This window comes from Microchirus variegatus (assembly GCF_963457635.1).
Source record: "Microchirus variegatus genome assembly, chromosome: 3".
Lineage (NCBI taxonomy): Eukaryota > Metazoa > Chordata > Actinopteri > Pleuronectiformes > Soleidae > Microchirus > Microchirus variegatus.
In genome coordinates, this window is record NC_139804.1 from 18,300,748 (window position 1) to 18,431,675 (window position 130,928).

The 130,928-nt window shown below is 40.1% G+C and overlaps 1 protein-coding gene across 1 annotated transcript; it reads right to left on the reverse strand.

Moving 5' to 3' along the window:
• Positions 1 to 2,033: 2,033 nt before the first annotated feature.
• phldb1b (pleckstrin homology-like domain, family B, member 1b) lies at positions 2,034 to 95,252 on the reverse strand (the record flags this gene model as incomplete). The annotated part of the gene is given in 26 exon segments (XM_083886212.1): positions 2,034 to 3,137; positions 4,707 to 4,792; positions 7,350 to 7,569; positions 7,695 to 7,841; positions 8,262 to 8,352; positions 10,546 to 10,888; positions 11,847 to 11,891; positions 13,204 to 13,306; positions 13,444 to 13,560; positions 14,966 to 15,118; positions 18,733 to 18,894; positions 20,074 to 20,181; positions 21,327 to 21,461; positions 22,393 to 22,482; positions 22,592 to 22,702; positions 22,903 to 23,058; positions 25,079 to 25,207; positions 26,988 to 27,125; positions 27,565 to 27,708; positions 28,758 to 29,075; positions 47,388 to 48,884; positions 58,225 to 58,355; positions 86,071 to 86,241; positions 88,393 to 88,516; positions 92,851 to 92,952; positions 95,217 to 95,252. Coding segments are annotated over 26 exon segments (4,998 nt in total). The 3' UTR covers positions 2,034 to 2,996.
• Between the last annotated feature and the right edge of the window lie 35,676 nt (positions 95,253 to 130,928).

The window sequence follows — 130,928 nt, forward strand, 5'->3', positions numbered from 1 at the left end:
GGTCGTCTGTTTCTACAAAGCAGAGAACAGTGTCCAGGATCTGTCCACTACAAACCAACTCGACTATAGATTCACAACGTGACGACGGTCACTTTACACAGTCTGGTAAAGCTAAAGATGCAATTGTATCCTTCCTCGAAACATGCAGACCTCTGCTCACAATGGGGATTCAGAGCTCGATCACCGGTGATGGACTTTAAGGACATGGCAGAGGAATAAAAATAGATTATTTCTGATCATTTTATAACAAAAAAATACTCTTAAATACACTCGATCAGCACACTCCGGTCTGAATTAACATAAATGACACAAACTACGTTTCAGTTGACCTGAAACTGCTGAATAATTCAAAACATTACTGAACACTTTTCTGAATTTAAGCTACTTGTACCCAATTTATACTTCAGCTAAAAACACATGATGCATCATAGTCTTTGGTATGGATTTAGAACACTAAAAACTACATGTCCCATTGTGTAACTCAGTAATGTCTTTCATGTGATCTTTAAGTGACTATGATAAAAGCAGGTAAAGTTATCATTTATTTTAATTTTAATTTTAATGATTTGACCTATTTGAAACATTTGTATGGCAAATTAAAAATAGCCAAATGAATCCCCAGTGTGATCAGGGCCTCTGGTGTCTCCGTCTGCAGCGATGCCACAGACAGAAGTCCTGATAATAACGTCGTAAACCTCATGCAAACGTATCCACAAACTGCACCACAGCTCAGAAATGCATCGTCGTGATTGTAGCCTTCCATCGAGGCTGAGCTGGACTCACAGACGCGGCACCAGTAACAACACATTGTCAAGGCACACTTCTGAATTGCATTAGTCTGCATTGATCCTGTGTTAGCGTAGTCGCTGTAGCGCCCTCTAGTTGTTGCTTTAGGCTGGCAGTGATGATGGCAGCTCATCATCGGGTTTAGCGAAAGGCTACTTGGCGAACAGTCAGAATTTCTGTTTGTTTGTGAGACGAGCACGACTGAGGTGGCAACACGATGACATCATCAAGATGTGCGTATTCACAAGTACACTGAAGCTATGGTTACACGATATGTTGTGATCAACTATATCTTAAGAGTGATATCTACGTCCGCCATTTGGTGATTCCTACAACTGACACATGGATTGACCACTTTTTTCTTTATTTTTTTTACCTTAGCACATACACTGGAAAACCCAGAGACTATTCAGCCCCAAATTAATCTTTTTGTTTCATTTTAAAATTAAGATAGAGCTAGCAAAGAACTAGCTTTGCGAGTATAGAACTGAAAACAGTATTCTTATTCTGGCTCTATGGTGCGTAACATCATTTTTGAATTTTAGAACAGAGCCACGCTATTTTCCCCTGCTTCCAGAATGTGTGCTAAGCTAAGCTAACAGACTTCTGGCTGTAACTTCAATTTAGCAAAAGCAGCTAGAGCTTGCAGATTTAAACTAGAGAAAGGGAGCTCTTAGCTTAGCTTAGGTTAGCCTAAGAACCAGAAGGAGGAGGATGTCAGTGGTCATGCAAAAAATTGTAACTTCTCTGAAGAAACCACATTATTTTGAAGTCTTATGCCAAGTTCACACTTCACCACTGTCAAAGACAGAGGGACACTTTTTCATGGGCCTTCTATTTAATATTTAACACTTATTAACCCAAAAGATGGAGATTAGCTTTGACCTCCAAATCAGGGTTAAAAAAAATTTGTGAAGTGTGAACTAGTTAAAACAGATTAGCCATTTTAGTTTGCTTTAGGGTTACCAACTGTTCTGTAAGGATTTGCTCTGTATTTGAAAGATAAAAGATGTGCTCTGTACTGAAAAGTTAAGTAACGCACTTTGTTGCCTATTTTTGATCAAGTCAGTGCAAAACCATGACTGAAAAATTACAGATTAGTCCACTAATGAAGATTGTGCGATTTGTGTGAGTGAAAATCAAATCCTCCTGCTGTCAGACCGTCTCCATCTATCTGTCATTCATTACTATCCAACAGAAAATGTGCACTTTTAAATGGGTCCTCTGATTCACTGAGTCCTGTGTATCGTAGCAATGGAGACGTAAAGGTAAAATGGTGACACGTGCGTAGCGCAAGAGGACACCGCTGCTTTCTTTATGATTCCTACTTTGCACTGTTTAATGTGACGTAAGCACAGAGAATATTATTTGCATTAAAATGCAATGCAGATTAAGTAACAGTAGCCAGTTGGCAACTCTAATGTGTTGTGATAGTAGCATGTAAGCTGTTGAACCATTACTGTGCTGTATTTGCTGCACAGGTTGAGTCTATATAAGAGCAGGGTTGAAGGGAAGTGACTGCTGTGAACATGGAGGATGCAGTGTTTGCTGTGTCACTGACACAGATCAAATGTGCTGGACTCTTCAATCGTCTCCACATCATACACTGACTGAGATTGAGATTTGAGATTTCTGTCATTTAAAGATTCGTACAATATTTTGAAATATATTTATATAAAAAATGATTACACACTTTAAAGTCTTTTTGTTTTGTCTAAACTCAGCATAGTCATGATGGAACACTCAAAAAACCAAAACATTGGCATGATGTCATTTGGCATTATCTCTACAAGTAAAAAAAGAGAAGAAAAAGAAACAAATAATACAAAAGGTTTGACAAACAGTAACTATAAGATCTCCATTTGGCAATATAGAAAGGCTTTGAAACATCTCTGACAGGTATACATTTTGGTTTATATACAATAGGGTGTGTAAGTGTGTGTGTGTGTGTGTGTGTGTGTGTGTGTGTGTGTGTGTGTGTGTGTGTGTGTGTGTGTGTGTGTGTGTGTGTGTGTGTGTGTGTGTGTCCTTCAAAGTCTCCCTTTTTAAATCCTAAATAATGATGTAGAAAAAGTGGAGGTGAACTTCTACTGAGTAAAAATCAAAGTGTGAGATTAAAAAAATGAGTAACAAACAAGGCGCTGTGTCTGCTGTGGACTGGAAACAGTCTGTCCCTGCCGAAACCTGCTCTCTGGATAACACACACTCCTTCAGTTCATGAACTGTGTGTATCCCTCTGCTCCTGTGACGATCACATCCATCCAGATCCTCATGGCCTCGGCCGAGGGAGCCACCATGTAGTAGAGCCGGTCGTGAGTCTTCACACAGAAGGTCAGTGAGGGGTTGGGGCTCTGGAGGAAGGAAAGAGAAAGAAAAAAACAAAGGGAAAACTAAGATGAAACTTTCATCACAATCTCTCAGTCCCTCTGCTGTGCTCACAGAAGCCACTGTTCCATCAGTGTTACTGACTGAATATTAACAGCTGACCTTAACTCACAGGTCACAGATCAATCCATGTGTGTTAAAATGCATCAAAATTAAATTTCACCGATCAGTCTCCATTCAATAAATTAAAGTGTTACTAAACAAAGGAGTATTTTGTACAACATACTAACCTATGACTTTTTTGTCAAATTTTGGACAAAATATTTAAGTATGACTTTTGTCAAATTTTGGACAAAATATTTAAGTATGACTTTTGTCAAATTTTGGACAAAATATCAAAGTCTGACTTTTTTGTCAAATTTTGGACAAAATATCAAAGTATGACTTTTTTGTCAAATTTTGGACATCATACTTTAGTCTGACTTTTGTAAAAATTTTGGACAAAATACTAAAGTCTGACTTTTTTGTCACATTTTGGACAAAATATCAAAGTATGACTTTTTTGTCAAATTTTGGACGACATACTAGTTTGACTATTTTGTCAAATTTTGGACAAAATATCAAAGTATGACTTTTTTGTCAAATTTTGTACAACATACTAAAGTCTGAATTTTTTGTCACATTTTGTACGACATACTAAAATATGACTTTTTTATCTATTTTTAGACGACATACTAACCTCTGACTTTTTTGTCAAATTTTGGACAAAATATTAGAGGATGACTTTTTTGTCACATTTTGGACAAAATATCAAAGTCTGACCTTTGTCAAATTTTGGACGACATACTAAAGTATGACTATTTTGTCAAATTTTGGACGTCATACTAAAGTATGACTATTTTTGTAATAGTAGCAGTAAGAGTGGTAATTATAGTAGTAGTAATAGTAGGAGGAGTAAAAAGTAATATTAGTAGTAGTGTTATTACTACTACTATCAAAGTAAATCAATTATATAATATAATTATTATTTAGAGGAATGTAAATTAATTAAGAAATTGTTAATGTAACAAATGTAAATGATCTGAACTAGCATCATCCTTCTACTTCCATATGTTTCATATGAAATTGTGTTCCTTCAACTTCTGCTGTTTTTCTCTGTGTCTGTTTTGAAGCCACAGGTTCACAGTGGGATCACTGACACAGACGGAGGATCAGACAGGAAGAGGAAATTCAAGACACAAACAAACTAACAGGGATCCACCCACAGTGTGTTTTCTGCACATTTCAGGTTTCACCACACGTCATCAGCCTTTGACCTCATAGTCTCTCATGACCACACCACAGTCTGGACACACAGGGTTCAGTGGACTGACAGACACCATGGATACATACATACACTGGTTATACTCAAGCTGAAAAATCCTCTCTGTGACGACGGACGGCCAAAAACAAAAGCACGGACAAGAAAAGAAGCAAACCATAGGATGGACACAAACATTTTAGTTTGAACTCAAAAGAAAATGTCATATTAAAAAATATAAACTGTGTGATATCCTAGAAATACTGATGATTTTCAGACTTCATTCAAATCCTACCTTTGTGGCACTACGGAGGTGATCATAGTAGACTTCTTCTATCGCCTGGAAGTAGATCACACCCTTCAGTTTGGTCTCATGTTTATCTGCAGATAAACAAGAGATGAAAATTAAAAATGACAAAACAGACTTTGTATTGGGGTGAAACATCAAAACGAATCACTTCAACAGTGAGAGAACAGCGACAAGGAGAGGACACAATACGGTGATTTAAGGAGAGAAAAAAAAAAACGGTTATCAAACTTTGATCATGACCAATTTATGTTTTTGAGATGATGGATGGAAAAAGACAAGCACAGCACTTTTCCCTCTGTTTTTTGAAACCAGTGGTGCTCTCATTGTATTTTCAGACTTGACTGCATTCTTACGCTACTCTGGTACATCATTGCAGTTTGTTTCATCAGCCACTGCAGAACTGCAGTCAGGAACCGGTGGGGAACTCGACACCCTTCTCCACCTTCAGGCGCAAACACTCCACAAGCCAACTTAAGAGCAGTAGGTAGCAAACGCATCGCTTCATTTCGAGGAACAACGCTTTCCTCTAAGCGCGCAGCTATTATCTGCTAATGACCTCTTTAGCATTCAAATAACCTCTGCATTTGCATCTCATTTGACTGCATCTAAATTACCCCCCCCCCCTCTAAAAAAAAAAATGTCTACTGGGTGCAGCTGATTAGCGTGAATTGGCGCGGCGCTCATGGCGTATGCACGTCACTCCTGTGGCAGCTCACTGTTCCAAGGTCAAGAGTAAAGGGTAAGCGATGCAACTTAATTAGCGTCCTCAGAGAGCGCAGCACTCTGCGCATAACAACTAGTGCTAAAGTAATCTCAGTGCACCTCCGCACTCTGGCTCACTTTCAACAAGGTACACGCTTTAAGTAGCTTTAAGCGGAACCTTCTGAGGACTTCAAAGGCCTCGGCAGAAAACAAGCGTCCCAGAGCTCACAGAGCCGAGATCAGTGACTGCTCCTGCTCAAGGTGTCGAGGACGAATGTTCCCACTGACACCCACAAGAGTGGCAATAACGTTTCTGTCACTTCACATGTGGAAATGCTCGGCTCAAAGTGAATAGTTTTCCATCTGTGACTTTGGACATTTGCATGTAGTTGCTATATGATTTTAAGCCTGAGTCTGCAGCTGCTGTGATAAATTTTTTTTTAAAAACTGGACATTTACACATGAGTAACCATGGTTCTCTGAGTGAACATGTAGATATGTACCAGGTGTTTGTTTATGAACACAGAGTGAACAAATATAATTAGTAATGAACTGAACATATGACATTCCTCATTGTACTTAAATATGTCCATTCTGTGCTATTTTAAACTTCAGCTCACAAACAAATATCATATGTTTAATGGAAATAGGTGATTTGGACAAAAAGGCTATCATTACAATTATTGTGATCAATATTAGATATTAGATATTAGATATATAGATAGATATAGATAATAGATTTTTAAAGAAAGTTAACTGAATAGTGGGTTAAGGACATAAAAACTCTTAGAGGTAAAAAAAAAATAGAAGAAGAAGAATTAACATTTTAATGATTTACTGATCATTGAAATTCTACTTAATTGCTATTTATTATTGTTTTATTCGACATTTCTCTCAAATCCCGGTCTGATTGATCATTACAGAGCGACATTAGATTGTTCTGATTAGAGAAGGGCAAATGTTTGCACAAATGTGTCATATGCATTTATGTCATTTTGACTTGCTAATGAAGTGATTCACATGCATTTGGAGACCGGGGTCTGATTCTACCGATTTAGAGGTTTAAAACAAGCTGTAAATCACCCTAATTGACCAAGGTAAGCCAGAGCTATGGCGCTGCGTAACTGAAGACGCTGCAGAGCCACAATGTTGTTATTACGCACCGCACAGGGAGCATCCATTTACAGCGAGTTTTCGAACTTTTTTTTTTTCTTTCTTTTTAAACCAATAGTCACATGTAAATAAAATTAAATGGGTTTTAATAATTTGGTACCTAAGAAATCTCAAATGGCACAGATGGTGCCAAACTGTGCCAAAGAGAGAACACCTAGACATCTCTTTACTAAAACCTCTGTAATTTCACTCTGCTTAACTCCAGCAGCATCAGACTTTGCACAGCTCATGTCCACATGTTGTTACATGACCCCCATGTTTTTTTGAGCTCATACTGCATATTTTAAATGTGATATTTACTTTAAAATGCAATATTTTTTTAGGCGAGAGAAAAAAATCCTTAATTTCTGCTGTGTTCCATGTACATTTACTCTGACACAGTGGCATCTACAGTGAAACTTACCTCTAGTGGAATCTCACAAGTGTTATCTTTATTTTGATACCCAGATAATTCACATAGAGCTTGTAACTGCAAAGATTTACTCTATTAAGTTTGGGCATGTCATATTCGAGCAGGGACTCCAAAAAGAGGGTCAGGGAAGAAGTGGTTGATATTGGCAAGTGGGTTGCTTCATATCTTTTTTTTTTGCATTAATCTGCTCAAAACAAACATCCAGTCTGACCAGTTAAAGACTTTTTCGCTGGTTCTGGAAGTGGACTTTTCCAACACGAACTCACTCTGTCAAACCGTCCTGACAAGGATCTCAAAGATTCTCAAATGACACACACCCAAACAACAATCCCTCTTCTCACCAACATAGTAGGACAGCGTCCTTTTAAGGCGGTCGAAGACGAACCAGCGTTTCTTCCACGACTTGATTTTGCCTCCCATCTTGACCAGGTAGCCCTTGCACATCTTCTCGGTGAGGATGACGTGGTAGCAGGTGTCCACGCTGTGGCCCGACGACTCGATGTGAGTGCGCAGGTCAAACTCCTCCTTCCTGATGGGCAGGTAGCGAGTCATGGGACGAGCCTGATATTAACCCCAACAACAAAGAACAGCATAAACAACACTTATAGTGACAATGTTGGAAGGAAGTTGGATTCATCTCACACAATTTCTACCATGCAGACTCACTTCTATCTGACACAACTGACCTGAGAGAAGTTTTTGGATCTCATCTTGACCTCTTTCTCCACTAACTGCTGCCGGTGGAAGGTTTCATCCTGCAGCCTTTTCTCAGCCTCCTCCCGTCTCCTCCTCTCCTCCTCCAGCATCTGACGGCGAGCCAGACTCTCTCTTTCCTGAAGGAGAGTGCTTTGGTTAAACTTTTCTTTTGATGTGTAAAGGGTGTCATTTTTTATGTACATTATGTACAAGTGTCACACTTGCATATGCTCAGACCAGGCCACTCTGATCCAGAGCAGTGTTGTTGTAGTTAAAATGTTAATAAATACAGAATAACTTAAGTGATAAACAATTAACGGATACTTGGAAACGTGAAATATGGGAGAAAAAGTTTGAGACTAGAAAACTGATCGGATCATCTCATCATATTGGCCTTTTTATGTTTGAATCAAGGAGGCCAATACAAATGAATAAAAAGGATGGAGCTGCTGTCGTGAGCCTTTATTTAAACACAACAGGAACACGGCAGGAGCCGTCATCAGTCACTGTGTATGGATTCAGAACGATCCAGGTCTGATGGTGGAGTCGTGTCTCACCCGCGATTCGATAAGTCTGGCTTTCTCCAGCTGCGCCTCCCTCAGCATTTTCTCCATCTCCTCGATCTTCAGCGAGTCGGCTCCTCCAACACTGGAGTCAAACACAAAATCGACACACGGCGTGTTCACCTGCATGCAGGCTGACTCACAAACGATCCACAAATACATTTCACATTTCACATTAACCCAAAGACTACAGTGAAGATCCAACTCTCTCAAGAGAAAACGTCTATATTTGTGGGAAACTTTAGCGGAAGATGTTTGTCTCAAAGTTTCATTTCATCCAAATTCCAGCTCATCAACTGTGTTTTATTCACAATGGCATGGCATCTGTGATTTATGAAGCTCACTGTTACCATGGAAACTACAGACGGATTGTTTTGTGTTTACATTTACCCCTCCCTTTCTAACATTCTGTAAACAAAATAAACTAAAATATGCTGCAACACTATTGAAAACAAGGTCAAATTCAAAAAAAGGTGGTGGAAGTTTCTGGATTTGAAAGGATTTATGGGAGTTAGGAGTTAGGAGTTCACTCTTAGAACTCAAAGTGGCTTTTTTCTGTTTTCTTTTGTTTCTTTCTGATCTGAAACTAATGTTAAATGGTCACGATTTGTGCAAATTCTAGTTGTGAAACAAAAAAAAATACTTTATTGAAGGATATCTACCCAAAGAGATGCACTAAATCTTTACAATTGAAGCTTCCCATCAACAACCACTTCAAACTGTCCAATTATAAAATATGGCTCCAAATTCAGCAGTGGCTGACACTGATTGGATCAAATCATGTGGTGGTTCGTTTGCCGTCAGTGTCGGTGCAGCTGCCGTGAATAAGTGCTTCAAGCAGGTAAATGTTTTTTTTTTAAAAATGAATGTTTTTGTGTGGAAATCTGATGAAATATAGACATATGCTGTCAGTCTCAGTTTACCAACACAACAAATGTCTCATGTATTTACTCGAGTCCATAATTTCTCACTATAATGTAGTAGATTTTTTTAATGATGGATCCTGTAGGTCTGAAGCTCTAAATATGTCTGCACTCTGTGATGCAACTTTGTAAACCACTGAGTAAACAGTGGCTTTGAACATACAAAAAAAAAAATCAATCAGGGTTCAGTGAAGGAGAGGGAATATTTATCCATATTGTTGAGAGGAATTACTGCTTTGTGGAAAACTGATCGAGTCAAATATCTCAGTCAAAACTTGGCTCATAAACTTTCTTCCCTCGCTCTTGTCTCCACTGTGCAACACTTCATTACAGAACAAAACCCATTAACATCATCTCCAAATAAAAAGAAAAAGGTTTTGGGAATGTGACTCCTGAGAGCTATAAATGAGTTATGAAGTGTGAGTGCAGCTGAGACCCTGCTGTGACGGCTCAGTCTCACAGTCGCAGACAGATGGTCATAAATGAGTCGACCTGTGGCTAAAACTGGGAGTGTGAAACTCACTGTGTCGCTGTGTTTGTGTGAACGCTTGTAAACGGTTCAGTTTGAGGGCTTCATTAATTCACTGGTGATCTGTTTAGTTTTGAAAGTGCAATCGTGTTCCGATTATTTTTGACTTTTTGAACGTGACGGTGGCAGTTTTGGATCTCACTTTCCCTCAGTGTACGCAAATACACATGGACTTCATATCTTTCTTTTTTGTTTTAAATGAGTCTGACTGTACAGATGTGTCTGTTGTGTGAGCTCCTGTGTCTGTTTATCAGTGCAAGAGCCTGGTAGAGAGAGAGAAACCAGTCAAGAGGAGCTGAGACAATTAAAGCCTTACTCACCCTGGAGAAACATGAAATTTAATTTTAACCATTAGACAAAATAAATCATTTGTTGATGTTAATATTGTGGCATGGGACTACAAATAAATCAACGTGTGTATTTCTGAGAAGTGTTAATATACTGTATACTAAAAAAAAATTAAAAAAAATCTGTCCTGATCACACAGTGGTAGAGAGTCGTCTTTCAACTGGAAGGTTGTGGGTTTAATTCCCTGCTCCGCTAATCTACATGACAATGTGTCCTCGGGCAAGACACTCAATGCCACGCTGCCCCTGACGACTGCGCCGGCAGCGTGTGAATGGGTATGAAAGATACACTGCACATGAATGTATCGTTATGGCAAATGAAAAATTGGTTTCAAACCATCCCCAAATTCAACCGAGACAAATGAGTGTAGTACTATATTCCTCTCTATGTATACAGCCTTTATCTCTAACTCTAACCAGTTGTCAGTATAAGACTACCATCCGTTAACTATGTCCATGAAGGTGTGGCTGTGTTATACCTGGACATGTTATCTGGTGAGCACGCCGAGTTGTTCCCAGTGGACACGCTGGTGTCCATGCTGTCTGAACTCTCCAGGCTCAGTGTGTCGTAGGGCTGCTCTCCGGCCGACAGGGGCTGGTGGTGCAGGATAGAGTGGTGAACCAGGGGTGGGGGCCCTGCAGAGCTGTGGCTCAGAGTGGGACTGTAGGCCTTGATGGGAGAATAGGAAGGTGATGAGGAGGACAGGGTCATGAGTTGGGGCTGAGAGCTGTGGAGCGCCTCCCACTGGCACTGAGCCTCCACGGCCGCTCGCTGCTTGAGCTCGGCCAGGCGACGGCGCTGCTCTTCGATCACCTGCTGACCTGGAGGGAGGAATTAAGGGGAAGCTGATGAGCAGATTCTGATCTGGTTTCAATTACCGACACCTAGCGAGCATCATCATCAACAGATTTGCAAAGGCCCACGTGTTTCCGACAGAAATCAACAAACCAGCTGGAGATTAGGTTGCCTCAAGCCTCTATAACTCAATACCCACTAAATACACAACCACCACCAGCACCAGCACCAGCACCAGCCCACAGACTCCATGCACCGCACATACTAGTATGTGCTCTCTCACAATCACAAGCTCCGAGTTGATTTATGATGAAAACTGAAGAGGAAAAAAAACACACCAAAAAGTTGAAGCTTGAGTTAAAACGCAGGTATTTATCTCACGATTCACATCCATGCTGCTGTTTGAACCTGATACAGGGCAGAGAGTGGTGCCAAGGTCAGTTCACACCAAACACTGAGCATGCAAGATTTATTCTCTACGAGCAGCAACGTTCATAGAAGATTGATGGGACGAGAAAGAGCGTTCAATACTGCAGATAAAAGAAAAGATGAAAAGAAATATTTTGGGGGAGAAGAGTTAATGACACACCAGAGATGGTGGAGGAGGAAGGAGGGTGAGGTGAAGACAGGGTCTGAAATGAACAGTCACCAAGTATCGAGTGCTGGTAAACAGTCAGACAAAGGCAGCTGATTGGCTGAATGTGCTCTGCTTCTCTGCTGTTTGAATGCTAAATGCGATGTAAAAGCTAATTTATCTCAGTGATGACCAGTTTTTCAGGGATTTAACAGACAATATGGTTTTATGCTTAACAGTTTCTATTTGTTGACACAGGCAGCAGTGAAAAACAGTTCATTTCAGACTCTGCGTGTGATGTATGAGGAAACAGTAGGTGGAAAAAAAACACAAAGACAGGATGAGTCCCACTGAACAAAATTAGGAAGAAATGACAAATGATCCACTCCTGAATGCTGCAATCCAGCTACCTGCTGAGCTTCCATTTCTGGTGTTCTGTCTGGAGGTCTGGGACTCTGTGGTGCAACAGCACAGGAAGAGTATTCACAAAGACACACAGACAGAAACACAGACAGACAGATGTGAGGAAGAGAGAATGAACCGCAGACGCCGACAAGTGTGACCAGCTCTCATTTCCAAACCCAGCAGCCGTGGGTGGCAGCGAGCGGAGCTAAAGCAGCAGACGGCTTTGCTCTGATCCATTTATTCAAACAGCTGTGACGCTTACTAATGTCGCGCACATACACACAAACAGCTCGGTGAAGGAGAACAGGGCGAACACTTAACCATAAGCAACACTAACAAGTTAATGAGAATATGGTTGTGCACTGCTGAAGGCACTAACCTCTCCTGAATATCTCACTCATGTTTGTTTCACGTCGCACATGATGTAAGAGCAACGCCGATGTGCGCTCCTCATTCTCATAAACACCTGCTGTTGCTGCTTTCATTTGTTTTCTATCTTGTTTTATGGAAAGCACTTAAAGCTTCACAGAAAAAAAAAGATGAATCAAAGATGAATCAACCTGGGACATGGACACTCACTCTCACTGAAAACATGACTGCCAGACAGAAGACAGCGATAAAGTGATTTTAGCCACTTAAAAGGTCTGTAACATTCTTCAAATAGGTTTGCTGCTTTATCTCACTGTAAGACATCCAGTGTTCAAAATCCTTCATTCCCATTTATTTGGTATCAAGGACCCATTCATTCATTCCGGCTCAAAGAGGCAGCAGTAGATCAGCAGCTACTTTGTCACCATGAGCTAAAAACAATGATTTTCTCTAGAGACTTTGGTGCGGGGGAGTGAGCAGTTCAAAAACTACAGCTTGCTGACAAAAAAAGGCTGCCAAACACCAAGATAAAGAAGCAAACCTATGCTTAATATATTGTAGACAAAATTGTACACAATTTTGTACACAAAATTAAGAAATGTCTGTCCCATTGTCAAAAATGACACATGGATTTCCAGGCTTGAAGATTTATAATTAACTAGAATAAACACACATTTTAAAGCTTAAAGAATTATGCTGTAGGCACAATGAAGTAATAGATAAATAACTGTGCTTTCCTTCACTCTACAATCCTGTTGTCCTATGACACCCCATATTTATGTTTTTGCACTCATGTAAACATGAGTGATTCATCATCTTTTGATCAAATTAATGCTTAATAAACAATGTAAGACATCTGTGTTGTGTCCAAGTCATTGCTGCTGAATTATTACGCTACAACGCAGCTTCATGGATGTTTGGGGCCTACGTCGTGATGGTAGTTGTGCAGAGGAGCTCAGGAGCAGACAAGGTCACTCAGACCAGGTCACTCACCTTTCTGCTGCAGAGCCAGCTGTCTCTTGATCTCGATGTCCTGCAGAGTTGCAGCCAGGTTCCTTGGCAGACTGCCTGTGCTATTGGCCACCAGCAGGGGGCTCTGCTGGGTCACGAGGAGCAGACAAGAGGAGATGAGAAGAATTTAATGTTGAACACAGGGGAATATATTTTGGTTTTAAATGATTATTTGGACTGGAAAACTGATCAGATTCAAATCTTTGAAACAATCGGCCTTACCTTGGAGCTTGAGTTGCGTCCCAGCGTTGCTGCTCCGTGCTGCAGAGGGGATGATGAGCCGGACCTGGGCTGATGAAGAGAAAGTCCTGGATCACTGTCCAGCTTGGAGCGGAACACCTGAGGAAGGACACACACAGTATGATCAAATTATGAATAACATGGGAAAAAAAGGTCTTGAAACCATCTGCTGTGATGGAATAGAGGCCAAGAACCTGATGGTTAAATTCAAATCTTCATGATCACTGAGGTGAAGCCAACGAAAGAGAAGTTTATTTTTGAATTATAGCCTTCATAAAAATTATCAGTGTTGGCATACATGGCACACATTTAAATGGGTGTTGACACACACACACACACACACACACACACACACACACACGCGCACACACACACACACACACACACACACACACACGCACACACAAAGCACGGACACCTGATGGAGCAACGCTGTCCTCTCTCATTGCACAGCTCTTTGATCAGGCAAAAACACAGAAGCTCAGTGAGACAATAGCTCTTTATAGCCTTTACAACGTGTCAAATTTGACCGTTTCTTTTCCGTTTTCTAGTGCGTTCAAAGGTTAGACTGCACTCACTGCAACTGATTTTCCTTTTCTTTTTATTTATTTATTTTTTTACCAAAGTTTGCTGTTTTTTTCATTTAATTCTTCCATAGTTAAGATTATGACTTCATGTTCTGCATTGTTAGCTATGAGACTTGAATGAATTGAATTCATAGGGTTTTTTTTCTCAGGCCTTTATGGAGATCTGTGCTCAACTGAGTGCTATTCTAGTGCCATCTGTTAGTCTGACTGCTTGTTAGTAGGATTACACACAAATTACTGGGGCAATTCTTCTGGCACTTGGTAAAACGATGGGAGTATGGCCCAAGAACAACCCGTATAATGGTGGAGCCGAATTATTTACTATTATAATTATTTTAACATTGTAATTTTCAACATTCCCATGCAGTTTTCTTACAATAAGTGAAGGTATTTGCTCTTGGAGCACTTGATGTGACTGCGGCACAGCTACATATGGTGCCGCTTCTACCACAGTATTTGAAAAATTATTGTTTGCTGCTTGAGCGGCATTAACAACTTGAAAAAACACATTCATAAATCCACTGGTTCTTTCAGTTCTTTCAAATAAACAATAGATGCATATTTGTCATTTGCAGTCGAATAACTTTTCTGTTTCCTCTATCTATCAGGTGACCTCAACTCAACCTACCTTACTGTCAGGGGTTGGGTCATTTTCACAAGTAAACAAGTAAAAAACAAAATCATATACAAATCTAATGAAATTAGACACAATTAATAATTTAACTATAAATACATTGATGTTAACCCCTTGACACAACACAGACACACACACACACACACACACACACACACACATGAAACCAGTGAGTTCACAGCAGCTAAGGTAAAGTTGACAACACAAACACACACAGACAGCAGCAAAAGGATGAGTGAGGAGGGAAACAAATAAGGGAGAAAGAAGAAACGAGGCCCTCTACCTGCAGCACAGCCCTGCGGCCTGAGAGCGACTTGGTTGGCAGAGGAGGAGGAGGAGAAGAAGAACAGAGCTGACTGGACTCAGCCATCAGCTCCTGGTACCACTGCTCTAAATCTAGCTTTGGCAGCTGAGGCCTACCGCTGTCAGACAGGTACTGCAGAGCAACACAGAGGAGCGCCACGACAGGAGAGGGAGGAGAAAAGATTAGAAAGCATTCAAAGACAGTTGGAAGCAAAAGAGGGGAGAAACATTTGCTTTATACACTCTGGAAAACTGTAATTAAAGAGACTTTCATTCTTTGGTAATGAAATATCTGCAACATATTATTGTTGTCAGCTGCTTTATGTTTCAGAGCCTGCAGCTGCTCAATTGCTACTTTACACTTGTTATAGTTCTGCTGCAATGACCCAGTTTCACACACTTAAATTATAGTTTGCCTCTAATTTCTGGTTTTCTGGTTAATTTCACTTGAGCTTTCTCGCATTATTTCTAGAGCTTAATGTCGACAACATCTTAAATGATTGTTTTGTTTTCTTGTTGTTTTTGATTGACTGTTTGATTAGTATCATTATTCTTCTGATTATTGTGTAGTGCAAAGAAAATATGCTGCGCCCAAAAACATGTCTCCGCAAACAACAACATTAGAGACCAGCAAGTAAGAACCGAACATAAGTGATTATGTATAATACAAAACAAATAAACCTGCCTGATGTTTTGTCCAGGCGCATAAACATTAAACACTGTTAAAGCATTTCTGGATTATAAAAATACATTTCATTGGTATAGCTGTTCTTAATTCATCATCACAAGGATAATACAGAGCTAAGTGCGACTCATTCTCTTACCTGAGCAACTAAAGAACAACACTGACTTCTTGAGTTAACCTGAACATGAGACTCTGCACAGAAATGACGATCGACTTATAATATATTGTTTGCAATTCGTGTTTTAACCAGTAACCTATTTCTGCGTGTGTCTGTGCTGCAAAGAAATCTTATTTACCAGATACTTTGACATTAATAAGCAAGTTGCACAGTTATATTATTTTACATTTAGGTATTATTAACCTATATCACCATTTAACAGCAAATTTGACCAATATCGTTTTTTTCAGGGTCAATATCAATACCAATTATTACTAATCAATGAAGCTAATATTTAGAGCCGAAATGCATTTGGAGTAAAAAAATTGAAATCTATGTAAAAATGTGGAATTTTACAACTTCCAACACAGCCTATATTCCTTTAATGATTATCAATACTTACTTACATATTAATTACAATTAAACAATTAATAGTTAACAGTTTTAATTCTATTAATTGCCCTCTTAGAGCTTAAGTGATTGTTGTTAAGTGAAGTTAAGTGAACAACTCAAGTCAAGAAATAACGCCATAGCCTTTTATTTATTTTTTTTGTCTCGTCTGATTCTATCCAGCAGTAAGAGACTTAGATTTAGCAGTAGGCTTGAGACCTAACTGTCCAGAGGAAGAGGAAGCCGTGCCACAGTAGCGCACTTTGTAATAACTTAATAATACTGGTGATGGTTAAAATAACGTTGCACATAATCAACCAGCTTTACCCCTACAAAAACACCTGAAAATGTAACTGCAGTAGCTGATGTTTTACTCAACACTAACAGTTCTGAAAGAAAGATATGTTTAAAACAGCTGCCTGTGACGTCCTATAATAATGCAGATAACACATAATAAGACAATCATAAGAAGGTTATAACCAAGCACAACTGTGCCCATTTTTCCTCCATTTTACATTTCATTTCTTTTCTTCTGAAAATGACATGATCCAATTCAAATTCAGTCTGAGCACAACGATCAGATTTGAAGCTACGCAGCCGGTGACTGGGAGACATAACGGAGCACAAGTGGTTATCAAACATGATGGATTACATAAGTGAAGTTGTCAGACTGACTGTGAGCTGCTTTTAGCAGAGCTTTGAAAACAATGAGTGTCTGTAACTCGAGGCGAAGCCGCGCTACAACAGACAGACACCGGCTCCCGACTCTGACAAACCCAGAAACGACGTCTTCATGAGCTTAAGTGGTGAACAGGAAAAGTCTCAGTATTATCCTGTAGTGCTTAAAGCAATACACACAAGATGAATACATCTGTTCAAATAGAATGTTTTTTCTGGGGGCAGAGATAAGATGGAGGTAAAGTGAAGACAAAGAGTGGGGGAAGGGTTGTCTAACTTAAGAGAAAAAAATTATTATTCTGTATTTAAACCAGACATTATGGCACACTCAGTGCAGTCAGTGTTTGTTGTACACTGCACTCCCACAATGCATTGCACAAACAAAGTGAAGGAACTGCTCACAGCTGCAGAAGTTCTCAATAAATTGCTGGCAGAGGTGAAATGACTCCAGCAGTTTGACTGACATCTCATGTTGCATCTGTCATGTCATTTCCTCCTGTCACATTTATTATGACACATTCAACACACCAGTTATAATTAGGGCACTGCCACGGCCCACTGGTGGTCATTGGCAGTATTGCAGTTAAAATGTATTATATTTTATACTATATTAACAGGATATTAAAATAGGTCTAGTAAATATAATGGCTCTATTGACATTTAAACAATATATACTTATTTGTGAACACATAAATATTATGCTTATTTATGAGGATTACCTATTGGTAATAATAGGGACAAGATATTTTAATTTCGACATGTATTGACCTGAATGATCTGGATGTGGGCCTCAGGTTTTTCTGTGAATTTTAGGGGACCATAAATTCTAAAGTCTGGAAAGCTTCTGGACTCATATTTTATTTATTGATTTTTATTTTATTTTTTTTACAGCAGACATGCTGTCACACCAAAGCAGGAAAAGGAGAAAGTGAAATAAATAACTGAAGCGAAGGTCACACCCCATTATGTGAGCCAGATCCATTGGTCATGACCAACAGTTTCATATTCAAAATAAGGTTTAAATGACTGAGAATAGTTGTTTTTGTAACATTTAAATAGTATTTACATTAAACTGTCTGTTCCAGATGTGCCATACAGTGGATGTCATGAGTGTGTTTGTCAGAGTCTGTATGTTCACGAGTTAATCATCAGTCAAAACAACGAAACAAAAAAATGTGCCAAATTTTATCCTCACTTCTGACGCTGTGAACAGCCAACAACTTTTCTATAGCAAGATAGAGAGAGAGGGAGGTATAACAGCTCAAGGCCTGGATCAACAGGAGGAGTGTTGAGGTGGGTCAGATAAGCACTTGTTGCCTACAGCTCCAGGGAAAGGGAAATTAAAGCATTTGTATAAAACAAAGTAGTAGTCTGGTGAGTAATGAACAAAAAACCGAGTATAAAAGGCATACAAACAATGTTCAATGTTGATTGTTATTGTTTTACTCAATATTCTATTTTATTTCTGTCTATTTTTGATATGAAAAGATTTATTTTGCATCATAATGCTTTTATTGTGAAGTATACATCATTCCATATCCAAACAAACGCTTTTACTCTGGGATAAAAAGTCTGTGAAATATCATCAGGAATATCTTTGCTGCGATATCATGATGAAATTCTGTGTTATAATTTTGAGCTCATATTGCCCACCCCCCTACAGAACAGTTGTTTTTCTCCCCAACTTCTTTTCTCTAGACTGACCTCATCTTGACCAGACTAGATGCTCAGTGGGTCCCAGGTCATTTGAGTTAGAGAAACGCAGACATAGAGCATGTAAGCAAGGCATCATACAGATATTTAGCAGGAGGAGAAGAGGGAAGGAAAGCACACACACCTCCACAGATAGAGACAGGGAGGAGCCGTGAGGAGAGGGGAGGCAGGAGAAGGCGGGGTCTACTGCTCCAGACTGCAGGGGCTGGCGAAGTGGGGAGGTAGGGGACGACTCCACCTTTGGCATCCCATACATCTGATTCAACTGGCCCACTGTCACATACTCCTTCCAACACACACACAAACACACACACACACAGGTGGAGAAGGGAGAGAAGCAGGGGGAAGAGAGAGAGAGAGAAGACACACAGGTCAGAGCGGCAGGAAACATATTGAGGAGAGTTGAGCTGCATTATAAAGGTGAGAGCTTCAATTGAAACTGGGTTAGAAAACACACATCACGTGGCGACACAACAAAACACATTCAGCGCTGTGGTCAGACAGTATATGCAGACCTCTGGTCAAAAACATTCACCATTAACATGCTGTGATTTGTGACACTTTACACTATATTCAACAGAAAGGCTGTGGACACCAATACAACACTGCTCGTTAGTCGTGACATTCTGAGGCAAGACATACAGTTATATCATATATATTTATTGTTGTCCTGGGTTTTTTTTGTCTCATGATGTAAAAATAATGATGCACTGATGAGATTCTGGACCAATGCTGATACCAGCGTTTTGTTTGTTTTATTTTGTTGCTTTTTTTATTATTATAAAAACTAGTCTTTTTTTTTTTTAATATACTATGTTGTATGACAAAAATAAAAATTTTAAAGCCTCATATTCAAAAACTTAGTCATCTAGAGTGTTTGTGTCTTTATCTGTAAATGTATGGCTGATTTTGGTATATAGTATATCAATCTTAACTCGAGCTAGAAAAACTAGGTCAAATTACTCATTTAGATCATACATTTACTCATTTGAGGCTGTACTGTACTGTATGTTCTGAGTTTTGAAAATTATGAAAAAATATATATATTTTTTGCTAATTTTACTGAGTAGGAAAATGTCTGGATGCAGGTGTGTTGATGTGATGCCTGAAGGCTGAGGAGTTTTACTGAGCATCTCGCTCTGGTGTCATTTCCTGTCACCTCACAATTTCATTTTCAGCTTCATTTATTTCCTTTGTATTTCAGTGAGAACAGGTCATTATTACTGGCAGCTATAAATATGAAAAAACCTTTGCATTACAAGGCTTAATAATGACAACACAGGCTCACAGCTACAGAGAGGGTGAGAGCAAACAAGGCAGAACAACAGCACAGTCAGTGTGACTCACTGCAAACCAGCAGAGGGAGCAGCATTACATGAAAAGAAAAAAAGATGAGAAGACAGAGAGAGGAGGGAGGCAAAAGAACAATTTGGGGAGACAGGGAAAAGACAGGAAGTGATGGTACCTCGGAGGTGCCAGCTAAGGCAGCATCTATGGCAAACGAGTGGCTGTGTGAGGCGGACTTGCTGCCGCCGCCGTACATCTTATACACGTCCGACAGCTTCATATAGTCCTGAGGCTAGCAGCCAGTAACGGTCAGACAAGATGAGAAGCCGTGAGGACAACACACTTCTCTACTTTTAACACCACAACACACACATATAGAAGCACAGAACCCTCTCACAATCACAAACTGGCATCTATTGAATATATTGACAGTGTGTGAATGTGTCTTTTCATTTTGAAAGACAACAATTGATGTGAACACATTTTGTACAGAACATTTTGGTTGGTAAAGAGTTAAGACTTCATGTAAGGGTTAGTTTAGGGTTAGGATAAGGGTTGCGGTTAGGCGTATAGTTGAGTTAGGTTAGGCTAAGACTATGGAATGACTTGTGTGCGTGTTTGTTTTAGGGAAACGCATCAGTAGCAGCTCAGTAATGTTTAAAACCAATGTCGATTTAAAAACAAAACAGCCGAGTGTAATTTTGTCTGCTGAAAAAAAAAGTAACAGTAACTGCTTAATCGAGTCTTGTTGTGGGATATTTATTTCATAATACTATTACAGCATTATGGTTCTCAAATGACTGGTTATGGCTCGTTGGTAAATGCAATAAATGCATTATTAATAGCTTAATTGTACAAAAGTGGTCAAAGATGTACTGATTATTGGCATCAACAAGCCGTCCCTTGAGTGTGTGTGTGTGTGTACTTGTATTAGCTATCTTTGAGGACTCTTTCTGGCATACACACTGTCCTTCTTAGGACCAGTAGAGGCAGAACTTCATTGCTGATGAACTGGTTGCATTTAGGCGACAATTTGGTTGTGGTAAGGTTTAGGTAAGGGTGGTGAGGCATTAGGGGTTATAAAAGCTGCACAAACTTCTGCGTGTGTGTGGAACAGAAACATAGAGGGCAACAAATGGAGCATCACACTTGGATGAACCACTACCAGCTCACAGACGGGCATTTTATTGTTGGTTTCCATATCAACCAGTGATGTAGTGGTCAATAAGAAAACCTTCAAAGTATGAAGTCTGGTTGGTCCAAAATAGCAGAGTAGTTCCAGTTAACCTTGGATGAATCCACTAGATTGCAGAGACAACAAGAGCCACAGAGCGAGCACAACACTGACAGTGCAATGAGTGACCTTTGGAGTGAGTTGCATAACAAAGCAGGAGGTAGTGGGCTTCATGCAGGGATTATTAGTCTGATTACCTCTGTAGGGCTGCTGGGATACAACTGACAGGGAGGGGAGGGATGTAAGTAAGGAGAAGAGGCTTGACAGAGGGAATGCTGGGAGGAGTGGACATCCTCCGACAACAGGGCAGCCTCGCTGATGTGGAACATTTCCTGTTTCAACATCAGGGATAAGTTTGTTCAAAGCTTGCAGAAAACACTAGTGGGACACTAGATACAATATCATGTGTGACTTTTTGTGAGGTTTTCTTTTAGTAGATTCCCTCTGTGGCAGCTTCAGTCCAGATACATATCTAAACACTGAGGGGCAGATTATTCTAACACGTTGGCATCCATTTTAGGCATCACACATGCCCCTGCAAACATGGCATGGCAAGGACAACACACAAATTTGTTGTTGCTTTGTAAACCGCACATCGCTCCACATCAGCAATCTCTTCACACAGGAGTTGTTGATCCACTGCTGCCTCCATCAGAAAGTTTATATGTTATTTTTCAGTGTTTGAAATCGTTAGTTTGGATTTACCCCAGAATTATTAAAAAAAAAAAATAATAATAATAATAATAATAACCAAATGAGGCAGCAGTACATCAGAAGCTCTGATGTACTGAAACACTGTTTCTTTTTTTCCTATGGAAATTGGTGCAGGAGAGTAAATGGTATAAAAAGTTTTTTCACAGGTAAATTCTTACCTTTCTTAGACAGTATAGCATGAAAGTGGGTAAGCCCTACCAGCAGAGCGATACAGTGCTCCCAGGTACTTATGTACATCTGCCCATAAGTGTGTGGAAATTTGGTCAATAAAAGATTAGTTCACTCTACATTAAAATCATTAAGAAATCATCACACCATTGTTAGATGTGCAATCATCAATCTTATGTATGAGTATTATTCCACCCTGTGTGTGATCCAGATGATTACCAGCAAGTCAGCACTCCAAAAAAAATGCTGCGAGGTCAACGTGGTAAATCATCAGCTGTGAGTCATCAAAGCGCCATTTTGTTTTCAGGGCAGAAGCAGCGAGTGTGAATGAGTGCTTGTTCTCAGTTGATACACATCAAGTTGCAGTGGTTCTTCTCTCACCTCTCTCATTGCGGTGGGCGTCTTGGGGAAGCTCTTCCCTCCAGTCAATGTCTGGTATCTCTTCTCCAGGGCCAACAGTCTCTCCTTCTCCTGCAAGGAGTAAGAATATCAGTATTGTTTTGGAGAAATGCACAGTACTTTTCAAAATGATGCTTTGACTTTAATTTAATTTCACACAGACTGACAGGTAAATGTGTACCTTTTGGAGCATTTGTATTGTGAGGGTTCTGTCTTTAGCCAATCGCTCACACTCCTGAGATGCCTGTAGGCTGAGCTGTGTGGCCTGGTTCTCCAGGGCAGACATTTTATCCTGTAGAAGAAAACACAGACGCACTTAAATCTTTATTGTAGCAGCAGCACAGCTAAGTTCCATAACCTTTTAAAACAAGGTCAGACAAAAGAGACAGTGAGGAGCTGAGCATATTTTTGTTGTCGTTCTTGCACAAAAACCCACATTGTTCCTGAATACAGTATTCTTGTTACTTTGCAGTGACTTTGCCGTTTCCTCACCTTCCTCTTGGCCACACTGCCATGGTACTCTGCTCGCTCCTGGAGCAGCTGCTGGCTCATGGTTTCTCTTTCCTCCTCCAGGCTACTCTCTCTCTCCAGTTGCTGAAACTCTAGGTCCTCAAACTTTTTGGTTCCTGCTTCTAGCACTTCGCCGTCCTGATGGAGGACCATGTACATTATCAGCAGTTGCATAATATACACAAAAAGTAGTATTAACATTGCTCATTTAAAAGCTAAATCGCAATTACTCAACCAATATATCTGCTAACAGCAAAGCAAAAGACAATTTCTGACTCATCTTAATATATTTTGCCAGCATGGCTGAAGCAGCTCATGCTCAGTCAAGCAGACAGCCATGAACCACATGCTCTTACTGCAGCATAGCTACTGCGCTGTGGTCATTAGATACACAGTGAATGGAGGAGGGAGGTCACTTACAAGGAAAAATACATTTCACACTTCACAGATTTATGACTGAAATCTAATTGGATTCTTCCCTAAATCACTTTGAGTTTCTGTTATTCTCTTGTGACCGTCTTGCCTTGTCTTGTGACTTCACCTCCGTGCAGCTGCACACACATGTTTTACAGAGAGTTTTTGAGTTTTACAGCACGTCATTCAGCAGCATTGAAACAAGTGTTTGAGTCTGTGTAGCTTCTGTGGCCCAAACCCAGGAACAGAGAAGTCAAACTGTCAAAAATAAGAAGTGAAAAACAGCTTGTTTTCTTCATTTACTGTGTTGCACCACAAATGAAATGAATTTCTAATCCCCTCATTGTTCACCGTCTTCACATTTCTGACGAGTAATAAGACAAAATGCACATTCTGAGAGTGAGTAAAGAGAGAGTATGGATGTCGTCAGGCCCTATGTTAATTGATTAGTGAGGAGTTATACAAATTATGTGAGCCATGACAAATCGCAGAGGAGAGAGATGCACATCAGATTCAGGCATGCAGCACAGCGGTGGGAGCAGTGGTAACGTGACATGGTCCACGTTTTATGACAATGCATCAATTGCAGCTATAGTGACCACAGGAGTTATTTGTTTGCTCCTGTGTCGACCTGAAGGCTCCAGTAGCAGACAGGTGGTGGTGCGGAGGAGGGAGAACTCCTGCAGCCCATGGCAGCAGCACGTACATCTGTGTGGGCCACTGAGAGGCTTCAATACATGGTGTACATGTGTTTGTGAGTGTAAACCGTGTGTGGTGGGCCTCTGCTAAAGGGGTTAAATGTTAGTGGCACTATGTGCGTTTGCACCTGTACGTGCTTAGCAGTGGCACATGAACTGCCAAAAAAATAATAAAATATCATTAAAGTAGTTGGGAAATTCAGACAAATTTATTTTCAGATTTTCTTATTTTAAGTAAGTGTTTGTCTTTCTAGTATATTAAAAGCTATTTAATAAAGAAGTTACAATAAGAGTGAAACAATACATTATCATTAAAATCCACTAAAATCAAACTCAGATCTGTAAACACAATTAGCCTTAGCATTGTTATTTTTTGTTGTTGTTTTTATCATTACTTGATTAAGCTGTTGTAAAGTTGGCATCCATTTGCTAGCTGCTTTCTAGCATAAGCTACCTGTTTGGATTTTACTCTGAAAATGTTTAATTTTAGCCGAAATTGTATACAGCAATATATTTTTCTGTAGTAAAACAAAACTTTTTTTTTTTTTTTTTTTACACACAACCAAATTTGGTGTTTATAGTTAATAAGAGTGAGGCCTAACCTATGTGATACAATTATCTACAAACAATATGGTCGAAACTAATTTGAGTCAAATTTGTTTTGACCATACATGACTCTTTACTCTGGTACTCAAAGGAGGAATGAGGGTAATGTAGACAGAAGTTAACCGGCTGTAGAAACATTTGAAAAGCAGTTAACCTTTACAAGAGCCTTTCGTATTCTAAACAGATATTGTTATCAGCGGCCATAATATATAGCATGTGTCATATCATCAACTGCATCGTGAGTCACCCAGTGATTCCCACCCCTAACAGCTAATAGCAGGGTTGTTGGGAGTATCCTGTTTGAGATGGGAAAGGTGTGTGGGGTTACAGATCTGGGTTATCATGTTTTGCATTTTCAAAAAGAGCAGACTAATTCAACGGGAGCCAACAGGTGAGGACGTGGTCAGGTGCTTCTGCTGGACTGACAACTGACAACCCACCCTTTTGAGCTGTTCCTGCAACTGTTCCCGCAGGGACTCAGGACAGTTATGAAGCTGGTTCTTGAGCTCAGCGTAGCCCTCCTGGAGGCTCTGCAGGGCCCGGCGCTCGGCCTCAACATTAGCCCTCTCCTAGAAAGACACAACACACACCCACACATAGGATGGATGGATGTGAGGGGAAAGAGAGAGAGGGAGAGAGAGAGAGAAGCACACTTCTCAAAATACACGCCGTGCAAATTAAACATAAAAAAGCTGCAAAGTGTTAGCAACAGACAGGTTGATTTTTGGGGAGCTTGGCAGAGCACAAAAAGTCAGTATTAAACTGATCATTTTATCATTATCAACAAAGAGCAGCATAGTAATTAAAGTAAAAAAACAAAACATTTCCTAAGCTTTTCATTTGATTATTCAAAGCTGTTTTTCGTTCCATTTTTTGTTCCTAACATATATTCATACTTGAATAGAATAAATAAATAATACTTCTGTATGTCACTGACAGTTATGATCACTATAAATCCTGAGATATTTGTACAGTTGCTCATAATTTCATAATTTCTTTTGACTGCTGAGTCATATCAACTTGACTGTGGAGACGGTTAAAGTACAGAAGCATATTTACTCCTGGGTGCTGCTCTATTTTCGACCTCAGATTTTACCTCATACCCTCTGTGTTTTATATTTTGATATGACAAAAAAACAAAAGTCCTCAAGGACTGACAGCTCTCACACTAGATCATCTTTAAAGAAAGAAAAAAGGTACATCCTCTGCTGTTTCCTTTCAGCCTAACTGCAACAGTCAAAAGAGACAATAACTCCAGCGTTGTACCACAAATGAGCTGAAAAATATTGCTGATCCAGTTTCATAAGAGAGATTTACACAAAATCTGGCTAATGTTCTTACTCTTAATTCGGCATTGACATTCCAACACAAGTTTGTTGTGCAGGAGAGCAGGTACCTGGTTCCCTGACACAATCACTTGTACCCCAGTAAAACAATCATGAACTGACACTTTAACTGGTACTTTTAGAAGTTTTAACTTGAACTTTAATCCAACAAAAAAATGTACTTAACTAGTACATGTGCTTTCTCTGATTCATCCAAAAATGTAGTGGTGTATAATGTGTTGGATGTGAGAAAAAAGGTGAAAAAGAAACAGTCCTATAGCGGACATGCTGGTAAGATACAGCTCACAGCTACTGCACCATAACACCTTAACATAAGTATCTCATGCACTAGAGAACCAAAGACTACAGAGTCCAGAGAGCCACTGGGAGGCAGATATTTCTGACCCATTGGGTCCATCATGCAGACAGTGCTGAAAAATGTGAGCAGTGCAAATAAGAGGTGTTGTGATTTGAGCGCTGACAGGATTAGAGTGTTGTTTTTTCATATATGGGGACCCACTTTTGACGAGAGCAATTTTGTGCATAAGGTAGCAGCTACTTTACAGCCATATCTGTAACACCGGATATATGAAAAAAAATGGAAAATTCTGCAAATGCATTCAGGGACCCAAAACCATTATCCCGCAACTCATCGGTGAGCTCCAACCCAGTCTTTAGGGAACCACTTGATAAGAGGTTAAGGGGTGTCAGTTAGTTAGTGGAGGCAAAGAGAGGAGAAAAAAGTGAACCAGTAACAACAAAGTGCTATGTTGAAAACATGCAAGAGACCGAACCCTTGTCCCTTATGTGTCCCTTAAGTCAATTATCCATGTCCAGGAAACAGACAGAAACGCAGGCCTATATTTGAACTCCCAACACTGACACACAAGTAGGAAATGTGTATGATTTCTCCCGTTATATAACTGCTCTCAACAAATATTTGAATCCCTTTACAGTGGTGATCCACTATAAAATCCACTGGAGGAATTCAAATCATTTCAAAGGTGACACTACTCTCCTCTACCTTGTCTTTTTCCCTCTGGATGGCGCTCTCGAGCTCGTCCAGCTTGCGCTGCAGCTGCGTGATGATGTCCGTCTCAGCATCTATCTGGTCGAGCTCCGCCTGCCTCTCGCCTTGTAGCAGAGCGCGCTCCATCTCAGCCTGGAAGAGGACATTGCACACAGTCACACAGAGTAACATAACAACTCCACATCAGAACATGAATGCTGTGACTGTGATGTGCATTCTTGATACGACTGCTGTATTTCTGCTCCTGGTCTCTCTCTTCTGTCTCTCCCTCACCTCTCCTCTGTCCCCCATTTTTCCTTTCACTCCAACTGGTCGAGGCAGATGCTGCACATTTTTGAGTCTGTTTCTGTCAGAAATTTGTTCGTGTTCAAAGGGAGTTTTTTCTCTCAACTGATGCTTTGTACTACTGGATTTCTCTTCTCTCTGTTATATTGTAAAGGTTTCAGCCTTACTATGCACAGTGCCTTTAGATAATGTATGTTGTGATATGGTGCTATATAAATAAAATTGATTTGAATTGTTGCACTGTTTGAGGCTTAAGTAAGTGTGTCGTCTCGCTGTCTGACGCCACCTCTTGTTTTGACTCCTGGAGTTGTTGTTCCAGCTCTGTCAGTCGGGTCTTGAGCTCATCGACGCGGGCAAGAACGCGAACTCGCTCGTCCACCAGGTAACCCAGCTCCAGACGTCCACCGCTGCTAGAACTGAAGTCCTCATGCTGTGGGAAGAGCGGGCAGAGGTCAGGCTTTACCGAAAATAATTAAAGTTAGGATGAAAGGGAAAGTCAGACGTGTACAATTTTATTGAATGAAAGATAGAAAGTCAGAAGATAGAATAGGATAGGCCTTAAAGCTAGTAATCAGTACTGTCACTGCTGTGCATGCCCCCAAACACCACAAACCAGCTTATAACAGTTTCCCTTTAAATGGGTATGGATGTTATTACTCCGTAAGCTGTAAGCAATGTCAGTACCTCATGCAGCCATTATTCATTATTCAGTTGTGTCATGCATTTACAGTTACATGTGTATTCATGATATGTAAATTACACTTTGTGCTTTTGAATGGGTTATATCAGTCTCTAGGTGTATCTCTACAGTTTGGATGTAATGTAATGGTGCTGACATTAGCAGAGAGATACAAAACTGTGGATAGAGAAGAAAATTTGAAAGGAGGTGATAATAGAGGTTCATGCAGGAGCCACAGTAAAAACAGATGTGTGATGCCCTTAACACCAGCACAAAAAGCCAATACATGGAAATGAAAAGAGAGAGAATGAGGAGGTACATTAAGAAGCTAACTTTGTGTTTTGCTGAATGTTCTTAACAAATATAAGCAATATGCACAGTAAGATTGTTTAGTAAAGCACCTTATTGTTTTGCAGAATGAACAGATTTGCAGATGTATGCTGTTTATATGACATAATTCCATGCTGGAGGACATTCTGTGCATAAACAGCAACAAAAATAGCAGTGATTACAAATGTTGGATTAGCACATGCAGTGTGCAGTGCATCTGTGCGTAAGGAGCTGCTCTATACAAATGTTTTTGCTGGGGTTTTTTCGCCCTCAAAATTTAAAAGAGCAAAATATGGTGGCAGGTTAAACCTGATATGATCTTCTCATGCACTTGTTTTTTTCATAACATTAAAACCTTTCCTTGGGAAAGGAACCAGTGATCTAGAAAGAGCTGATCACATCACTTGAACATGCTGGTTTGTAATTGTGCCGAGAGAGAATCTTTGGTGGAAGACATGCATCCTCCTGACCTGTCTGTCTCCATTGTGCAGTGCTGATGCTGTGCTGGGAACAGGAGACGGCCTCACCTCCTGATGAGTGCTCTCTGTGCTACTACACTCCTCCTTCAGGTTCTCATCATCGCTCTCCCGCGGCCTCTGCGTCAGACGCAGCGTAGCAGATGACGACGTTCCTCCGAAGACATTCTCCATGGATGGTCTTCGTCCTGAGCCATCTGCCAGCCCACCAGGGAAACCCATCCTCGCTGAGCCCAGAGGGTCCACAGGGGTGGTTTCTCCTTTGTTGTATTCAGCACAGAGGTTCAGAATGGTCTCCAGTCGCTGTCTCTCCTGTGAAGACAACCAAAGCAGGACTTAAGATTACAGTTGGACAAGTTATCTGTTTAAACTGAAGCATCAGTGTTCTCTTACACATGGTTTACAAAGTGAGCCTCTGCTGTATAACTGCAGAACACAAATGTTCATAGAACCTAGATTGCCTGTCAAATTTCCGAAAAATGTTGATCCTGTTGTGAACACATTATGACCGAGACAATCTCCTGCTGCCTTCTCAATATGTGAAAGGCAACTCCAAAATATGTTCCAGACCCAAATTTCCAGACATGCTCCAGACTTCATGTCTACTAACTGCATATGTGAGGAAGCGGGAACGCTGTCTGGCTGTTAATGGGGTTTTTAATGGACTAGTATTGCCTTCACGTTTCAGTGTTTCCTCTACATTCAGTTAGCAGTGAGTGCACCATCTCTGGTAAAAGATCATAAATATCAATGTGGCACGAATGATTATCACTTTTAACTTGTGCAAGTGAGCACCAAATGCTACACATTAAAATACAAGAGATTAGTTATATACAGTGATAATTTTTTTTCGCCATTTAATTAAAAACTATTTTGACTTTAACAAATGCAAATATAAATCCTCATGGACACATATTAATATTATATTCCCAGGGAAACACTTAAATTTAATCTGTTAATTTATCCATCACCAAAGATAAATTATATAAAAGCTGTGTCCTGTTCACAGGTGCTATCTAAATACCAACACTACTATCACAAAAAAGATATTTTGATCACTTTACAGGGACTTTAAGGCCCTTTAATCAGGAGGATGTATTAGTTGCCCAGCCACAGTTTCATTAAGAGCAGACATGAAGTCTGTCAAGACTCTTCTCATGCCTGAAACAACACAGAGCTTCACACCCAGCTCTCTCCTGAGTTCTGATTGCCTTCAGCCTTCTTGGAGTCAGACTCTATGACTGGTTGTCCAGCTGTCACTATGGAAGGGTCAGCCCACCTATGGGGGCCCCCCAGCATGACCAGGCCAATGAAGTAACCTCTGAACTCTGAATGTCAGCTGCTGTTGAACTGCTCGGCTATAGATGCATCACGTTCAGAAATAATTAGCTCCTGTGCTTCAAGCTCAGTCGAAACACTGTTTTACACCAAGTCCAAATAATAATATATCTATACATAAAATAAGTAACGTAATCAACTGCTGAACATACATTTAAAAAAAATATAAAATAAAATGCGTATGATTTAAGATTCTTGAATGTAAATCTATTTTTTTTATATTGCTCTTCTATGATACGAAACAAATTATCTTTGGTTTGTGGATAAAACAAGATGTTTAACGATGTCATCATACTGAGGTTTGAGTTTTTCGGCATTTTCTGACATTATATCAGGGCAGTACAATGTTTTCTCAGGAAAATAAAAAACATGTAGTCCAATTAAAGCTGCAGTAGGCAGAATCACTGGAAACATAGCTGACTCTTGAGTTTCATCCACAGGTTGGTGAAATACCAGCTTTTGGGGATTTTAGTTGGGAGGCTATAAGTCCAGGGGAGGAACAGAAGTGATTCTGCCTACTTCAGCTTTAATCCTCTCTCAGATCACCTGATTTACATTATGCTGACAGGTTATTGAGGAATTATTAATCGGTCACACCAAAACAATCCTGTTTACTGTTCCTTTAAGTACGTTATGTTTTGAATTATGGATGATGAAGCTGTAGCCAGAACCATTCACAAACCTCTGACACCCTACAGGCGAGCTTAAAGCGATGGCAACAGAGAAGCGACGTCTAGCAGCTTTTGTATACATCCAACATGGCCGCCACCAAAGACCAGCTGTCTTTCCATTCAGCTGTTGCTTCCAATTTAAGCGACCTGCGCGATGAAGCACCCCCAGGCAATAGACACAATTACTAGATAACCATCACTCCTAAAAAAAATACATACAACAAGCACGTTTGTTTACAGTTGTCATCTGGATGATTGGTCTCATTGGTTTACGCCTATGATTGCGAGTCATCTTCATCATCCGTTGAACGCCTCTTGAAAGTGGGAGGCGACTTCACCCTTTTCAAACTCATACTAAATCTCAAATAAGACGCAGTCTGGCATAAGCCAGGATAATGATAATGTATTTTGATCGTCTAATGCCAATTTGAACCAAAAGTATCAAGAAAAGCCTCAAAACATTCTTTAATATTTTTTAACGTGTTAACAGCAGAAACAGCTTGGGGGACAAAGACACATGTTGTCACTTTATGTGATTGTGATTCAGTTCCTTGTAGTAAAAACACTCGGTGAGCCTTCTCGCTCTCTGGTCGTCTCCGTCAGACAGCAGAAACCATGGCTTTCCCACTGAGTGAACATCTGCATAATTAGGAGTTTGTTTTAACCTGTAATCAGGGCCCAGTCATCAAGTGAGAGGGTGGGAGTTAACGACCCTTTAAAGCTGTCAAACAGTTTGCTGGCTTTTCATTGAAAAACAGACTCAAACTTCAAACATTTGTCTGGCAGGTCGACAACTCCTCCTCCCACTCAACATCTGTCTGAACATACATAGATAAAACTGCTCCGCGTTCTGATATCGGTCTCGTTTTTTTTTGTCGTCATAAATTCTAACTGAGAGCCAGTGTTATCATTGTGAATGCCAGACAGCCTTCAGGCCAGCAAACCTGTGTGGTGGCAGAGAGGCAGGATCACAGACACATTTGGTATCATTCTGTGTTTTGGTCTCGCCATAAATCAAATCCAAGTGGCATCACATGCCTGACATAAATAAACTGGGTTCAAATTATGTATTTAATCAGCTGTGTGTTGACAGTTGTGCACAAAATGTGTGCACAACTGTCAACACGCAGTTTAATGTTATATTGTCTGTGTTTACATGTGTCAAAGATCAACGATTCAGAGGTTTTTGAACTCTTAACACAAAAACACAAGTGAAATATGTCGCCTATGATGTTTAATTATTGGTGGGATTCATATATATCTATTTTGTGGCCTGTAAACAAGTGGAAACAGGGAGTATTGCTGTTTTGCAGTTTATAGCCACCAGTAAATCAGATGTTTAATGTGTGGCTAGTTGGTACCATGTCAAAACGATTCCGTGACTTTCTTGCATTTATTGACTTCAAAATATCAAAATGTTGTAATTCGTCATTTTTTCCCTTCTTCTTCGTCGTACCTGCTTCTTCTATGTGCAAAGTTATACCAGTTTGCATTCAGCTCAACATAATGCAACAGTAATTTACCTTTACACAATCACATAATCTGGGTGTGATTTTTAAAGTCCTGGTTTTATTGAATTAACTCCAGCTTCATCGAAACGGAATATCTAACAAAATAGAGCAGCCGTTTACCTTTTTCATATTATCATAGTAAAATTTGTAATTCAAAAACCTTAAAGATGAAAGACAATCCACCATGGCAGGTGAAGAAAGAAAAGTTTTTTTACTCACTCTCATGATGGACACTGTGAGAAGCAGCAGCTAGAACTTTGAGATGAGGCTCCCATCCAAACCAAGACCAAGCTTGGCCAAAAGACAGATGAACAAATACTGGGCTTTGAAAGCTTAGTACCACCCACAAACCTTAACACCACCATAACAACAAATTCCCATCTCCACCCGTCCCCTGAGAAGATCAGAGGTGACAGTCACAAAAGTCCAGGGCAACACTAAGTCATCTGCTGACCACAGACGCCTCCTAAACATTTGTAATTAAAGGTCATTAAAACTAAACTTAATGACTTTTGTGGACAACAATAGTCAAACATATCAGCTACAATGTTTAATTATTGGTAAAACCCTGTTAATCTGTCTAAAATATTTAATCTGCTGCTTTGTAATGCAGCATGTAAGTTTACATGTTCAATAATGTAGTAAATTGGTGTTATAATTGGTTCTATGCTTAAGGATGGTCATAAAAAAAGTTATTATTGATAAAAGATGAATGAAAATATGTGCAGTAGAAAATTAAGTAAATTAGGGATGATGTTTAGAAAGAACAAACCTTGTTCATTTACTGCACTGGAAAAATACAGCGATAATTGACGGAATGCAGCAACAAAACTTGCTTTGATCTTGTTTGGCGCCCTTAATTTATGTAAATAAAGTTGTAACTTCTCATCCTTCTGTAGTGCACCACCTACTGATTATCTCAGTAAACTAACTAACTAATTATGCAATATTTGCATAATAACACTGGATGGAAACACACATAATTGCACTACAGAGGAGCCACAACAAAAACCTGCACTTTCTTCAGCTGTTTTACTCTTTTACTCAATGTTGACTCCAGATGCATGTCGGTATACACACTGCTGGGAATTATGTAAGCTGCATTTCCATGTGTGTGTGTGTGTGTGTGCGTGCGTGTGGTAAAGCTGCCTCTGTAAGCTCTGCTGTGTCATCGTGGCATACTGCGAAAAAAAAAAGAAGCCAAGTCACGAGTCTGAAAAAGCCAACAATGTGACACACACACACATGCAGCTTCACTCATGTTTGAAATGTTGTGCAGTCAAACACTGTGTTCACAGTCATGTCTATCTATGTACACAGGCGTAAACCTTCAGTGATTCATTCATGTCAGCATTGAAATAGCATCATCAGTGCGTTCCTGGATTTACTGCAGTAGCACAATGAGGAGTTTTAACACAAGGTATGATATAATTAGAGGCTGATGCTTTATCTTCAGTGTTCACATGAAGACACAAATACATCCTGAAAGAAAACACAACACAATTCAGTCTTTTAATAGACTCAATCGGAAGTGTAACATCAGACCGGGGAACAGTGTAAATCCCACACGACCTGAACAACCATGGGGTTGTGAAGGAATGCCTGCTTCACAGAGTTATCCTAGTTCACACATTCCTCAGCCCACCAGGTCTCACCTAGTGGGTGGCTCTCATTACAGCCCAGTGGGGTGAGGACATATTAAGGCTCAAGCTGCTGATGTGATAAATCTTTGAATTGTGGTTTTCAAAGAAACCTTTTAAACTGCTCCTGGGGTGAAAATCTAACCTTCTAACAACAACAACGACGTAGTGTAACGAATGCTAAATGATTTATACATAAGAGACAACTGATCCATTAAAATAATACATGATCAATGAACCAGCAATATACTGTAAGTAAAACAAAAACTAAGTTGCACCTGAAGTGTGGTTATATGAGGCACATAATCAACCCTGTGCTGTGAAAGATTTTAGCTCCTAAATTAACAAAGTTTATGGCTGTAATAGCCTACGAAATCTATTCACCTTCTTTGACTGGAAACTTGTCAGTTTTTTAAAGTGCTCACTCTCCTGCACCAAAGTCCTATGAAAAGAATCCATATTTGTAGCTCACGGGGTCAAGGAGGCTGCTGGTCTACTGCTCCCACCTAAGTCACAGAACAACACACTTGAACTCACCGATCTCACCCTTTTCTTTATAGACTTTGGGACAGAAGAGAAACCAGTTTAAAAAAACTACAAAAAAATGCAGTGTGTAACAGTGACATTGCATGAATTCAAAATGTCATCCTTAGTTCACTGAATCTGAAGTCTAAATTCTTTTGTAAATCATAAACGCACCGAAAAACATGTCAGCACATCTCACTTCATCACTTCAAATAACTTGACCGGTGACTTTTGTGGTACTAAATGTCATGTTATATATGACAGCAATGTGCCTGCTAGAGTCTGCAAATTATCACTTTTCCAAATCCAATTAGCTCCCAGTAGCCTCTGTGGGTGATGTCATTTCCTATCCCTTAAGTTGTGTTTTACTTCTTTTAAGGTGGACCTTTAAGGTGGACCTAAAGAGATACTACTAAACAGAGCATTCTGAACAGGGCTGTTTTTGCAGGGTGATTGAACTGCTGTGGTGCTTCATCCTTATGGTATTTTGACCAAAGCATGTCACAGACATGTTCATTAGGACACCAGGGAACTAGCTTAACTTGGAGAAATAGGGTGTAATGTGACACTAAAGTATGCTAAGTTAATCCCATGATTTCATGATGGAGTAATCGAAGCAACAACACTGTTTGGTTGAACACTATAAATCATGAGTGTAAACAGTGTACAGTAGTTTTCTATGACATCCTGCATCTCTCAGTCAGCTTTCCCTCATTTTATCAGTTTACTCTCTACACTATTTTCTTCCTCCCTGCAGTCAGCAACTCATCCTGGTGTCTCCCTCTCTCCCCTGAGAGCCTTTTAACGCTTCCCCCCTTCTCCTCCTCCTCCTCCTCCTCCTCCTGCTCCTGCTCCTCGAGGACCCAGGTTGCTCCCCTGCTGTGTATCTTTGATCAGAGAAGTTACTTTGTAAAGTGCACAGCTGTAATGTGTCTTTGCTGCCTTCACCTACACATGTCACAGGAGTGCTTCTCATGCAGGTGAATGTGGGAAGATTTCATAAAAATAACCTCACTCACATTGACACTCTGATCCCCACAGAGTTCACTGTGGGTTTTCTTTTTTTCTCCCTCGAGAATAACATGAGCACTGATCTCGAGATGAAATTATGGAGTTGTTACAGCTGGTGGGGATGGCAGCCATTTACACCGCTCTTTAACTGGGGTCTAATCCCTCGAGGCATGTCTCTCAAAGTGAAAACTGGGTTCTAGTCTGTCATCTCAAACACTTTAAGACTCCATACTATCCTTAAAAGGCTAGTATGGATTTTTTTTTATTTTTTTTTACTGGGGATTTTAAACCTGCATATGGCTTTGTTATTGTTATGGGATCGAGGTATCAACTTTGCTTAAGATAAGATCTGGAACTCTAAAAACACACGCAACAGCAGACTACCCTTTGATCAAATGTGTGTTGATTACAGTTTTGCAAGTAGGGCATATGAACATGGGGAAAATATCAAACTGCAACTTTTCTGGCAGAGGATGCTATTGCAATTTGTTTTGCCATAAAACACTTTCAAGTCAAGCTCACCATTCAATATTCACTGTGTAACACATTTAAAACAAGATGGAGCACGAGATCAAAATATCAACTACTATACTCTCATGCAGTGTTTCAAAGTGTGGGGTGATAGTGTATGATGTATCCAGTTTATCATGGATTCAATGACAAACATTCTATGTCCTTTAATGTAATTTAAAGTAATTCAAATATGACTAATGACATTTTGCTTTTTATTTTCATTATGTTTTAATGTTATATGTATGTAATGTTTGAGAAGTTAAAAGTGTGAATGGTTTCAAACAGCAAATACTGCAGAACAGTCAAAAAGAGAACAGTCACACTGCAGCCTTTTTTTTTTTTTTTTAAATTATAAATTCAAAACAATTTATTTGTTCAACCCTAATTGCAGACTAAATTTTAATAAATAAAATAATAAACTACAGAGCCTAGCACTTCAGACTTTGGTGATCTACAGAAGTTGTGAGATTCAATAATATTATTAATATCCTGCCAAAGCTCTAAGTTGACAGCACATTGTTGGCACAATCGTGAAGCTTGTACTGAAGATCCATGTGAGACTGTTTAGCCAGAGGAGATTTACGGTGAACACAGCAGCCAAAGTCAGCAACAGCACTAAGCTAACAGTTACACACACACACACACACACGCACACGCACGCACACCCCCACACACACACACGCACGCACGCACGAGGAGCTCAACAGCCCACTTTATTTAAAACGTTTAGAGAAAATTAGAGCGTAAATCATCTTTATTAGAAGGAAAACACTGCTGGATATTTATGTCATTTATTTTCTACTTAAGTCGATCAAAGATCACCAAAGACAACATTTTGATATATAGCACAATGTCAATTGTTGTTGTCATATTTATGTGATGCAGCTGGTGCATTTTCAGCTTCTATGTCAACATCACTTGAAAGTTTTGGAGGTCTTGGTTAGCCAAAATAAAAAATAAAAATATGTTTTGGAGACTTAAGTCTGCTTGGCCTCTGGCAAAATGAGGTAGGAATGGTTTCTATCGTTTTCCTGAAATTACAGACGAAACAATTGTGCACAATTACACAGTAAATGAATATCACAATGATATGCGAGGTAATAAATGGCTCTGAATGTTGTGCTATATGTTCTGTAAATGTCTGCACGGGTTATTTGAACATTAAGTGCATTACACAGTTCATTACTCTTTGAAAGAGAACACATGTTTTTTGTAATACTAATTTGATAATTAAGCTTTTATTTTGACATCCTAAAGGCTGTGTTCACTTGCTTTAGTTCAGCTTAACGTGGTAGATCAGGTGCTGCGTGTGCCCCCTGCCCATGAGACATGGATGATAGCTCTCACTGAAAATATGAAATAATTTTTTGCCACTTTTAGCCAACAAAAGCTTCAGCGAACAGAATCTACTCCTGCTTAATTCAGCAATATCTACAGTATATATTCTAGAGTATATATTCCCTGCTTTGTATTGGATTTTGACAGTCTCTTTTCAAAGGGAAAACAAAAGATCCATGAAGAAAACCAGGCATTTTACTTCACAGCACACAGAATTGGTTGCTCTCGAACACACTCATTGTTACAAAAGTCCACATCAAATCATAATTTTGTTTCTTTTTGAGCATTGATTTAAATGTGATTGTGTGATATTTGCTTATAATATTTTACATATTAAACAAATCCTTACATCCTCAACATTGTCACTGTCACCGGAAAGACAGATTTATTTCACAGTTTTATAATTTTTCTTGCAGACTCTTGGTTGTGTCACTTTTGGAAAGCACACAGTTCACTGCAAGTTCATACCCACCTCTTAAAACATCTTCAAAAAACATCTTCATCATGTCCTCAGGTGACCCCTGAGTTGAGTATGAGAGCACTCCTACACAGCAAACACTGTGCTTTTTGTCCTCCTTATAAAACAAATGTAAACAATTCCCTACAACCACCTCCAGGTACAGTGGACAAGTCTCTGACACTACAAGTTTAGGGGTCAGGGATGAAAAGTCTGTACTGCAGAATTTAGACTTCCACACTTGTTAATGTCATTTCATTACCCAGTAGATATACAGAGCTGTGCAAAAGTCTCAGGGCACTACCAGCTTTGTTGTTTTTATGTCTGGACGGATGTGACTGAAGTTGATCTTATAAATTATTAAACTGTAGATCACTGAAACAACATGTGTATGTGATGATCACAGTCTTGTATAAAGTACTTTAAAGCAATACTTGAGCTAAAGTACAAGTATCTTACCAAAAAATGACTTTGGTAGAAGTTAAAGTCACCTTTTAGAATATTAAAGGAAAAGTACATGACATTTACTGTACTTAAGTATCAAAAGTAATTTTCTGATATAAAATTTGCTTAAGTATTAGAAGTAAAATATTGTTTGGCCACTCAGCTGACAGCTGAAAGCTGAAAGCTAGCATCTGGATCGTGTACATCAGAAAGCCCGAGACAGAAGACAAGAAATTCGGAGACCAGAGCCTTGGTGTCGGACATGGTAAACAACGAGCCGCTGGTCCACTTGGAGCCAAAATCTGTGGCTAACAGATGAGCGGCTAACAGCTGGTGCCGCTAAAAACAACTAGCAACAACAACAACAACAAAAAAACAGGCATTGCGTCACCAACGCAACTTTTATTTTGTTTAATGTGAAAAGTCACATTTATGTATGAAGTATTTGTACTTTGTTGCATTACAACACTGGATTGGATGATCAAGCATAAACCTGACATAATATACTCTTTTCCTAGCAATATTTGTCAACATTAAATATTAGGACTAGTAGCTGGGGAAGACGGTTGCTCAGTGGTAGAGCGAGTTGTCTTTCAACTCAAAGGCTGTGGGCTTGATTCCCGGCCGATGTGCCCTTGGGCAAGACACTTAACCCCAAGTTGCTCCTGATGGCTGTGCCGGTATGAAAAATGTGTGATAGAAAATGCCCTGCACATAAATCTGCTGTATGAAAGTGTGAGAATAAATGGGTGTGAATGAATGTAAAGCAGCTTTGAGAGGTCATCAAGACTAGAAAAGCACTATATACAGTAAATACAGACCATTTACCATTTAGGATAAACACTGGTTTCAAGTAGCAGGATTAAGAGAGCCAGGGTCATGTTGTTGTTCAAGTGTAAAGGTAGGTCACGCTAAATACTTTACACTTTAACATGTAGAACCAGTTTTTTTTCCCCTCTGAAGAATATTATTTTAAAAATGCATACATGTTTCCCATATTTTTTGGCTTTGTTCCAATAAAGACATTGAGAAATAAATAATTATACCAAATGGTCATCATAGCACTGCTATGACCTATGGTCTTTTGCACGGTTCTGTTTTTCCAAAGTCCAACTCACAAAATCTCACTAAAGCAGCCTGTGGGCCTGAAAGCTGCCTTTCAGCTCAGCACTTAATGACTGAACCAACTGGAGGCATTGAAACCACACAGCATCACATGTATTCACCAGGCCTCTGAACAGTACGCACATTATCCACACCACAGAAATAAAAACCCAAAGTCTATTTAAGATGCAGTCAGAGCTTTGTTAATATTAGCAGCGGCTTCAGTTACCTTCATGAGTTCTGCCATGCTGTTGAGAAAGAGCGGCTTCTCTTGAGCCAGAGCGAGCATATAAACCACGGCCTGCTCCCGGCTCTGACCTCGCTTCACAGGTACAGCCCTGCTGCCAGCCACCAAGTGATACTGGTCCATCACACACACACATATACACAGTGCAGCTCTGAAGCAGGACTAGAAGATGTCCAAGTCTTCAGATGTTTGCTTCCATTCAACTCCTGCTGTTCTTTAAAGTGGCTGCACTGCTTTGGAACGGATGGACTGAGCAGCCAACCCTCCTTCTACCTCAGCTCAAACTCTACCCAAGTCTTGTGAGAGACTGTGAGGAATCTGTGTGAACATGGGCGGAGCCAGAGATCGACATGTGCAAGGACTTCCTCAAGTGGGAGGTGTTTGGCTCGCTGGGTCTAAGAAAAGCAGTGGCTCTCACTTAATACACGACCAATAACTTTATACTGCACCTCCTCTATACTCAGAATAGGCTGATAAATTTAATCCAGACAGACAATGTCAAGACTTTAGGGTCAAATGTTAAACACATTGTTAAACCCCTGTGTTTCTATGAAATGGATAGAATGTGTTTTTAAATGATGACCATTAATTATGCGATAACCTAAAGTGCTTACACGAACCAAAACAGGGACTGAGAATGTGTCACAATAAATCACTTTCGATGATCAAAGAAAATGAAATATAGCAATGTTAATTGTAATAACTGCTTAGTTTATACTATGTATGTTTCACTGAAAATCTGAAATCTGCTAATATGGCATAGTTAGTGCTTCTGCCCCTTTTACCTTCGAAATCCGGCAGTTATTCAACCATTTAAAGGTGAAGTAAGTAGTTTATAGTGCCATCTAGAGGAGAGGCTGACATTTACAACAAAGAACTGCTCCTCTGCTCACCCCCTCCCTTCCCTGAGCGCTACGGTATCCTCAGCCGGTCAAATGTCGTCCTCGTCGTCTTTCTCCGTGTCAGCAGATGAGGTTCGTGAGGTGAGGGAGAGGGCGAGCTACTGCGGCCGTAGCAGACGAAGCGGAGAGAGTGGAGGCGGGACTTCCGCTACAAGTAAAGCGACGCTTGATTTGTTCTCTCGCGTTTGTCCTTACAGGCTCCCGTAGAAACATGGCGTCGTGGCAATGCAGTAGCGGCCCTCGACCATGTTATTTTACATGACTTTTTGAAACACTATGAAAATGAAACAAAGAATATTATACAGCGACTAGACAATGCAGGAGCACATAATATGTATACAAAAGTGGATTTTGGGTCATATAAACCCATAAATACTACACAGTGTCCCTTTAAGAATATGATACTGATAAACTGACGTGACAATCGTGTGGACGCGCTGGTGAATCTTGTCTGTGATTGGACGGTCATTCTGCTAAAGTCCTGAGGGCTACCGTAATGACAAGTATATGGGTGCAAAGCTCTATTTCTTTACTTTCCGGTATCCATGCATCTTCTACCGCTTTATCCTCCACATGCCAATCTCAGCTTATATAGGGCGAAAAGGAACCCAAGACATATCGCCAGTCCATAGTTCTTTGCTTAGGTAATTGTGATTTATTGAAGAAATGATCTTCCTATCGTCAAAAAAACCGATTTAATTAAAGGCCCAGTATGTAAGATTCAATGACATCTAATGATAAGACTCCTCCACTCACCACTCCCTTTACCAAGCATGCAAGTAATACATGGTGACCTTGACTCACCAGAGAGGACGTTTTGCACAGTAAGGTTCTGCTTAAAAACACGGATTCCAAAGATAGCACCCTCCGTGGAGCAAGGTCCTTACCTAAAGTACATATACAGTTTATTCTAAAACTACGGAACCCAAGTAATTTTCATTGTATATATACACTTATACAAACCTATCTATGGGTAATGTTTTCAATTTCTGCCAATAAAATGTTTAATTCGACTATTATTGTGTTTTTAAGTATATTGTGTTCTTTTTCTTTAAGTAAGTGCAGGAATAGAGACAAGATATATGTTTGTTCTTTGTCATTGCTTATGAGGAGCTTAAAAGGAGAGAAAGCTGGTGAGTGAGGAATTCTGTGTGCCACTGTGGTACTGAGCAGTTAACTGACCCCCTCTAGTGGAGAGAACATATAACTGCAGGATGTACCTACCGTAATTCCAACAGGTTGTTTGTAAATTCACAAAATATGACACATAATATCAAAGAGAGCGAGAGCAAGATACTGATGATTAATTAAAAAGTGATGCTGTAGAAACTAGACACTGGATTAGTGCAGATTTGGAGGGGCAGAGAAACAGTCCTACTGAGCTGTCTCTATCTTTCCCTGTTAAGTGTTCAACCAAAAGCACTAAAATCTGCCTCTGGATACTCCGAGAATGATTCAACACAAAGCATGCAGTACGGAGGAGTATTCATTGTTTCTTCTTCTTCCTCCTACTTTGAAATAGAGAAGACAATGCTGAAAAGATTCCTAAATAACATCCTCAGGTCAATGGGTTTGCACGGCAGCATTGTGTGTCTGTGTGTGTGTAGGTACAGGATATATTTGGCCGCCTAGGTGGCCAGGTTCGGTGTCACACAGTAGCCAGATATATTTGGCTGTGTTTCTACAAGATGCTCGTATATACGGACGGTGTTCTGTTTGACAAGTGCCATGGTATATTTGGTCTGCTAATCCTCGTGAACAGCGAAGAAGATGCAGAAGAATTAACTTTCAGTGAGTCAAACACACACTCACTTTCCTAACGTATATGTATACATACATATATATATACATATATATATATATATGTATATGTATACATATATATATACATATATATATATATGTATATATATATATATATATATGCATAATACAGCTTTGTTATAACAGTACAATAACAACATAATATACACATACATAATATACATATATGTATATGTCTATATATACATTTTACATGGACTTAATATGTTCTGGTTTCTCTATTGAATATCTTTAGTTTCTGGACGAAATGAGACACTTGAGAACATCACTTCTTTGAGGTTTAGGGAAACACTGATTGACATTTTCACTGTTTTCTGACACTGAAAATAATTATGAGTAGCACCTCCAGGACCAACACGGCCATAACACATCAAGGGAAGTAAAAGACAATAACTGGGATCAAAAGAGATGTGCTTCTGAGGAAAAGCCGTCAGTAGTTCTTTATTTAAGCAATCTATGACCTTTAGAAAAACAGCTCTCCCTCCCCACAGCGCTCAGACTCAGACAGCCAACTCCCAGGCGTCACACTGATATGTCAAGTTGGAAAATTCAGAGTGGCTTTTTTTTTTGTCATTTGCTGAAAAAGAAATGTCCGACACTGCTGGTTGCACACAACACTCTCATTTTGTGCTCTTTGATAAGAGACAAAGTCACACTGTGTTCCCTTCAAAGTAACAACAGACGCATACAAAAAGTGACCGCCCATTAAAACAATGACGTCATCTTTCCTAACGTCTCAGAAAAGATGAGTTCATCTTTTACAGACGGGTCAAAAGGACACGTGTCTGCCACAGATGAAGCGTGCTGCGACTAGCTTCATATGCCAAGTGTGTTTGGCAGAGACGGAGCGTCTGTCATATGGTCATAAGTGAAGTGAGAGGTGCCAGGTGAAACAGCTTGGATCAGATGCACAGAGGCAAAGGGTCTTCCCTGCAGACAGACCATTATGACCAGACTACAAGCTGAAGGAAATGCTGATTAAAGGGATAGTGCAGTTGTTTTTTTGTTTTTTTTTGAAGTGTGGTTGTATGTGGTATTGACACTGACTTTGCCAAGCATGTCACCATTTCTGTGAACTTGGGGTCCAGAAATCTGTCTGAACCTCCCCGAGTCCAAGAGAAATAACCAGATCCAACCAGACACAGCTTCCAACTGTCACATACGGCTGTTGCGGTAAACAACATTTTGTCATAGTAAATTTCCTTAATACGCCAGTATGGGGCCACATGTTGGTGTAGTGGTTAGCACTCTTGCCTGTGTAGCAAGAACACCCAGGCAGGTTCACGACCCCGTTGGAAGGGCCTTGGATGTTCTCCCTATGACTGTGTGGGTTTTCTCTGGGTTCTCCGTGTTATTCCTACACTCCAAAAACATGCAGATTTGGGGATTAGGCAAATTGCACACTCTAAATTGACTTGTGAGAGTGGATGGTTGTTTGTCTCTATGTGGTACTGTGATGGACCGGTGACCTGTTCAAGGTAGTCAGCTGGGATTGGCACCAGCGCCCTCTGTGATCCTCATATGGAAGATAAAGTGGTATAAGATGAACTCCACAACTCTTGTTAAACTGTAACCACTGATAACTGTTTACATAAGCCAACTGAGAATAACATCTACTGAGGATGACTTCAATAGCCTCTTTGTTGCATTCAATGTCCTGTCATAAATTGTAAATCTCTATTCTAAACAGAGACACGAGGTGAATCACTGATCAGTTTCTACTTATTATCACTTATTTTTACTCATTATACTGTACATCCCTTTATTTAATATTTACACCATTTTCAAAGAGTAGAGCATTTCAATTCAAACAGCAAGTTAACATCTTGCATCTATTACTTAGGTGAATTAACAATAACTGTCCCCGAGTCTGACAGAGGAGTGTAGCAGTGAAGCTGTGGCCTCCTGCTGCCTCTGAGCTGTGCGCTCCTGTTGATTTCACATCAGCCTCTCTTAGAACTCCTAACTTTGTGCTTTTGGTGAAGCAGTTGTGTGAATGAGTAGCAGACTGTGTGTGTGTGTGTGTGAAGTGAAGTGACGCTCTAAGGCAAGAAAAATCTGTGAGTGAGTCAACTGTGACTAATTACAGGCCCTGCAGCTCCACGCCCTGCCTCCTCAAAGAGCTGCAAGTTTCTGCACTCAGAAAAAATACAAGGACATCAGAGGCTGCGGAGGAATCCTGTCTGTGACTGGGTCTCGGGCAGCTCCCGTTTGTCCCCGCTTGTCTGCCACGTCAACTTAATATGAATGTAGTCTATGAAGGGTTTGCACTAATCTAAAGTAAATATGGTCCTTTGTGCGCCTGCTGTTGTTCTAGTCCAAAGGTTGTTGCTGCTGCTGACCTCACAGTAAGGACCTTAGGTTTCACAGACTGGAGTATGTAAAAGAGAAATATGTGCAGAAAGAACTGCTGGACAATCACTAGTGTCACATCCGAAAAGTGCTACATCAGTCTGAGAAACACTGTGTGTACGTACTTGTATTCACAACTTTGGACATAATTGTAACAGCTAGTTCTAACCAATTTAATGCTAACTGCATGAACTCAGACTCTGCTCCAAACTTAGTTTGGAACAAGCAGTTCGTATCACAGAACAATAAAGGATTTTAACATAAAATGTTCTGTACAAATAAATCCTTAATTACCTGACATTCATGATCAGTAGACTGATATGAGTATTTAATCGCATTGATGTTTTTGGCCACATCTCTCAGCCTGAGTACAACAGCTAACCATCTATGGCTGCAGTTTTTTTTGAGATGCTCTGTTAACTCTGCACACTGAAGATACAACACAGCTTCAAGTGTAAATCAGCATATGTTGTGTCTAAGAATTGCATTAAAATGATTTATGGTGCCACTGCCAATAGCAGCTTTTTTGTTACAGGTGTTTACGATAAAAGATTGTGCATGTGCATGATTTAGATTGTGTTTAATAACATCGAATGAAAGAGTGTACAGAGTGTACTACACATCATCTTTCATGTCATTTTTAATGTTTAAGACGGTTAGTGAAATTAACAGAGATGAAGTCATTGTGTGACATTTAGGGTTGAAACATTCATTTTTAATTGATCTATGCCAAATAAAAATGTAATAAGTACAGGTTAGAAACAGAAGTTCCCACCTTCACGTTCTTATCTTTGCATTAGAGAAGAATATAATAGTAGTTGATATTTTGCCAGTGTGATGTTAATTTTGTTTTAAAACAGTTAATATTTATTGACTAAAAATAATTAATGTCACAAATCAATTCATAGTTCAATCACAATTAGATAATTTACTCAAATCATTCATCTCTGGTGAGATTCTGGATTAAGTTTTGAATGACGTTAAACTGTACAGGCTCGCCAGCAATTTGTTGTGTCTCAACAAAATGACTTATCATGTCTGTCACGTTACTTTTTCTTTTTTTAATCAGACAAATTAATTTACTGTCTGGACTATAGCTCTAGGGACTATAACCAGCACTGACCAACATCTGATAATCTGAAGATAGCAGTGACGACTGCTGCTATCGTAACAAAGACAGACACAGACCAGCTATGTTGATAGACCTCAGCAGAAACCTCAGCTCACCTCACTATTAAGGGTTAAACAGTGTCAGTGTTCTGATGCAGCACTGTCAGGTAACTGTAGGAAGAACGAGAACTTGGACTGGTACATAGAGACAGTTCAGTCTGCACAACTCAACTGGCCTCTCTCAGCCGCACACTTTGTAATTACGAGCAGGGCGGACAGACGCCTCCTCACACAAACACAAACGGATATAAAGGCTTTTAAAGGACTTAGTCTCTGGAGTTTCATTTAGGCTGGCAGACGTGTTCAAGATGTCTACCGGCTGCCACTCCCTACCCCCTCTGCTGAGCATAGGAAACAACAAACAATGCGGTTGCTTTGGGCTCATCTTGGCGCCCTGAGACCGCATGTCAGCAGCAGTTCAGACGGCCCGAGTTACAGACAGTTCATGAACAGTATGTTTGGAAAAGGAGGCGCAACCAGGCCCGGACTTTATCTCAGTGGAGATAATGCAAGTGTTACACTCCCTTCCTCCAAGAGGTCACACAGACTAGAGTTGGACCAAGCCTCAAGACTATTAACATTATATCTCAAACAATGGTTTGTGTGATAACCATACTATTGAACTTCATTTATTCATTCTCAGAGTACATGTAGACATAGTTCGTTCTCACCAAGGAGTGTGAATCTCCAGGTACAATAGTATGCGAAATTGTGAAAGCACAATTGTCGGCTAGCAAGAGGCAGCCAGCGATACTGAATATATTTCTACAATGCAGCAGTGGAGCAAAAGGCTGGGTTATGATCTCTTCTGTTATATTATGTAACCTGCATAAATGTTTTGCTCATTATGAAACAGTGACAGTGGCAAATTTTACCGCATCAGTTTACCTCAGTCTGCACAATTAATGGAAAACACTGAGCTAGGTTGTCTGACCCGAGATTCTCCGTAAAATGATCCTGCATCACTTAAGAAAAAGGATGCTTTTGTCAAAATAAAATGAAATATGTCATCAAAAACATGTGCTTACTACGGACATTTACCATAAAATACTGTAATTCAACACACTTTGAGACTCCCAGTACCCCTCACAGCACAAGTATTGTCATCAATACATTATTATGAGAATCAATTATTCAAAGGTGTGGTAATGGTAAACCAAGTAAAACCAATGTGCACAGGGTAAATGAGATGTTGACTTGTGTCTTAAGCCGGTGTGGAAACTGGTCACCAATTAATTTAACTGCAAAATACATGGTTTGCACTCACAGTACATACTCACTGTTGCTGCTGTCAGCACCCATTAACATGTATGGTGAACAGGGTGGGACATTTATTGATCAATAAACAGTTGAACTTCAAAAGTCTAACTAAAAGGTTGTAGGATACTGAATAAGTTTATCCTATATTTTCTGTCCAAGTCTGAGACCTATAAAACTGAGCAAACATAGACCAGTGATAGTTTTAACTCTTTAACAGATATTAACAAAATTACAGTAATAAATTAACCCTGGGAGCAGTTCAATATAAAAGGCATTAGGTGAATTACTGTACATGGTGAAACAAGCTCCTGACTCACCAGCCTCTCCATTTCCTGCTCTCGAAGCCTCTCCTCTCTCTGTCGTCGGTGGTATTCCAGCAGCTCGTCCTCATTGTCACTAATTTCTGTGATGCTGTTCTTCCTCTCCCTCATCCCAGGGTGGGGTCTCCCTGAAGACATCTTCCTCTGTGTCCTGGGGCTGGCTGCAGGGGAAGAGCCGGGCAGGGAGCCTAGACTGTAAGCAGGAGACAGGGAATTCCCAAGGCTTGCCTTCCGTACCCCCGCACCACTACCACTGCCCTCCATCAGCATAGAGGTAGGTGATGGGCTGCGAGCTCTGATCCCCCTTCCACACATCAGCTCCTCAGATGTGGATCCAGTCTTTCGCCTGAGCCGGGGACTTTCTGGGACAAGCTTACCAAGACCTGAGGGACTATCCGGAGTCCTCAAGGTAGGCATTGTCCCAGGTAGAGCCCCTGGAAGTACTGGGACCCCTCTCCGGGCCATGGAGGGGCTAAGAGGGGGCAACTCTCTCATAGTGCTGCTCACGCCACTGCTTCCATTCAGCTCCAGGTTCCTCCTGGCCATGCGTGGGCTTTCAGGGGGCTGCAGTGAGCGTGAATGTTGCTGAAGCGGAGATCCTTGGATGACATGGACAATAGGGTCCAAAGGAGGCTGGAAGGCTCTGGTGGGTTGGGAAAGCTGCCTGGAAGGGCTAGAGGTGAGAGAGCGGTCAGCTAGTGTGGTCTGCTCTCTAAAGGGGCTGGCAGGCCTTTCCTGGAGCACTGTGGTTGTCTTGGTCCTGGGACTGGCAGGTGATGGGGACGAACACGTAGGGAATTTGGGAGTAAGTCTGGGACTACTTGGCACAATGTTTTTACTATTAAGAGATTCACTAGAGGACAGAAGCGAGGTCAGTCGAGGACTATCAAATCCATCTTGACCCATTATTCTGCGACTTGTCTTGGGGCTTGGAGGAGCCTCTGTCAAGACCTTCCTCTGAAGCCTGGGGCTTTCCTGAACCCTCTGGCCTGCTCCACCACCGCTGACATTGGGCAAAATGGTCCGTGGCTGTGGTACAGGTGGAGGGTGGGAGGAGAAATTGTAGCTCGAGGAGCGAACAGGCACTGGTGGCAGAGAAGAACTCTGGTCCTGGGGTCCTCCACTAGGAGAGGGGCTGGTAAAGCTCCCACTACTAGCTGCCGAGGGTGAGGAAAGTGGGGAAAATGGAGGTGAATTATTCTCATAGCTGGACCCCACAGACATGGCCCCAGGGCTGGTGGGAGGGGATAGTAGATACCGACCTCCTCCATTGACCATAGGTGACAGAGGCGAGTGGGGAATCACTTGGCCTCCTGAAGGCCTTTTGGACTCCAAAGAAGAAGGCTGGGGGTCATCCATGATTAGGGAGTCCATGATGTCCTGGAGGTCCTTCTCAATAGAGCTGACGATTGCACTATGCTCAGACTGGATTCGCTCTCCAGGAGCTGAGGACGACTGAGCTGGACTCGTCTGATGATTCCCATTGACCAAGCTCTCTGTTTCAAAAGGGGGAGATGACAGAGAACAAACATTAGGCTTAGTCAAAAAAACAACACCTCCTTCAAGAGAGCAACCCATTGGTGATGGGTGTCCTGAATCTAGGAGTTCTGCCAAAGAAAGTAACAACTAAGTTAAACTTAGCAGTGCAATGTAATGTCATTAAATAGGTGCAAGCCCATATTCCAATTTCTTTGTAACTTGTAACTCTCCCTCACTGTTACAACTCATAGCCAACAAAGCCAATGTCATTCTTTTTTTTCCACCAGAATAAAGAGCTTGTAATGCACAGTTCTCTTAATCTTTACCAAAAGAGTGTAATTCTGCATCATCTGTGGTTTACCCGTCTACCTGCTGGATGACCTACAGTATATGTCCATAAAGGAGATAAACAGAGTATTTTCCGACCTTTTTCAAAATTGACAGCATGTTTTCTCACAGGGTGCCCCTTGTAGACTTTATGACTTTCCATCTACTACAACTATGAGGTAATTTTGTGAACGTAAAACCATTCCATTTTATTTATGTGTGTAAAATATCTTAAGATAATTGCCAAACCGCCTGTGCTGACCTTTCCAGATATATCAAAAAATAATAAAAATGTACATTTCAAAGACTCAGTGTCTTGCCATAACCTTGCACCTACTATATCAGACATGTTCAAAAGTAAGGAAGGACACAGGCGAGGAGATGAACGAAGAGACAGTACCGTGCATTGGATAGGGATCAGGAGAAAATGTGCCTGCGTAACCCAATTACAGCAAAGACCGAAAGCAACATAGGACACAGGCCGGGTAATCTAATCTTAACAGTCTCCTTTAAATGTCAGCGTACTAGATTATTACAACAGAAACATACAGCCATGTGAGAGATTCACCAGCACGTCCTTAAGGCAAGGATCACAGCACAGATCAGGGTTTATTACTGCTAAATGAAATCTGTGTAAAAGGATCCCTTGTCTGTGTCAGTAGAAACATGAGGATAATTGCAGCATTGAGTAATTAGTGTGAACACAGAGCAAACAGAAGAATACAGTAGAGCTGTCAACTGTAGTAACATTAGATATCCTCCATATGTAGGGCTGGACGATTTTGAATACACATCTAATTGTGATTATTTTTGACAGAAATTGCGTGTGATATGATTCGTGATATCAGAGGGAATGGTAATCTTTCAATCATTATTCTCATTTTCATTGGAAACAATGTGTCAAATGATTACTGTGTGACATGTGTGCAGGTCTGTGAGAAACAAAGATCCTCTGTTCAGTCTGTAGAGTGAGATGTGCACAGACCAAGACAATAATTAATTTAAATTCAAATTTTGACACACATTTTGCAGTAGGCCGTATTGTGCTTTTCATAATATTACAATTAATCGTTCAGCCATATACATATGACAGTGGAATGGAGCTGTGCCATATATAGCATATTATACATATATACATATATAAATTTTTACGTGATAAAGAAATTGACTGGTCTGGGTAAGTGAGCAGTTTACAAAGCAACTCAAGCGTTGCACAGAAAAGATGAAGAGACTGACAGATCATATTTGAGAACTCACACATAAAACAATTTTTTTAAGTATCTTGCATCAGACATTCATGTGAACATGACTGTCCTCTGAAACAGCAAACGTGCACTCTCTTCTCCAAAAGCACTGAGCGTATGCATACAGGTAGAAAGCCACATGGATTCTGATATGACCTTTTTCACTCATGTCCCATCACATATCTGATCCAGGACCGTGTACTAAAAAATAATCATTGATGAGATTTCTGTATCCACATGGAAAAAAAAAGTCAGATCTGAATCTCATCAACAGAAAAAAAAAACTAGATGAGTCACTTCAGCCCTGTGGGCCACACAGTGGTGCACACTGTGTGGGACTAGCACGATTGGCTCACAGCAAGAAGGTTGCTGGTATGTGTCTTGGTCCGGACCTTTCTGTGTGCATGTTCCCCCTGTGCGTGGGTTTTCTCCTCTCTCCTCCCTCAAAACATGCAGAGCTTTGTGCGATAGAATGGTGACATGTCCTGGGTGTACCCTGCTATTCGCCCTATGACAGCTGGGATTGGCACCAGCAGCCCTGCGACCCTCAGGTGGAGGATAAAGCAGTAGACAATGGATTGATGGACTTCAGCCCAGTAATGTGAATGCAATCCACCAGCCAAAACCCTGCTGCTGCCAATAGGTGTAATAGATGCACTACTGATTATGTAGTTATGAGCTCAGTGGGAAAGTATGGAAATGAACTTTTCTTTTCTGTCTGCAATGATCAATAAAACACTGATGAATGTTTTATTAGATATCATAATGCACAGTGTGATCATTTATATGATATCACCCATACCATATTAGGAATAGAGCGAATAATGACAAACACAGAACAGAATAGAACTAATAGTCACTTTGTGAAAAAGAGACATCCCTATAGCAACATGGCTCCAAAAGAGAGAAGCGTCACAAATAATGCATTAGCTGTGCTTATTCAGCAGAGATGGGAGCAGCTTCCTGTCTTCTCCTTTATGATGACAGCATGACCACAATCAAACTCAAGACATTTCCATGGGCTTTTATGCAGCACTATCGTCTAAAGGCTGTCACTGTCAGACACGTCATCTGTTGAGCTATGCATTAATGTCGACGTCACTTCGTTTCTCAGTGACAACAACCACAGCAGCTAGACTGTAGTATGCATGCATGAGGGGTCAAAAACGAAGGGGGGTGGTGACAAAAATAAATGCATCCGTTCGCTGAGGGAAAGCCCGTGCAATGATGTCATTGGATACAGACCATCTCGCCGAGTACATCACGCCAAACTTCATTTAAAAAAAATGGCATTTTATTGTCAGCTTGCGTTTACTGGTGGAACTGTGAGTCTGACACGAAGCTACTTTCAGAGATGTCACTACACGCAAGGTTCTCTACAATTCGGCATCAATGTCATCATTAATAAGCGCGTTTAGAGTACACATTCGCGATGGTTTTGGTGCTACGGGCTGTATTTTCCTCTATGATATTGTGACCCCAGTAAACTAAATATATATGTTGTTCCATTGATGGCATGAAACCCTTCACGCGTTGTGGACCTTCCAGGAAAAAAACGAGCGAACATTACGCCACAGAGAGTGGACTGTGATGTGGCAAGTGGCCGGTGCCTCTCACTCCTCTCGCCCAAAGCTCAGACATGAAGCGGTAGGGTTACTCACATGAAGGAATAAAAACTGCGACCCGGTCAGTGTCAGTGCGGTTCACTTGCTGTGTTTGACATACACATTGAGGCCCACATCCTCCGGACACCGGCAGCAGCAGAGCAGCGGTTACGCGCCTGGCTCCGTACACACACACACACACACACCGTGACGCCGAGGGAGACTTGGAGATTCACCGCCGAGGCTGATATTTCAGCCGGGGCTTTGGATGCTAGGTACTGCCGCTGCTTTCAGCAGCTGGTGTCATGTTACACAAAACACAACACCGCTCTTCCGGTCATGTCCTTCAAAATTAAGCGTCAGTGTAGTGAATGGGGATGCTGAAAAATACCTCTGTGAACGTGCCGTCAGTCATTGTCAACGAGCAGACAGGAACATAATACGGTTTATTATAGTGTCCCTCTCAGTATGAATTTCACTGCCAAGTATTATGAAAGCTACCAGAGCAAAATGAGACATGTTAAAACGTGAGACTAGACAGCTCAGAACACATGTTTTATTTAAGTATCAATAGGCCGTTTACGTCAAATGATTTAATGTTTTATTTTGAAATCAAGCTCGCCTTACTTCCGTTGTCCAAGCTATCTTGACGTAGCTCTTTCTCGGGTTGCTGTAACTAATGAGAGTTTTACAGCTTTTTAAAGAGTCAAAGCAGTGGAGTGGTCACTGTTAATGTCTCTCAATAGAAGATTTTTCAGTTTTACGTGAGCCATGAAATAAGGCATTCACGGACCCCACTAAACTGCTAATAATTTCACCATACAGACATTTAAATAGCATTATAAATATGTTTTATGAACAATTAAGGCTGTCATCAGACACCCAGAGTCACTTGCAAGCCTCCAAAACTGAAGCATGTTATATTAGAGTGTGAACGTCTTTCAATGTGTTTGCAAGAATCACATCATAACATAGTATTCAGATCTGTCACTTATATTAGTCATTTTATTTTAATTTAAAATAAAATGAAATTAGTAAAAGTAAAAGGATTCATAAAAATGTAAATGTCCTGTGACTGTTATACTGTATGTCCCATAGCATCTATATCACTATTTTATACATGCTTTATTGCATAATACTCTTCTTTTAACTTTATGGTTGCATTTTTTATTTTTTTTCCAAAGTCGGGCCTTGATTGGACCTGGGAACGTGGCATCAGCGGAGAGGGACATGGAATGGTGAAGGGTGGGGCTGGGAACCGAACATTTTTCCAAAGTTCAAGAGCAACATTTAAACTGTCAATTTCGCATTACATTTTTAATAAATTTTCATTCTTATTTTGGCTTGTTGGGACTCATTATTGATTTAGACTAAACGTGTTGTATGCGTGCCTTTTCCACATGTAAATGCAAATTCTGCTGTTCTTCTGTTGTTTACTATGAGTTTAAATAAACTCAAACTCATAATTCTATTCAAGAATAATAATGAATGATGTTCCAAAAACACTGATAATCAACTGCATCACAAACACTCAGCTCTGTCAGTAGCTCTGCAGACTGTCAAGCAGCCAGTGACAGACCCAGCAGCCAAAGCCCAGAGAGGAGAGAGGAGGAGACCTTTTGTTGAAAAGTCAGCCTACAACACAGAAGGCAGGTGGGTGGCTGCAAGAGGGGACCGAAGGGGAAACCCAGGGGTGGAGGGTGCAGAGCTGGCAGACAGTAGAATGAAACTGGAGGTTTATAAATAGGCTTGGAAAAAGATACTGTAACCTCAAACGTTGGCCACTTTAAGAAAGCAGCTCAGGCCCACAAAGCCGTCTGCTGGCCGGACAGAGAGGCACAGGAAACGTCCAATCAGCGAGGAGGTGGTAGCTGAAAGACAGCTGGCTGGAGACAGCCGGTCAGTGGGACGTCACTGAACAACACACAGGTGAACGTGACTGGTCACACATGTACAGAGGAGTGTTAGACATGATGGAAATCATGAGCACAGGAGGAGAACAGATCCAGAAAGTGAAGAGCACAGTTCACACAAATGTGTTATTATGTACCAGGCACAGGACGCATAAAGACCTATAATATCTATACACCTGATTCAGGTTCACAGTCAATACAAAACATCCCACCAACTTTGACTGGACACACATATCTGTATTGGTCCAGCAGTATTGGTCAGGGCCAAAATCAATACCGATTATTTACTATTATTTAATGTGTCTGATAACCGATATTTAGAATGGATATGCACTTCTGTTTAAATAATCTGTCTAAATTTAGAATTTTACAAACTCCAACACAAAACGTTGATTAAATGTTTGTCCTATTTCATCTGTTCCTCTGTTTTTATTATCTATTATTACCATCCATCCATCCATTATCTACCGATTTATCCTCCACCAGAGGGTCGCGGGGGGTGCTGTGCCTATCTCAGCTGACATTGGGCGATGTATTATTATATTATTACCATTATGAGTTATACCATTATAATTAGTTTTTTTAAGAAGCCCTGGTAGGCTCTAAACAAACATTTAAGCCATTGCTGAGAGCGCTGTGTTTTATTGTAACCTCAGGCTCAGCGAGATCTCTGTAAAAACCCCGGTCCGGTTAAAAGGGACTGCGGCGGGGAGTCGTGAAGAAGCTATTTTTAAACATTGTTAAAACAATGTTTTGATAATGAGGAGCAGTGCATCCACCGTTCCAGAGGGGGGAGCTGTGCTTCTGAGAGCGGGTGTGCTGAATATACTGGCCAATCACAAGGCTCTGTCTTCTGGGTGAGAGAACTGAGTCTACAGTCTCAAGTCTCGCGGCTGGGAAACACCGTCAGAAAAGAGGATTTCTATCGGCTCGTTTACAGCAACAAGGAGGTTTTTGACCATAAAAACAAGTTAATGTATGTAAGTAGACCTCCATAACTAACATATATGTGCAACAGGACCACTCTAGGTCCGCTTTAAAATAAAATGCGGATATTAATAATTGGCAAAATGCAAAAAAAAAACAGCCAGACCTATACCTAGTCTACAGTATGGAGAATAAGTAAAAAGTTCCTGCAAATATTTCACAATAAAAGCCTTGTTTAAATAAAAAAAATAATCAGGGATATAAAAGGTAGAAAATTTACTGTGTCAAACCTAGTGTGACTCGGGTTAACTTGTGTGAGACACACGTGTCACGTGGGCAGTGTGGCCGCTCTTTTTCTGTGCTTGCCAAAATGAAAAACATCACAATGTGGTCCAAGCTGAAGGTAAGTTATTATAAAATGAATCCTGCCGTTTCAATTTAGGCAGAAAATCATGATGTAAAAAAAGACGGTCCGTTGAGTTTAGTTGGGTTTGTCTTATACACAGATAACAAGTGTAATTTCAAAGTCTCAGATATGACAGATATGACCTCTTAATCATGGGAGTGGTATAAGCACGTTTCATGTGAATGCAGCTCAGGAATGCATAATTGAGGAAAATGGTACGTTCCTAAACAACGGAAGGCTTTCATTAGTGCGTCAGGAAGTCCACGGCAGCCAGAACGCCTGTGTGCTAAACTTGTCCCCTGGTGGCAGGCAGCATCAACAGTGTGGGGAGGGAAATGACACGGTGCTCTGGCAAATTCATGGTAGCAGAGTGGGCCAAGTAAAGATAGACTGACAGAGGGGACACACACACACACACACACACATACATAGAGACACACAGACAAGTGCAGCTAAAAACTTTGCCTGGAGACACAGAGGAATGAGATGCTCATAAAACATGCATGGTGTGAACTCCTGCACCAGGTCCCAGCTGAGCACACTTCAGCTTTCAGAGTTCAATAGTTACTGCATTTTAAAGCGAACAGCAACAGGAGCCCTGTAACAGAGCTGTAATAACATTACTACCATAAGTAATGCAAATATGCTCAAAAAAGGCAATTTTTCTGGATTAAAATGATGCTATTGTTTTTTCCTTTGCCACAGTGTTTCTTTCATCAGAGGTGGAGATAGTTATGACACACTGGTGTGGAATTTCTCCCTTTACAAAAACTAATTTATAAAAAAGAAAGAAAAGATTAATCTGGGAGTCATGTACAATGAAGCTTGGTGCAAGAAGCAGCTACTGGAGGTTAGCACCGCAACGTATACGTCATATGTAGAAGAGTCCATTGTGTTCTGCGTAGTGTTCATGCTAAACTCATACTAGCTTTGTTTACATGTGCAAAATGATACACTTTGATTGGAAATTACAATTCCATTGCTTACACGGACGCAAAATGAAATGGATTGTGGTTGGTTTGCATACACATGCATCAAGCGTTCAGTCAGAATGGACTATTCTAAAATGTGCAGTTTTGTCTATTTCTGCAGAAGTAGAAGCTTCACTTCTGCTTCTGTAGTAAACAAACGCTCCGGGTGTCTGCGGGTCTCATTCACCTCCTCTTTTACGTCTGTGTCTTCAGCGTCTGTTCATTATTCTTTTTGGAATGGAAATACAGCAGTAAGTGTTCCAATGGCCTGTATCGGGTCAGAGTTTTGAGATTGGCATGTAAACATGTAAAAACTTTTGGTCCAATCAGACTTTTATTCCAATTACTTGTGTCTAGGGCTGCAACTAACACTTATTTATGTATCTACAATGTAATAATATGTGGAAAAGAAACAAAGCAACAGACCGCACAAAGCAGTTCAGCTATCAAAGTGAATGAGAAGCATTTCAGAAGAAGTAAGTGACTTGGCCGTAAAGGGTCTGTATTTACTACATCCTGCACAGCCGTCAGGAGCAATATTTGTCTTGCCCAAGGAAACATCGGCATGGAGACTAACGGAGCTGGGAATCTATCCCACAATCTTCCAGTTGAAAGGTGACTCACTCTACCACTGTTCCACCGTTGGTGTAAATGAAAGACAAGACACTGTAAATCAGGGGTGTCAAACTCAAATACAGAGTGGGCCAAAATTTAAAACTGAACAAAGCCGCGGGCCAAGGTTGAACAAATTAACCTTTTAATAGGGACCCAAACAAGTTTTGCATTGAATATTGAACAAGCAAGGCTTATATAACTTTATAGTGACATGCAAAATGGAGTTTCAAATAATAATAATAATAATAAAAAAATATCAATGGCATATCAAATAAAATTTAAATAAAAATTGAATGCACCTTAAATACAGGATAAGCGGTAGATAATGGATGGATAAAAATGTAGTGCCTCTTTTCTATTTTCAGCCTTCTGAGGCAAATATCAAAATAAACTTTTTCCACAGGCTAATAATAAATTTGAAAATAAAATAACAATGAATGAATCAAACATTCAAGCCTTGAAGTAGCAAGAGAAAGTGCATGAATAAAACGTTAATTATTGCTCAGTTTGCTACACTGATTTGCTTTAACACTGAATATGGAACAAGCAACGCTTATATAACTTAAAAGTGCAAAATCAACTTTCAAAAAACAAACGAAAAAACATCAATGGCATATTAAATAAAATTTAAATAAAAAATTGAATGCCTCTTTTCTATTTGCAGCCTTCTGCGGTAAATATCAACATTAACTTTTTCCACAAGCTAAAAATTTGAAAATAAAATAACAATGAATACAAAACAACAGCAGAGCATTATGGGATTTGTAGTATTAGCGGTGAATGCGGTGTTACAGCGGCGGTGCCGCTGTATAATACCGGCGGGCCAGCTCTAATGTTAATTTGATATTGCCTCAAGGGCCAAATGAAATTACACGGCGGGCCAAATTTGGCCCGCGGGCCAGAGTTTGACACCCATGCTGTAAATGCACAGCAGGTTAACAGAAGACTATTAAAGCCATATATTGGTCATTCCATAAATCAGCCTATAAAATATACTGGTGTAGCTTTAGTACCTGCTGTTACACTTCCTGAACCTCGGCCCAGCTATAAAAAAAAAAGGAAAAATGTCAAGGGTTTACTGCTGTGCAAACAGCAACCTGTAAAAATGAACAACCCTGTTACTCTGCCTCACCACCAGCAACAGCCTGGTCCTTTCATTCAACATAAAGCTCAGCTTTAACTGGACCTTCACAAGGAGAAACACCTTTTCTAGGCTTTCTCATTCATGTGAATTTTTATTCACACTGGGCTTGTTTAATTTTTTTTTTTTAAAGAGGAATTCCCTGGCCCAGTGTTTCAGGTGCAGCTGTGAAAATACAGTGAAGCAGACAAATGAGAGGGTGTAACATGTACCTGCACAGAGTCTGTAGTCCCCAGTGGAGACACTTCCTCCCTGGGGCATCATGCTCTTCATCCTGAACGCCTCCTCAGGGTGGTTGAAGCGGAAGAAGTTTGACTGGCCAAAACACAGCATGCAGCCTGAAAAACAGCAATAACATCAGTTCTTTTCATCTGTTCCACACATTTAAAAAAAAGCACAGTTTGAAAGACGAGTTACTGAGGCCCACTGACACTCCTCACACATGAATAAATTACTAAATATTTCAACAATTAAAGTCTCAGAGTACTGTGTCCAAGTCATTCATTTTTGTGTGAATGTTCAAATTACTTTAGTTTTTGTGGACAAAACAACACATTTGACAATTAGCTGCAGACATAAATGTGTTCAGTTTAAACCCTTCATCTTTATGTGACAATCTGTGTGCAATATGAGAATGTAAAGTGTCCATATTTCAAATCAAGCTTAACTGTAGGGCAACATTTTATGTGCATACAGTATCAAAAACACATGACCGTCAAAGCTAAGACTGTTCCACTACTCACAGCAGCTTTTTTCTTTCAGCTCTTTGTTGTTGTAATTGTTGCTGCTGCATTATTAAATGCTTAAATGCAACATGAACCAATCCTGGGTCTAACAATAAAGCTACAGCTGACCAGGCCTTCTCTGTTCAGACCATTCATGTGTGTGGTATAACCTGTCTGAGGAGATCAAGGCAGCAAACACATCACATTCTAAATCACTTCTAAACACCCACCATCTTGGGAATTCCTTTTTTATTGATTTTACTGTTTGTTTTTATTGTTTTAATGTTGCTTTTATCTTTTCCGATGCACATCTTTTTTTTATTAATTTCAATGTTAAATGCATGATTATTATTATTCTTCGGGCTGCACCTAACAATTCATTTCACATTCGATTAATCTGTTAAAAATCTCAATTAAATGTGTACTTATCTGGTCTATAAAATGTTGAAACATGTTGATATGATGTTCTCTCAACAAACCAATTTTTTTGCTTTAAATTATTTATTTGTAATACGGAGCAAAGAAACCAGGACATATTCACATTCCAGAAGCTGAAACTCAGAAACCTTATTTAAATCTATGAAGAAAACACTCACACCAATGAATATATCATCAAAAATATTTAAGGATTCATTTAGTCATATTATCAAATAATAATCGATGAATCAAATAATTGCTGCAGCCCTCATTATTGTTTTTATTATTAACATCATTATTTTACTGTATCTCTTACTGTGGTGAGAATTCAGAATCTTCAGTCCACATCGTAACTCTTAACTCATGAAAGGTAATTAAAAACCTGCTCTCTCTATCATTCTCAGATAGGAAGTAAATAAGCTTAACCACAAATACCTAACTACTGTAAATTATTCATGACTTGATGAATGAACCAGTCACATAAAAAGTTATTGGTATTGCAGGTTGTACAGAGACAAGGAGGAAGAAGAGCAAATATAAAGGATCATCTTCAAGTATCAAAACAGTTTGGACTTTCTGTATTTTAAAGCCTCAAGGGGTTTTTTCCCCTTTGTGGAAACAGAGGGAAGTTGCTTTAAGGATGCAAGTCAATCTTTTAATTACTAAAATACCCCAGCACTGAATGAGCCAGTCTTTCTCTCCCTAAATAAAACACATCAGTTTATACAATCAACTGTCTGATGTGCCTTGCCCCAACTTCCTGTTTCTACAGGAAATTCAGCAAATTATGGAGATAAGATGATCTTTGGTAGACTTTGGAGTGAATCTTGATTTACAAAAAACACTCAGTGATACATTTAAGATATCAAGTTTGTCAGATAAAATCCATTCATCCTGTTAGTCAGTTTAGGTGTGTGGATGTTGAGCGTTGTTGTCTGATCCTAGCCCGCAGTTCAGACCAATATTTTTGAATTGTAATAAGGTTCACTCACACTGGCTGGACTAGTCCGAGTACATGTGCATATGGGTTTGTGTCAAGCTTGGCGAGTGCTCTCGATTTGGGTTTGAGCAGAGAAATACAACCCCAGTACAACTACAATTATTTTCAGAATCGATAAATGGGTCAATTATTTTCTCGATTAATCGAGTAATCGCTTGATCCAAAATGTTGATCAATGTTTTTCAAACCTGGAAATGATGATGTTCTTAAACTTCTTATTTTGTTCATGAACCGAAATGATTGTTTTAATGATTTCTTTGTTATAGAGCGAAGAAAACAGAACATTTAAATTATAAGCAATAAAAATTGCGATCTCCTTGAACACTCACACACCAAAGTTGACACTTAAGTCCAAAATGTTATCTTGATCTAGGGATGGCTCGATGCCAGATTTTATGCTCCTCTTAAACACATAAACTGTTAATAACATAGTTGAACTAATGTATTTATCACATACCCATAACCAGCCATTTTGACCTCTTCCATAGGAGGTAGATCATAATTATCTCAGTTGGGATTTTTTTCACAAACTAACTTTCACTTATGCTTTGTTCTGCGAAGTCTACATGTGATATTTAGGGTCTACAGATTGATTCAAAATGTCCTTTTTTTCTTCTTTCAATATCTAATGCAGTGACCAAATTTCACCTGTTCAAAGATATTAACACTCTTGAGAAATTCATTAAAAAAACCTTGCACCTGTTTGACCATCACTCTATCGCACAAAGATAATCCAACCCCTTAATCACATCCTCTACAAAATGTAACAGGTTCTTCCACAGGAATCCCAACATCTTCTCGCCAACTGTCCGTGTGAACCACCACTAACAACAGAACTTCCTTGGTGGAGGTAAATGTGTCAATTTCTGCTAGTGGTTCATGTTGGGCTTGGGAATTCTTAGAACTTTTCAAACTTCAGCAACAATGTTTTTTTACGAGTGCTATAAGTGTTTTATGAGCGTTTTAGTGTCTTCTCGCGCATTGTTTTGGTTTTGCAGCTCCAAAAAACATCCATTGATCATTTGCTGGTTGACTTTGTCAAACCCTGAAGCAGCAGACACAATATTACAGCAGCTATTAGTCATGACTCATGACCTGAGATGGCTGATCCTCATGCTAATCAGGCCTCAGACTAACCGGCCTCGGCACGGTTTAGGGAGTGTTTCCACTAGCGTAGTACCTGGTACCAAGTACTATTTTTAGTACCTGCTCTGGCGAGGTTCCAAGAGAGCTGCATAGGTATGCGCTGATTGGTCAAAACTGCCGGTCACTGATTGGCCAGAAGTGTCTTCACTGGATGCGTCATGAGCGCGACATACGACACAGGATGCAGGAATCAAATCCAGCATTATTTTAAAAATAGCAGTGAGCAAAAATGGCGACATGGCAACTCTGCGTAAGAACATTCCATGGTCCAACAACGAGGTCAAGACTTTCCTGTGTTTAGTTGGAGCCACCCGTCACAAGAAGGTCTACCAGGAGCTTGCGCAGTCGATGTGCGCTCACGCCTTCCACAGCACACACCAACAACTCTGCACACTCCAATGGTACAATGGCACTCACTCACTATGGTCATACTGTGTCAATCCAATCCACTTTCCATACTGATTAGAAATGTCAAAACAATTTATGCACACAACTGGTACAGTCCCTTCATGTGCCCTACATCTGATAAGAGATAAGCAATCACATGATTATTGCTTGCCTAATTTAGCGCCATTGTGCTGTTGAGATTATGGGGAAAGGTTTTCCAGCCTGAGTGGAGAAAAGACCCTCGTCTATTGTCACAGGAAAACATGAAGCCTGAAGGTGGAAACTACGATGTGACATAGAAGGCTGACATGCCAGACGCTCCCTTTATCCTGCGGACATTTGGGAAGAAACTTCCTGATCACACGTGGATTTATTTGCAACTCAAGTGCAGAAGATTAAAAAAGCATGCAACAGTCCAACTGGTTATCCTTTTCTTTTGAAAATACCCTTTCAATTCCTAATACTCTCTATACAAGGGTTTCCCAAAGACTGGGTCGGGTCCCAGGAGAACTGTTTTGGATCCTCAAACAGATTTGCAGGATTTTTCTTCCAAACATCTCTCGGAAAGAATGTGTCAACCAGTTCAAAGTGATATTAATTGTTACAGATATGTCGCTACATTCTTAAGAATTTGAGTCCCCATATAGAAAGTTTGGGAAACCCGGCTCTATAACAACTCAACCTCTCCAGGCATCATGATTCTACAACCGCCCGAAAACAAAAACCAGCCAGAGAGAGTGTGCGTTTTGCATTTACAACATAATTTTTTAGTATGAAAAAGCAATGAATATTTAAAGTAGAATGACCATTACAAAAATAATAATTTAATTGTTAAATACTAACGTTTAAGGATGGAGACTCTGTTGTGACCCTCTCCTCCAAGATGAGCATGGACATATGTCCCATGGGACAGATGAATGTAATTGATCTGAGAAACTCCCGGCTCGGCTTGACTCCTGTACCTGGTGCTTTTTCAAGTGAGCTGAGCCAAAACTAAAATGTGACGACCACTGATTGGTCAGAGAGTGTTGTCACTGGAAGAGTCATGAGCACGACATTCGACACAAGAATCAATAAAACCGAACTGTAGATCAGTTAAAAAGACTGAACAAGTCTGAAAACATGCGTTAATCTCCTAAATTTAGCATGGACATTTCTAAAATCTCAATAATTAACAGTGGAGTCTGTGAACAAATATTTTTAATTAATTCTAATGATTCACTGCACTGAAAACTGCTTTGCTTATCACTAGTTTGTTTTTGTGTCGCGCATAGACATCAGCAGCCATGCTATGAAAACCTTATGTTACTATGAAGTAATGAAAAACATACTTGATACCAAACTAGTAGAATCGAGTCGAGTGAGCTGAATAGTGCTAGAACTGCATCATGGAAAAGCTTCATTTGGCCACGTTGACGCGTCATAAAGCCTTTATTATCCGGACTCTCTTTTACACTCTTCCATTTTTAGGTCGCTTTTGCAACTAGGCAGTTGTTGCCTGTGTAGTGACATTTCCACTGAACTTTCCAAAAACTTTACCGATTGGTCAATTTATGATGGGCCACATTGCCCCAAGGCTCTAACCAGAGTCTAGAGGAGGTGAAAAGGTCTAATTTTCTCTCAGATCAGAGATTTACATTATGCTGAAAGGTTATTATGGAATGTTAATGAACCATTTGATCAGGCAAACATATGCAGTATGACCCAGGTGACTCTCCAAGCTTAATTTAGGACTATTGTTCCTATTGTTGGTGTCAACTCTCAAACAAAGCAAGGGCCTTCATATTCTGAAGATTTCCAAAATGATTTGCTGTGCTGTGCACACAAGCTCATGAGCTTGTAAAGAATTGCTGACAAGTACAATGTTGGTGCTAAATACCACTTATAAAGATACTTAAAATTGGTCAGATGAATGCCAGATGCTGCTTGCGCTTTCCAAACGGAGACATTTGCTTGTTTGCTTTAGTGTTTCTTCAGATAAAGTGGTGCAGAGATCTGTTTTTAAAGTTTCCATGAGCATTTCCTTCAGCGGTTACAACACTGTCCTCAACATAATTTTGGTCGGTATTTTCCGCAGTTAAAAGTGTCTCTCTCAGTAGTTGGAAGTTTCATCAGGAGGAAAATGAGCACACCATCGGTTTGGTCCCGATAGGAAAAACAAAAAAATGCTGATTAAGGCACTGGAAGGCAGTCGTGGGGATGTTAATACTGCGGTCTGCAGAGCCACGTCGGCTCAGCCACGGTGTCTTCATGCTGTCTGCTTCAGCTGTTATCTGACTCCTTCACCTAGCTCCTGTTTCCTCTGGATTCCTCCAGCAGTGCCCCCCTCCCTCCTCCTCCTCCACCCATCACCTCTCTGACTCACTTCTACCTCTGACTCGTTCAAACATGATTCCCCTGGTGAAGATAAATTCAGGCACTGCCAAAGAAAAAAAGTTGGGTAAAAGAACACAGGTTGAAGCAGCATGTATGTAATACAGTTCTGATGGAGCTGCAGGGATTTGGTGATGGATCTATTATTGACACTATGACTAATTTCACTCGGTTCTGTGAAAACAATGGGGAAAAATGAAATAATAACGATGACTAGGTCATAAATGCACATGTAATGCTGCTTTTCTTATGATGCAATGGTATAGTCTTGGTTTGGGAAACTAACCTAAGGCTACACTCAGGCTAACATTGAATGCGTACCACTAAATTTCAAATTTATATTACTACTTTTTCATTAAGTTGATTTCATAGTTGGCAGCAATGAGTGAAGTGACTTAAAAGGTTTTATCACAACCCAAAACAAAAACACTGACGATTAAGAAGTTAATCTGCGATTAATACCAATTCACATGACACTGTTTTGTGTTCGCTGTTGGGTTTTGGAGGCTAATTGTTACTAATCCAGCAGCTCCTGACTGTGTCACAGAACTGATTTCATTTTCAGTATATAATATAATATAATGGCCCGGGTGGAAATATGATCACCCGGCCAAACACAGACAAGGATGAGGCGACAGTGGCCGAGCCCAAACAGAAACACAACAGTAGTTCATCATGGAGAATCATGGTGAAGGAGAGGGGAATAAATAAAAATAGAATCAATAAAAGTGGTAGAGATTAGATTCACTACTGTACAATAAAAGCTAAGTGGTCACGATAGAGACATGAGACTGAGCTAAATTAAGCCTGGTTCCACACGTCACTCTCATTCATGTCACATCACAAGTGTCTTTTTGTGTTTCCCTGACAAGACAGTCAGCAGCTCATGTAAGAGCATCACCATGTCTCAGGCAGACCCTGTCGTGTGAACTCACAGACACTCGAAAGAGTATAGATCACAAGACAGCTCATTATTTAATGAGCGGCATGCAACATTAAACAACATGTACAGCTATCTTCTGACTCTGGAAGTGTAGTAATATCTACATGGCTTTGGCATTTAGCTCAAAGTACAGCAAATTTACACAGAATTCCTACACCACATCCATCTTTAATATCATACCATACCAAAGTAGTTATTTAGGTCATTTCATCAAAATGGCAAAATCCAGTTCACATTTTACAAACATCAGGGTGAAACCAGACACATTTATTTTCTGAATGCGTTGTATTGACTGGTTTTTCCACTGACTGAGATCTTCTTATCGTGTTGATGCTGTGGAAAGTGAATATATAGTATATATATAGTGCTATAGAGACTGGAACTGTATCCAGTGAGTAAATCGCATTAAGCACATGCATGATTTCCCAGTGTGGTGACATTTTGATGTATATATGCAGAGGCTGCTGCTGATGGATGAGAGAGGACATTTCTTCTCCTCTCCACTGTTCTTTCATCACATATATCGCTGCTGGCTGCTGATTCACTCACTCACTCACTCACTCACATGCACACAGACCTTATGGCGTTTTTCCATTACACTTGGCTTGACTCTTCTCTGATTTTTTGCTTTTCCATTAGCTGGGACGTGATGCTTTGTTTTGGTACCTGCTCTGGTGAGGTTGAGCTAAGCCGATACTGAAATGTTACATCAACAGGCTGCCTGTTACTGATTTGTCGTCACTGAGAGAGTCATGAGCGCGATGTCCAACACAAGAATCAAACCGAACAATGCGTAACTGTAGATCAGATAAAAATACTTTAACAAAAACATGCATTAATCTCCATCTTTTAGCAAGAACATTTCTAAAATCTCAACATTTAACAGAGGAGTCTGGTGCATTAAGCGACAACACTGCTGAAAGCAGGAATTCTTCTGATTGTTACTTTACCAGGAAGGACAGTAACAATAAACCTTCAGTCTAACATACAAAAATATTTGTTTTCCTGTAGGGATAGACCTAATATCGGCCGGTCCAATTATCGGCGTCGATATTTGGCATTTTGACACAAATCGGCATCAGCCTTTTTTTAATCCGCCGATAGCCGATGAGAGATTTTATATTATTATATGATATTATTATTATTATATTAAATGTTACTCAACTGTTTAACTTTATAAAACTCCAGGAAGCCATTTAATTAAAATTTCAGTTGACGCTATAAGAGATACTGCTGACCCTGGGAACTCACATTTTTTGTTAGAATTTTAAAACAAAGATGTCTATTGTCTAAGATTAAAAAACTAAAAAAAAAAAAAAAAAAAACTTTACCATGTTTCAAATCTCAAAAGCTGTTTAATAAACATATGCTTAAAGGCGTTTAAACAAAGTTAAGTGTTCGTGTTGTATTATTCAAATTACTGCAAATGAATATTGGCTCCAGATATCAGATATCGGCCTAATAATAATTGGTATCGGCCCTGAAAAAACCACAGCGGTCTATCTCTATTTTCCTGCTACAGTATATACTGTATGGTAAATAAAGAAAAAACACATACAAATGAATGGCCACAGCAATGATTCATTTCATTGCCTCAGTTTAGTTACATTACCTGAGCCAAAATATTTGAACCAATTCATTCTTCAAATAATCATCACAGTTATTGGCAGTCAATTTAAATCATCAACTATCTTTCAAATACATCACCGAAACTAACATGAAATAAATGGTTTAAGCACGTGGCCAATAATTTCCCTGTGGGAATTCACTAATTCAAAACACATTAGTGTTGACTTCACCACCAGAATATTTGTAGACTTTTAATCACTTTTAACATGAGTCTTTTATCACTGTGAGTTAACTGAATGTCCCAGTCCATCTCAAGGCCTTTTCACTTCAGGAGCATGTTGAATAAACTACACAGAAATTAGATGTTCATACTGTGCCTGCAAAAACATCAAAACTATTTATACCAGCAACGATGCAGAAAAAGTGCAGCGACTGTTGCAGCACTTCTTCTACTAAAGAGATAAATAAGATACTGATACACAGCGCTGTGAATGTGTCACTTAGTCCAAATGAAGGATTCCAAACACTGAGGTCATGGAATAACACATTTTGAACTAACTGGTGGAAGCAGTGTAAAAACTTTTATTTTATCTGTGGACTACGTAACAGGAAATGAGCAGTTTACAAATTGTTACAAGTTTCCAGTTGGAGAAGACTGTTCAACAATTAGTTAAGTCTGTAAACATGTTCTTAAATCAAAGGCTTATTTAGGCAAATATTTTTTTTAGTAAGCATTTTTGTTAAACTCTCAAGCTGCTTGTGTTGTCAGCAATGTGTCAGTACCTCACACACAAAAACCCTGCACTATCCCTTTGTTAAAGATTATTAACTCACTTCAAGCTAATCCAGTGATGATAATGTCATCTGTGTCGTTAACTGACAGAAGGGAATTAGCAGTCTGTAGTATGGTAGATACAGTAAATGGTAGACACCATAACTTACTGGAGACATATGATAGGATGTCAGTGGGACAGTTTGACACTTCTATGGCCCTGTTAGGGAAGCTAGCACTACATCTAAACAGGCAGATAGCTCACAACAAGGACTCTATCAGCCCAGAGTGGCTTTGCCTGTGGTTAACTGTCATGCAGCCTGATTTACTATTGTGTTGAGTGCTTGATTGATGTCAAAACATAAGATCTTTACAGTATGTGAAGTGGGAACCAATAAGTCTTCCCCTTGTCCATATGAGGTATGTATGTCTGTCGGTATAACTATACTATTAAAGCGGCCCTAGACCGGAAGTTCCAATTAGCTCTGTTTTTAAGTGTGTATCTGCGTCATTACCTTGTTTACGAAGCCCTGAAGGTTCGAAACAAACAGTTCAGCCACTGCTGGGAACGCTGTGTTTTATTGTAATCTCGGGCTCAGCGAGATCTCTGAAAAAAACCCAGTCCGGTTAAGTAAACAGCATTTGTCCTGAACAGCAGATCCTCCTGCTCTGGGCACTAGTCCAGGTACATCCGGTTGCGTACATTAAACCGCAGAAGAAGAAGAACGTCCGTTGTGGAGGTGTTTCATGAGCTACAGTGTCTTCTGACTCTGGGTCTGACTCAGGGTCAAAGTCATAAAAGGGACTGCGGCGGGGAGTCGTGATGAAGCTATTTTTAAACAGTGTTGAAACAATGTTTTGATAATGAGTAGCAGTGTATCCACCGTTCCAGAGAGGGGAGCTGCGCTTCTAAGAGCGGGTGTGTTGACTATGTCACTTCCGGGTACTGGCCAATCACAAGACAGTTGGAAAGGCTCTACGCTGGCTGGCCAATCACAACACAGTCTGTCTTCTGGGGGTGAGATTTATGTCTGAAATATCGCGACCCAGGAACAGCGTCAGAAAAGACAGATTTCTATCGGCACCTTTACAGCAACTAGGAGGTTTTTGACCATAAAAACAAGTTAATGTATGTAAATAGACCTCCATAACTAACATATATGTGCAACAGGACCACTCTTTGTGAGCTTTAACATTACATTTTAAACATGTCCAATATATTGCTCTTGTTCAACAACAAAAATAAAAACTCTAGACACTAGAAACAAACACTAGCTGGTGAACACCCTTAGAAATTATTATTCTGGACCATAATATTGAATTAGACAGATAATCTAAACACAATACTGACTTCTCATGCAAATTGCAAATAAAAGTGCTGGTACTCATCATAGTAAAATTAAGACCTGCATACCGGACAGTAGCAGTGCACTTTAAGCACTGGATCTTATATCAAAAATTGTCCATACTGTTCTGGTCCATTTGACACTTACAATGACTCGCACCTGCAAAGGGAGTTTGTTCAATAAAAATGAAACCCAAAGCAAAGCCAGTATCAGACTGAACACAGCTTATCTTCCTAATCAATTCATCCACTTGCAGAGAAATGCCGTCTGTGAAGAAGACCATTACTGGCGGTCTCTCGATACCAATTAGCACTCATCAAGTCAACCATTACAATGTCGCACAGCTACTTATCATGATGGATCCTCCAGCAGCGAGGAGGCACACAGCAGGGAGCATCACACAATAGATCTCAACAAAATAACTGTAGATTTATGATCCTGTGAGGCACGGAGTTTTAATCCAGGTCCCTGGGATGGTTAAGGATATGGAGATGCTCCAAACAGGTCATTTATCATACTCCGCGAGGAGGAGGTGGGAATGGTTAGGATCACAAATCATGCAGTGATCCATTACAGCACACCCACTCAGTGTTGACACAGAGAAACTGCATTGCTTCGTTTCGCAATTACGGGAATGAAGGGTAATTAAATGGAAGCACTTGTGTAACGCCAATAAATGGTATAACCAACGTCTGAGGAGAGGTCCACTGGGACATTCTCTGCTTCAACATTTTACGATCACTAAATAAAGGAGGTCATCAATAGCTTATCTCAACTGTCAGATTACGTAACGGCATCTGTTTCTGGTCTTTAGCGCCAGGCTCCACTCAAAAATTGGGGTTTCTCTCACCTTATCTGGAGCAGTGAGCTGATCAGCCGCAGACATGCCATTCTTATATTAAACAGACTGATGGGTGGAGCTGTTAACCATGCATCAACCACACCCCAAACCACTAAGACTTTTATTTAGACTTTTAGGTGAAAGATGTTTGGGATGAGTCTGTTTTTTGGCACCTCGACATGCTGCTCAACATATTTATGACTTTGTTTTTCTCTAACTAACATTCTCCTGGTCGTAGCTTCTCCAGAAAGCACCAAATTAGCAATGTCTAGGTGATCACATTCAAGGCTGTATCACCAAAACACTAAAATACATTCTTTAAAAAAAATGCCTTCAGTTCACTGAAAGGTTGTCAGTATCCTTTCAAAAGTCTTTCTGTCTTTTGTTACCCATGAGGTCTCATCTTCCAAGGTAACATTTCCCTGTGTGATCATAGAGGTTAATCAGCTGCAGTGACAGGAAAGTTGAACCCTGGGGTGATGGAGGTCAAGCTCTCTGGGGATCAACTTTCTCCACAGCAGGGAGGGTGGTCTCTCTGACATTTAGTAATCCTGAAGTTTAAAAACTTCAATCTAATGTAGCAGTAATCTTTCAGCATCATTACATTTTGGGGCAAAACATGGAAATGTGAGCTTTGTGACTGAGTACAACATCACAATATATGTTGTGCTGTGAAGATCATAAGTGTATATGGGTATTGGATTTATAAAACTGTTTTTTGGAAGCTTGAAAAATACAGACCACTTGGTTTCCAAGAGAACAGGTCAAAATCTTGTGGTGAAAAGTGAGTAGTGAATGTGTGAAATTGAGAACACTTGTTGGGGAGCTACAGCTCAAATACATACAAATAACTGTGTGGTATTAAAGTTAAATGGTATCTTAAATTACGTATTACAGCCACAGTTCTACAGGATCTACATCAAAATCTGCAATCACATAATTAAACTAAATACATTTAATGATCATATCACCAGACATGAAAACGTATATCGCACCAACATCCGGGTCACATTAGGCATGTTCTTGCCATTTTAAACAGGGAGCGGATTCTCTCCTCTGAAGTTCCTACTCCTAAAGTCAAACAACAGCAGCTGTAGAGGCTACGCCTATGTTTTAAATTGAGATGACCCAATACAATACAATTTTACAATCAGAAAGAAAAAACATGCAAAAGCCTATACAATTTTAACATCCTACTTATCACATGCCTCACTGTGCACAGACTAAAAAATCATTAACAGCATTTTAGCAGAGTCATTTTGTGGTTTATTTATTTCTTCTCTAGGGCGGCAGAATACGTGCAACACATTTAGGCAACTATGATTTAAAATTGCCTGATATATATGTGATAAATGTGTTGTCAAGAGCTTTATAGTTTGAAAGTTATTAACTGACTGTATCGGACTAGTTTTGGTATCGGGGGATACTTGAGGTTGTGTTATTGGTATCGGACACAAAAAAAGTGATAGTTTTAAGCCACCGAGTTGTCACATCTGAATTATCAAACTGACGTGCGGATAATTCCATCAGATGACTCAAAGTCAAACACCTATATACCTTGTACAGGACTGCTAATTACCAGTGAGACTATAGCATATACAACTATATGAATCATGTTCTGCTCTTACAGAAGTGAAAATTAAGAGCATGGCTTTCTTTAATTACACTAACAATGAGCTGCTAATGAAGGTGTCAAAGGAGTCAGCCAACATTTAATCAGGAGGCCAATGTATTTCCATTTTTCTGCTCGTCCAGACTTCCAAAATGAAGCCTGAACCAGCAACATTCACAAATGTCTTTGTTTTAGGGATTGAAAAGCACTGATGCAGAGTGGACGGCATGCGTATCATGACCAGAATTTATGCATCTCATATATCATCTCACTCCCACTTCCGTGTTTAATGGTTGGCGCTGTAAAGTCTCTGTGGTGGTCCTGGTCAGGTCCACAGAAAACAATCCGATCTGATCCAAACAAATTCATGTTGGTTTCATCTGTGACCAGAGGATGTGCTGCCAGCAGTCATCAGGACCTCTTTCATGTTCTCTGGCAGAGTGTAATCCTGCTGTTTAGCACAGTTATGTGAGGTGGTGGTTTTCATCTTCTCTGCAGTTGACAAGGATGACTTTGTGCAATGTCCTTCACACTGTTGGATCGGTCTCTCAAATGCCTGACTGTCTTTGTACAAAATTAAAAGCTCTTTTCCGTCTGTTTTTCAATACTGACTCAGTAACGACCTGTGTGTGGCTTCTTTTTCCCGTGGTTTGCCACTGTGCCGCAATCTGGTTACTAACTTGTTCAGGCAGTTCCTAACCATATGGAGCCATGTTGACACACAACAACCCAAAGGTATTTTGGAACCTTTTTCCTGCAAGTTGTCCTCATTTGAAAGTCACTGATTTGCGTCGATAGTGCACGTATTTTTTTTTTTGCTATTAATTGTCCATAAAATAAATGGTCAAACAATTTGAATAATTTAACATTTAATGCACCTCCACTCACCCATTCCTTTCCCAAACTGGTCAGGGATCTATGGTGGCCAAGATATGTCATTATTCTCAGTTTGTGCTTAAAGTTTCTACATGAAAACCTACACCCTGGCTGTTTTTCCATTAGGACTTCTGCTGAAACAGTTCAGCACATGATGCCTGCCTCCAGAAAGCAAGACCCTTGCATAAAGTACATAAAAGCCTTATTCTAAGGCTAATGTATTTTGATCAGAAATCCGTTATACACTAATGCATACTTATCAGTAGTATGTTTCATTTCTGTCAATATCCTCCTAAATGTTACTCATTGGACCATTAAATTATTACGACAGGGATTGTTTATAAAAGTACAGAACTAAACTGGGTTATTTTCTCCTTTCATGTACCAGTCACCACCGATATGAAGTATCAGCGCCACATTTTTCCAAACCATATTATAGTCAGTTATTTAAAACACACAAGTATCTCTTCTCCTCCTCCTCCTCCTCCCTTTTCCCCTTCTTCATCAAAACCCACTGACCCTGACCCAGGATAAGCATATCAGGATTCTTCCAAGAACCAGTGGTTCACAAACATCTCAGTATTAATTCTGTTAAAGGCTGACCTCAGCAAAATGAACTGCTGCAGACTCAGAGATCATTTTAATCGACGGCCGTGTTTCCTCCTCTCTTTCCAACAGGAAAATATGACACATTGCCATTTACATAATTGCACCGCATGAAGTCATATGGGAAAGGTCGGGCAAGATTGGTGAGAGGGATTGGAGTCATAGCAAAGACAATGAGTGGAGTGTGTGCGTGTATATGTGATTTGTGAAATCCCCCCAGTTAATCAGTTAGATTGGTATCCCGATCAGTGTGAGAATGATTTCTTCCCTTACACTGTAGTAACTATTCTGCTAATTACAGAGAGTGCATTCTTTTTCAGCCCAGCACTATACTCCACAGTCACTCTGCTTAAAACAACCAAAAAAAACTAACCAGAACAATGTATTCATAGCTATATTAAAATAAATTAGGTTTTTTAATCAATTATATTACCTGTACAACTTTCCTTACATCGTGGGGGAGAAAGGACCAATGTTGTACTGTGAATATATTCATTTCCCTCCGACAAGGACACTATAACCCCATTCACTAAATAACTGCGGATACCTAAGTGGATTAAAGAGCACATTCTGTAAAGCAAACACCTGGACCAGATGAATTCAAGGTGACAATGTATACATAGTTCTTGACGGTCAGGAAAATATAAAGGACACAGGTTGTTTTTTTCCCTTTAAACATAAGATTTCATCATTTAAGGGTGTGCTAATAACAAAAAACTGTTGTAAAATGTTTAAGTACAGTTATTGCACGTAAGATTGTTAATATAGACACTTAAATTAACATTGTCATTGTTTCTTTTGCTTGATGAATTACTCAATTAGTCAATTGATTATCAATGTGTTGGGGTCAAGTACGTGTCAATTGATCTTTCAATGAAGCGACTAATGGTTTCAGCACTTAAGAAGAATTTTAATGAATGCACCATAAGAAAAGGCGAATATGGAACATACGGAGGTAAAGGCTCATGGGTATTATAGTAGATAATATAGTAGAGTATAGTGGTCTTTATTAGGAAAAATAAAAAAATCTTAATAAAGGAACAACTACTAACTTAATACTAGAGCTGTCAAGAATAATCATGTTAAAACCTTGGGCTGAGTATTTATTTGGGACCATTCAGGCCAATCAGCATTAATGCCACATCATGCCTCAAGGGTTCTGCGGCATTTAAACGAGAAATGGTTGGCAGCCCTGGACCCGATCTGAAATGTGCTTGTGGACAAAATATTCCATCATCTGTGGTGCGACCACATTAAATCTTTCCAGTGCGTCGGCCTGGCCTCAAGTACATTTCCCAGAAGATTAGATCAGAGGAATCAGAGGTGGTCAGAGCAAGAACGCTTCACATTCTACCACAGTGAGTTCATATGGAGTCAGCAGAGATTGCTTTAAGTGTTAACTTTTCTCATCATTTGTTGCATATGAAATACCAGAAATGCCCAGATACAATTTTCCACATATTTTCCAGAGGTCAAAACAGCTGATGTGATATCTCCTGAATCAGGTTTGTTGTGAAAGTAGTGCACTGAGGTTTTTTTTGTAATTTCTACCTTTTGATGGAATGGGGGTTAACCTTGTTCTAGACCACATGTGCTTTAATCAGCAATTCAGTTACACTTACTTCTGTGCTGAGTGCTGCTTGGAAAACAACTGAGCAAATTACAAAAAGCATTGGTGGTGGGATTAACAATTGGGACATTTTCACCCACTCTGTAGCCACACAAACAGCTCAAGAAATACTATCATTTCACTAAAGTATGGATGAGACTTTAACAGGTTGTTGAGAGTTGGCTTACAAATCAAATATTTCTTACATCGATTTGGCAGCAATGTTCAGTCAACATGACGTACATGAACTATGAGCTAACAAATACTTCGGACAACCTCAATTCTATTGCTGCTAACACATGCTACTGCTAACAGCCTCGGTGCCCAATGCCATTGCTGCTAACAAATGCTACCACTTACAACCTCTATATCAACTAATTCCAGTGCTGATAACAAATGCTAATGCTAATAGCTTCTTTGCCCACTGACAATGTCATTGCTGCTAACAAATGCTACCACTAATAGCCTCAATATCAACTGACAATTCCATTGCTGCTAAAAAAAAATGCTACTGCTAACAGCCTCTGTGCCCACTGACAATGTCATTGCTGCTAACAAATGCTACCACTAACAGCCTCTATATCAACTGACAATTCCATTGCTGCTAACATATGCTACCGCTAACAGCCTCTGTGTCCACTGACAATGTCGTTACTGCTACTAACATATGCTATTGCTAATGTTGACTGTATCACCTTAAAACTGGCCAGACAAATAATTTGGTCATGAACTAATTAGTCACCATTTCAGCTGCTTTCAGACATAAGCTGAACCCTGAACATTTGCCTGAAATATCCACAAATGTTGCTCCAAACATTTCTGGAACATTTCCAGCACACACAGTCAGAATTTCAGAGTAAGCTAATCTTAGAACATCAGCATCAGAGGAAATCTTGCTTCCTGAGGCCTAATTGAAAGTCACATGTAAACCCTGAGGCATCACTCCACTCCTCTCAGCCGAAATGCATTCTCCTCACCAAGTAGTAACCATTAGCATTTTATCCACTATTAGTTAACTATGACGGAAAATTTGGCAATGTTATGATTTCTGTTGTGGTTCGTGACAAAGTCATTGCAACTAAACCCACGTCAGTTAAGTGGCAGAGGAGGTGCAGACAAAGAGATGCCCACAAACATGGCTGACAGTTGCTATGGAAAGCTGATGGTTTACAGCCTCAGCAAAGGCCAGAGAGTCAAGCCCACCAGTTAATCAATGACTGCCTTTCACTGAGCCAGTGCCCGTCAAACACAGATGCACATACCAGAGGAAGATAGGGGACTGGTTTTAAAAGGAGTGTACAAGGAACAGCAGGAGGAGGAGGAGAAGGAGGAGGCAATGTCTAACCCCGCAATCACGTCATGGAGGATAAAACATCTGAACTAATACAAGGTTGGGAGAAATGGTTTGGAGGAAGTGATCACAGGATAAATCCACTAAAATGCTCCGACTCATCAACAACATTCTTCAATGTGAAAGAACAGGTCAGTGTCTTGAAGCCTTTTTCAGGTGGAACATTGATACAGATGTTTATGGTCGAAATGGAACTTTTTCGAAACACCGACGTCAACAAGATGTCTGCTTTTAGATGGATATAGAGGTTACTTCTCCTCTGTGTGACTTTGTTAATAACTTCCATTAAACACCTATCCTACCTCCTATGTGATAATCTCTCTGGTCTTGTACCAGGCTGGTCTCAACCAGTCCTCCCTTGGATGCAATAACGGCACAAATGACATCATTTCTGGTTCCCTCATGAAAGATGCACTACGGCATACATAATCCGAGCTTTTACCCTAAAGTGTGACCAATGGGAAAGTCTCCCCAACAAATTGCCTTTACGTCAACTATAGTAACACACAAGATTATACTGGTTTGGTTATGTTATGGCATAAAAATGACTTTCTTGTGTTTAGGAAAACACTGCAATTTGGGTAAATAAGTGTTCTACTCTCCAAAGCCAGAGGAGACATGATACAACTGTTTACACAGTGCGAGTCGGCAGTAAACTCAGCTTTACAGTAGGTCTACCATTAGTGGAATGCCCCTTTAAAACATTCCTTCCAGTTCCCATCCCTGCTGCTCCCAGCATCCACCTCCCACAGACAGATGCAGTCTGCAGCAGAGCCATCATCTGCCGTCTCCAGTGGACACTCAACACAGAAACAGTCGGAGGCTGGTTACTGCATGTCCGAACAGATGTTCGCTGCCCACCCACCCCCATCCACTCCACTCCTGCTCCTTTTGTCAGAACTAACGAGAGCCAATCCCCTGCTGTTAAACATGCTTCCACAGGCAGATGGCTGCGGGCCTGGTGCTGTTGAGTCAGTATTGGACCAAACTACGTCAGCTGTTTGGGGTTTTTCTTTCAAACTCAGGTGAAAATTCTTGTTAACAAAGATGCTGCAGGAAACTTAAAGCAAGTCATGTATGGAAACAAATATGAATTGACAAGTGTAACTATAATGTGATGATGTGTATCTATACAGATACCCACAATTATCATGGCTGTCTTGTTTAAATGTACGGAAGGAAGGATTTTTTTTCCAGCATTATTGATCAATTATTCCACAACAATCTTTCAGCATAATGTAAATCAAGTGATATAAAACACAATAACACTTCCGTCATCAGATGACTGATGAGCAGAGTTAAGGAGAGAGAGCTGCGATCCAAAAATGTTAGTATTTTAATCACTAACAGATGAAACTCTGATCCCGCAAAGCTACCTACCGCAGCTTTAATTAAACTTGCGAGGGTGTGAGCTTAATGCGTCCTATCAAAACACTCCTTTCTGATAGTTATAGACACTTTACTCACCATTCATATATTGTTGTTGTTAAAAATTGTACAACTTTTATTAAGACTTATTAAGACATTTACAATGCAAACACATAAGCTGGGTTGAAAAATGCTTCAACTCACTCACCACTCCCAACCAATGATTTACTGATCAGTGAGCAGTAGACACCTCTAAATCCTTGTGTGTGTGTCTATAAATTCTGCAGAGGAATTTGGAATTTTGCAGTGCACTAAATGTCATGCATAACTGCATATTCATACATTTCAAAACAATTACTCACAAATAAAATACCATAGGGTAAATATAGTACATCAAATATAATAGTGGTGACCGGTGGATGAGGTAAACATGTTAAGCAGCTTGAGTGTGCAGTGAGTTAGTAAATTATTGTAGGATGGATGGATCCGATTTGTGGTGCCCAGTTATAGAGGTTTCTAGATCTCATGTCACCTAGTGCTGCACATGGGAAGTGATTTGTTTTATTTCAAGACAGAAAAATTGTGCTCGTAAAGTGAAGACGGCTGCAAATACGTTGGAGTATGACTGAAAACACAAAGAAAAAATCTGAGATTCTCCTGCTTAAAAAACATGCTTCATATGAGAGAGTATACAAGTGATGACTTGATATCAAGTCATTGCTTCTTGATAATAAAGTCAGGGTGAAACTGAGACAACAGGGTCTTTTCCAGAATGGATGAAACCTCTTCCTATGAATACATTTCCATGAACCATTTGGAGGGAAACTTATTGGGAACTGTAAAGATTTCATGACATAGACCTCTGGTGTGGACACAACCCTGGTCTTATCAAAGGCACTGTTGTATTTGTAGTATTTAACCACCCACTGCCTTGACCTTGGTGTATTCAGAGGATGTGCGTTCAAAGACTGTGAAGGAAAAAAAAACATGCAGGAACACACACACACACACACTGACCCAGCGTATGCACACCAGCTGTTGCCAGTGTTGCTTGCTCTCGCTGCACTGTAATGCCCTCATCATCTGTCTTCCTTGCACATGTCTGACCTGCGCTGTGGGCCTGCTGGGAGCCTACATCACATCTGCACAACCTGGTGAGCGTTTCAACATCCTCTCCTGACAATGGGGTCAACACAATGTGTCACAAATGACAGATATTAAGACAGTGCAGCAGCAGAGACAGCAGATTGACCATATTTTAAAGCAGAGAAAGAGAGACTATATGTGTGCATGTGTGTGCGTGTGTGTCGTAAGATCAGCAATAGGTTCCCAGAGGTTTAAACTGGCTAATATGAGCAGAACCCAGTGACCTAGAGGCTTCTGGTGAAGCAGAATGCACAAAAGGAAAGCTCTCTTCTATTCCAGGTACCAGCCCTGATTAGGTCACAGTGGCAACATAGCTATGTAACAGTAGACAGACACATTAGAGTCTGGTTATGCCAGAGTGGAAGGCAGGGGGAGGAGGAGGCTACAGATCTGACAGACTTGTATGTTTGTAATCTATATAGAGATCTCACATGGAGCTGCTAGGAACTGGGTGGTAGGAGACAGCAAAGTTGGAGCAGGTGTACATGGTGCATGTGTGGAATGACAAAAACCAAACTCCATTGTAAAAGACACTCTTAATATTTTCCTTTTCTTGCATGCAGACAAATCCTGTTGATGCAAGTACGGATCAAACATGTGATTCTTGTCAAATCCAAGCTTGGAGGGAACTCGGCATTAAAAAAAACCCGAATCAGAACTTAAACTTAACAGAATCGAAACTTTCGTGATTTGTCAACACAGCTTACCAACACCCAAGTGAGTCAGACGTTGCCGTGACCAAGTGAGTGTTAAATATAGTTAATTATTTATAAGCTGGGCAAGTAATGTTTGTTAGATACATGCCGAACTGGAGATAATGTGGTATTTAATTCCAAAACGTAAATTACGTTCTGGTATATGCGCAGTTTTGCCAAATATGAAATGTAACAATACTTTTTATAAGGATGTTCAAAGCGGGTTTGGTAAAGGCTTGCACAGTGACAGGGACACATTAAAAGTGGGTAAATACAGTATGTATTTACTACACTGACGAGAGAGAAACGTCTGGGAGTCACACGAAGTGACCCACAGGAACCAAGCGCTGGGTCTTGTCCGCAGTTTCGCTTCAGTCAACCACAGGTTTAAAAAAGTACAATCCTCGCATTATTCGCCCAAAGCGAACACACAGTGACAAACAGAAGAGCGAGTAAACACAGAAACGACTTACTTTAACTCCTGTGAATGAAAGTTATCTCCCTTTCCGCTGTTTTCATCGCCTCGACTCCTTTAAATAAACCACGTGTGGTGGGGTTTTTTTCCCCTCGTTTCTGCGTCTTATAATGGAACAGCGGCAGCGTTTATGAGGGTTTTTGTCCCGAGACGCGCTTTTGTTATGATAATCCACAGAAGCGCACACTCACTAATATATTCACAAAGAGAGCTGTCCGCTGGGCCACTTGTTACAACACGACTCCATCCGCGGATGCCTTGGTATATTCCACTTCATTCAAACCAGTGCGGGACTTTACAGTCGGTGTGATCTGTGTCCATTGTCTCGTTGTCCCGCTATTCACACAAAGTGAAGACGCTGCTGTGTCTGTCTGTCTGTCTGTCTGTCTGATTGCCTGCCTCACTGACTGACTCGCTGTCTGACTGATTCCCGGGGCTTCTGTGGAGGAAACAGCTGGCTCACAGTCACCTCTCACTGCTGTCAGAGAGAGAGAGAGAGAGAGAGAGAGAGAGAGAGAGAGAGAGAGAGAGAGAGAGAGAGAGAGAGAGAGAGAGAGAGAGAGAAACCAGAGAGGAGGAGGAGCAGGAGGATGAAAGAAGGTGGAGATCCTGATCTGATCCTGAGTCAGAACTAAGGGGAGGGAGGGAGGGAGAGAGAGTGAGAGAGGTGGAGTGGTTGGGTGGGGGTTTATGAAGAGAGAGCTGCCGCTGAAACACCAGAGGTGGAAAAAGTACGAAAATATTGTACTCAAGAAAAAGTACCAATACTTTGATGAAATATTACTCAAGTAGAAGTAAAAAATAGTTCATTTGAAATGTACTTTAAGTAAAAGTTACTTGGTTACTTTGCGCGGCAATACATACTCAAGTAAAATACAAAATCCTGATTTTAAATTGTACTTAAAAATACAAAATACACTAAAAAAGTATTCAATGCAGTAACTTGAGTAAATGTATTTCGTTACTTTCCACCTCTGTGAAACACACCAACTTCTGTGACAGGATGAACTGACTGAGAGTTGTTTTTTTTCCCATAAAACTAAATAAATGTTTGCCATAGAAAGACTATAACACAACACAACACAACTGCTTTAAAATTAAAGCTGCAGTGTGCAACTTTTATTTTTGATGTCTTTATTCTGCCTCTGTTTGGCCTTAGTGAACAGAAACAGATTTCAAGTAGAAAAGCACTCGGAGAGCACAGACATCTGCCAAGACAGCTCAGTCCCCCACAAAATAGCAATTAAAATAGTGATAGCCTCTATGGATCACACCCAAAATGTAATTATTTGTTCCTGGTCCCATTGCGGACTGAAAATGTCATTCAAATCCGTCCACGACTTCGAGTTATGTTGCTCACAGACAAACGGACAGACAAACTAACTAACTCTAGTGAAAACATATACCTTCTTGGTGGAGGTCAATTATTACAATTCCTCACATAATAACCCACATGCTAATGAAAAAATCAACTCACCTCCTTATTGACTTCACCAAGGGAACTATAGGAATTGAGGACTTATGAATATCAAATAGCCACCAGGGGGCAACTCCACTGTTTGCAAAACAAATGTGCTTCTCAATTGATTTATAACATCAGTAAATATTTTCCTGATGAATTATTGGTCCCGATTGCTAGTTTGAGGTATTCTTTAAGAGAACATCTTGTCTGTTTTGTAAATTCTGTTCCAGTTTAAAACAGTTATGGCTCAACTCCGTTTTCCTTTAGTGATAGTACCTGGCACCTGGTGTTGGAGCTGAGCTAATACTAAAATGTGCATTAACAGACTAATTGGTCAGAGAGTGTTGTCACTGGAAGAGTCATGAGCGTGATAGACATTAGAATCAAAGTGAACAATGCGGAACTGTAGATCGTTTCTAAAATCTCAGTATTTAACAGAGCAGTCTGGTGTATTTAGTGCTGAGAGCCGGCGATCAGGAACCGAATCACAATCCTGTTCAGCCGTATTTCAGTTCAGTGACTGTGTCAGATGGAGTCTGTGCTCCAGTCATGCATGCTAACCTGAAGTAATGAGCGGTTCTGTGAATAAACCTTTTTAATGAACTGATTCTAATGATGTTTTGTGATCAATAAGCTTTTATGGATTTAGTGATCAGTTCAGTCTGTTATGCTTTGGAAACATTCATGGTTATCTGCCATTGTCAATAAAACTGATTTAAATTTGACAGCACAAAAGAGTGAGCGAGCATGCCAAGCTCTCCCTCCCTCCCTCTCTTTCTCATATTTGACTTTATTGCTAAAGAACAAAGGTGAAGCCGTGCGTGCTGCCAGACATTATTTAGCCTGCAGTGAGCCATAAAAACACACATTAAAGGAAACATTTGTGATAAGAGTTCCCTGGAAACACATTAGCATCTGCAGTAAATGTTGTGAGCGGCATCAGATCATTGTCTGAAGTCTCACAGATGATATAATACTACTGTTATATTTTCTTTTTAATCACTCCTACAGAGGCAACACACATCAAAGTGATAGTTTCGTTTTATTATTATTATTAGAAATGTAACTGTGAGACAGCCAGTGGTGATATTAAAGGGAGAAGACTAATAATAAGTCACAATTTGATTTGAAAAATGGATTTCTTTAAAGCTACCATAGAGTGGTCCTATTGCACATTATATATGTTAGTTATGTACTTACATACATTAACTTGTTTTTATGGTCAAAAACCTCCTAGTTGCTGCAAACGAGCCGATAGAAATCTCTCCTCACTGAAGCTCTCGTCAGCCGCGCTGTTTCAGACCGAAATCTCACCCCCTGACAGAAGACAGAACTGTGTTGTGATTGGCCAGGTACCTGGAAGTTACGTAATTAGCACACCAGCTCTCAGAAGCGCAGCTCCCCCCTCTGGAATGGTGGATGCACTGCTACTCATTATCAAAACATTGTTTTAACAGTGTTTAAAAATAGCTTTGTCACGACTCCCCGCCGCGGTCCCTTTTATGACTTTGACGCGGAGTCAGACACAGAGTCAGAAAACACTGTTGCAAGTGAAACACCTCCACAACAGACGTTGTTCTTCTTCTTCTGCGGTTCAATGTACGCAACCGGATGTGCCCAGACTATTGCCCGGAGCAGGAGGATCTGCAGATGGGATCCTTAAGTAACGACCAGGCTCTTTCGGACCGCTTGCAGAGCCCGAGAATACAACAAATCACAACATTCTCAGCAGTGGTGGAACTGTTTGTTTCAAAACTTTAGGGCTTCATAAACGGGGTAATGGCGCAGATACACACCAAATAACATGCATGGATCATACATTTCCCATAATGCAACTCAGTATATTTATAATCTTCCTGCCTGGTAACCATTCACATTTTCCAAACTCTACCATGAATGAGTTGCTTTAAACTAAATGTTCCCTACTTTATTATGTATCCAAGATCTTTCATTGCCAGTGGAATGTTAGATGTTGATCCAGCACCTAGCTTTTCTTCTTCTTCCCCTAAATTAATGCTGATATTTATGTGTGAGCACACCTTTGCTCTTGTGTGCTTCCTAACAAGCTGAATCACCGCTGGCTTTAGTTTGTTCATGCCCTTTCACTGCTGGGATTTCCCCTCCAGCGGCTCCTCTGATATATATTGTAAATCCTGCAGGATTACCACCAAACACATGCTGAACACATTTTTCATTTTGTAACAATACCAACTTGTTGTAGCTTGATTTTTATATAAACTGTAAAGCCGACGTGAGGCCTATAAACTATTCATCTACCAGGTGAAGACACACAGGAAGCAGACAGATTTACCTATGACACACATCAGTGTCTTCTTGACTATGATGGACGTGATGTGATAATGTATCACTTAATGGGAGTGGCACGTGAGCAGGAACGTCTGATGTGCTTCCTGCTTTCATTTGTATCAGCCTACATTAACACTAAATCATACACACAGACTCAGACTGTATACAGGAGGAGCCTGACAGTGAGTGAACTCTGCTTTACCCTCACACTGATGCCTCAACCTGAAACCCCCTCTGGGGCCAAAGTCGGATCTGTCTGGGGTAGAAGGGGCAGTATAAATAGCACGCTGTCGCCTCTCAGGTTACCGAGCCAGAGACCAGGTTGAAATAGCAAAAGACAGAGCGGACACACTGACGGACTACACACATGACAGTCATGCTGCAAACTGGAGACTGTGTGCAGAGAACATATAGAAAGCAATTATCAGTTCATGTTTGTGCTATTACTATTTCATTGTAAGGCCACAGACATTTGCTGTTTAGCCAAAAATCATGCATTTCTAAATGACCTATATTATAGGGTAATAATAGCAATGCAGGGTTCCTTGAATTATTCTAAGGTATGTCTCTGAAAACTAAATTTGTGTTTGATACCCTTGAAAATAAAATAAATGATATTTTCCTCTTCTTCAGCCTCTGTCAATTCTGTATTAGTGTTTTGTCACTTCACATCACTGTTGTAAACTGGTCTCTTCCTCAGACCAGAGAGCACAGAGAAAACATTTCCAGGTCACAGGAGTGGTTAGTCCATTGCTGCCTACATCAACAACTTAAATTGTGCTCCTTTGTGACTTCAGTGTATAAAATCCTTTTACAGATTTGCTGAAGGAATACAACATTCCCAAATGAGACAGGAGTAGACCAGCAACCTCCATGTCCTTGGAGCTGGTTTACCTATAGGCCAGCAAAGGCGAAGGTTTGCGTATGGACGAATATTTGGAGAAAGCCAAATTTTCCCTACCAATATTAGAGACAGGGCAATGTGTACGTGTGGGAATTTCTTACAAGTCACAGATGAGACAAGAGAGAGAGAGAGAGCTGACAACACAGTGGTGAGTTTTTAGGGCCACACCTAGGTTTATGGTCGCTGTAGTGTGCCGAGTGATTGTTACAACGTTACAAAAAGACGATGGTTTTTGAGGGATCGCTTTGTGAAAGTTGGTTTACTACTCTTACTAAGCAGCGTACTTTACTTACGCCATCTCTACTGTCGTTAATTTTGTGTGTTTATGGCGCGTGTTCTGTCTCACTTATTGATAGAAAGGCACCACTAAACAGTAAAATACACTTTGTAACAACTCTGCTAAAGTCGTATAGAGATACAGTGCGTGTCGCCATGTTGGATAATGACGTTTATCCGACAGCACACTTGACTTCCTGCTTATTCACTGAATATTTTGGTTGTACGCCCCCCTGCTGTTGAGGCGAATTCTGCAACGAACAACACGTTGAGCATAAACAACTCACGCGCAAGCATAAACAAGGCTTTAATCGCCTCCACCAGTCTTGTAACAAACCCTGTGCTCTTGTAGGCCAGGCTGTGGAGGTGACACACTGTTGCCCCCAGGTCACGTCATGCCATCAACACTTCAACATACATAGTTATGTATATTTATTATATAATGATGTATATCGTGATATGTCACGTAAAAATGTTTAGAAGTATTACTGTCAACATGATCATTAAAATTGTTATTCTGTCTCTGTACTGCCCCTACTGTCCATGTGAGTATTGCATCTTACACATGTGTTGCAATAATTTCAATGTGCCACACAGATGTAGGGTCAACGATGCAGCCACCAGGAGTAAGTAACAGACTATCGAAGATTCTTTGAGTTTAAGTTAGGGACAGACATAAATAAGAATTATATTCTTCTCACTGCTCCTTTCCGAACATGAGCAACAACAACAAAACACTACAGTGTGTGATGACACATCCACAGAGAGGGAATTTCACTTCCTGTACAGACAGTGAGTAATAATGAGTTGTACTTTGAACTCACTTCAGGTCTACACACTCACATCCATCCCTCTCTCAGGGGCTCTGAGGTAAACTTCTGAGTTTTTATGACTTAAGTAAAACAGATACGGTTTCTACAGTTGTAACTTCCCCTCTGATTTGTTAATGATGGAAAACTCTCTCCTGTCAAACTGTCATAATATGCAAACCTTTTCTGATGTATGACGACATATTACACGTATTAATATATTTCAGGCTATTTATCAGTTAGAAATAATGTTGTAAAGATACACAAGTTGTCGATCCACTGCTGCCTCCAACAATATGTTTAAATGTGTTATTCCATCAGGGAGAAGTTTTAAATCTCCTTGTTCAGAAGTACCTAAGTGATAACAAACCAGCAGCTTCTATGTCCTTGTGATTTAAAAACACATATATCCATATTTGTTGACCTTGGTGTCACAGAGTGAGAAGTTTACAGTCAGAAAAGGCTACTCACATAAACAATCCTTTATATTTAAAATGTGGAATCCACAGGAACATTTAGCTAAAATCTCCACACATTAAGATCCACCAAGCGCCACAGCAGATTTTAAATCAATATATCTCACTCTCTTCCTCTGGTTTCCCTCGATATCCGAATGCCTGAGCACAGCAGAGCTCACTCTGTTAACTCATTAACACAGAAATCTCTGGCGGTTCTTCAATCGATGCCTATTTAAAAGCACACACTGTGCGTTTTATACTGAGCAGACCTGCTGGCTCTTGAGCATCGTTTTCATTGACCAGGCACAGAGCCAATGGATTGATCTATGGCTTAGTAAGGATGTATACATACACTCTGGCACGCAGGTGAAATCACAATGTATGGTCAGTGGTTTCCTGTAATGTTTCTTCTACAGTGGAGAAAATGGAAATCCATACTATGTCCATACTAATCCATAGTATGTCTCCGATGGTTTGGTTGCACACAGCACATCAAGAAAAGTAATACTCAAAGCATAAAACCAGAAACTCTTCATATCAGCAGAGTGATTTATAGAGAACGGTTTGAGTTGACTGCTACCTTGTGACAGGCGGAGGGGCTGTGTGACCTGGAGTCCATCTACGGCGCAGGGGTTACCACAGGGATGCAGCGTGATGACCCCTGACCTGTTCTCTATGTAGCAGTGCTGGGCAGCTACTCCTGCACCCTGGATGTTGATGTCCACAGGACCATGACCCAGAGTGGTCCGACCTGAGGGGAGGAAGAGGACTTAATCTGTTAATCTAATCCTGTTTTCACTTAGACTGGAGTGATTTCAGAAACTATCCAGATCCCACGACTTTTAAACACTGATTAGTATGTTTTAGTAGATAAAACTGGCATGTACATTCAGTAATTACACATACAATGTGAATTGCATACATTTAGTTACATATACATATATATGTACATGTATATACAATGGCAATGGTAATGTCAAATTTGTATATAAATTAAAAGAAAAAAGCATAGTAATATGCTCTGTAAACCTTCACATACACATACCAAACACATCATAATAATTAAAGCTGGGGTATGCAACAGTTTTGGTCACTATCTATCGATAATTCCATAACAACATTTCAGTGCAAAGTTAATTTAAGTGATCTGAATGGGAGAACAATATTTCTAGACCTATAGACTGTGTGCAGCCTTGAGGAATCGTCGCCTATGGTGATCGCCTATATGTGACTCTGAGGCCACACCCACACGGAAACGGCACGAAACAATCTTTTTTTTTTGCCGTATTCCAAAAGTTCCCGTAAACACAACATTGTTTCAGGAAATATCTCCGTCCACACGGAACCCCCCAAAATGACTCAAAACGCTAGTACATAATGCCAGAACTGTAAAAAAAAAATTCTAGCAACAAATGTAGCAACTTTCTGACTTAAACCTAAATATTTTATGAGAAGGAAATGCACAATTCTGCCGTACATGTATGATGCATCTAACTGTATCTACTGCAGGAAGAGAGTTGCACACACAGGCAGAAACACTGTCAAACAATATCCAAACATAAGACAATGAATGACAGTGCAAGAGAGGTGGGAATATGAAGGAGTGTATTCGCTGTCTACACGGAAAAGCGAGGCCGGCATTTTGGGATTTTCCCACTCTGGGAGGCGTTTTTCAAAAAGGTTTCAGGTTCCCTAAAATGCCATTTCAGTGTGGACAGCCCCTGAGACTCATTGACAGGACAGTCCAGAGAGGAGGGACGCTGTTTGAAAAAGCAGCTGCATCTACAGGCTTCTTCGGTTGTCGACATTGCAAAACAACCTTTAAAAAGTGAAAATGAGTCTAAAAGACAATGCAGGTCAATGTGGGCAGGGCCTTTCAGATTTTGAAAGATTCGGGTTATCTGTCAAATGGGAACCAAGTCTGTCTTACTGTGCTGATGTGGTGGGAGAGACTCAGGACAGAGAGATGGGATACCAAAATATTAGCATTTAATTACCGGCGGAGGAAATGTATTTATTTATCTATTTATTTTCTAGCCTACAGGATCTTTAGTATCCAAAATTACTTAAAGGTGCCATATGTAAGAATGTGGCCAAAAACAGTTACCACATTTCACAAATTCAAAATACCGAGCTTGTATGTTTCGTTTTCTGACATAACTGGCAACCCGTGGTTGTTCGGCAGCTGAGACTCTACTGACTGCAATGATTGGTAGACGGCGGTAGGTGGCGCCACATGCCAAAACATGATTTCAAAACATAAACATGATTTGCAGTCTGCAAAAAAAAATTTTTTTTTATGCAAATATTTTGGCTGCACTGTTGTTGTTGGTAGTGTTGTGTCGGTCATGAATGATTAGTTTGAAAGTGAGTGAACGAACTGACTGGGATCATCTTTCGTTCCTTTCTTAGTTCAATTGAGCTCAGGATTTTATGGCCAGTTGCTTTAGATTTATTACATAATGCACCTTTAAGCAACATTAACTTAGACAATATCTCCCATGAATGGTGTTGACATTGTCCATTTTAAGCCTGTTTGTAACCTGAGAGCCAAAAAAGCAATGTCACAATATGTGTGCATGTTCCAGAGGCTGCTGTCCGTTAAAGGTGCACAATGCTAACTGAAGGCAGCTCAGGTTTTCCCCTGGCTTCTCTCCACTGGACTAACAATAACGGTAAGAGGACACTGTGGCTAAATAAGTAAAACTACAACACGCGTTTGCATGAAACAAGGACACGGATCTGTCCAGAGAAATAAAGCCAGCGTCAATCAACGGCTCAGTGTTTGATTAATACAATACAACAGTGACGACTGTGCGTATTTTGTAGCACAGGCGTCAGATGTTGCATGAGCGTGTCTCTGGAGTGAACTGTTGTGTCTGTGTAGCAGCAGCCGTCTCACCCTCAGGCAGAGGCAGCAGGGTGATGGCAGTGCTCAAGCGTCCGCTACCCAGGCTGACCAGGTGGGGGCGCTCTGCCTGGAACTTAAGCCCTTTTCCAGTCTCAATCAAATCCAGAGGGGTGCTCTGCAAAGGGAAAGAAAGGTCACAGAAAAATCAATTGTACATCCTGATTGAATGTATTTTGTTAAATAAGATTGGTCAGTACAATTCCTGTAGAATTTTAGATGATTTATCTTCCCCTTTGCCCCAATTTTACTGTAAAAGACAGCCAGTTATATTACACTATTTGTTAATAAATGATTAAAACAAACCTTCTGTAAGCAAACGATCAAGTTAAACCTTAAAAGTAGCGTCTTTTCACTCCAGGTGAGACAGAATTTGAATGTGTGGAATAAAAACCATTACACATTACATTTAAAGGCGCCATATGTAAGAATGTGGGAACGTAAATTAACAAATAATACAATAGGAAAATGGTCAAATAAAACCAGCTAACCAGAGTACGTTTATACCAGAATATGTTCATTTTAAACCCACCTGTCACTAATTTATAGCCACAGGTGCAGTAAAATAAGCAGTTGATGTGTGTGAGTGGGAAAAGTCTCCACAAAGACACTGTCACTCACAGCCTGACAGACTGTAATCTGAGCATCTGCACGTCGGAACCTAACGAGGCCACTTCCTACGACTCCACTTGCACAGTTGTGTGGACTATAAATGGCTCGCCAGGAATGAATGGGACCCAATGGGCAATCGTTTCCTGTCCATTAGCTGAACTAATTAGCTCAGCATGACCAAATGAAAAAAAAACTGAAAAAAAAAAAAAGAGAAATGAGGCTTTGTCTTTGTGTGGAGCACTGACTTCAGGGATACATGAGATTCACAGAGTGTCCTCGTCCTCTGCTCTGAGGAAAGAGGAGGGACATTTCCATAGCTGCCTGTTTACATACAGTGCATCTGTGTGTGTGTGTGTGTGTGTGTGTGTGTGTGTGTGTGTGTGTGTGTGTGTGTGTGTGTGTGTGTGTGTGTGTGTGTGTTGTGTGTGTGTGTGTGTGTGTGTGTGTGTGTGTGTGTGTGTGTGTGTGTGTGTGTGTGTGTGTGTGTGTGTGTCATCCCCTGAACCAAGCCACCATGTGCTATCAGCTCAGCGAGGGGGAAGGGACGTCGCCATAGCAACTGTACTCTGCAATTAAGAAACATGAAGCTCCTGCGGGGTATTCGGCGAGCTTGTGACGAGTGCAGCGATGGAGCCTTTCAAGTTATCCTCTCTGTGTTAAACTATTCCCCAACATACTGTACATGCAGCTGAATGCATGTTACTGTTGTGTTTTTCTGTCCCCCCCCGTCTCTGCAGTTTTATCATGTGCTTTCACATGATGGACATAAACTACTGTACGTCTCTTATTACATCCATAAACTCACAGTAATGGAACTCTGAAACTGAGGCAGTTTAAAAGAATCCACTTACTATTTAACTTTTTACATAATTACTCTCCTGTTACTTGTTAAAATGGCCTGTGAATTGATTAAGACCATCAGCCACAGACCGCACGTCTCCTGTTTGAGTATTTTGATTCAGTTAGTTGTGAGGGATCTTTAAATGTGTCGTTCAGGTTTTTGAAGTGTTGTTGTATGACGTGACTGTATGCTGTGCACTCCGCTTACTTCAGGAAACCAGCTTGAGACATGGAGGCGTAAATGGCTACAAGCTCATTTTACAGGCTCACCTCATAAAACGTAAGCCTGCTTAAGTCAAAGATATTTTTAGATAATGTTCACCGTTTTATCTCGTTTGTCTGTTGCTCACTCTCCTACACCAAATACCATGGAGAAAATCGATGATTTCACATCATGGCACGCAGGACTTGTTCCCTGCTGCCTCCATCAGTAAGTTCATGCGTTATTTTATGACTTCAGTTATGAGTTTGAAATCCTTCTTTCAGATTTACCTAAGTGACCAAAACTGCCCAAACAATGCAGCACTCGACCAGAAGCTCCTGTGTCCCTGAGAGCGAAAAACACTGATTTTCTATATGAACTTTGGTGTGAGTGCATGAGCAGTTTGAACTCATTGGTTTCCAGTTGACAAAGTCTGTCTAATGGTGAGATAAAGTGATTAAGTTATCCTAGATTAATGCAGACATATGCTTATGGGGTGATTCTTTTGTTGACTGCCTAAAATGTTTTTTTCATGTAACCCACTAGTGAGTGAGCGATCTTCCCTGTCTCATGCTGGTTCCTAATGCATATGCAAAGCATATACTTGTGACATTTCTATTGTTGTAATAATTTAATGTGTGTAATTTAACGCATGAATGTCTCTGCTGAGACTCTACACATAACACAAAAACTGAGAGACTTTTCATCCTGGTTAATGATTTAACACTGAGACGCATCATCAGTGACTGAGCCTCACTGGAATTCCAGTGATGTAATTCATTAAACAGCCGTTTGGTTTGACATCATCAGATTTGTCAGACACAGTCTTTTTTTCACTTGAAAAGCACTGCCTGAAAACATTTAAAAATGGCAGTTTCTCACTGGCACATGCTTATATTTAAAAACCAGCTGCGCCTTTATGTCCCAGTTCATTTCTTCTTATTCACACAGTCTATACACAATCGTTGACTCAGCCTCTCGGCGGGTTAGCTGGTCGTGTGTGTCCTAATAGGATTATCTGATCGCGGTGGTGCTGTCGTTGGAGTGGGGTCAACACTAAAGAGGATTGTTTAGATAGAGATTGGCCGTGAGGCACTGGGAGGCTAACTGGGAATGATGGGAGAAGAGGAGGAGGAGGAGGAGGAGAGAGGGAATGATCCGCTGTGTGCTGCTGCTCCCCTGTGGTACACACATCCACAGCCTCTCTGTGTCAGTCTGTACATGCAGTACTGAACTGTACTGTAATGCAAGACTACACACTGGCCTGTTAACTGCATTCCTTATTTAAATTTGTTGTATTATATACTTCTTTTTTTTTTTTTTTACAGTGCAGGTTTTTACTTTCACATGCTTTCGAGACGTATACTGTACATTAGACCCAGAATTATGTATTTTCTTATTGTTAATTTTAGGAATAGACCAAATGATCTCCTTTACATCGGCCAATATTTACCTTTTCAACTTTCAATAACCAATCAGCAAATAATAATAATAAATAATTATACTAATAGTATTTCTTTACAATCAACCATGTTTTACAGTAGCCCACAATGGACAAACTAAATCTTTTGAGTTTGGATGCTAACTGAAAGCAGCACAAATTCTCCAACACACTTGGAAGAGAAGTCTGAGGTAAGGGCTGCAACTTCATCAATAAAGGTTGATATATCTTACACATTTCGACTTTAGCATAGTTCAGCTATTATAATATATTTATATATATTATATAAAGATTTCTTTGTGTCCTTGTCAAAAAAGGAAATTAAAATAAACAGAATTGTGGTATCAGTTTCAGCTATTGGCCAAATTATAATTTTTTTAAATGTGTTATCGTCCCAGGCGCATCATTACTTACTTTCTTTCTCAAAGTCATTTTATTATCATAGACAATTTTGAAAAACAGAAAATGAGGAACGAATATCTGTGTGGACAACTGGAGGACAACACAGTATTTTAAAAGATGGGAAATGTCACAGGATAAACGTTACACCTCCAGCAGGTTTTCTAAGAGCTTATTCTGATAGATTGTATTCACCTGCAAGATACTGTATATGAGGGCAGATTTTACTGTAAAACGGTCCATCGTATTTTCAGTTGTGCATTTTTATCAATTATTTTTGGGTAATATTTGTAATATCAATATAATATAAGTGAGGAGGAAGGAAGCTCTGCATGGGTCCAGGTCATGTTTCTTCTTTCTCTTTGTCCTAGCTTCTCTCTCTCTCTCTCTCTCTCTCTCTCTCTCTCTCTCTCTCTCTCTCTCTCTCTCTCTCTCTCTCTCTCTCACACACACACACACACACAGGCTGATAGGATTGTCTGACCCAGCAGGTGGAGACCGACACATCCAATCTGTGGGTCTGTCTAATTACTGACTCTGGCTGCAAACTCCTGCTCTACAGTAAAGTGACACACACTGTCAGGACGTGTTGTTGCCTGAGCAGACTGAAGTGACCCTCTGTGTGTCAGGTCGACTCTGTTTTTGTCATCAGCAGATGACGCTGGAGCCAGAAATCTGTCAGAGCAGCCAATGTGCTGACATTTAACATCAATGAATACTGTCGCTGAAAAAAAGAGCGTGTATGCGTGTGTGCATGTGTGTGTGTGTGTGTAACATGCAACATATCTGACACACTGACGACACATGACAGAGTTCGTCTGTGAGGGCTGCCAAGTTGAGAACAAAGAGGCTTTTCTCTGCTCTCATCCCTGCTCTCTTTGTTTTCACGCTCTGCATCTTCCCCCCCCTCACGCCCCCCTCCTCTTTGATAAGACACACACGTGTGCACCACACTCACCTGTAACACCTGGTGGCTCTGCCGTCCACATTCTGGCATATTCCTGTTCAGGCGGTCCATGTCCACGGAGCTGTCCTCAGCTCCCTGCGACACATGAAGCTCCTGGGGGAAGAGTGTGACAACTATCAATGAGAAGCATGAAAAAGAGGAACAGATGTCGTCATGTCGGTGACTTGATCTGTGCAGGGACATACGTTGTTGCATCTGAATTAAGCGGAAGAGACTCCAATCAATCACACTGCTTCTGCTTTAACTTGAGAGAGGTGATGCATATTCACTGGGAATATCCCGTCCCCGCTCAGCCAAGACACTAATGTGTCAAGGTGTGATTCATACTGACAGCACAAACACACACAACAGATGGTAGACAGTGTTTAGCAACACTCTCTGAGGAAGTGACAGGCGCACGCGCACACACACACGCAGAGGCATTAATTCTCCTGGTACTTGACACATTTAGTGGGAATCCGTGACCTCAGCTCTCTCTTTTTTTTGCATTCACTCTAAAATTAGCGGGTATTCCCAGGATTTTTGAAGCTGTGTGAACCTGCTACAAATGGTGATTAACACATTCCCATTGCCAGGGGTTGTTCTGCCTGCTCTGGGGATTTATTTTCCACCCCTGTATGCGTCACCCATGTGTGAAATGTGACATCACAAACACGCCGGAAACAGAACTAAAAATAAACAACACGATTAAGCTCAGAGACAGTGTTACAGTATAGTTACTATTTTATATCTTTCACTTTGGTCGATCATTCAAACCAAACAGTGAGTGAGTGATTTTAAGACACTAATAAAATGACATAAAAAATAATAGAAGCATCAGAAATGAGCAGATAAAGAAATTAGTGGTGTTCACATCAGTCTTATTTTTGTGCTAATGCCAATCAGAGCTTAAGCCTTTGACTCAGGAGTAAAAAGCAACTTGATAATTGATGTTTTTTGACCTGTGGGAATGAATTTTTATGCAGTCATCCTTCTTAGGACAGGACAACCTAACCAAAGCCTTATCCCTAACTTTAACTGTAACCAGTTAAGGCCAAACCTTAAAGGTGCATTATGTAATACATCTAAAGCAACTGGCCATAAAACCCTCCTAATATGTCACAGAGACTCAGGAATAATGTTCATATAACAAACTGAACTCACCAACAACAACAGTACAGACAAAATATTTGCATTAAAAAAATATTTTGCAGACTGCAAATCATGTTTATGTTTTGAAATCATGTTTTGGCATGTGGCGCCACCTACCGCCGTCTACCAATCATTGTAGTCAGTAGAGTCTCAGCTGCCGAGCAACCACGGGTTGCCAGTTAGGTCAGAAAACGAAACCTAAAAGACCTCCGTATTTTGAATTTGAATGTAGTAACTGTTTTTGGCCACATTCTTACATATTGCACCTAATTGTACCAAGATTCACATCTTGGACCAAACCATAAAACAATAATTCATAAATGAGGTTCTGACTCTTTAGGACCAGGTTTTGGTTCCCATGAGGACTACTGGTCCAGACAAGGTCAATGCTTTTGCCTAAAGAACTTGCCTAACAAGAGAAAACTCAGAGAGAGAGGGAGTGTTTTGTGAAGCTATCCATTTAAGGATTCTGCACTGATTTCCATTCATTTGTACAGATATATCCTTAAGATTAACTATAACCAGTTAATGCTTAACACTAACCATGACCAAACAACATGTCAAACCCTAAATAACAGCTCATAAATGGGGTGCTGCCTCATTAGGACCAGGTTTTGGTCTCCATGAAGACTTCTGGTCCTAACAAGGTCAGTGTTTGTCAGAAAAGGTCCTAAAGAGGTAACAAAGACAAATACACACACACACGCGCGCGCGCCCACAGTGCAAAAATCCCACAAGTTCTTCCCTACTTGCTGAGTCATTTCCGTCAAGTCAGCACAAAACGAGTGGCTATAAATATATTCCATGTCTATATTAGTGTATGATAAGTGCACTCTGGATACAAAAACAACAGTTTATGTCAGGAAAACACCTCTGCAGTCAGAGACAGAAGACGCACAGAGGGAAAAAAAACAAATGGTAATGTTAAAGAACACATAATTAAAGCAATCACAGGAAACCAGAGTACACCCGCAGATGTTTGCTCGCCTTCAATGCTGCTGCAGTGAAGATGGAAACTGTGATTGTGATGTGCTCTTCCCTCAGGATAACAAAAACACTACTGCAGTATCATCATATTTACTCTGCTGACAGATTATGAAATGATACTCAGCTGAGACAGCCTCCAGCAAACACACGTTGAAGAATTCCATGTGTACTTCTGATGTGGACCAGAGGAGGAAAGACAAAGGACAGTCTCCTTTGTTGTCTCTACAGGTGAAGATTACCTTCCTCCAGTTGTCCAGCAAGAACAGTGGCTCCATGGCAAAGAGTGGCTCTTCACTGCACACTCTATCCTGTCAGTGTGAGCGTGACGGAGCAGGACACTGCTGCACAGCGCACTGTCAACTCAACTGTCTCTCTTCAGTGTGTTTTTCTGCCCACGAAACGCCGACTGTGTCTCTGTCCTGATGTGAGGCTTTTGTCTCTCTGCTGTATCCTCCTCAAAGTCTCATGCAGGAGCGAGACCTGTTGCTGCTTGCTCCACAAAACCAAGACCTACATTCCTGAGTGGCAGCACTAAAGTCACAGCGGTGTGTGTGTGTATGTGTGGGTGTGTGTGTGTGTGTGGTCAGTTGTTAAGCCTATGGGGTTAGACTAGGGTTAGTGTTGGGTCAAAGGTTACCACACATTATGGTTATAGGATAAAAGTCCTAAAACCAAAAATAGACCTATGACACTAATATGTGCATGTCTGTGTGATTATTTGTACTTCTAACCTTCTTATAAAATGTGTTATTAGGGTTAGACCTCTGTGTGTGTGGTTGTATTTGTTAAACCCTTTAGGACCTTGTCAGGACTAGTCATCCTCATGGAGACCAAAACCTGGTCCAGAAAGAGGCAGATCCTCATTCCTTAGGAACTGATTAAGTTTAGGGCATTGTAGTAAGGTGAAAGTTAGGGTTAGAGAGGAATTGGTTATGGTTAATGTTTTGTTAAGACTGTCCAAAAGAATGGAAGTCAGTGTCGTGTGCTAAGAAGAATAGCTGTGCAAACCTGTGCGTTTGTGTGTGTGTGTGTGAGCATGCAGCGATCAAAAGAAAAAAGGAAGAAAGGAGCGAACAGGAAGGGGGGAGAGGAAGAGAGAGCGATGAGTGAAATGATGTGATGCAAACACAAAGGTCAGAAATAAAGTTGTAAAGGGATGAACATGTTGAAGCAGGAAGGAAGAGCTCTGTTATTAACTCCAACGCTGATGTACCAGAATGCGTGATTGAACAGGCATACATCAATATCAATACATCAATAGTAGAGCCACTTTCAACAGACGCCAAACCGCTGTGATCAAAGTTATAATATATTATACATCGATAAAGACTTTATAAATGATCAAAAAAGGCTAAATGCATTTTGTTGCTGAGTTAACAGGATATTTCATCTCCTAACAATACACAAATTGCAGCCTATTTATAAATGATGAAAGTGCCTGTAGGCACACAGTTAAACAAACAGAATATTAGCTTCATTAAGTACAATTATCAGAGCAGTGTGAATATTTAGAACATGATGTTGATGAGAATTTGTTCAACTACAATGTGGCAAATCTTCTTTTAAAAAAAAAAAGAATTTCACTAACACATTAATGTCAGCTCTGCCAGACAACAGGATGTGTCTCTACATGTGTACAGACATGGACGTACATCAGCGTTCGTCGACCCCGTCCTCTGCACCCAACTACCTATCATCTACTATCATCCACATCACACACAGTGAACTTTCTCATTGTCCAACTGGGAAATAGTCTTTTTTTTTTTTACAAGCCTGATCCATCATGATAATTGTCTTCAGGTGCACTGTGACCAGACAACCAGCATTCATCATGTCCAACAGGGATAATCTGATGACTTAGCCCATAAACTCTTTACCTCTATGAGCCTGTGGAATGGGGCGTAAAGTGGAAGGAAAAGGGAGAACAACCATAAGTCTTTTATAGAGGTCAGCTGAGGGGAAAGCTGCTTCTTACAAATTATTATTTTCATTCATTCATTCATTGTCTACCGCTTTATCCTCCACATGAGGGTGACTGGGAGCATGGAGTCCATCGCAGGGCAAACACACAGAGACAAACAACTCTGACATTCACACATTAATTCACAGCGTCCAGTTAACCTCTGGATGATTGTGGACTGTGGGAGGAGCCAAGCACACATCTTGTTCAGACCAGGTCACAACCCCAAACCTTCTTTATGTGAGGCAATAGTGCTAGCCACTACTCCTCCATGTGACCCCTGATTATTTTCATAATTGAGTTCTCCGTCAATTATTTTCTCGACTAAAGGACTCATATTTTTTCCTATTTCTCCAAGTTAACCTAGTTCCCTGGTGTCCTAATAAACATGTCTGTGACATGCTTTTGTCAAAATACCATGTTTTGTAGTATCTCTTTAGGTCCAACTTAACAAAAAAATATTTTTAAAAAGTAAAACGAAACTTAAGGGATAGAAAATTACATCAGCCACAGAGGCTTCTAGGAGCTAACAGCATTAGCATTTGGAAAAGTGATCATTTGCAGGCTCTAGCAGTCACATTGCCGTCATATAACATGTATCCACTGGACAGATAAATCCTCTGAGGCTGAAAGATTGTGTAGGACTCTGTGCTGCACTGTGGAGCCAAGAATAGTACTTTTCGCGGACTTCCTGTTTTCGGAAACTGTTGCCCTCACCAGCACTCTCACATGTTTTACGAACAAAGTGGAGCTCTGGGAGACAACAATTCCAAGAATTTAGCGCATTGTGACGTCCCAATGAGCGCGGAAGTCAACATCGCATGTTTTATCTCCTGTGTGAGTTAACTTTTTTCACACTTTGCCCACTGATAGGACCTCCAGAGTCCCAAATATAAGGATTTAAATGATTAAAAAGTTGATTTTGCATAATATGGGATATTTACATTATTTAGAGGTGAAGAAATGACATGTCAGAAAATACTGAAACGATTTGATCCAGTGTCTCTCATATCTTGAAATGATGACAAGGAATGACTCAGTTTTCATGATTTCTATGTTATTTGTATCAAATAGGAAATATTTACACTTGAAAACTACTTGAGTGAGCAATGTAGAGTTTATCAAATTAACTTCTGTTTACAGTTTTTTCTTTTAATTTAATTTTCAAACTTTTGTCCTACACAGAGTTTGGCTGTTTGTTCTCACTAAATCTGTCCGACTGTGGCAGGACATCAGCAGCTTCTCCTTCTCTCACATCCACTCACTCTCAACGTGAACACAAAGAAATCTCCATCTCTCCATCTCTCCATCTCTCCCTCCCTCTCTCCTCTCATGCCAGGGGCAGAAAGTATGGCATTGTTTTCTCTTCAGCAGGAATGAACCTTCTCTTTTTTCTTTCTTTTCTTTTTTTTTTTTGGTTTGGTTATGAAAGCAAGGGAGGTTCACCAGTTGGTTGGAATTTGAAATGTTGAAGGGAGGGAGGACACTGTGCCAACTCGAATGAAATGTAGGATCGGAGGAATGATATGGACAAGAGAAAGAGGAGGTGAAATGCGAAGAAGCTGAAGACTGTTTCATATTCAGTGAACAAGTCTGTAGAATATAATAAGCAACAATAGCTCAGTTTTACCATCAGTCATACATCAATGTTTTAACTGTTTGTAATTATTATTTGAATTCTAAAACACCTAATTTACCACATGATCTATAATGAATATTAGTATTACAACAGTTGTACTGTGTTCAAAATTACTTGAACCATGTTAGTCAGACTAAAATGCAATGTACAGTATGTCCTGTTGAGTTTTTTACTACAAAGAAAACTTAGTGACAAGCTTACAGAACTCAGGTGAAAAAAAGCTGTAACCTGAATGTGTGGAACTAAAATGCCTGTATCCTGATAAATCAATTCCTTCAATCCAAACACCAATAGTTAATGGAAACATTCATTTCAAATTCCATATTTATTCAAAATATGGAATTTGTGGTTTCTTAAGCTTTTGAGATAACAAAACGTGGACAGGAAACATGCAGTGTGCCGATGGAAAGTCAAAAAATAAGCTTAAAATCGATGATTTAGTCTGGGTTCATGGTGGAGCAAAAACTGGGAAAGAAATGTAAGAGGCTGTGGAGGTGAAGTGTGTCTGTGAGATTGTATTCTCATGCTGCTCAGCCGCTCAGAGAATGTGTATATAATCAAGAATGTGAAGACAGAGATGGAATCCTTTCTTAAGCAGCCGAGGCAGAGGAGAGCGTGCATCCACCTCGTCTTTAACATCAGTCTCAGATGATGTCTGCTTATAAATGTTCACTGAGTCACTGAACAGCAACTCAACTTTTAATAGTGTGGAGGACTATGTCATATATTGTTTTTTGGTTATTTTATGTGCATCTGTTTGTCATTCCCCTACTGATTTACCCCCCTCTGTCTGTCCCTGATATGTCAGAGATATGATTCATCAGTCGTGAACTCCTCCACTGTGTGAGATTCTGCAAGTGGAACATTTGAGTATGATGCAGTTTTCAGACATGAACTCCTGGTAATGTCCAGAAACGAAAGATCCTGGCTTTCTCCAGACAGGACATAAGGACTTAATCTGGAGATTTGACATGAAGGGACAGCAGAATCTCTGGAGCTTGTATGAGGTACTTCTGGTTGTTTTTATGGGCATTTTCAATTTATTTATTTTTTTAATATATATATTTTTTTTAATTAATGGAAACACAAAACATTTGACTTTCAATAAAACATATCCGTTTTTTTTTCTCACTTCAGTGGAGTTGGAATCCTTGATGTATTGGTAAAATGTTCATGCAAATTAATGCAGAGGAAACAATGGTGTTGAGAAATCAGTGTCCGAAACGTACTTCTACCTTTTGCTTAAGCTGGAAATGGCTGATAAGAGGACGTATGAGTGCCTACTTATTCTTTTGTCCTGACCTGGACATTTATGCCATCTACTTCTTATATTATTATTATTACAATTATTAGCTTTGTTCGCATTGCGCATTAGCTCTTAGGGAAAACTTGTGCACTATGTTACATAAATGTCTCCGTCTCCCTGAACGTCCAGCCAAACCCCGTCAACAATCCTTTGATTTAAAGTCTATTGAAATAAATGAGTATCAAATATTTATATTGAACTGCCAGATCTGATCCATCTGAGACAGGTCCAGACACACTAAGTTAAAGTTAAATATTTCATTTTATTGGAGAACATGGAGAACAGATGTGTTGACTCCTGTGAGCACTGGAGACCGTTTTAGACATTTTTCAAAGATTGATTTACAAGTTATGTTGAAAGCAATAATGCACACAAACACACATTACACACCATTCACAGTGAGGACTCTGATACACATTCTCTGTTCTCTGCATTCTTGTTTTGGTCCTTACAAAGTGACACACACACACACACCTCCTGTCACTACACCCAGGCCAATATGATTATTCCACTATAGGAAAAGAGTCTTATCTTACTTCAAAGATCACTCTCACTTACTGTTTTGAAAATGCAACATTATCTTGCTTAAAATGCAAACTGTCACCGTTTGAAATATAGAAGCAGGTTTAGACCCTAAAGGTGCAAAAATGTGTTTCAAATGTGTTTCAAACGATTGATGATCACAGGTTTGATCATGTGTTCAAATGCCTTTAACACATGATCTGTTAACTGCTCTCACTTTGGCCCGCGAATAATCCAAAAATACCTGAGGAATGTTGAAAACCTGCCTAGACTTTATCCCACATAAGACGTGCTGTTCCAAAACAGTGAGCTCTGCAGACAGGTCGTCCAGCAGCCATTAAATCATGACAACAAACTCAAAGAATGACATCATCTCTGAGGGGGTTGACTGGGAGGTCGAGAGGATATGTTTATTAAACGAATCACAAAGCAAGGGTGAGATTTTAATGAAATTAAAGGTCTATTATGCAACTTTTTTTTTCTCTCTCAAAAGATACCAGGAGAGTGATGTCACACACTGTGTGTTTTTATAGCCGGCCTGGCTGTTGCATTTGAATGTTACCAGAAAAACAAGATATGCTGCATTCAAGTCCGTTTGTTGATGTAGTCCATGTTCTTGAAATTAAGCACACATCATATTCACAACCTGTTCATTCTTACATATGCAAAGTGTTCTGCTTGAAAACAGGTAGTAAGTGAAAGTAAGGGAAAGTAAGGTTGTGGTATATATAGGTTAAAGCGCAACTGTGCAAGTCTTTTTTCTCCACGGAGCTCCCCCTACAGTTTACATGTAGTCCTTATTTTTACTAACATCCATCCGTTGTCTACCTCTTCATCCTCACTGTTGTAAAAGATCACCACTGATGCTCCTTTCTCCTCTCCTGACCATGTGCATTTGTTTTCATCGGAGCTGACAAACACAGCCATGTCCATGCCACATCCATTTTGCATGCGTCTGTGTTTTTCATTTGAAAAAAGCCGCTCCTACTCATGTTTACTCATGTGTGAAAGACCTGAGACTTTGTGAGACTTCCTTATTTTGACGACTCTGGGGTTGGGGGAGTGGAGACGACCTCCAATCCCCCCACAACAAGACATTTAACCATCACAATGACTCAATGACACAATGACAAAGCTATTAAATTAGAGTAAAAAATATTGCAAAGTCCAACTTTAAAGCAACCAGCTGAAGATTCACTTCCAGAGAAACCATGTTCTTTGCCTTAAAGGCTTCAGTTCAAGAAAGCAATAAGACCAGGTTAATATTGGTATGGCATGTCAGCTGAAAACATACTTTACGTCACATTTCTGTGATAATTTGCTGTCATCATTTTGTTTTGGTCTGACATGCCTGCTCAACTATACCTATTGGTTCTCAAGTATTGTAATTTAACTCAAGGTGGTTTGTTTATAACTAACTTTTCTAGTCCACTCATGCTAGCACTGAAGGCCAACATGGCCGTTGGAGGACAGAGTCCATCTGCTCAAAGCTCTGTACAGGAGGATCGATAGCAGGAACTGTGAAGGCAGCATGATGGAGGAGGAATGTTAGGACAGACGCAGTAGAAGAGCTGAAGAGTTGTGTCTTGGTTGTATCTGGTCGAGTCAGCTGCCAGCACACAGCGCTGCTCTCGTCTCCTCAGCTCTGATAACGAAGCCTGCTGGATAATCCTCCTCCTGCAGAAACATCAATTTATTTTCCCCTCCACATTTGTCTCTTCCTTCTCTCACTCCATATTTTTTTCTGCCTTATCATTGTCATGGCTTCCATCCGTCTCTTGGTACATTCTCTCACCCTGTTTATTTTGTTTTGTTTTTTCAAAACACATTTTGGCTAAAATTTGGTCCAAATCACACCTGAACACTATAATATAGGTCAAACAGTGATCCATCCATTATCTATCTATATATCACTGATTCATTTAGGAGAGCTGGAAATAATCCAAGCTGACATTGGGCGAGAAGTATCATACACCCTGGACACATCAACGTACAATTTAAAATCTCTACTTAACCCAATACATGGATTCAAAAATAGCATTTAAAGTTTCCTAAAAGAACGGAGAGGAGGAGATAAATTCTTTCCATTTCGTCTTGGGTCTTGTGTACGGCACTGTTTGTTTTTTCTCTGCTGGATGTGGCCAAAGTCAAATGATATATTCTGTTTTTAGAGCGAAACCACATATATGCAGTAAACTAGTGTCGCGGGGAGAGAGGAGGATCCACTGCAGGTTTACTTTTCAGACAAGCCTATCAACCATATACTGGATATATAAATCTGCCAATCATCACACCATTTCAGCCATTGCTCCACTGCAGTGTGCACCTGAAAATGTGGCATAGTTTATTCAAAAATACCTCACGTGTCAGGGCTGTTGCTGTTCATATAAAGGAAGGAAAGGTTCAATGAGGGATTATAAATTCTGTTGTATGTATGAGAAGTGTGGGTGAAACCACACGTCTGCTCCATGATAAAAAAAAAGAAAAAAAAGAAAACACATCTGCCTCTTAAATGCACAGTATGTATTTTCTGCTGCAAGGGGACCGTCAAGTTTGACGATGTCAGGAAGCAGCGTGGGATTATGGGAATTGTTGCCTTGTTTGGTTCTCCTGGGCTTTTTGTGTTTTACAGGGAGAGCTTCAGTACCAGAAGACACAGCAAATGGCCAGTGGTCAGTCGTGATCCATTAGTGACAAATACAGACAACAAAATGAAAACCAAAAGACAACACACTAGCTAACTATAGTACTAAGTATTTCCTTCCTCACTCTGGTGTTTAACATGAGGTTTGCCCTGGTAATTATAGCAGACAGTCAAGTGGATGATGTCTTAAAAAGTTGTCCAAAATCAAAGCGTCCATTGTCTTGTTAAGAAATATGGATTTAGGTAAATTTTTGTCATTGAAAAAATCAAGGGGCACACCACCAAACAAAAATGTTTAAAAAACGATACTCTGTAGCCTATATTAACAATTTAGTCATTCTTATCGAAGTGTCTTGAATATGAATCAAATAAACACAAAGAAAAAAATAATCATCATCTTTTATATATCTTCTTTCAAACAAAAAGTGCACTTAACATGTCCACTTTAAAAATACAGCTTGAACATAAATGCTACAACAATGTGGTGTTAAAGGTAGTAGAAAACTTCAATAGTATTACATGATTAGGACAACGGATGAAAACTAGCTATTGTGGTAACTCTGGCATATTTACATTGTTGCTCTATGCTGACATGTCGATGAATATGCATTGTCCTAATTTAAATAAATAAATAAATAAATAAATAAATAAAATTACGCTGCCAGTCACTACTACAGCGCAGACACTGGCTCTGAGTGCAAATTTCTGTCTCAACAAAACCAAAGCCAATGCAATTAATGTAAGATGATGATGCTGCACTGCATTCTTGTCAGCCTGTCCCCATCATGCAGCCATGTTATCATCAGTTACTGCATGTGTTTGCACATAGATATACAGATATAAACACAAACCCAAACAAAAACTATTTAAAATATAGGAAAAAAAGTACCACCAGCCACAGAGTGAGGTTAAAGGGCAGGGATGTGAGCTGATTACATATTAATCTGCAGCTTTGGTACGTCCAACATAAACTGAGGAAACATCTGTGACCTGTTGCAGTCGTTATTTACACAACACTTGCAAACATCTGTACATCTGCCCCACACCGTCTTAAATGTTGCTGTTAATTAACTGAATGTGCACAGCTCCTGCCCAAGATACATGATGACACAAGGTTACTGTAAATACAACATATAACATAGACACGATAGTCTGAAAATATAAATTATACAAGTCTGCTTTTATGGACAGCACAGGCCAATATTCCATTCAAAATGGATTTATGACAGTGATGAGGAGGAGGAGGAGGCAGAATACTTCATGCACAACATAGTTTATGTGGGACCACAGAGTGACAACACCCAGCAGCAGACCCCCTTCATCTGCTCTGAACACCCACAGACCCTCATGGTTTAGTTCCACTCAGACCTCAGACCTCTTCCACCCACTGCATGTTATTTATTCATTTGCAAAATGTGGCCGAGTTTGCTTCAAGTAAATAAAGTGTAAGCCAGAACATATTTATCCAAACAGGACACATATGCTCACAACATCGGACAAACATACTGTATGTTTGCTCATTTTATGTTCTGTAGTCAGTCACGCAGCACAATGAACCAATGCCACAGCCTACTGCAGGGATAAACTAACCCTAAAAACACACACAATACACAAATAACTCAGTAGGAGTACATGGCTGAATGTCATTTAAGTTCACTTTACATCATAAAGATGAGACCTTCAGATTCAGGATCCTGGGTTTCTACATTATTAGTTTCTACTACAATGTGTATTTTCAGGTTGAGCATAAAGGCATGTAGAGGCATGTTAATAGGATAAATAAATAATTACATTTGAGAGTACCACTTGTATTTTTCACTAAACTGCAATCATATTACATGTCAGTGAACAGTGACTAATAGTCACCGACAAGAACATTTGATTTTCTTTCATTTTTCATGAAATCGCTGGGACCTTTAGAGCAGTAATCTTTCACTCACATGTGTCAGACTGCTGCATGTGCAGCACTGCTCTTCACTCCAGAGGCCACATCCAAACCTAAACATAGCATTTACATACTTCATGGGCTGGGCTCATGCACAGATCTGGTTAGAGACGCCTCCTCAGCTGTGGTTCAAGAAAACAACTGCAACAAATACAACAACTTTCCTTTTCATGAGCTCTGACAGTTGGTCGACGCAAATAATATGTCAGGCCGAAAAGAAGAATGAGAAATATGAGGCGAAAGGCGAAGAGTGCTCATTTGCCTCTGATCAAAATGAACAGAGTCAGTCTGTGAAGACTTTTGCTTCTTTTTTGATAGTACATTTATTCATTCACTGTAAGTAATGACCAGATTAGAAGGAAAACAAATGCCATTAAACGTGTGCATATGTGTTCCAGGGCCATGACAAAAAAGCTACACAAATGTAAGTTTAGATTCAGAAAATAATTCTACAATTCTACAATTAAAATAGACTGAAGTGGGTGTACATTGTCTTTAAGTTAAGTTTTAAGTTTAAGTAAGATGCTTTAGTTAACCATGCTGGTTTGCAGCATCAGTTGCTTGGACTTTGAAGTGTTGTCACTATCCCATACAACAGACCTACCCTTTAAATTTAACTTTTTTTGTAAATGTGTTGCCAGGTGCTGTGTTGTCAGCATCAGTCATATCTCCATTTGCAATTTGAGAAACAGTGTGTCAGCGACAGGAGGAAGTGTGAGACAGACAGAGGAAGACGATGACATACGGAGGCTTCATCTCGCTGTTTGAGAGTCACTATATGTAGACTTCCTGCACAGCGAGCTGTGCCAGGGACCATTTCCTGTTAGTGACACAGGCCGGGGTCAGGTTTAGACTTTGTTTCAGGACAGGACTGGCCTCAGCTATGAATGAACACCACTGATGTTTGCTGTACCATCACATCAGAATCAGTGTACCAAACTGTCATCTTTATGAAGAAGACAAACTGATATCACCTTTTCAGCACATTAATCCAGTGTTTCATCCTCAAAGCATAGACTTTCTGAGAAAGTTCTTTAAAGGGAGAGTTCTAATTTTTGAACATTAAGATGTATGACACAGACCCCAGGAGTAGTGTTGATGCAACTTTGTTAACTCATTTAAAGGAGACATATTATGCAAAATAAACTTTGCAATCATTTAAATACTTATATTTGGGACTCTGGAGGTCCTATGAGTAGGCAAAGTGTGAAAAAAGATGACTCACACATGTTTTTGTGGTCCACCTCAGTCTAAGTACAGGAGATAAAACACGCAATGTTGACTTCCGCAGGGTATCTGACGTCAGACTGATAAATTCCTGGAATTGTTGTCTCACACGAGTGCAGGCGATGGCAATAGTATCCGGAAGAGTGGAAGTCCGCAAAGTGTTCTATTCTTGGCTGCACAGTGCAGCACAGAGTTCTACACAAACTACCAGACTCAGAGGATTCATCTGTCCAGTGGATACATTTTATATATGAGAGTCGGCAAATGATGGCTTTTCCAAATGCTAACTGCTGTTAGCTGCCGGAGCCTCAGTGACGCTGACGTAGTTTCCTGTGTCTCATTTGCATTTAAAGAGACAAACACTCAAAACAGGGCTGTTTTGGCAGGGTGAACTGCTGTGGTGCTTCATCCTTAAAGCTTATTTTTATGATCAATAACCTGCTAGTTGCTGTAAACGAGCAGATAGAAATCCTCTTTTCTGACGATGTTCCCCAGCCGCGATATTTCAGATTCAACTCTCACCCCGGCTTCCCAACTGTCTTGTGATTGGACAATACCCGGAAGTGACATATTCAGCACACCCACTCTCAGAAGCGCAGCTCCCCCCTCTGGAACGGTGGATGCACTGCTACTCATTATCAAAACATTGTTTTAACAATGTTTAAAAATAGCTTTGTCACGACTCCCAGCCGCAGTCCCGCGTAAAGTGCTCTGCATAGGTTACGCAGAACCCTCTGTGTCGACGCAGAGCCTGTCGCAGAGCCTCTGCGTCGTCTCCGACTGCACGAAAAGAGCAATGCAAGAGCTGTGATACATTTTGTCTTAGCTTGTGATTAAGTTCTGCCCTCTAGCAGTCCACACAAAGTTAATTGTGCTATTTTATTTGCTCATTACCAAAGTATTTAAAGGTATGGTTTAGCTGCCAGAACAACTTCAATCACTGCAGCTTTAAATAAAGAAAGACCGCTTTCATTCACTTGGTTCAAAGCACCGGTTGCTGTTTTACGAGCTTTGATGAATGAATTGCCTTGAGCTTAAAAAGAAGCTGTCAATCAATGGTCAGAAATTTGATGCCAGGCGAGATTTATTTTGAGAAGTGTTCAGTTAGTAAATGAGTTTCAAATCAATAAATGTAGTGACATTAAAAGTCAAAGCCTGCAGAGTTCAGCGTGAACGTTTGATATCATCTTATATTGAAGCCACATTCTGATCTTTCCACCACACAAATGTCTTTCATATTCGTTGGTGTGAGGAATGAATCACATTCTGTTCTGAATCATTAGCTCATTGCAAGTGTCGTGTTTTTCCACAGATGAGACAAAGCCTACGGTCTGCACATTAAAATGTAAATCTATGCACAGTCAGATACCAGCGTCTCGCTCATAGCCCGACAGCACGAGTAAACACAGATTCATTACTTTGGCACGAGACACCGAGCACTGGAGAGACGCCATTATCAGCAGGCTGCTAAATGCACCAGCTGCCCTTTCTCTGCGTCTTTTACAAACACAAATGTGGTGTGAACACACATGTACACACATACACAGACTAACTGTACACACTGGAGTGGCAGAAAAAAAGCGAGGCTCCAGAATTGGAGAAAAAACAGCCAAGTTACCAGGATCAGTGTGCGAAATACCCGTTAATAATCGAGGGGTCTCATCTCCCAATTGTTGCGCAATACCGTGTCACCACACCAGGTGCCACCCTGCAGTATTGGCTATCTTCCCTAAGTTGTGTGGGCCTTTTCCACAGCACCATTGGAAAGCAATGAATTAAAACATTAAAATCCAAAATTACAAAAATAATTTACATGTTGTCTGGTTATAAAGGATAAGAAAGCATGCAAAGTGCAAGTATGTAGACAATATATGTAACGGAAATTACAAAAATCTTCCAGGAATCTAGGAAAGAATCTAGGGGAAAAAAAACATGTTTTCCAATTACATTGTATGTACATGGTTAGACCCCTCTCAAATTTTGCATTTGAGGCTTTCAGGGGGTCTCGAATGTTAATCATGGGGGCTAGCCCCCCCAGACAACCCTGTATTTCGCACAGTGACCAGGATCATGTAGCGTCTCAGAAGACCACCATTTCTGCAAACCATGTGAAATGTGTTGCATTTGCACATTTGGTGCAAGGAAAAAAGGTTCAATTTAACCTTAAATAAAAAAACATTTAAAATGTGTAATGGTAGTTTTTAGAAAGTGGTGAAGTATTTTATCCAAGAATTGTCACTCAAAGGTGAAAGGTAAGGTGGCAACTACTGTAAAAGCCACACTGGCCACTTCTGCAATGCTCATGCATCATCACATTGCTTCTACAACATGCATTTATCTTATGGCTGTTATTGTTGACATCAAGGTGTTGGTCTTGCTGTAGCTTTGAGCTAGCAGCAGTAGTAGTCTTTTTATTCTGGGCTCCATGGCCAAAGGGTTTCTTCTTCCTCTGACTTTAGTTCCAGCATTCCTGCATGTTTGTCACGATTCAAACACAGGTGATGCAGAAGTGAAAAAAACAACAGGGTGTTAATCAACCTTTTTTTGAGGATTCACCCGTGTTCAAAAATCCTGGATGAATCTGTTCATTTTAGTGCGTCAGAGGCTTTAGTGGGCGTCTGCAGTCCACAGTTTGAGACCAAACATCGTGGCATTCTGGTCTAATCAGATGCTTTTTGTGACTCAAGCTAATTCATAACCAGGATGGTGGAAACGGTCATCATCACCCTCATTTTCTTATTTCAGCCAACATTGGTAAAACTGCATTACACTGATGTGCTGCTGTGGGAGAGTGTTATTTTTTAGTTCAGAAACGTGAGCTCCCTTGTATCTGTGGTCTGCACGTGTGCAGCATATGATCCTGGTGACTGAGTTCTGCCCAACCAGATACATGTGAGCTCATGTTTCTGAACCACAATGACGTATTTACTTATTTACATGTCTGCAGACACATTCATCACTGTGATAGTGTTTTACTGCTTGTGCCACATGAATGAATATATATACATTGATTTATTTCGCCAGAGCGCAAGGCATAAGTGAAGTAAGTGGGTGTTTGTGTGTTTGTTTTTGGTTTTTTTTAAATCTAGATTACACTGTTTTGGTTTTATTTTGAAGTTGAATGTTTTAAAAACCATTAAAAATTCATTGAACTGGTTTACTTGTTAAATTCAACTTCAATCTCACCACACTTAGTGCTTCACTTTGAATATTAAAGTATAAATTAATACTAGCGCACTTTTGTGATTTCACTGCCCTCTAATGGTTAATATTCAAGCACCAGCTACTCTAAGGTAATGGGAGGGGGGGCCTAAATCAAATTCAGCTCAGGGCCCCATAAAGGCTTGGGCTGGCACTGTATTCCGCATATAGGTGAAGAAATAAGGGTGATGATAATTGTTTTCTGGTTATGAATGTGGTAAGTGTTTTAAAAAAGCAGCTGGTTCAGCCAAATATTTCAAATTGTTAACGGCAAAGAGAACAAGGTCTTGCCCTGGTCTCAGACGGTTCCCTGCCTCCAATACTTGACAGCTATGTCACTTTACAGATGCTGCATGGAATCATTTTGTCAACATTTCAAATCCAACTTTTTTTCCTGTACAAAATGGACTAACGCAACATTATTTTGGTTTGCTGGAAAGTAAAAGAGCAACAACTCTCCGGGAGAGAACTGCTGGAGAGAATTAGTGAGTAAAAAAAGAATGAAAACACCTTTGTTACCCTCTCTAATGACAAGTACTGCTGAGATGGCCTTGAGCAAGACGACGGTTCCATTATCTCGCAGTAACAATCTGTGGTTTTACAAAGCTGGAAATGCTCAGGCGCATTTCCATGCATGAATACAGGCTAGATAATACATGCAGTGCACTGTAGGTAAACAGAGTAAATAGCAGGACACACTGTGTGTGTGTGTGTGTGTGTGTGTGTGTGTGTGTGTGTGTGTGTGTGTGTGTGTGTGTGTGTGTGTGTGTGTGTGTGTGTGTGTGTGTGTGTGTGTGTGTGTGTGTGTGTGTGTGTGTGTGTGTGTGTGTGTGTGTGTGTGTGTGTGTGTGTGTGTGTGTGTGTGTGTGTGTGTGTCAGCAGAGAAACTGCAGCCCAGCGGCTCTGTGGATCACAGGGCTCGTCATTATCAGATTATAGTCTCCAGTGACAGTAGAGATTACACATCAACACGTCCATGAAGGGAATACCTGCTGTCATCACACACAGCAACAATAACAACTTTATGAAGACACTGAGCCACAGGCTGAGGTGACTCACTGTTTCTCTAACAGCTTCATCAGTCATCAGTGGAAACAGTGATTATTTCACAGTTGCAGCGATTTAGTTTATCGTTTGCACCACTCACTTTATGAAGAAAACAAACTCAAGATAAGTATGATGAGTATTTCATACTCACAGCTGTGAGTGGCATGTCCCTTAAATTCCACTGAGCACAAGTAACTCAGCTTTTCAAGCCCACACTCCACTCCAGCCTAAGACTAACAGTGACGACGACTTTGATGCTGCCGTGCCAACAAACACTCAAAGCCACAGACGAATAATATGGCGATAAGAACTTCTGCCAGATTCAACACATACTTATGTCACAGTATGAATATGAAAAATGAAGCCATGTTCAATCCCCAATCCTGTACTTTAGAGCAGCTTCTTTACTGATTCAGAAAACATACTATATGTACACTTTGGCCAATAAAAAGTAGCGTACATATGTACTTTCAGGTTCAATACTTAAGGGTTTATATTGCCTTAATTATACCTTGTGGTACATAAATGGACTCATAATGCAAACCTTTTTCTTACAGAGGATGGGCTGAATGCAGAGAGGAATTTTACTACTGGGAATCAGAAAAACACTCCATTCCAATACAAAATCAATCCAACCTCATTGGGCCATAATCAGATTGAAGATGGTGACCTTCAGTTATTGTGCTCCTTTATTATGAAAAAGCTGCCTGATGAACTGCAATCCATCACCACTGTCTCTTCCTCCCTCTCTCTTTCTCATGTTTACAACATGGATGGATGACTGTGTCTGGGAATGCACAGGAACTTGCACTTATTGATTTCGTCGTGCACTACATGTTTGCCCTTAATGTCCTGTCTTTGTTTTATTGCTTTTAAAATGATCTTCTTTGTCTCCTGTTAAAAAGTACATTTAAACTGAATTTCTAATGAAATGTGCACTGTCACTCACAGTAACGAATATTAAACATCTGGAGCAAAGTAGTAAATCTTAAAGCTCCTTACATCTTTGGCAGCTCCTGAGCAGGGGGACTGAACAGGGAAACCAGTGGGAGGGAGGCTGAGGACTTGCAGGTTTCCAGTGATATTCCATTGCTCAGTGGTTCCGTTGACTTTTGGCTCAGTGTTTCCCAAAGGCGTGGAGCTGGACAGGCATTCCAGACTAGTAAATACAAAGAGGCTCTTTCAACTGCAGTAATCCTCTGGAAGAGGAGTGGGAGCGCTGGCCGGCTGCTGCCTCTTGGATCGCTGGACCCACACATGAGTTTACATACACTGTGTGACCATGACACGCCACAGAGGAGGGGAACATGTGTTTGTGGGTACGAGGCTTAGACTAGTCTATTAGAAACACAGTCCAAACTGGAGATTATGAGTTTAAATGAGAGCTGGTATTAGATGAGTTTGAATGTGTTATACAGTAAGGGGATAATGAGAAGCACCGATCTGAATAATAGTATATATTCTTCAGTGATCTCCTTTTCCAACGTGTGAAAAAAAAACTTGAAAAAGACATCAGATCTGGCAAAGTTGTGAAAATCAGTAAAATATGCTGTTAATAAGATAACATTAAGCCTAAGTATTTAACTACAAATATTTGAAGCTTAAAATGTACATTGATCATCTTGAGGAGTCATGATCCAAAGGAATTGAAGCAATTCTGTTCATAAATAAAAAGAGTCACTGAATTATCTGTACCAAACTTTGACAGTTTGACTTAATCCACAAGGGAAAAGTCTATGAGGGAGGGGTCTCGGGGTAATGTAAAGTAACCATAGTTACGGTTCGTTTCACTGTTCGATGACCTCTAGTGGATGTACTTATTATGACAGAATCAGAAGGGGATGATGTACAATATACTAATATAAGATTTGATGAGTCCATCCCAACATTTGTGGGAAAATTATGATCTCATACGGTACATAAACTGAAATTTTACTTTACATATTTTATGTTGAAAGTATTAACTTGCTTCGAGTTAAAAAATCAACAACATAGATCATTTATGTCCATTTTACTGGATGTAACTCAGATAGTCATGCATGTGTGTCTTATAATCAACTGATACAGTATTGATCAGAAGCAACCGTTCTTGCTGACGCAGTAAATAGGAGGTTAAATATGGATCGGGTCTGATTTATGAGGAATATATAAATATATTTATTAGCTATTTAATAGAAAGGTTTACAACATAAAGTCTGTCAGTTTAAATGAGTTCAGTACACACACACACACACACGTGTGTATGAGTCCTGTGGAGCTGGCTTAATAATGAGCTTAACATCATCCTGTTTGTACACACAACCACATGTTTCTGTCCTGAGGGAGCAACTTTAATATGACGCACAGTCCACAGACACACACACACACACACACACACACACACACACACACACACACACACACACACACACACACACACACACACACACACACACACACACACACACACACACACACACACACACACACACACACACACACACACACACACACGTTTTTGCAGCCTGACCAAAGCATTATCCCTAACCTTAACTAGAACCAGTTAACCACAACCAGGTTTTCATCTCCATGAGGACTACTAGTCCTAAGGTCAGTGTTTATGCCAGAAAAGGTCCTAAAAAGGTAACAAATACAAGTGCGCGCACGCACGCACACATACACACACACACACACACACACACTGTAGTGTCACTCACCCTCCTCTCTCTGCTGTTTGATGCTCTTCTTCACAACTCTAATCTCACTCAGGGCTGATCTTCAAACTCCATCATTCGTCCATATATTAACACAATAATCCCCTCATCTTAGTCACATGAAGGAATGACTGTTGTTATTGTTGGTAAACTTTGAGAGAAGGGAGTGACGGGGGAATGGGTGGAGGCAGTGGAGGGGAGGGAAGGGAAATGGGAGGGGGGGGGGGGGCTGGAGACAGTGTGGGATATCCCTCTGAGTCATGGAAAATGATTCAAGGAGCAGACAAGCTCTCAAACAGCCCAACAACTCTCTCTCTCTCTCTGTGTGTGTGTGTGTGTGTGTGTGTGTGTGTGTGTGTGTGTGTGTGTGTGTGTGTGTGTGTGTGTGTGTGTGTGTGTGTGTGTGTGTGTGTGTGTGTGTGTGTCGTCCCATCATTCACAGGACAAGCAGCAGCTTCTGGAAACAATGAGTGAGTTTCCCTGTACTGTAGGTCAGTGTGTGGAAAACACACATGAGTTCACTTGTGAAACACACACACACTGTCTTTATTCAGCCCTCTCAGTCGCATCACTGCTGCTGGGGCACGTTGCTCCATACTCTACGCTATTTTCATCACACAGTCACTCACAGCAGCATTTAATCAACTGTGGATTTGCTTTTAATTCATTTGTAGCTTCGTTGCATTTGATTTATTAGTTCATATGTCGGTAAGTTGTGGGTGATGTTTCATTGTTCTATTACGTGAAGAACGACGAGTGACATCAATAAGACAAAGGATATATTATGTAAGAAATGTATTAAGTTACAAAACGCATGACCACAATTTACAAGAATCTGATATTCATTCAGTGTGTGTGTGTGTGCGTGTGTGTGTGTGTGTGTGTGCGTGTGCGTGTGCGTGCTTCTAAATAGGGCAGGTGAAGATGAGAAGCTGCAGATAAACAAACACCATGAGATCATCTTTTACCAGACTGCTGCCTCTGCCAAATCCCTGGTTACTATGGCAACTCCCTGGGGAAAACACTGTGTGTACAGTTGGTTATATGCCGCTTCAGAAGTCAACAGTCGACAGACAGTGCTGTATGTGCGTGATTTTTTAATGTGTGTATTTGGATTCACACAGGAAACATTTTGGCCGTTCCTCACAATTTTCAGGGGCTTTTTGAGAGTGTTAAGGTTAGAATTGGGGTTTAGGTTAAGGTAAGGGAATGCATGAGTGTCCGCACTAATGCTTTGCATGAATGTGTGTGTCCATGTCTCTAGAAGGCTGTGAGGACATTTTGGCTGGTCCTTGCCACTTTCAAAGGCTTTTGGGGGTTAGATTAACGGTTAGGATTTGGTGTGATTATTAAGGTTCAGGTAAGGGACTATAATGCATTATGTCTATGAGTATCAAAGAATGCTGTGCAAAAAAAACAAAACTACATTGCGCAAATCTGTAGAGGTAATAGCTAAACTCGTCTGCAGATGATATGCATTCTGATTGGCTGTGACTGTGTGTGAGAGAAAATGAGCTGCATACACACTGCAGCTGTTAGAGCAGCAGCAGCAGCAGCAGGCAGAGAGGACTCTACAGCTGTTTATGCGAATGAATAACAAAGTGTAATGAGAAAAGTTCTGAGAGGACAGTTTAACCTCGCTGGGACCTTCAGTGACCTCATCCTCAGTGTATTTCACAGTTCTCATCAAAACCTGATCATGAAAGAATGAGAAAGTAGGAAGGTGGATAGATGTTTGGTGTTACAGCACTACACCATCGACAAATGATAAAAATATAAAGTATTGGAAACTATAAGCTATGAAATACTAAATATTATACAGTTGAGAATGACCAAAATCAAACTGAGCATTGTTCATCATCAGTCCTACACTCAAAAACAAGGGTACAAGATTTCTTTACCTGAAAGTTCCCTCACAAGTACAGTATTGTGCTTGGAGATGCCAGATTTATATCTTTTGTCTATCAGAGGAATATTGTCTATTAAGTAATATAACTCAAATGAAGGAACATATTTGTATCACTTTCACTCCAAAGGTACAGACGTACATATTCCCTTTAAAATATAAAAAGGAAAATGTTCCTTGGAAAAGTTATCTAGTTATCTACATTACCATTGATCCTTTTATAAAGATGTTTGCAATTTTACCACACAAATTAGGTTTTTGTTCATGGAAAACAATTGTCACAATATAATCATCATGTGGACGATTACCTTTTCAGTGCATTTCTGTGTACTTTACTTACTTTATGTACTTTAGAGTACTGGATTGTACTTCCAGGTGCTTAGGTGCACATACATGTAGAAATGTAGAAATAAATATAAAGCATTTATTTATTTATTTATGCATTTCTATATTTATTTATTTATTTATTTATGTATTTATTTATTTATGCATTTATTGGTGCATTTATTTATTTATTCCTGTATTTATTTATGCATTTATTTATTTATGTATTTATTTATTCCTGTATTTACTTATTTACTTATGTATTTATTTATTTATTCCTGTATTTATTTATTTATTGATATGTCAGGTATCGTCCTCCATAAGATTCAGCAGTGAGCCGCTAACTGAGCTAACTGTGTGTGTGAGTGCACATGAGCTTGTGTACACTGCTGAGGGCTTCTGTTTCCTGAAAGCTGCTGCAGTGATTGACACTAATGAGAACAGTGATACTAAACAGAAGCAGCAAAGGTGTAACATGACGTCAGTGAGCTGAAGGGCACTAAGAACAGAACTGAGGGCATCAGGTGAGCTCAACAGAGGGACATTAGCTATTTTAATTACATTAAAATAAAAACAATTATCTATGTTTTGAAGGCCTCTAATTTGTTCCTTCAGTGTATCTTTGTAAATAAAGTGGAAAGTATCCCTGTCAGTTGAGTGCTTGTTAGATTAAACACAGCCACTTATTAGCATATAAAATAAATGATATCTGTAGTACATGCACACTTCATTTAGAGGACAATTACCTCTCAGACTCTGTGACACCACTGACAAATAATCTGCTGTTTTATTTATGAAGCTCTAAAACTAAGTGGCTGTGTTTAACGACGACCTGACTCCACATTTACAACCAACAACTCACAGCCCTTCATTTAGCTTTATGAAAACATTAAACCCACAGATTTTACACTTAACAACAATGAGACACTGAAATTATCAACACATTACACTACTCTGGTGGTAAAATAAAGAACGCTTTCTCCAGGGAAAACAAAACAAAGTGCCCGTTCAAGGTCATCAGTATGACTAATGACAGCCAGAACATGCAGGAGGGATTCAGCTTCACACCCAACACGGGGCGGCCAGTACGAGACTGGGGACTGGGTAGATGTAGGGTGTGAGGGTGTGAGGGTGTGAGGGTGAGGGGGGAATAGATAGAGTCTCTCTGTGCTCGCCTGATTGTGCTCTTCACAGAATGAGCTCACATAACAAAGGATTTATTATCACTGACGAGAGAGTCGCTGCAGTCTGGGAACTTCACACAGGCGTTTTCTCTGCCAGGCGCCCGAAAAATGTGGCCCGATTCTGCTTTGGTTGGGAGGTTCAAACAACAACAGAGCCTCTCTCACTCTCGCTCTCCCCTGGCCCATAAAGCAGCCTGTGTTTCAGGGGGTGGGAAGACTGAGGAACTAACGTGGCAGTGAGAGAACGCTGTCTATCACTTAGCTGTTTTTCACACAGTTTATGGCTATTTTCCTCAGGCCAGGTTCTCCATTTACCCTGAGGTGCAAAATTAACTACACTTTCAAAAGGGTTGTTAAAAATAATCAACATTCCACAGTCTTTTAGTTCTGCAAGGTTTTATCAATATTTCAAGCATAAAAACATCTGTGTCCTCAGCTGCTGTTTGCTAATGTTTTTAGCTTCTAAGCGTTGCTTCTGCCACTGCTGCAGCTGCGAAAGAACCAAAACAATGAGCTGCAAGACAATAAAACACTGTGTATTCTTGAGCTGAAGGTTTATTCTCTGTAGGTCTAACTCTACCAGTGGCATCAATTCTCAGGGTCGTTGCAACTGGGGTAGGCAAGTGAGGGAAGCGCCTGGGGCCCCGAGCTAAGAGAGAGCCCACAGAAGCATTACATGGGTCAATAGCAATGACAATTTAGTAAAAAAAAACAATCCCTAGAGTGAGAAGATCGACTATGTAACAACACTTACACACCGTAAAGATACCCCTGTGTTAGTATAGCTTACTATACTATCAGATCATCAATGCATAAACATTGCAACCCACTTGGAGTCAGAAAATACAACATTTTGAACCAAAAATGTTTGGTTTGATATAGGCCCTCAAATCACTTGAAGTGTTACATGTTTTGGAGTGAAGACTCCAGCTGACAAACACAGTATGGTTCTGTTGTGTCTGTGCTGCTGATAAACCTGGGACACACTGAGAAGAAAACATCACAAAGATCCTTCACAGGACACGACACTGTGTGTGAGTGCACACAAGACAGCGAGCCATTATAATCACAGCATGACACACAAATGTAATCCGCAAATCATCTGCTGCTTTGAAATATATCATTTCACTTAGTTCACCATAGGAAAGGAAAAGGAAACACAATACAACACACACACAATAACCTCAAATGCCAAGAATGAAAGTGTGAAGCTTCAGCTTTACCTGACACGGTGGAGGGTGGTGGGCGTGTGTGTGTGTGTGTGTGTGGTTGGACAGTCCAGTAAAAGCACAGGACTACACAAACACAGCGGTACTGCTCATGAAGACATGGACGACACTGCTGCTGCTGCTGCTGCTCACACCAGGCTCATCCACAAAAACACTTGGAAAGAGACAAAAACCTTGACAGGAATCCAAACAGGTGGCCCGCTCTCTCTACTCTCTATCGCTGTCCCGCTAAAAACACAAACTTGTTTAAAGCCATGTGGACGACACTGCTGACACAAACCATCTGGCTGCTCTGGTCCCCTCCCTCTCTCTCTCAATCCCTCTCTCCCTCTCTCTCTCTCAGCCTTCCTCCTGGTCAGCCTCACCCTAACACGGGTACAGTACACAAGGCGCTCATTCTTCTGGATAAAGAAATCCTGTGTTACTCACAGAAATGTTCACCTTAAACCAGACTCTCTGCTCAACAGGCAGCTGCTGAGCAGGAGCTGGAAACAGTGATGGGCCAACATTTCACAAGAGAACAGACTTTTATTCTGCAAGACTGAGGTCGCAATAATTCTGAAACCCATTTTTAGCCCATGTTCACTTCTAATACTGTACGCTTCATGACACAGGCTGTGGACGGTAAAGTTGTCCTTCAAATACTGACACATCTCATCAGGGAGATAAAAATGTCAGAGGTCAGTTTGAGTCACACTTGTAGTACACTGTCAGTATCTTAAAGAGATAATTGATGTTTTTCTGTGGATTTACTGATATTTGTACTCCTTCCAGATAATTCCTTCTTCATTTTTTCCAGTCTCCGATGCAAGCTTCATCGTGACATTTCCAGCACAACACTATGATGCACGTTCATGTTTCAACCCATTAGCCGTGAGTGTTTTGAGCAAACCTTAAATTTTACAACTGGGCCCAGGATTCAATATTTGTTTTTCCTTCACTCATACTTGCGTCACTAGTACGCTTAAGGCAGGCATGTTCAAAGTGTGACCTGGGACCAAAGACTCACACATTGTTTAATTAAGCAAGTTCAAGTTGCATTTTGTAGCAATACTTTGTAGCACTACACCTTTTAATGTGCTGTGTCTTTGAGGATTTGCAAGAAAGCCTTGGTATGTTGTTGTTGTTGGTTAGGGTTATTTATCTACCACTCTCACTCTCTCACACTCATCTTCTACCACTTTATCCTCCACATGAGGGTCGTGAAGGGCGCTGTGCCAATCTCAGCTGACATTGGGTGAAAGTTGGGGTCACACCATGCACAGATCACCAGTCATCGATAGACCAATGAACAGAAAATACAATTGTAACGCCTTTGTAGGTCAATGGGATTTTTCACCTGAAGAAAGAAGTAGCTGTCCCTCCACATATTTTTTACATCGCATAAAGGGGACTCCATTCAAAACCCTGGCTTGTGACTCAAGACACCTGGAGCTTCCCAACACCTTGGCCGGGCTTCTGTTTGCTGACTTCTCCTCTGCATTTAACAGGCTGCCCAATTTATACTTCTGCGTAAAGTGCTCTGCGTAGGCTACGTAGAGACTCTGCGTCGACGCAGAGACTGTCGAAGAGCCTCTGCGTCGTCTCCGGGTGCACGAAATATTTTTTAAGTGTCCGTCACTCCGTCAAGGGACAACGGAGACGGCAAGAGCTGCGATTGGTCCTCAGGACAGGCCGAGCTAAGCTGCTCTGTGCCGGCTCTCAGTGCGCTCCGGGCGTCCTGACAGAGGCGGAGCTGATCCCCGCCGATAACGCCGCTGCCGAACTATAAATACGTCATATCTATACACACACAGCACATGTTTAGACCCTAAATGGCCAATTTCTCGCCTCAAATTATCTTAAAACTGCGTTCCGTCACACAGAAAAGTGAGAAACGGCCACTGTTTCAACAACAACAGTCTCTCTCTCTTTCTTTCTCGGACGCCATTGCTCACTGTAGCCAGAAGCACAACAACCTTGCGCAGCGACCCCTACTGATCGGGCGGGAAATTGCAGCGAGTGTCCGTCACCACGACGCAGAAGTATAAATGCTCGAGGCGTCTCCGTGGTGACGCAGACGGATAACGCATACGCAGTCGGAGAAGTATAATGTGGCCAATCAATAACATCCTATCTGACCTCCTCATCACCTCTACTGGCTCTACTGGACCTCAGAGCCCAACTGTCACCTGGTGAAGTTTGCTGACGACACAGTGCTCCTGTCCCTGCTCCAGTCCCACTACCCAGCACCATGGACCAGCCCTCCAGCAGTTCATGGAGTGGTGTGACACCTCCAGGCTGAACATTGGCAAAACCAAGGAGATGGCAATAACCTTTGCCAGTAGACAAGGGAGCTGGCTGCAGCTGTGTCCACCACTGTTCAAGGGTCACCGGTCGAGACTTTGAAAGAGTACAAATACCTGGGGACCTGAGGTTCTCCTCCAACACCCAGGTGATCCTGAGGAAGTGCCATCAGAGGTTGTACCTACTAAGGAAATCAAACTCCTTCTCCATCTGTAATAAGGTCCTACTGAACATCTTTTTCACCTTCATTGAATCTGTCATATCCTTCTCTATGGTCTGCTGGTTCCACTCCATCACCATGCAGGAGAAGAACCGGCTACACAGCAGGGTCAGGGTTGGATCGTTGGACTTCCCACTCGCTCCCTGACCACAATTTATGGACAGCAGCATGGCTGCCCGGATCCTCAATGACCCCTCCCACGCTCTTTTTCCTGCGTTCGAGAGACTGCCTTCTGATGGCAGGCTACGGTTTCCGGCCTGCAGGACCCAGAGGAGGAGAGCGATCTTTGTTTCCCAGGCTGATCTCCTTTTGAATTCCCTGAAGTTTCGCTGAATTTTAATACACAAACCTCAGTGCAATAATGTACTGTATATATATCTATATCTATATCTATATATATACTGTATATATAGATATAGATATATAAATATATCTATATATATAGATATATGTTGTATATTTGGCAACACGTTAACTGTTCCACTGCACTTTCCTTGATGTCTATTGTATCCCTCAATGTGCCGCTCTTTGCCCTTAAATTGACCCTCAGGGATAAGTTTTCTGAATCTGAAAGAGAGGGCACTTTAGTACACTGTGTTTTTTAAAACATTTACTTGTGTTGAGTCTGAATGTTGAAACGTAATGTAAAATATATAAAACAGTAACGACTGTCAGTGAGCTTCATTGTGGTTCCGATCATTTAAAAGAGGCTATCCCCTGCACCATGAGCCAGTCTGAGACATGGCTGCCATCAGAAAAACAAGGAAAAACTAATGTTTACCCCTTAACAAAAGTCTCATCCAATAAAATCTATATCACATTAAACCTGTGATGTCTTGAGAATATGTTTGCTATCTGAGAATAAGAATTGTACGTTTAACTATATACAGAAAGTAAAAGCACTAAAGATTCAATATTGATTACAAAACTATTCAAAGCATGAACAGTTAAAGCAACAGCTTCCAAATGCTGTCAAAAAACGAAAACTAAGAGAAAAACATCATCGTTCTAAAAGCTTTTAGTGAAAACAACAAAGTCTGTTTTATCATAACAACTGAAGTTAATACATATATACAAGTGGACTGAAGAAATGACAACATGTAAAACATTTACTAAGATCTTTCAACAGACTGACAACCTGGTTGAAATAACATGATTTGTTACCAGTGACTTTTTGACATCCATATTTTTTTTCTTTGTTCATTTTGTTTGTTTGTTTTGTCTCTTGTGCGTGCGCTAGGACAACACGGAACACTGAATGTATGTGTGTAGACATATATACACATATACATATACATATAAAGAGTTTCAGAGATGGAGCGTTTGCCTCAGATCATCTTTCACATATGAAACGTGTTCCAGTCAACTATTTATCAAGCGTAACACCCTGGCTCACAAAATACTGACACCACACGTTTTAAGATTGAAATTTAAAAACAAAATCTTGGATGTGTGAGCTTGTTTTGTAACTGTAGAAACACTCACAAAAAAATCTCAACCAAACAGCAACCAAACAAACTCAAATATGATTTTCAAATATGACTTGATTTTAAAAACATAGGAACTTGTCTTGTCCACATGTTGTTACACGACCTCCAGCGTTTTTAAGTTCCTACTGCATATTTTAAAGGTGATATTTACTTAAAAATGCAATATTTTTTTAGGCGAGGGAAAAAATCCTTCATTTATCCATGTGGATTTATTCTGACACAGTGACATCTACAGTGAAACCTACACTGGTGGAATCTCACAAGTGTTATCTTTATGTTGATACCAAGATAATTCACACAGAGCTTATAACTGCAGATATATACTTTATATTTAGTTTGGGTATGTCATTTTCATAGGGACCCCAAAAAGGGGTCAGGGACAAAGATTAACCCATCACACTACAGGATCATTGGGCCTAAAGTCAGAAGGCACCCACAATTATTGGAAATCTGGCCACGTATCCTCTAATGTGGGTCAGGCTTGACTGTTAATGATCCTGATACAGCCTTCAATCACACAAAACCAGGTGGCGGTCAATACCCATGATGAACACATCAACAGGACAAAGGCCTGTGGCGTCATCACATCAGTGATCTTGCCAACTACAGCTTTAAAATCAAGTAATAAAAACTCATTGGATGAAAAACACACTGTCACAAAGCTAAAAAAGAGGCATGTTCCTTTTATGTGGCCAGATACATACTTTTGTCCTCACTGCAGCTACATTGTAAATGAAGTCCTGGCAACAACAAACAAAACAAAAAAAATCTGGTTCTTGAATTATAGTTTTTTGTTAATAGAGAACATGGGCATATTTAAAGCTGTATTATGTAACCTTAAAATAAAAAAATAGGCCCCACACAATTCAGTATAGCAGTGAATACGTTTACATGCATGTTAAAAGTCAGATTTTAGTCAGACTAAGACAATAATTCGGTTTTCTTAATGTTATGTAATCACGTTAGTTAGTCCAACACTTAGTTGCATGTTAGCAGGTGAAAGTGAAATTTTCTCTTCACAAAGATGCAGAATAATAACATCAACAAAAATCACCAAAAGTAACATACTGCAGCTTTAAGTGTGTGAAGGTCCACAGCACTGAGATGTCAGCTGCTCTGTTGACTGTAGACTACACAGAATTCAACACAAATGTTCAGACAGGCCCACAAATAAATTCCTTCACAATATCACAGAACCCAAAATGCATCTGAATCTGCTGTGTGTACATTTGTTTGTGAATGCACTTTGCACATGCCTGTGACACCGGTGGGATTCCTAAAGATTTATGTGCAGCACGCTCATCTGTCAGCCCTAAATCACACAGCTGTTCCAGAAAAAAACATCCAAATCTGAGTGAGGCGCAACATACACACAACTATGTTTAACGTGGTTTAATTATGACGTGGTTATGGCAGCTGTTTAGAGATCGTCTATGTTGACGTTTGGAATATATGTCCTTGTAGGGCTGTTAATCATTACTGCGATATCTGGCTGTCAAAATTCCTTGTCTTGGTCACTGTGCTCTGGAAACAGGCTCTGCCTCCCACCATGACCACCTACTCACTATTTCAGCCCCTCACTGAGGATACAGCCACCCATCTGGAGCTGAAAGACAAACTCTGTGTCAGCTATAAAATCCTGACAGTGTTACTGTAGAGGTGTACAACAGGCCAGGACCCACAAATGGGTCGCTATGGATTTATTTGAGGTTTTTTCCAAGCCTTTTACTCAAGATAAACTGCTTATAAGTTAAAAGTTATGATTCATTTATCAAACGTACTATCTCTTGGAAATGGCTAGTTTCCCTATTCAAATGACTTTCTGTTTCAGAAATGGAAGTGAAAAGTCAAAAATCCAAAATGTGGTGCCTGTGATTCATATTGTGAATTGGCTCATGTTGGTTTGTCACCTTTCAAAAGTGGGTCCCCATATAAAACGTTTGGGAGACAATGGAAACACTGACAGCAGTGAAATGCATCAGGTCAGACACAAATCAATGAGCCGATGAACACTAGTATTTTCTCTGTTCTCATTTGATCTGACCAATAATAAAAGGTTTTGCTTTTGCTTTGCCTTATCGCCACCAAGTGTCTGTCAGCAGCATAGCATGACATTAAAATGTATCATCCCATTGTCTTTGAACTCATTCATGCACATGCATGCTCCTCCATCCACATGTGATATTATGAGAAGTCAGAACCTGTAGGTTTTTCAGTCACCATGGTGTCATTCAAACATTTGATTCCTATAGTTCCATGGTTCTCAAACTGTGATACTGTATATACCAGAGTATGCGATCAGAGTGGAGCTGAGGCATTTGAGTGTTGAAAATGAAACAAACAACAAAAAACATTTTGCTATACCAGTGTGTGAAGTATATGTGAGGGAGAGGAGGATGATGAGAGAGCAAATTATCTTACTGGGAATAAAGTGAAAAGTCTGTAGCTGACTTCGCCCGGCCTATTTACACCACTGTATTTTAAACGTTGCTGTTTAATAACGGTGTTACTTCGAGAGCTCAGTGTTTTCTCAGGCAGTTCTAGGCATAAAAGAAAAGTTGGAAAAAAGTGTGTATTTTCACCTGGAGCTTTAAAGTGCTGCAGACTGTTGTGCAGTCATCACATCATTTATGCCAACAGAAGCTTGAAATTAAAACTTCTCTCTCTGAGCTGAATAATTGCACGACTGCCTTGAGCAGCTTTAATATGCATGTAGTGAATATACAACAAAAAAAAAAGAGAAAAATGCAAAGAAGACCTGAAATTGTATTTTAAATTCAAAGATAAACGATATAGCCAATATAGAACCGAGCCTCGGGTGCTCATCTCTGCAGAGCCACCAGGTAACACCACAAGTCACTGGAGGTCAAAGGTTAATTTCTACTTTCATGCATCTCTACTCACACTGTGCCTGTGATTCATATTGTGAATTGGCTCATGTTGGTTTGTCACCTTTCAAAAGTGGGTCCCCATATAAAACGTTTGGGAGACAATGGAAACACTGACAGCAGTGAAATGCATCAGGTCAGACACAAATCAATGAGCCGATGAACACTAGTATTTTCTCTGTTCTCATTTGATCTGACCAATAATAAAAGGTTCTACACAATCTGTTCACCAACATTTTTCTATATTTTTGAATCTCAACATGTAGCAATTTGTTAACTGGGCTGTTTAGCTGGAAAAAAATAGTAGCAGCAGTGAAACTAAAGCAAATATAAATCATAACAAGAAAGACCACAGACCTTCAGAGACATGTGAGTATATTCTTCGCCGAGTCTGTGCTTGTTTTCTCTGATTCCAACATTGTGTATTACGTTTGCATTGAGCAAGCTGTTACTGCAGAGTGAATTGAAATATAAATAGACAGTGCTGTGTTTAACTTTTGCACCAAGAACTGGCTTGAGACATACATTCATTCTCAAAACATGGCTGCCAGTGGGGTCAAAATAAAAAACAAATTTTAGCCATTTAACAAAAACCCAGCTTGCATAATAAAATCATATATTATATGTATAGTATATGGTAGCCACTTTATCTTCCCACTAGCCAGTCTTTTCTGACTGGAAACTAAAGTTTAATGTCACATTCTAAACCACTCACTTCCTGTACCAAAGTCCATAGAGACAATCAGAGATTTTACACCATGCCATACAGTCGTTCAAATGTGTTGTTTTGTGACTGTGTTGTTTGTATTCCATCTTTCAGGTTTACCTAAATGACACAAACTTACCAAATGAAGCAGCACTAAAAATAAAAGTGCTAAGTAGAACCATATAAGGTTCTTCGACTTGTCCTCATAGGAGAACCCTTTTTGGTTCCACCAAGAACCCTTTTAAAATCATTTATTCAGGAAAAGGGTTTTAAAGGGTTCTCTGGATCAAAATGGTTCTTACTGGAACCATTAGTGTTACCAATAACCCTTGAAAAATCCTTTCTTCAGGAAAGGGTTATTTAGAAGCAAATGGTTCCAGGTAGAACCTCAGCCCTTGTAGAAGAACCCTTTTGGAACCCTTATTTCTAAGAGTGTAGACCAGCAGCTGCTGTGTCCCTATGAGCCAAAAATCGCAGATTTTCTCATCAGACTTTTTTTCAGTGAGCGATAGAATGGAATAGAATTGCTGGTGGTCAATTCCTCATACAAAAACCCTGAACTAACACTTAATGTCTTATCATAATCAATGCTTAATACTTTATTTTATCATATAACCAATACTATATTAAAAACAACACATATTTCATTTTAATTAAAATATTTCATGTTTACATCCATGTATTAGCTGGTGCTCCTTGTCTATGTTCCTGCCTTTGTGGGTTTTGTATACTGACTGTGGCGCACTTTGAATGGCCTTGCAGTTAAAACGTGCTTTTGCTTTGCCTTATCGCCACCAAGTGTCTGTCAGCAGCATAGCATGACATTAAAATGTATCATCCCATTGTCTTTGAACTCATTCATGCACATGCATGCTCCTCCATCCACATGTGATATTATGAGAAGTCAGAACCTGTAGGTTTTTCAGTCACCATGGTGTCATTCAAACATTTGATTCCTATAGTTCCATGGTTCTCAAACTGTGATACTGTATATACCAGAGTATGCGATCAGAGTGGAGCTGAGGCATTTGAGTGTTGAAAATGAAACAAACAACAAAAAACATTTTGCTATACCAGTGTGTGAAGTATATGTGAGGGAGAGGAGGATGATGAGAGAGCAAATTATCTTACTGGGAATAAAGTGAAAAGTCTGTAGCTGACTTCGCCCGGCCTATTTACACCACTGTATTTTAAACGTTGCTGTTTAATAACGGTGTTACTTCGAGAGCTCAGTGTTTTCTCAGGCAGTTCTAGGCATAAAAGAAAAGTTGGAAAAAAGTGTGTATTTTCACCTGGAGCTTTAAAGTGCTGCAGACTGTTGTGCAGTCATCACATCATTTATGCCAACAGAAGCTTGAAATTAAAACTTCTCTCTCTGAGCTGAATAATTGCACGACTGCCTTGAGCAGCTTTAATATGCATGTAGTGAATATACAACAAAAAAAAAAGAGAAAAATGCAAAGAAGACCTGAAATTGTATTTTAAATTCAAAGATAAACGATATAGCCAATATAGAACCGAGCCTCGGGTGCTCATCTCTGCAGAGCCACCAGGTAACACCACAAGTCACTGGAGGTCAAAGGTTAATTTCTACTTTCATGCATCTCTACTCACACACACACACACCCTCACACTTAGTACAAACAGGCGTCTGAGACAGTAAAAGCTCCCTCTGCTTTCATCTTTAATGAAAAGCACATTTGGTTCTGCTCCCCTCTTCCCCTGCACCACAGCAGCAGCAGCAGCAGCAGCAGCACCCACGCACCCATTCAAATCCTCACGCCTTTATAGAAACATACAGTTGAGCGCTGCAGGGCTGAGCAGAGGGAAACGCTCATTATGAACATCAAAGGCCTCGATGGGCGCTGACTTGATCCTTTGAGATGATTGGACTAACTCACTGAGTGAACAAAAAGCTTGGACGTCTCTGCGTCTCTGATACAGTCGACCGGCTGGAAAATTCAATTACAAAGTGATTCATGGCCGCTGAAAAAAGGGGGGGAGATTTTTGAGGACGTGAAGGAAATGGGTCATCATTTTTTGGGGCAGGATGTGTCTGCAGTTGGTGGATCGCACTCCCACGTGCTGCCTCGGGCCAAACTGGAGGAAGCTGCAGCTTTGTTTGTTGCTGAAGTATCTTAACAAATGTGTCAGTCTTCGTGTCATGCTCCGTCTGTCAGAGCTGAAATGTTGTTCCTGTCTTTGACAATGACCAGCAGTGGGTTAATAATAGACGTGTGTGTGTTTGTGTGTGTCTGGGAGTATTCTGAAGGATTATACTGAGAGTTTAGCTCCAGGCAACATTTCTTTATTATGATGTCTCAGTCAGAAAACCAGTCAAAGGCAGAACACTAGTGCCATCTAGCGTAGCTTAATGTGTACTGTCTGCGAGAGAGATTCGAGGGAGTATTAACTGTGAAGGACAAGAATTTGGTTTGTTATTATAGTTATTATGCATGATGTTATGAAGAAAGGAGATTAAATTGATCCCTACGTTGACCTTGTTCCTCCTCATACTGGGTTTACTGCTAATAAACTCAACATTGATGCCAACAGTGATTAAAACTGCAATAAAGGCCACCATAGAGTTTATTTCCAGCAAAGACTATGTCTTTTTCATGCAGGCAGGGAAATTGTGGCTTTGTCTTGAATGTTTTTGGAGGACATATAAATACAAATTAAAAGGTATACCCGGAAAGAACAAACACAATTGGTATTTGTGGGCCCAAGACATGGAGAACATTGGAGGCTCTAATGTTGGAGGGAAAACAGGCAAACCATTGTTATGAATAAGGAGTTTTTATACTTGACTGTGTATTTAAAAAGAGCTGTGGTTGTTTGGGAGAGGGATGCAGACAGAATGTAGCAGAGCAGTGTGAGTAAAGAGATTCAAACAAAAACTGCAGAGGACAGTTTGATGGTCGTCCAGAGGACATTCCACATACACACACAGAATTCATCCAATATCCTCTCTATTTGTCGCCTCTTTATTTGCCATGTGCTCCACTCTGAAGTGTTTCTCTACAAAGCAGAAAAATATGCTTCTGGGGTTGGATTTATGAATTAGGGCTGCATTGAATAATCACATTTGGTTTCGAGTGGCTGTGATTTTATGTGACTATTGTGCTGCCTTTGTTCTCCGATGACGGTACACTGAACATCATTGGTTTGTGAACAAAAACATTTCAAATCTATTTTACATTTTAAAAACTGGAACATAAATGGACAAAAAAAACAAATCTTTTGATCAAGAATATAATTAACAGATTAATCAGTAATGAAGATAATCCTGGATCGCAGTCCTAATATGAACCCTGACCAATGCTTACATGCAGCATACATGCTAATTATTTTAGCAGATGATCTGCAGAGATGATGCCAGGGATTTTTACACTTTACAGTGGGGATTGGGTGCCTTGCTCAAGGGTAAGGCCCCTGTGAAACAGGCCGATGTGAAACTCAAACACTCAGCTGCTGCTTCTTTTATTTTCACTCTCTTAGTTTTTGTTTATTTTGCTTTCACTCTCTCCTTTGACGTGACATGACCCTTTGTTGACGCACTGCTTGAGAAAAGTGTCACCTCTGAGTGGAAGGCTGGAGCAGCTGCCACTAACAGGTGACAGCAGGAAGAAGTGACACGAGAAAACTTTGTTGACTCACCTTCTCTCTTCTGTATCATCTGACTGAACTACATCAGTAACTGCTCTGTTCTGTCAGGCGGTCACATTAACACATGTTAATGACTTCAGTTGCTTATGCTTCCCTGATGTGAGCCCTGCAGCCTTTTACCCACCTGCAGAGATAATAACTCCTACAGCGGTTTATTCCAGTTCCTAAAAGGGTGGATGTGTTGCCAGGTTCTACTTAAGTCTCTAGACTTAATGTGCACAGATTGAAACATAAGCATTTGTGAAAATGACACAAAGCAAGTATCGTTGAAATCACTGCTAAAACAGCTTTTATCATCTTAATAAAAGGCTTACATTATATCTTATATCTTACTTTGGAGGGATAACACAGCCTATATCGTCACCATCAAACAGCCCAGGAAACCAGCAACTTCTGTGTCCCTATGAGCTAAAATCACTGATTTTCTCTGAGGACTTTGGTGCGGACAGTGAGTGGTTTACAGAGCAACACAGACTTCAGTTTCCTGTCAGAAAAGGCTGCCTAATGGCAAGATGTAGAGGCAAATATATCATAACACACTTAAGCTGGCAAAGATTTTATTAGACGTTAATTAGCTAAAGTCTGTGTTTCCTGATGTCCCCACTGACAACCATGTTTTCGCTGAGCATGTCCTCGCCTGTCTCTTGTGGCTTCTTGGCACAGGAAGTGCACACAGCGTAATAAGCAGAATGTAAGACACTGATTATTAGTCAGTTCCTTATATAACCACACTTTAAAAAAAAAACTGTACTATCCCTTTATTATGCAGGCCACATTGTTTCCTGTTGATTCTAAAGTCGTGAAAAACTTTTGATTATGAGCAAAATTTCTACTAAGTTGTTTAAAATTAAATTCTGAACAAAACTGTCTGAAGACTGTTTCACAATATATATAATGAAAGTCTAAATATATATATAAAGAAAGACTGAATATTTATAAAGAAAGTTTGAATAAAAAGACAGTATGAATATATATATATAAATATATAAAAGAGAGACTGAAGTCTTAATATATATAATGAAAGTCTGAATATATATAAAGAAAGTCTGAATATATATATATATATATAAAGTCTGAATATATATATATATATATATATATAAAGTCTGAATATATATAAAGAAAGTCTGTAGTATGAATATATATAAAGAAAGTCTGAAGTCTGAATATATATAAAGAAAGTCTGAATATATATATATATATAATGAAAGTCTGAATATATATAAAGAAAGTCTGAATATATATAATGAAAGTCTGAAGTCTGAATATATATAATGAAAGTCTGAATATATATAAAGAAAGTCTGAATATATATATATATATATATATATAAAGTCTGAATATATATAAAGAAAGTCTGAATATATATAATGAAAGTCTGAATATATATAATGAAAGTCTGAAGTCTGAATATATATAATGAAAGTCTGAATATATATAAAGAAAGTGAAGTCTGAATATATAGAAAGAAAGTCTGAATATATATATATATATATATATATATATAAAGTCATGAATATATATAAAGAAAGTCTGAATATATATAATGAAAGTCTGAATATATATAAAGAAAGTCTGAAGTCTGAATATATATAATGAAAGTCCGAATATATATAAAGTCTGAATATCTATCTATCTATCTATCTATCTATCTATCTATCTATCTATCTATCTATCTATCTATCTATCTATCTATCTATCTATCTATCATGAAACAGTAGTCAAATGTTTGCAATAAAAAGACAACAGTACAAAAACAAACATGCAGTACATGTGCTCAATGCAGCCAAAGAATATGGAAGAAAATGTAACATAAACTAGAGTTTATGTGTGATCTGTCAGTGTGTCCATTTTCATGAAATAAA